General features: G+C 39.1%; 1 protein-coding gene across 1 annotated transcript; it reads left to right on the top strand.

The window, feature by feature from the left end:
- Window positions 1-44,840: 44,840 nt before the first annotated feature.
- On the top strand, window positions 44,841-106,669 carry SLC38A4 (solute carrier family 38 member 4). Its single transcript, XM_044228218.1, has 16 exons — window positions 44,841-44,942; window positions 78,921-79,150; window positions 82,805-82,895; window positions 83,398-83,513; window positions 86,258-86,331; window positions 86,801-86,893; window positions 91,228-91,309; window positions 91,798-91,880; window positions 91,981-92,039; window positions 92,913-93,188; window positions 93,302-93,381; window positions 93,859-93,959; window positions 95,711-95,835; window positions 101,617-101,761; window positions 103,137-103,234; window positions 104,971-106,669. Exons 2-16 carry the CDS (start codon window positions 79,032-79,034, stop codon window positions 105,070-105,072), a joined length of 1,644 nt encoding a protein of 547 aa, XP_044084153.1. The 5' UTR covers window positions 44,841-44,942; window positions 78,921-79,031; the 3' UTR covers window positions 105,073-106,669.
- The last annotated feature ends 37,510 nt before the right edge of the window (window positions 106,670-144,179 follow it).

Here is a 144,179-nt window from a genome sequence, read left to right as displayed (position 1 = left end):
CCACTCAGGCACCCCTCTAAGTGTAACTTTTTATGAAACTGTCCGAAACATTTCCAAAGTCCTGTATACTATTTTACATTCCTACCTGCAGTGTACATATATGGGTTTCAGTTTCCCTACATCCTCATCAATAGTTGTTATCTGTCCTATTGATTATAGGCATCCTTGTGGGTATATAGTGGTAGTAGCTCATGGTTTTGATTTGCATTTCTCTAGTAGCTGATGATATTAAGTAACTGTTCATGTGCTTATTGGCCATGTGTATATTATCTTTGAAGAAACATATCTTCAGATCCTTCGACCATTTTTAATGGTAATTTGTCTTTTTAAATGTTGAGTTGTAAAATTATTTTTTATGTATCCCAGATGCAAGTACCTTCTCAGATATATATATGACTTGCAAGTTTTCTCCCATTCTGTGGTTTATCTTTGCATTTTCTTGAGGCACAAAAGTATTTAATTTTAATGAAGTCCAATGTATCTATTTTTTTTTCTTTTGTGGCTTGTGCTTTTTCTGTCTTATCTCAGAAGGCTTTGTCTAACCCATGGTCACAAAGATTTAGTCCTGTATTTTCTTCTAAGAGTTTGACAGTTTTAGTCCTCTATTTAAGTCTATGATGCATCTTGAGTTATTTTTTGTATATGGTGTTTAGAAGAAGCCCAATTTCATTCTCTTGCATGTGAGCATTCAATTGTCCCAACACCATTTGCTGAAAAGACTTGTTTATCCATATTTAAGAGTGAAACACTCAAAGACTAATTAGAACTGCTGTAAATGGGAGGAGCTAATTGATGGAAGGCTTTCCTCTAGGGTTACTGGGCCATGACCTGGCCTTTTCCTGGGAGTTCCCTAAAAAGATAGCATTCAAAGATGTGTCACTCTGACCCACTACTTTCCCCAGCTGCACGTGCTGCTTTCAGGTCTAGAACACCTCTTGCATAATTTCTACAAAAAAAAAAAAATTAGCCTATGGTCACTTGGGAAAAGGTGATGGATGGTGGGTAGCAGAAGGTTGACACCTGTCCAGTGTAAGTTAGAGGAGAAGATCTGCCTGTGTTTAACCATTTCAAATGCAGATTGCCAGCTTATTCCCTGGATTTTAACCTTTTGCTATATCAACACCTTGGTGCCTTCAAGTTTTGAGACTTTTTATGAGTTTCAGTGGAGCAAATTGACTGATCCCTCATCAGTGGGCCTTTCAGTGGGCATGTGAATTTCAGCTTATTCCACTCTAAGTCACTCACTATGCCTCTTTGTAATGGCATCATCTGAAAAATCTATTGAAAGATTTTGCTGATGACTCATCTCCCTTTCTTGTTTTGGTCATTTATTATTCTAATGGTGTCCAGGAGCAAAGGAAGATAACAATGTGATAACAATGTCATGTTTAAAAAGAAGTTTCTCTTCAGTTTGGACTGTGCACAGCTTTCGAAAGAATTTCATTTAAATCAGAATAGAGCTAATTTCAGTAGGAGTATCTGATTTTGTAAATGTGAATTTACAGTTAGAGAGACAGAGAATAATCTTTCTAAATTAGAGTCTATCGTCCATATTAGATGTCATTTCATTGACAAACTTCACCTCCCTTGATGACAGGCAACTTGTCTGTTTCCCCAGTAAGTCCTCAGAGGCTAGTACAGTGTTCCGTACATAGGGAAGTCTCAGTAAATGTTTTGTAAACAAATGGAAGGGTTAATGAGCAGTCATAGGACACTGATCAAAGTTTCACTTTGATTTTAATCAAAGTGATTTTGATCAAAGTGATTTTGTCAAAGTTTGACACCGATTTTGATCAATTTTTACATCCTGACTTGGGGGAGGTAGATAAAGTACATTAATTTCTCAACTATAGCTCCAAAGCTAAGCTGTATATTACTCATAGGTGAGTCAACATAGACTGATGAGGCATAAGAATTTACTCCTAGTTCAAACAAATCTGACTTCAAAGCAAGTTAAACGTATTCTTAAATCAATCTTCCCACATCCTTTCTCCCCCTAACTCCAGAAGACAAAGTGTCATTGTTCACCAATATGACTCAAACTGGATAAATAAATTCAGTCCATTTTGGTGGTTATAAGAGATAATAAAATTTATAACAGGACATTTTAGCATGTTACCTTGCTGTTTCAAAATTATGACTCTTTTTAAGCCTATTGAAATATATGAGAGGAAATGACTTTTTTTGAGATGAGCTTTGGTTTTGTCATATTGTGAAAATCCCAAGATATTTGGATTCATACCACCAGAACTATTTGTATATATTAATTTTTCTTGTATGAGGTGACAGAGACACCATGATAGTTGTAAATGAAGTAAGCTATTTGAAGTTGAAAAAGCAAAAGAGAAATAGACAAACAGAACATTATAGTACTATGTGGTTATAAATTTATATGGTTTTTACTCATCGTATTTTCCTACACCTTAATTTAATCTCTTAGTAAACTGTGGAAATGGAAAATGCAAAGTAGGAGGTGTTGGTGATTTAACTTCTAAAAGTGGTTAGTTTGCTGAGATAGTTTCAGATAACTTCAGATACAGCACCTCTAAATTGTTAAGTTGATCTTAGCCCATTGCCTATGTCTCAGACTGCTATGTAGAAATTTCTCTAGGATTTCTGAAAGATGTTGTTGCTTGTCCTTTCAAGAATAGTTGAGACATGATTGGGAAAGGATATTTTCCCATTATTCTGAAGGAAGAAAAAACCAGTAGAAGCAAAGTGTTTTCCTCCCCAAAGTGGGGGAGAGTTGTTTGATCTCAGTCAAGTTCTCCTTAACAATTACTATCTGTTTTATTCTTGGGTTTTTTTTGTTTGTTTTGGCTTAAATCTCCTCAGAACTAGTGACACTTACTGGTTTTCTTCATTATTCATTAGGTATTCAAAAATTACATGAACATCACATTTGAAAATCTCAAATAATAATTTGAAATGTCATTTACATTACTTACACTGGGGCTATGTAAACATTTTGCTGGTGGAACGAGATACTGAGCTTGGAGTTACAGAGAAGTGAAATATATTACTGTCATTTATATTTTCATAAAGAGAATCTTTCACAAGCTCTGGGCCAATGAGTTCATTTTTAATTTTGTTCTTGAGTCTTTCATTTCTGCATTCATAGTCAACTGCTGATGTTTCCTTTATATCAAGTCCTTTTGTTTCTTCAAACCACTTTGTTGTAAATTGAATGTTTATGTCCTCCCCAAATTCATATGTTGAAACCTAATCCCCAGTGTGATGATATTTGGAGTTGGGGCTTTTGGGAGGTGACTTGGCCATGAGGGTGTAACCCACTTGCATGGGATTAGTGCCTTTATAAAGGGACCTCAGAGAGCCCTCTTACCTCTTCTGCCACATGAGGATGGTGGAAGAAGCTGCTAAGAACCAGGAAGTCTGCTCTCACCTGACACTGAATCTGCCAGCTCCTTGATCTTGGACTTCTCAGTCTACAGAGGTGTGAGAAGTGAATATTTGTTGTTTATAACCCACCCAGCCTATGGAATTCTGTGACAGCAGCCCAAACCGACTAAGACACACTTTATATTTTGTTGGTTTGTCTGTTTGAATAGCAATGAATGCTAGAATTTCTTCATTCTTGTATGTCCAACAACATCTTTATTTTGCCTGCCCACCTCATTACTATTTGTTTGGGTGCAGAAGTCTAAATCCAAAACTTCATAATTTACAAGCCATCATTCCATTATTATATATAACATATCCGATGTTAACATGATATAAGTAGCTAGTGATTTTTTTTTCTTTGAAGGATTTTAAGTTTTCTCTTTGTCCTGGAGTTCTAAAATTTCACAAGTAAGCACCTCAATACATTAATTTTTAAGTTATTATTCTCGACTCTAACTAGGGTCTTTCAAGTCTTTCTTCAGCTCAGTATATTTTCTATTCTTGTTTCTTAATTATTTCCTTCCTCTTATTCATCCTGTTTGCTCCTTTTGGAATTCTAATTAGGTGGTTATTGGACTTCATAAATATGTTTTCCAGTTGTTAAACATCTCTTCTATGTTTTAAATAAGCAACAGGGAATATTTGTTGAAGAGCAAGGTCTCTGGGTCAGAGTCCCTGGGTTCCACTTTCAGCTCTGTTGCCCCAGTAGCTGTGTGACTTTGGGCATGTTACTTAACTTCTCTGTAAATCATAATAGTTCTCAGCTCAGAGAGTTGTTATGAAAATTAAATATATAACAATTAAAGCTCTTAGAACAGTTGGGCACATATTAGGAACTACCACTATTTCCCACTTCATTGGCTCTCTGTTCATATATGCTAAGAGTTCCTTGAATTTACCTTCTGCAGTCAAATGCTCTACCACTGAGCTATACCCCCAAGCCACGAAGGGGGCACCCGGATATGAACCAGGGACTGAATTTACCTTCTGTATCATCAACTCTTCTAGGCATCCAATGCATTATTCAGACCATTTTTTTTTCATCCAAGCAATTGTATTTTTAATTGCAATAATATCTTTCCCATTTCCTGACTGCTCCATTTTCATAGCAGCCTGTTCTCATTTTAGGTGGCAAAAACTTATTTTTTAAAAGTTTTTGTTTAAATTCCAGGTAGTTAACTTACAGTGTCATATTAGTTTCAGGTGTATGATATAGTGATTCAATACCTGCATACAGCACCCAGTGCTCATCACAACAGGTGCCCTCTTTCAACCCCATCACCCATTCCCCCTCCACCTAAAAGTTTTTAATTCTAGTATAAATTGTTTTTTAAGGTGTAAGTTCTTGTCTGTTTACCAAGCCATCTCCTCTTCTCTAGGGTTAGTTTTTCTTCTGTTCCTCTTGTTTTTTCTCTTTCATGGTATTGATTTTCTTTAAGTGCTTGGTGACTATTGATTACATTTTTATGTTTATGAATACAGGTAAGTCCACATACTGAGCTTGGGGTTTCTTTGTAATTGTGTTCAATCTGGCTCCACATTGGTCAGAGTCCAAACGGGGGGAACAAAAACAACAACAAAAAAAACCACTAGCTGTTTTAAATATTAATGTAGATCACATTTAATACAGAGATTATAAGATTGTTGGAAATTCTGAAGGAACAAAAGACAATAGAGTCAAGTTACTTGAAGATTAATAACTATAGGAAACTGTGACCATCTCTGAGGCAAAACTTTACCCAAAAGCCAGCTCTGATGTGCTGCTGAGGGTCCTGCTGTTGGAATCCAGCTGCCTGAACAAGAACCCAGTTATTTGATCTAAGTGATTGGGACTGGGGTCTGCAAACTTAATGTCTCGGGGACGTGGTAAGCCCTGTAATGTGTGAAACAGCTGGGCTAGTGGGCATGGGACAGCAAGGGGTTAGGGACTGTAGCTAGCTGGAGAATACACACTCAGTCCAAAGGCATTTGCATTAACTGTTACACAATATTATGTTATCTAACAAAACTGATTTTCAGCTAGATTCTATGTCTATTGGTTTCTACACCCCCAAATATTTTAAATATTTACGCTAAAGGAAAACTTATTTTCAGAATTCCCAAAGGCCTGATGCACCCACACAGAATGAGTTTACTATTATCTGTGGAGCTGAATATTAACAATTTGTATCCTACTACATCATTTTGTTAGAATCCTGTATCGTAGTATGATTTGGGTCATCCTGGTAAAAACTTTCAGTTGTTTTTTTTCGTTCAGCTCTTTTGAGGGTATAAGAAAACAATTCTGTTCCTTTTAATATTTTATAGTATGCTTTTTGCAGTCCTGTCTGACAAACATAAGCTGGAGTATCATTATGTTTTGGATGCCTTCCAGATATGAATATCACTTCTCAGACCATAAAAGGAGTGACAGGATACTTGGCAAATGAACTAGAACTTACTGAACCTCAGTACTGACTTGAAGCCGACTGAAACAGTGGAGAAAAGAAACCAAGGAAAAGAAAAGTGGACCTGTCATACAGTCATTGGAATTTTTTCCATAGATTATTAAGTTTATGGGGGAGAGACTCACACCAAGACCAAGGGATTCTCCCCAGCACTAGGAGAAATTAACATTGTGTCAAATGCATGCCATGCTCTGTACATTGTCATTTGTTTTTTCTCAAATCAATCACACAAGACAGGCATTTGAGCCCATGTTATGGATGGAAACTTGAGGCTTAGAGAACTTAAGCCCTCAGCCAAACAGCTATGAAGGGACAGTTCTGCTGTTTAAACATGAATCTGTTTTATTTCAACACTCGGGTTCTTTCCTCTACACCATATTATCTCTTCAGGAAGTCAGATGTTAGTGAGAAATTTAGGAAGACCATGGGGAAGTTCTCAACAAAGGAGCATTTTTGAGAACTGTCAGTTTTCTTCTAACAATGTACTAAAAAAGCGTTACAGGTTTTAGACTACCACTCGTTAATTTGCAAGCAGAGCAATAAGTGAGTAAACTTATTCCAAATTAATATCCACTTAGATAGCTGTTGAGCCAAGTCAGGCATTGATGATGACCCAGCGATCTTTACCCCGTTCCACAAATAGAGCAGCGATGACTCATTTGCACAGAGTCAGTAATAAACCCACTGGCTCACACATGCACCCTGAACTGTGGTCCCCAGGGACTTAACGGGTCTCTGAATGTTGACAGTCAGCCACATCTAAATCACAGCTAGGAATAGAAGAGGACTGAGAAATCAGATACTGCTCTTTACTTCCAGAAACCTCCCGGCACATTATGGAAAAACTGGAGTAGGTTTGCAATAGGTAGCTGAAAGATTAAGTTTGGGGTTGGTGGAATTAACCAACCTGAAATGTAATTGTTCAAGGGGCTATTGATCCTGTGACTTGCAGTAAATAAGAGGCCCTTGAAAGCCTGGCAGCTGATGAACACTGTCTGGTTGTATTCCCTTTTAAGATCAACATGTTGATATGTTTATGAACATATAATGGGCACTGTCTAATACCACTAATTGCCACTTAGCGTCAATCTTAGGCTTATTCTTTCTGTGGGCTTTATGATCCCTAAATTGGTTAATTAGGCCAGTATTGGCTGTGAAGGCAGTAAGTTATTGTTGCCTTTTGTGTCTACTCGTAAGAGACTAGAGAAGCCAATAATCACAACCCTATGGAGACCGCACCTTGATTTTTCCTGTGCCACATCTTGTTATGGAATTAGATACATCCAGAAAGCCCTTCATATCTGTTAATATCAACTCAAAAGGGCCTAAATAGTGTCCCAGCATCCTCTCTTCTTGCCTCTCTCTAATCCTGGGGTCCTCAAACTTTGGCACATGTCAGAACCACCTGCTAGGCTTGTTAAAGCACAGGTGGCTGGATCCCACCCTGGGACTTCCTAGTCACTAAATCCAGGGGGAGGCCCCAAACTTCGCAGTTCTAGGAAGTTCCTAGGTGATGCTCAAGGGGCCATCCTTTAAGCACTACTGCCCTAACCAGGGAGTTCACAGCTGCCCTAGAACACAAAGACCTACCCTTCTATCCAGAAACCCATGATGAGACTCAACTCTTGGTAAAAAGCAACACTGGGGAAAAGCCAAACTCTGTTTCTCCCCTTAAGTGGGGGAAAGCCACAGTGATCCTCTACTTCAGTGGTTCTCAAAGTACAGTTTCGCCACTGGAAGTCTGAGTACCACCTGGGAACTTGGGAGGAATGCAGATTCTGAGGCCCCACCCCAGACTGCCTGTCTCAGAAATTCTGGGGGTGAAGCCCAGTAACCTGTTTGATAAACCGCCCCAGACACTGAAGTGGGACAGCTTCTGCTTCAAATCCATTCTCCACAAGGCTGTCCGAGTGACTTTTTAATTGAATTTTTTTTCCAATTTATTTATTTTCAGAAAAACAGTATTCATTATTTTTTCACCACACCCAGTGCTCCATGCAAGCCGTGCCCTCTATAATACCCACCACCTGGTACCCCAACCTCCCACCCCCCCCGCCACTTCAAACCCCTCAGACTGTTTTTCAGAGTCCATAGTCTCTCATGGTTCACCTCCCCTTCCAATTTACTCAAATTCCCTACTCCTCTCTAACGCCCCTTGTCCTCCATGCTATTTGTTATGCTCCACAAATAAGTGAAACCATATGATAATTGACTCTCTCTGCTTGACTTATTTCACTCAGCATAATCTCTTCCAGTCCCGTCCATGTTGCTACAAAAGTTGGGTATTCATCCTGAATTTTTTAATTGTGATCACTGTAGATTCTCAGGCAGTAGTAAGAAATCATATGGGGAGATGTTTTGTACACTTTGTCCAGCTCCCTTAATAGTAACATTTTGCAAAACTGTAGGATAGTGTCACAACCAGGATTTTAACATGGCTCTGATGTACCTATTTTATTCATATTTCAGCATTTCACTTGTAGTAGTGTGTGGTTAGTGAATGGACACACATGTACCTATTAAGCTCCATATAGTTTTCTAATTAAAAACATTTTTTATTAACATACAATGTATTATTTGCCCCAGGGGTACAGGTCTGTGAATCATCAGTCTTACACAATTCATGACACTCACCATAGCACATACCCTTCCCAGGGTCCATCACCCCGCCACCCTGTCCCTCTCCCCAACTCTCCAGCAACCCTCAGTTTGCTTCCTGAGATTAAGAGTCTCTTACGGTTTGTCTCCCTCCCAATCCCATCTTGTTTCATTTTTCCCTCTCTTCCCCCACAACCCCCTTGCCCTGCCTCTTAAATTCCTCATATCAGAGAGATCATATGATAATTGTCTTTCTCTGATTGACTTATTTCTTAACCCCCATACAGTTTTATTACCTGTGTCTGTTGATGCATACATCAACCATCTCAGACAAGTTCCAACATCACAGAGACCCCTCGGTTTGTCCTTTCTAACTGTACCCGCTTCCCTTTAGCACAGCCTACAACTTGCTTGTCCCTCACCCTCAGCAGCCTCCAATCTGGTCTCCATTCTTAAACTTTTGTCATTTCAAAAATGTTAGAGAACCAAAATCATATAGTATGGGGATTGTTTTTTTTTTCCACTCAACACATTTAGTTGTTGTGTGTCAATAGTTCTTTTTTTATGGCTGAGTAGTTTCTAGAGTAAGTATGCACCAGTCTGTGGAATCATTCCTGTGGAAGGACATTTTAGATTGATTCCAGTTTTTTGGCTATAACCAATAAAGTGGCTATGGACATTCATGTAAAGATTTTTGTATAAGCATAAGTTTTCATTTCTCTTGGGGTAAGTACCTAAGAATATAGTTGCTAGGTGGTATGTAGTTGCATGTTTGGTTTTATGAAGAACTCCCAAACTGTTTTTCAGAGTGGTTCTACCAATTACATTCCCACAGCAAATTGTGAATGATGCAGTTTCTCAGCATCCTCACCAACATTTGGTGTTCTCATTACCTTTTGTTTTAGCTCCTCTGTTAGGCATGTAGTAATAGCTCATCAGAGTTTTCATACACATGTCCCTAATAGCTAATGATATTGAACCTCTTCAGGGTGCTTATTTGCTATCTGTATATCCTCCCCAATAAAATGATGGTGCATGTCTTTTGTCTATTTTCTAATTGCATTGTCTTTTGTTGTTGCTGTTTTTCCTGTTTAATACCTATTAATGGTTACCTCCTGCCCTTAGGAAAAAGTTTAAACTCTAATGTGGAGGAAAGTCCTCACTACCCCACTGTGAGGCCACTCTTCTCTGCATTTCAGCCAGACAGAGCTACTTTTAGTTCCTCTAAGATCTCTGGCTTTCTCTGTCTTCCCTCCTCTGGGACCATATTTTCCTGTCTTCTTCTCCCCTTTGCTAATTCTCTCAGGTTCTAGCTGTTCTCTGAGGGTTCTCCTTCTATTTCACAACACTAGCATCTGTGCCCTCAAAGCACTTGTCACAAGGACATACTGTGTATCTTTCTCTGCTTTCCCATTTGTGAAGCTCCTTGAAGGCAAGAACTACTTATTCACTGCTGCCTTTCCTTGGCTTGTCAAAATGCCTGCCACCCCATGTGGCCAGACCTAAGTCACTGACCCCCGCCTGTGACCTACAGTGTGCTCACAGGACCACCCCTCGGGAAAAGAAAACAAAATCTAACCAAAACATTAGCTCCAAAATGAACATCACCCTCGTCATCTCTGATCAAATTTCAAAACACTCTGAAGTTACAAAGCGGCCTTTATTATTGAGCAGTTGTGTGTGGCATGGTATTTTGGCAAAGTATTTTATAATGAGCTTGTTGATTGTTTCTCAAAACCCTGAAGAAGAAATGTTCGTCTCCTGTCAGAGACCAGGGAATGGAGCCCAGATAGATCAGAAAACCGCATCTGAAATCATATAGCAAACCATTAGCTCTTGCCGCAAGTGGTTTCGTCTACTTGGCTTTGACCTTGATATGTACTGGGGAAATTCAAGAAACCCACGGAACACTCATAGGGGGTTATCCAATACAACTTTATTTTTTGAACCATTAACAAAAGTTGAATGATTATTTTAAATGCCTGTTGAATGTATGAACTGAACAAGCCTACTTTTAAAATATGGAGCTAGGGTTCCTGGCTAAAGAGGTAGGATTTTTATGAGTCATGCTTATCCTTAGCTTACTGAATATTTTCTGGATTATGGACTAGGTTCCATAGATTAGTATAACCCTTCCTTTTAGCTTCCATAATATTGGAAGTAGAGAAAAATCTTTGCAAACAGCAAGAGTTAACTGTCTTGCTACTGGATCTCCATCCTTGCCTTCTTGCCAGAGGGACAAGACACAAAGAATGGGTCTGTCTCAAAGTATCAGCCTACCAGTGAGCTAGGTATACCAGCAGCCCCAACTTGCTGTGGGTTCAAGTCTCAGACCACATCTATCCACTGGAGCAGGACCTGCTCCTCTCTGGTTGATTCACCCTAGGACTATTGTTTCAGGAGCAGAAGTTTACTTCTGATAGACATTTTTTCTCCTAAATCCACTCAGAAGTATTAGAGACCTAAGTGCTTTTATCTTGATTATGAAGGAAACATTAACCGATGCTATTCAAGTATTTCTTCCACATGTGTTCACTAAGTGCTTCCTCTGTGCCAGGCACTGTGTTTAGCACTGAGGATAGAGTAACATAAGCCCAATCTCTGCCCTCTGGAAGCTTACAGTCTAGCAGGGCAAGGGCCTCATATTAAATGGTCATGCAAGAGCACACATATGTCCTTTAAAGCCAGCCTATGTATGCAACATTTGTTTGCTTAAAGATACACACACAGAGAGAGCACCTTTTATATAAAACACTCTCTAGCAGTGCATTGAGTCTGTGTGTATTTCTCCCATGCTCAACCAGGGCCAGTTCAGCCACTGGGGTAACACCCACCATGCTGTAAAGACCCTCAGCCTGTACGTGTTTCTGAGCAGAAACGCTGGGCGGCTTACATTCAGCTCACATGGAGCTGAATACTGCCAACAACTTGAATGAGCTTGAAAGTGGATTCCTCCCCAGAGCTTCCAGGCACCTTTGACTTTGTAGTTCCCAGATGAGAAAACCAGCCAAACCTATTAGATTGCTGCGGAACCACGAGTTCATAATTAGTGTTGTTTTAAGATGCTGAGTTCGTGATAATTTGTTATGGAAACAGAAAACTAACAGAGGGGTGAGGGCATGGACACTAATCAGGAAGTTATTGCAGAATTGTGACTACAGGTTGGTGGGCTGGACCATACAACTGTATGAGAGAGATAAGAAATGGTCCGCTTCTACATATTTTAAAAGTAGAACCTGAATGAGTTGCTGATGTGCTGTATAATTGGGAAGAGCCGAGGGTGACTCTGGGGTTTGGTCTGAGCAAAGGCTGAGGAAGGCTGAGGTTTCCTCTTAGAGTTAACTGGGAATGGAGCAGTTTGCAAAGGTGAGTTTAGAGAGGTGGATAGGAAGTACATTATACAGAGTTTTCTGAGTTACGTTAAGAATTTTGAAAGAGAGTAGATCTCAAAGTTCTCATCACAAGGGAAAATTCTTTTTGTAACTGTATGAGTTGGATATTAGCTAACTTACTGTGATAATAATTTTGTAATATATGTATGTCAAGTCATTATGCTGTGTATTTACACTTATCAGTGTATATACACTTATACATTTATACAATTATATTTCAATAAAACTAAAGAAAGAATTTCTAACATCATCTTAAAAATAAAGTTATTGAATACTTCTAAGTAGACAAAGGCTAAATCAGATCTGCATTTTAAAAAGAGCACTCAGGAGCCCTCACTATTTCTCCGTGGAGAAATAGATGTAGTCAGGTTTATCTACCCAATGTAAGTAGGTGATTTACACATTTAGGAAGACCAGAAAAGCTAGGGTCCTCCAAAGTGAGACCAACAAGTGTCTCCTATCTCATTAGAACAGAATTTCTCCAATGTTAAGTAATGAAATGAGACATCATTTCAACCAGGCAACCAGGACTGATTTAAGCTACTTTAATTACAATGTTGCTAAAATATGTACTAAAACTAAATATAAACACTCTTATACAAATCATTGCTCTTATACCACATAAGACCAAATAAATTTACAAATTAAACATGGAGAAAAATATATCTCAAATTTGGAACATTAATACACTATTGCGAAAGACAATTGTTTTGCAAAAACTAAATTGCCAGGGCTTGACTTAATAGTTGAAAGATGAAGTCTGTGTCTTTTTTTTTGTTTTTTGTTTTTTGTTTTTTTAAGCAACAATACAAATGCTAATACAAAGAATAATTAGCTTATTCTCTAATCTATTGTAAAAAATGATATTACTAACATCAAAGTTTTGCTTGCTAGTTCAAGGTAATCAGATGTCATGGTAGTCAACATTTGCCAATGAAAAATCTTCAAATGGCATTTTTAATGAGGCACAATTTGATAGTTCTGTGAAGTTTACATAATGGCATCAAGATGAGATAGCATTGTAACATCTGTAACATCTTAGGAGTTTTCATTAACATGACATTAAAAAGTTTTGTTGAACATTTATCATTATATGTTTACCTCTCCACTTAATAACAATGAACTATTGCAAATAAATGCTTACAAAAATGGAATTTGTGTAACACATCTGCTTATAACACCACACAATTCTTTCAATTTAGCATGCCTATGTGGAAGAAGACAAAGAGAAGAAAGTAAAACTGCTGCAAAGCTTAGAAAGGAAGAAACAAAATTGAAATTACTTGCAAATGAGGTGGTTTTGTGCAGAAACACGGCAAAAGATGCTTCAGAAAATTAGTAGAAATAACAAGAGAATTTATTTAGCAAATTGCTGGAAATAAAATCAAATAAATGTTGGGTATGTGCCATGTGTACATGCATTTCACAGACTAGCAGTAGTTGAAAAATAAAATTAAACATCTGATTTTAAAATAATAGAAAAAAGTATGTAGTAACAAAAATGATAACAGAGGCAAAAACTTTCTGGATAAATGTATAAAACTTTACTAAATGATGTTTAAGGAGGCGTAAGTAAATGGGAAGATAGGCCATGTTTATTGATTGGAAAACAATGTTTAAAAAAGGTTGACTGTCTCTAAGTTGATTCAGTGAAAAAGTAGTCATATACCCAACAGGTTTTTCTTTTTTGAAAATTAATAAGCTGATTATAAATTTTGCATAATGCAAAAAGTCAAGAATAAGACACTTTTGAAGGAAAAAAATAGGTGAGCTGACAAGTAGACATTGCTTACATAAAGTACTACCAAGCTAAAGTAATTAAGATAAGTTGTTGGTGCAGTCAGAGAAAAATCTAGTCTTCCCAAATAGATGCCTTAACAAATGTGCTATAGTACTGCAGGTCAGTAGGGAAATTATGGTTTTTTTTTTTCAATAAATCATCCTGGGAAGTTGACCCTCCTTTCAGACAAAAACAAAGTCGAATGCCTTTCTCACACCAGAAATGAAAAATAATCAGGTAGACCAAATATCTAAATAAGAAAGCCAAAAATTATCAAACATTATGAAGATAATATCATAGACTATCTTTAGGGCTTTAAGGTCATAAATTATGAATGTTAGTCCTAAGTAAATAAAGGTAAACTATAAATTGTAAATAAAAGTTATGTTGTAAATATTATATAAGGTCATTAACTATAAGTGATTGATGGATTTAATCACATTGAAGTTAAGAGTTTGTGTTCATCAAAAAACGCTGCAAAGAATGAAATGACAAACCACACCCTGGGAGACGATATCGAGGACACATCAATAAGAGGGGAGAGGCTAGAGTTTCCTCTCCAGAAGGATCTGCATAAAAGGAGTTGTGATCTTTAGTAGCTCAAGGTCTTTGGGAAGGTGAGAGGAGCACTCAAGGAGATACATGTTTTGGGTAACCATGGCAACACTTGTCCATAACACTTTCTGTAAATACAGAAAGGACAATGGCAAGCACAAAAACAGCCTTCAGGTGAAGTCTCCAGGGGGTCTAATGTCACCAGGGGGATTATTTCAGTGATGTCAGGGAGGCAGAGCCAATGTCCAGGAAAGAAGTCGAAGGTAAGGAAGATGAATGATTATGGGGCAGGAAATTCCAGAGGTCACAGGGGTTGGGTAGGAGGGTGGGGAGAGGCTCAGGGTTTGGTTTAACAGATAGGACAGAGAAAACAGCAACATGGGAAGGAGCCCTCAGTGGATGGCAGGTGACCAGAGATGCCTGCCTATGTTTCATGGGACCCACAGAAATTCAGATAGGAGGTGTAAAGGAGGAGGGGACCACCATGATTTAGTAGGACTTGACTGTGTTCTGGAAGTAAGCTCACTGACGATTGTGGGAGGCGTGTGTGCCTTCACTGGCGATGGCAGGCACTGTGACCAGAGGATGTTTGGAAAAGATGCACAGCAAGAGTGAAGCTGGGGTCTCCCAGTGGCAGAGGGAGTGGGGTCAGCAGTGACCCAGATTATTCCTTCCAGGAATGGGTATGTGCCATGTGTACTTTAAGGGTCCCCCAGGTACAAGCTGATAACTCCAGTCTTTTCCTTTTCCTCCTTCCCAGGGTGAGATAAACTCAACTTTTAAAATATTTCATGTAGATATTGGCAGTTGAGCCCTTTATATTGCTGAATATGAACATTTAAAGGTCTAAGCTAATGATTTACTCTGGGTTAGTAGACCAGGGCTAACTAAGTAGAAACATTGGCTAGTTCTGTTATTTTAGGGGGATAGAACAGGTCCTGGGGTAACGCCAGATAATATATGTCTTAATAAAAGAATTCTATTTTCAGAGGCACATAGTACTATGAAAGGCCTCTGAAAATAACTGGTGGTAGCCTTATTATATCAGCAGGGATTTGTTGTTGTCAGCCACAAGGCAAATTTGGGTGGCTTTTGACAGAACAGAGACTTAGGAAAAGGAGCACAGATAGCTCCGGGACCCCCTGAAAGGGCCGGAGCAAAAGGGCCCTATACTGGCAGAGACCCACCCCTGCCAGGAGGGGGCAGCTTTTTCTTCTGCACAGAAAGGCCCCTCACAAGCTCCCTGAGGCCTTGGGTGGAGATGTCAGGGTAGGGTGACAGACATAGAAAATGCCCCCATTCCACCAGAGGGCTGGTCTAAAGAAGCCATTACTGCCACCTCCTTGAGCAGTGCAGACTGGGGGTGATCAGGCAAGCACAGGCTCTGTCCACTGCACTGGACCGTGTCCTCCAAGTCTCTCTGGTCCCCGGGTGGGAGACTCCCAAGTTGCTTTCAGCCCTTGCTCCAGAGGAGGTGAAAAAAGTCAGTTGCTGCTTTATTTCTGCTTTAAGGATAAGCAATGTCTAAGCCGCCCAACCAGACTCCAAGGTGAGCCCTTTGGACTCCGGATGCAGGAATTGGGTTAGCACTTACTTGGTACTGTTTCCTTTATTTGGACTTCAACCTGGCATTCTAAAACACAGGGGGCCGTGGTGCCTCAATACAGTAGGGGGCTCTGGATCTCAGTACTATTGATTCAACTGCATACCACAGCAAGGAGCATTTCAACTATAAGCCAACAGGTCCTTGATCCCGGGTCCATTTAAGTCAATTTAGTAAACATTTATTATTTGCTTATTATGTGAAACATAGGCAGATTTTTTTTTTTAAATTCAGCAACAAATCTTGTCTCTCCTTGTCTCTTTTTTCACACCTCATAACAGATTTAGCTGCCCCAGATAGATACCTCCTGTAAAAACAAATAAAATGCATGGAGGGATTTAGGCAAGATATGCATAAAATAAATGAATCTGTTATTTAGAAAATATTAGTGAAAGACTTCTCTTTGTCACAACCCCTTGTTTTGTTATTCTTTAACATCTGAAGACCCTGATTTTAGTAGAGCACACAATAGCAAACTCTAAATATATTTGGAGGGGTGCCTGGGTGGCTCAGTCAGTTAAGCGTCTGCCTTCAGCTCAGATCATGGTCCCAGAGTCCTGGGATGGAGTTCCGCATCTACTCCCTGCTTGGCAGAGAGTCTGCTTCTCCCTCTGTCTGCTGCCTCCCACCCCACACTGCCTGTGCATGGCTCTCTCTTTCTCTGACAAATAAAATCTTAAAAAAAAAAATTTGGAGATCCATAAACCTATAGATCAATGAAATAAAGCACTGCTTTCTGCAAGAGAAAAATGTTAGGAGATGCTTCTCTCTCTTTTTTTTTTTAAATTCTCTTTTCCAATATTTGGAAAATATATGCTTATAAAATAGTGAATGATAGTAAGAAACGTATATGTAAGATTAAGAAAAAAGTTCCAAGGCACATAATTTACAAGACTATGACTAAGGTGTTACTGTTTAAATATGCTAGATAAAACACGAGTCACTTTATTGGTAAAACACTCTTAAAACTGAACCAGGGCTATGGTGCCAATGCCCTGGGAAGGCAATGGTTCTGAGCTTGCCAAAGCCCAGGGGAGGAGGGCTGAGGGACTCTACAGAGAAGCACATTAAACTCTAATTAAGAACCTAAGGACACAGTTGTATTGCTTTTAATCTAAAGATCTATCCTGTCACTTAACAGTCCTCAAGACACGATTGGCTATTACCAGTACAAGTACTGTGGATTGAAGATAGTTTGCCAAAGGAGATCCTTGCTGGCAGAGTTAAAAGGAGAATGGTGATTAACAGAGTCTAAAGAAAAGGGATTTGCTTAAAGCGAATACATGACACGCATGACCAGCTCAAAAATCAAGCTCAGGGCACCTGAGTTTGGAGACCTTCAAGCAAGAAGTATGCGTAGCTCTGTTTTTGTTTACATGTTCCCCCCTTTCCTGCAACCTTCTTCCTAATCTTCACCCTGGCTTTCAAGCCCCGTACGTACCCAGCTCTAGCCCCTTTCTGAGCAAATGACCTTGCCTCCTACCTTTCAGGGAAAGGAGAACTCTCCCAGAGTCCCAACTTCTGCACTGACATAAAGAAGTGTGTAATGATTTGTTTAATGTCTGTGCATCTCTCCTGTGGCGTGGAAAGCTCCCTGAGATCCGGGATGGAACCTGTTCACCGGTGTCCCCTACACATACCAGCACGTGGTCTCCCCGGGGTTCTGGAAGTATCTGTTGCATGAGGGCAGGAACCCACTTCCTTTCCCTCCTTGATCAGTGTTTGTTTTAAAACACAAAAGTTTTGTTTTTAACAGAATATATTGTCATGGGGAAAAATAAAATCCAGAATAGTACAGAATCGGATGGAAGGGAATTGAATTGTCCAAGTCGCCCTCTGTGGGGAAATTCCACTGGCTCCCTTCCTCACCTCCTTGTTGGCCTCCAAGCTCACCTTCCCCCTGCACCCAGATTTCATCCTCTTGCTGCGAGCTCCTTCTGGAAGCACTTCCCCTCCACGTGGACGAGTCAGGGAGGGGGCGCTTGGCAGGGCCTCTGCTCAAGGTGGCCAAGAATTGCAACAGCTGAGGTTGAAAGCAATAGTGTCGCCAAGGGGAACAGTGGCTGCGTGCCCGACAAGCTAAATCCGTCATCAGACCTTAAGGGTAAGAGCAGGCTAAAGGAAATAAGAGGCAAAGAAAAAGGTCAGGGGAATCCAGCAGGAGGTCAAGAATGCACATGCAAGCCCAGACCAAGCGAGAGGGTCCAGCGCCATATTGATGAATCAAGAAGGGATAACAAGAATGCATGTTTTTTTTAATTTTGGGGTGTTCCAGGGGGTTGATGAGGGCTGGACTGGCACTCTGATCCCTCTTTGGAACTTCAACCTATTAATTATCCTCTCTCTCCCCTGTACATTCCTTTCTCAGACTATAAATATGCTAAGCCTCTTCACCTAAAAACAAACAAAAAGCCTCTCTCTCAACCCTGTCTCCTCTTCAGTGTACCCCCACCCAGGCTCTCTTCTGCCAATTTCAGACGCATTTCTTTAAAGAACCAACCCAAGCTCCGTGTCTGTGTTCCTCGCCCCTTACTCGCGGACTGGCTTGGTTGACTCTGCCTTCTGTCCCACTACTTCCTGAAAACCGTCTCTGCCAAAGTCATCCTCAGCCTCCATATTGCTGTCATTAGATCCAGATTACACGGTCTTGTTTCCCTCTGAGCGGACTCTTTGGAGCTGTGACCACCGCCTTCTCATTTGGCCTCTCTGACATACCCACCCCTCTGAGGGCTCTGCTGCTCTGTCCGTGGCTCATCCATTCCGTGGTGAGTCCCTATGTCTCCACTCACTTTTATCTACTGCTGCCTGTGGACCTTGGGTATCAGGAGGCAACCAGCTCTAGGTGTCTGCCCATTCTCAAGCAGTTAACACAGCGAAGCTGCCCAGGCACCATGTGTGGACACAAAACCCTGCTCACGGCTTCCTTTTCCTTACAAGAAAGCATGCTTTCCCATCTTTTTATAATAGTATCATGGTTATAATTCATGGAACATTTGCTATTTGGGTATTTCCCTTTCACTAATTTATACATTTGGTTATTTTTAAAAAATTTTATTTATTTATTTGCCAGAGAAATCAAGAATGGGCAAGTAGGTAGAACAGCAGGCAGAGATAAAGGGAGAAGCAGGCACCCCGCTGAGCAGAGAGCCGGATGTGGGACTCAATTCCAGGCCCCCGGGATCATGACCTGAGCCAAAGGCAGACGTTTAACTGCCTGAGCCACCCAGGTGCCCCTCTTTAGGCTGCAAATATTTACTGACTCTTACCTTGGTATAGGTGCTGTGCAAGTGTAATCCTTAGTTATTACAACTCACTTAGAAGATAGCATATTGTCACTTTATTTTTTTTTAAAGATTTTATTTATTTGACAGAGAGAGATCACAAGTAGGCAAAGAGGCAGGCAGAGAGAGTGGGGGGAAGCAGGCCCCCCACCGAGCAGGAAGCCTGATGTGGGACTCGATCCCAGGATCCTGAGATCTTGATCTGAGCTGAAAGCAGAGGCTTAACCCACTGAGCCACGCAGGCGCCCCATATTGTCACTTTAGAAGCTGAAACTGAGGCTAGCAGTTGTCCCTCCTGGCTGCCATCTAAGAGTTCTTAAGAAGTACACTAAGAATTTGGATCCACAGCTCTTTACATTTCCCTAAGGTACGAAAAAATAAATCTAAAGCCCGTTTTTCATTTTATGCCAGGAGCTTTCCCCTCATGGACCTTATTACACAAGTGGTATCATTAGCTTATGGCCTGATGTTATTTTTGAAACAGAGAGGGAGAGATCATAGCAATGGAAACCCAGGAATCCATAACATTGTTACCGGAACGACCCCCCCCCCCCCAACTTGTTTCCACATGATCCAGGAAAGACTACAAATCATGTAGTTTGAGATTCACTTATTTATTCATGTTTTCCAGTTCTTACAATATATCCATAAGGTATGGGGAGAGGTGGGAAGACCAATTTTAATCAAATAAATAAAAGAGTATATTTTTACACCTAAGAAAAGTTCCAGGACAAAAAGAGTACAGTTGAATACAAACTGATAGTAAAGAAACTTGACCCAGATTGGGAGGTCAAGGAAGCTTCTCTAAGGAAATAACATGTGAGTTAAGATCTAAGTGATGAATGGAAGTGAAGCCCATAAACGGGTGAGTGCTTCCTAAGGAGAGAACAGCACATGCAAAGGCTCTGGGTAGAAGAAGAGGCATATTGCTTTCAAAACCTAGAAGTCAGGGCATACAGTGAGGGTAACAGAAGGGTCCAAGAGGAGTAGCTTGGGCCAGACTATGCTGACCGTGCTCTTTTTTATATTAAGACTCAGAGTCCAGTAGGATGAGGGGTCTTACCAGATTTGTGTTCTGAAAAATCTACTGCTGTGTGGAAAATCTGCCAGAGGGTTTCAGGAAGGATAGGGAAGAGTCAGGAGGCTATTGCCTTGGACTAGTGTGGTGGTCATGGGGGAAGATGGAGAAGTTGAAGAGTTTAATATCTATTTGAGGAGGTAGAATTAGTAGGACATGCAGCTATCTGCACTTTAAAGAAGTGCTGTAGTCTCGGGAGTTGGAGAGGACTAACTACGCGAGTGATGGCATCATTCGCAAAGACCGAAAAAGCAGTTGGAGGAAATCATGGGTTTGGCGGGCTATGTTAAGATGGAAGGGTTTCTGGCACAACAAGGCGGGTTTTGGCTATACTAGTCTAGAATTTCAAAGAGAGACCTGGGTTGAAGATAGAAACTAAGGAGTCATCAGTGGAGTTGTAATTAATCCATAGGCATGAATGAGACAAGTCGGGAAGAACTGGAGAGTGAGAGGAGGCCTTGGATAGAGACATCCAGAAAGCCATCATTGAAAGGACTCACTTTCTGATCATTTAAAAGAAAAACATGTTCTGAATAAATTTAGCAACTTCTTAAGATAAAATTTCTCTTAGACAAGTTTTGAAATAGTAACATTAATAAGAAGATTAAAAAACAAAACAAAGAACCCTGCACCTCTCTGGCCCCAAATGAATCTGTAATGTTTTACTTATATTTTTAAAAAATTCCAAAGCATGCAAGGTAACAACATTTGTTTAAGTCTAGGGGTGAATACATAGGTGCTTTTTATATGTCTTTGTAGATTCTGTTTGAGTAAAATATTTCATAATTAAACAAGTAGTAACAATAAAATGTTCCAGGAAATAGAGACTAAGTCAATGAAAATTCAGGCCAGAAAATTAAATACCAGAAGCAGTTAAGGGGGAAAAAAAAAAAGGATTAGAGATATGGCCAAGGAGTCATTTGGCCCCAATATGAAAGATTTTGGTCCAGCCTAAGAAGATGTGCCCTGAAAGATTCTGTTGATACGTTTTCAGGAATTTCCAACATTATGGAGACCATAACAAATAAAATCTTGGCTCTATTTATATTTCAAGATAATGAGAAGCAAGAAATTGGCCAATATTATTTGTTTTGGCTGCACATAAAAGTCATTCGCCTGGTTTAATGAATAGATGGTACTTTTGTGAGCCTTCTATACATAGAATACTTAAAACTTGGAAGCAAGCTACATCTGAAACAAGACTAGTGATCTACAAGTGATGTCTATTTGGCAATGACTTTGGTAGTATAACGACAATGAAACCACCGTCTGCCTCCCCAGTACCACCAACTACCACAACCACCACTGTCTCTTCCTCTTCACTACCTCCAAGAGGAAGATTGTTGAAGCGTTTCACCTCCAAAAGCTTACTCTGGCCCTTATATTAAGGGATATATGGCTTAATGATGGACCTTTTCTCACAGTACCTAGAAGAATACAAACTCCATAGTTTTGAGAAGCTAGGCTGGAGAGATGTGGAGATAATTAGAAAAAGAAAGGGCCATAGCTGTAGCTCACAAGGATGCTGTATGGAGTGCTATATCCAGCCCTGATTTTCCTACCAAACTGCAGGGCTGCCAACTCCATCTTGGACCATCCTGTTTAACTCATCCCTATGGTGTTCCTCTATTAGTAAGTAACTCAAACTTAAGGAAATGGTTAATGATGACCAGTCCCTTGGACTACATGCTGGGGAAAGGGAAGGGCTCTAGGATGAGGGCAATCCCTGGAATACTGAAGGTACAGCTGTACTGTGAAGGCTTAAAGAAGGGATTCCTCCTGCATGGTTCATGGGCCTGAAGTAGAAGGTCTGTTACTCATGGCATGATGGCTATGAAAGTTTTCATTTCTTGAGGAATCTTTTGTCTTTTATCATGATGAGGTTATAGATGCTTCCCCTTATAGGCTAATAGTTCCTTTTTATTCTTGACAAATTTCATCAAAATCTGATGAACCCACATAACTGTGTATGATGACATTATAGAGGGGATAAAAGGATAGGCTCCAAGTGCAAGGATTGCTTCACTTTTTGTAGTGGGTTGAATAGTGTCCTCCAATAACTCACGCCCCACCTGGGACTTTAGAATGTGATCTCATTTGGACTAAGCCTTTGCAGATGTAATTCAGGCAAAGATCTCTAGATTAGATTATCCTAGATAGGGTGTGCCCTAAATCCAGTGACTAGTAATGTCCTTTATAAAATACAGAAAGGAAGAAAGCCTAGAGATGAAGAGAATAAACCATGTGAAGACAGAGCCAGAGATTAAAGAGACCCATTAGCAGGAGCATTAAGGACTGCCTGTGGTTGTCAGAAGCTAGGAGAGAGGTGGGGAATTCATTCCAGAAGGAACCAACCCTGCCAAAACCTTGATGTCAGACCTCCAGGCTCCTGAACTGGGAAGAATAAATTTCTGTTGTTTTAAACTGTCCAGTTTGAGATAATTTGTTACAACAGCCCCAGCAAACTAACACATCTCTGCAAACGCCTGTGAGGTTGGCAACATTTCTTTGAGAGTGACTAGAATCCTTGAATTCGAGGCTGTGAAGAGCAGTAAAGTAGGCAGTGGCCTGCTACTGAGAGCTGAGGAACAGAGTGGAACATAAGCAGTTTGAGTAGACTGCTCAGAAATCTATATACATCCAGGGTGCCTGGGTGGCTCAGTAAGTTGAGCATCTGGCTCTTGATTTTGGCTCTGATCATTATGTCAGAGTTGTGGGGTTGAGCCCCAGGTCTGGCTCCAGGCTCTTCAGGGAGTCTGCTTGAGATTCTCTTTCTCTTTGCCCCTCCCCTCCCATGCCCAATCTCTATTTCTCTCCCTTTGAGTAGATAAATAAAATCTTAAAAGTAAATAAATAAAAAGAAATGGACATAAATGTAACTGTACCACTTCCTCCCAAATGCTAGAAGGAGGTAATCCAAAGGAAGAGGGGAAAATTGATGCTTGAGTTCCATTAGAATTCCCCTACAGGTAGGGGGTGCCGGGGTGGCTCAGTGGGTTAAAGCCTCTGCCTTCAGCTCAGATCCTGAATCAAGCCTCACATGGAGCTCTCTGCTTCCTCCTCTCTCTCTCTCTGCCTATTTGTGATCTCTGTCTGTCAAATAAATAAATAAAATCTTAAAAAAAAAAAAAAAGAGGAAGAAGAAGAAGAAGAAGAAGAATTCCCTTACAGGTAAAGTGTCCCCAATGTCCATGTCCTCTTCTCTTCCTGTCTTCTTCTAATGACCTTCAGACTTCATGCACAGCAGAGCCACACATCTCACCTGTGTCCACATTCATGTTGTTCTGAAGATTACACATAACTTGGGATAAAGCAAGCGTCAATTCAATCAAGGTCATGCAAAACTTCTTGGTTACAGGCAGAGAATGAGCTATCAGGTAGAGTACTGTTTTTCTCACTTATAACAATAAAACAGATTTATTGAGATATAATTCACATATTATGCAATTCACTTCAATTGTACAATTAAATGGTTTTAAGTATATTCATAAACTTACACCAATTACCACAATCAACTCAAGAACGTTTTCCTTACCCCCCAAAGACATCTCGTACCCATTAGCAGTGACTCACACCTCCCCCCACCGCATCCTTAATCCCCACCCCCATCCACAACCAGTCCCTCACTTTCTCTCTTTTCTGGATGGGGGTGTCATGCACATAGCCCCAAGAGTAGTTGGCAGCCATCCTTAAGAAGAAGGCAGCCTTCCAAGACTGAAACAAGAAGAAATTGACAACCTGACTGGACCAATATCTAGTAATGAGATTGAAGCTGTGAATAAAAACCTCCCCAAAAAACAAGAGCCCGGGACCTGACAGATTCCCTGAAGAATTCTACCAAACAGTCAAAGAAGAAATAATACCTATTCTGAAGCTGTTTCAAAAAATAGAAACAGAAGGAAAACTTTTAGACTCTTTTATGAATCCAGCATTACCCTGATCCCCAAACCAGGCAAAGACCCCATCAAAAAGGAAAACTGCAGACCAATATCCCTGATGAATGTGGATGTCAAGATTCTCAACAAGATCCTAACTAATAGGATCCCACAGTACATTAAAAAGATTATCCACCATGACCAGGTAAGGTTTATCTTTGGGAGGCAAGGGTGGTTAAACATTCGCAAATCAATCAATGTGATAGAACAAATCAATAAGAGAAGAGAGAAGAACCACGTGTTCCTCTCAATTGATGTAGAAAAAGCATTTGACAAAATACAGCATCTGTTCCTGATTAAACCTCTTCAAAGTATAGGGATAGAGGGAACATTCCTCAGCTTCATAAAATCTATCTATGAAAAACCAAAAGCAAATATCATTCTCAATGGGCAAAAGTTGATAGCCTTCCCTCTGTGCTCAGGAACATGTCAAGGAGGCTCACTCTCGCCACTGTTGTTCAACATAGTACTAGAAGTCCTACCAACAGCAATCAGACAACAAAAAGAAATAAAAAGTATTCAAATTGGCAAAGAAGAAGTCAAACTCTCTCTCTTTGCAGATGACATGATACCTTATATGGAAAACCCAAAAGACTCCACCCCCAAATTACTAGAACTCATACAGCAATTCAGTAATGTGGCAGGATACAAAATCCAGGTACAGAAATCAGTCACTTTCTTTTATATTAACAATGAAAATACAGAAAGGGAAATTAGAAAATTGATTCTATTTACTATAGCACCAAGAACCATAAGATACCTTGGAATAAACCTAACCAAAAAAGGTAAAGGATCTATACTAAAGGAACTACAGCACACTCACTCATGAAAGAAATTGAAGAAGACACAAAAAGGTGGAAAAGCATTCCATGCTCATGGATTGGAAGAACAAACATTGTTAAAATGTCTATACTGCCTAGAGCAATCTACATTTTCAATGCCATCCCAATCAAAATTCCACTGGCATTTTTCAAAGTGCTGGAACAAACAATCCTAAAATTTGTTTGGAACCAGAAAAGCCCCCAAATTGCTAAGGAAATGTTGAAAAAGAAAAACAAAACTGGGGGCATCACGGTTGCCTGATTTTAAGCTTTACTACAAAGCTGTGATCACCAAGACAGCATGGTACTGGCACAAAAACACACACATAGACCAGTGGAACAGGGTAGAGAGCCCAGATAATGGACCCACAAATCTATGGTCAAATAATCTTCGACAAAGCAGGAAAATATATACAGTGGAAAAAAGACAGTCCCTTCAATAAATGGTGTTGGGAAAATTGGACAGCTATGTGTAGAAGAATGAAACTCAACCATTCTCTTACTCCAAACACAAAGATAAACTTGAAATGGACAAAAGGCCTCAAATGAGGCAAGAAATCTATCAAAATCCTAGAGGAGAACATAGGCAGCAACCTCTTCGACATCTACCACAGCAACTTCTTTCAAGATATTTCTCCAAAGGCAAAGGAAACAAAAGCAAAAATGGACTTTTGGGACTTCATCAAAATCAAAATCTTCTGCACAGCAAAGGAAACAGTCAACAAAACAAAGAAACAACCCATGGAATGGGAGAAGATATTCACAAATGACACTACAGACAAAGGGCTGGTATATAAGATCTATAAAGAATCCCTCAAACTCAACACCCAAAAAACCAGATAATCATGTCAAAAAATGGGCAGAAAATATGAACTGACACTTCTCCAAAGAAGACATACAAATGGCTAACAGACACATGAAAAAATGTTCATCATTGTTAGCCACCAGGGAAATTCAAATCAAAATCTCATTGAGATACCACCTTACACCAGTTAGAATGTCCAAAATTAACAAGACAAGAAACAACAAGTGTTGGAGAGGATGTGGATAAAGGGGAACCCTCTTACACTGTTGGTGGGAATGCAAGTTGGTGTAGCCACTTTGGAAAACAGTGTGGAGATTCCTTAAGAAATTAAAAATAGATCTACCCTATGACCCTACAATTGCACTACTGGGTATTTATCCCAAAGATACAGATGTAGTGAAAATAAGGACCATTGTACCCCAATGTTCATAGCAGCAATGACTATAATCACCAAACTCTGGAAAGAGCCAAGATGCCCTTCAGTGGACAAATGGATAAAGAAGATATGGTCCATATAGATAATGGAGTATTATGCCTTTATCAGAAAGGATGAATATCCAACTTTTGTATCAACAAGGACGGGACTGGAGGAGATTATGCTGAGTGAAATAAGTCAAGCAGAGAAAGTCAATTTTCATATGGTTTCACTTACTTGTGGAGCATAAGGAATAACATGGAGGACATTAGGAGAAGGAAAGGAAAAGTAAATTGGGGCAAATCGGAGAGGGAGACAACCATGAGAGACTGTGGACTCTGAGAAACAAACTGAGGGTTTGGGAGGGGAGTAAGGTGGGGTGTTGGGTGAACCTAGTGGTGGGTATTAAGGAAGGCACATATGGCATGGAGCACTGGGTGTGGTGCATAAACAATGAATCTTGGAACACTGATAAAATAAAATAAAATTAAAAAAAAAAAGAGGCATCTTTAGTATAAGGCTTATATTGCAAGAGGCAACATGGAGACACAGAAAGAAAACCACAATATCACTAAGTTGCTGAATTACACCAGCCCTAAAATCGACCCTCCCCTCTAGATTTTTGAATCACAGGAGCCAGGGAGGGGGGGGGCCTTTATTATTTAAGCCAAACTGAGTTGCATTTTCTGTTAATTGTAGCTAAAAGCAGCTTCACTGAAACAATTAATCATGATAAAAAAGGGACAAAACAGTTAAAAAAAAAAAAAAGACCTAGGATTTGGATTTTGTTTTCTTGTTTGATAGTTATTTCTGATTGTCTGTCAAGGGCCACACACTTCCACAGGCTTACTCTGGCGACTTAACTGTCAGTGTGATATTAGGAAAGTCTTGCCCCTTTGTACCTCTGCTTCTTCACCTCTAAAGGAAGGGACAATGGGAATAGAGAGAATGGACTTAGTTATTCCTAAGCCTCTTCCTGCTCTAATGTGCAGACTTTATTTTAAAAATGAATAATATCATCCTTTTAGGTTAATTCAGTTGTCCACTCATTAACGGAATATAATTCAAAATCTGCAATGGACTGAGGTCAAAGGATAAATAAGGCATGCTCCCTGATCCTAATAAGATATGTAAGCAACTAGATATGTAAGCAACTCGCTAGATATGTAAGCAACTCGCTGTAATGAGTGCCATGAGCGATACTGAAGACGCATATCGCAAAGCTTAGTGGTGGCTCCCATGGGAGTGTGGGTCAGCAGGGGTTTCAAAGAGGAAAACCCATGCAAGCTGGGGCCTGCAGATGGTGGGCAAGAGAGCAAGTTCTTTTCCTATGATTAAATAATATATATAATATTAATATATTACCTAAACCTATCTCACATAAATACAGGTAAGAGAGAACAGTTTAAAGAGTGTTAGTTGCGGGGCGCCTGGGTGGCTCAGTGGGTTAAGCCTCTGCCTTCAGCTCAGGTCATGAGGGTCATGATCTCAGGGTCCTGGGATCGAGCCTCGCATCAGGCTCTCTGCTCGGCGGGAAGCCTGCTTCCTCTCTCTCTCTGCCTGGCTCTCTGCCTACTTATGATTTCTGTCTGTCAAATAAATAAAATCTAAAAAATAAATAAATAAATAAAATTAAAAGTGTTAGTTGCAAATGCAAATGTGAGAAAGTAATGGAATCAATGACAGCCCTAAGAACAATAATATTAAAATCTGGTGTTTACTGAGTATTTATTACATGTGGCACTATTTTATTCCATTTTCTGTATTGTCTAATCCAGCCTCACACAGTCTTGTGAAGTATAGCGTTACTCCCCCAGTTTTGCTAAGGGCAGCACAGAGAAGTACAATGATTCACTCAGGGAGTGACCAGTGGAACCAGGGTACAAGCCCAGGGGGACTCCCCAAAGCCACTCTGGTAGACAGTTGCTCACAATTCTAAGAATCCCATGTTTCTCAGAATCCGGTAAGATGCTGAACTGGAAGATTCTTCTTAAACTAAGTAAGTTGTATCTGATCTACCAACCGATGAAGGAAGAGTCGGTATAGAAAGTATTTAAGGATAGTTTGGGGGGCGCCTGGGGGGCTCAGTGGGTTAAAGCCTCTGCCTTTGGCTTGGGTCATGATCCTGGAGTCCTGGGATCAAGCCTTGTATCGGGCTCTTTGCTCAGCCAAGAGCCTGCTTCCCTTCCTCTCTCTCTGCTTGCCTGTCTGCCTGCTTGTGATCTCTGTCAAATAAATAAATAAAAATATTTTTAAAAAGATAGTTGGATTCATAATATTAATATTAATGTAATATTAATTTAATATATCATATTAAAATGATAATATTGAACACGTAGTCATGGGATGAGAGAGGCAGTGATGAGTTCTGGTGGCATCGCCATGTGAGCTCTGTAGTATGGGACAGTCAAGCTCTTACCTCATAGGGCAGCATCAGCAAGCTGAACAGCATGGGAAGTGCTTGTCCTGGTGCCCAGCTCCTAGTAAACAGCCAATAAACAACTGTAAATATACAGAAGATCTTGTTTCAGGAAGCTATTCAGTATAATCAGCAGATTTGATGAAAGAATGTATAGGAAAAGCACTTTGGGAAAGGACACAGTGCTGTTCAGAGACAGTCTCATTAATACACCTGATTAAGTTGCATTTACAAACTAGAAAACTTGTTTTCTGCAGGTGTTCATTCACATTATTCATCAGCAGAACCAAGTCTCTTTCTCTCTCCCTTTTTTTTTTAATATTTTATTCTATTTTATTTTGAGAGAGAGAGAGAGAGACCATGAATGGAGATGGGCAGAGGGAGAGAGAATCCCAAGCAGGCTCCATGCTAAGCATAGAGCCTGATGTGGGGCTCTATCTCAAGACACTAAGACCATGACCTGAGTCAAAACTAAGAGTCAGACACTAACCAACTGAACCATCCAGGCATCCCCCAAGTATCTTTTCTGTCGTCATATTATCTTTCACATTCGAACTTGGCAATCACTAATTGTAGCGACCAGGTTTTCTCAGAAACAGTTCCACTGCCAAATCACTAAGAAACCAACTAATTACACCTGAACCATTTTAAATAAATCTGTCCAATGAAGACATATTTGGTAAGTGCCCCTCAAGAAGTAGGGTAAAAGTATTCCTCCAAATTGAAACCCAAACTCTATGTTTTTGCAAAGAAATATTTGTTTTGTAAAACTCTGGTCTAATGGGAGTATTTCCTCTGGATTCCATGTCCCACCTTTATCTGTCAGCAAGACCATGCTGCCCCGAGTCCCCATCCGTCATGATTCTTTGAGATTCAGGTGTTATAGACTGCATGTGTCTCCCCAAAATTAATCTGTTGAAGTCCTAACCCACAATGTGAAGATAATTATACCTGGGAGGTGATGAGGTCATAATAGTGGAGACCTCATAAATGGGATGAATGCTATTATAAAAGGGACCCCCAGAGGGTTTACCAACCCTCTTTCTGCCATAAGAGATGACACAAGAAATTAGCAGTCTGCAGCCAGAAAGGAGATCTCCCCAGAACCCCACCACGCTGGCACCTTGATCTCAGACTCTCAGTCACAGAAATAGATCTCTGTTGTTAACAAGTCACCAGGTCTGTGGCACTGAGAAACCAACGTTAAGGCATCAGGTTAGAACACCTCTTCTCATTCCCTCTGCCCCCAGATGCCAAGTTCCTTGTCTGGCTCTGGGTGGGCACCTTATGCTTAGCATGCCTCTGTCCCTCCACTACCATCTTGAAAACCCACTTCTGTCACCCCCATGAAATTGTGAACTCTTTCCTCATGTTTATACTGTGTAATAGTAGAGAGAAGAGAAGTGTTGAAGAAATGGTCATCAAATGAATAAAAAACTTCAACTTTTCCCTTTTCAAAAAGAAAAGAAAAGAAAAGAAAAGAAACCAAGGGAATTACCTCATTGAGTTGAGTTGCCCAGATTCTTCCTTTTCCACACATGTATTAGCATCATCATTACTACTTCCATGAACACAGTTATGCAGTAATTTGAAGTGATGGCTTGGAAATTCTATCTCAGGGTTTTTGAGGCATCATTCACCCCAAAGGGGTCCAGGCTCTTGGGTAGAGATGTTACTAAAAGAGCTGATCTCTAAATTTCTTGTCAGAGGCTGCATAAGAGGAGAGAGAAATGGGAGAAATCCAGCAAACCATGGGATTCCGGTGTGTTTGTCAGGAGAGCCTAAAGAGTGCTCTGTTTTCAATGTCAGACAGGGTTATATTTGTACCACTCTTTTCCAGGGATCTCAGGTACTAGGAAGCCAAGGAGACTTCAAAGACACCCAGCATGAGGCCAGGAAAGTGGAAACCGCTCTTTCTATCCTCCCTCCTCAGTCTTACCCCCAAGGCACCCCTGACCCAGCCTCTAACACTGGGGTCCCAGAGAGGAAGGGAGGGCAGCTCACTCTCCCAGACAGGACCTGGGGGGTCTCAGCTTCCTAAAGGGAAGGCCTTTCTCTCTCAACTTGAAACAGATCATAGCTGCACATGGGTCCCAATTCCTTTGTCAGTGTGAGTACTAGTTACTATACTTATATGTGAGGTGGTAGTATGCAGGAATGGAAAGCCACATTGCCTAGGACTTTAAATGAAATTTTAATATTGGATCTTTGTATGTTTCCCATAGCAGTAAAAACAGATTTTCCAGAAGGACGAATTAAGTTAACAAAATATTAGCATTATAAGAACTTCCAATATTCTTACCCCTTCTCCTATCTCATGTAGAGGAAAAACAACACTAGCCTACAAACAATTTTTGCCTAAAGACCATAGGAACGAAAGGCAATACTCCTTGGTAGTTGTCTGAAAGCTTATTAAAAACAGGATATAATTATTTTCTCCCAAGCGTGGGTTCCGTTATTACTCTAGAAGTTGCCGGGTCTCAGCTCCTTCTCACCAAACCTGCCCCCCCCACCCCGCCCCCTTTAGTCATTTCCTGCCAGTACCATGTGTGGGGAAGACTTTTATCACTGGAAGTCTGGAGACTGAGCTAGAGGAGGAGGCAGATGCTGGAACTGATGGGTTCTTCTTCCTGTCCATGGCCCAAGGAACAGAGAAGTACATTCTTTCCACCACTGTCCCAGCCCCTCCAGGCACTAATGGATGCACAGGAATTCTGGAGACCACACTGTGATTGTGGGCTAGGAAATACTCTGAGCTTTTCCATGTGGCTCCTTGGACAGCTGTGGTGGAATGGGTGCCAGAGGAGGAAAGGAAGAACAGCGTATTGACTATGGAAGACCATAGTGATTGGTCTGTGGAAATGTGTGAGGTGTCACCTTTGGACACTACTTGGAAATAACTGGGGCACTTTGAAAGGAGAGGAACTAGCTCCTTCCGTTATTTTGATAGGAGATTATATATCTATGTGTATATTATATATGTGTACATATACACATAACATGTAATATATATGTATAAGTGTGTACATGCACATACATGTACATGTAATATATTAGGTAAATAATATAACACAGTATGTAACAAATGTTAATATATATTATATGTGATAATATAATACCATATATTATATTATATATTATACAATGTATATAGTATAGTACTATTTAACCTCTATTAAATTTAGGCTTATATGTTGGTACAGACAGCATTGCATCTTAGGATAAATAGGCAATAAATATCTATGAGTGAAAAAACATAACTTTAAGATGCTAAAGTTCTGTCTAATGCCTTTATACATAGATGTGTAGAAAGAGAAAATGGATGACTTTATCCTTTTGCTTAATTACACATCTATTTATTTATTTTATTTTAAGATTTTATTTATTTATTTGACAGAGAGATCGATCACAGGTAGGCAGAGAGGCGAGCAGAGAGAGAGGGGGAAACGGGCCCCCAGCTGAGCAGAGAGCCCGATACGGGGCTTGATCCAGGACCCTGAACGCAGAGGCTTAACCCACTGAGCCACCCAAGCACCCCTTTAATTACACATTTTAAAAATTTGTTATTTATTCCAATTCCCATAACACTAATTACTGATAAAATAATTTAAAAAAAAAAAAAAAACCTCCAGAATGGCATTGTTTTAACTAACGTCTACTTGTGTACTTAGTTATGAACAGTTCTTTGCATTCTTTTTTAAATTCCTTTTGTTATTAAAATGGGCAAAAGTTTTCCCCATTTACTGGCTGTATAAACTGGCCCAATCTTATTGGTTATATAAAGCAGCTACTTTTCATAAGTGAAACTAGAAATGATGGTTTTCTTTTTTTTTTTTTTTAAGGTTTTGTTTATTTATTGGAGAGAAAGAAAGAGCACAAGCAGGGGGACTGACAGAGGGAGAAGCAGGCTGCCCGCTGAGCAGGGAGAGCCCGATTCGGGCCTCAACCCTGGAACTCCAGGATCATGACCTAAGCTGGAGACAGATGCTCAACAGACTGAGCCACGCAGGTGCCCCCAAATGGGGTTTTTTACAACTACTCAGGGTTCAGTTTTCTTATAATCATTTTCTTGTACCATGAAAAGATTGTTCTCTAGGGTTCAGGGACATGGCTTTCTTCCAGCTATTAGGGTGCTGTGGTCATCCTCCTCTGCATCTCAGCCTTCCCAGCAATGCCAGGCTGTCAAGTGCTGCCTTCTTCAGTCTTATACTTCTCTTTACTCATGGTGGCCCTTTGACTTCTACCTGCAGAAGCCCATTCAACTCAGTCTCTCATATTCAGAGACTCCACCTCGAGTCACTGCTGTACCCAGAGTTCACAGCAAATTGCTACATTTTGCCTCCCATCTTAATTCTTCGTTGGGAATCTGCCTCGGACCCCGGTCTCCTTGGAGGACTGTGTCCTGTCCCCAATTCCCAGTGCTGTAACTAGGGTCCTTCTGCTGAGAGAATCCATGACAAAAGTATTTCCTGAATCTCCTACATCAGGGCCTCCCTCCACCCTCCCCATAGCACCCCCTAGAATTTCCTCCTCAGCCACTCCCCTTGCGCAGATACCACGCTCCTCTCCATTACAGTGAGTTGTCACCAGACCCTGTAGGTACTATATTTGGCCACCTGGACCTGTCACCTTCCGACACTGCCCTCATCTGTCTCCTCAGTCAGTGAACCTGGTCAAGATGTTCTCAATAGGAGCAAGAACCACTTGAGGAATACTTTTAATATGGACTAAACTTGTTAAAATTAGATTCCTGCTCATTCCTGAGATTCTGATTCAACAGGCCTGGGGTAGGATTCGGGAATTTTCCACAAGCACCCTGGAGAACTCTTATTCAAGTAGCCATCCAGGGACACTGCTTGCAAACTATTGATTTGGCCCAAGGCCCATCCTGCTGAAGTTCATGGACCAGGATTCTGGAGCAAGCAGCATCCATGTAACACATATGGACACTGAAACACAATGAATCCCATCTGTTTGGGACCTAAGTCACTGTTTGACACTGAGCTATGGTGCCAGGAAAGGGCGAGAGCTGGACTTCCAAATAGACATGCCCCAACCTGGTATAATTTCAGGCGTTTCAGGACATCATGAAATTTTCAAACTTGGCCATACATGAAAATGACCTGGGGTAGGTGGTTAAACTCTATAGAGGCAAAGGCCAACATTACTCAATCAGCTTCTCCAGAATGCAGTCTGAGAGTTTCTATTTTACCCTCTGCTCTGCATCAATCTGGTGTAAACCTCCACACAGGCCTGTCAGTGATCTGGGACTATAGGGACAGAGCACCTTCCTTCTGGGTATCTGAAATTTCAATGTAGAGGGTCTAGGCCCTTTGGCCTAAAGATTGTTTTATTATTCTGTTAATAGTAAACATCATTAAGGAAGAAGCCTGCTTCAAGTGCCAGAGAAAATAATTAACATTAAACACTACCTAGCTGCTTTGGGGAAGATACAGAGATATGGTCCTACCATGTCCCAACCAGAACCACGAGGCTGCTTACTTCATATTCCTCTGGATGACCTCCTCCGCTCCGGTCACCACCCAGTGCCGAAAAGGACTCTGTTTTCAATAATTACTCTTGCATGTATGACCCCCTCCACTAGATTGCACATTTTTAAAAAACTGAGAATGTCTAATTTGTCTCTCTTGTATCTTAGACATTATCTAGCATAAAAATATTCAGTAAATTGTTGCTTAATACATAGAAGATAGTACTTTAAACCCTCACACCTCAAAGCCAGGGATTTTATCAGGCCTTGCTTCTGAGCAGGCTTTGATATGGAGAAGGATGAGAAGGGGAGGGCACTGCCCCTTCTAATTCCGCACCCCCATCCCCTGCCACGGACACACACCACCTTTCATGGGGCCAGAGAAAGTGGAAGATATATTAGACAGATGCCAAACATTCATTTTCAGAGCCAAGGCCAGTTCCAGAAAGGGTGATGCCTCTCCCATTTCAGGATACCTCTTAGGCTGCCCTAATAGCTCTCTCCAGGGCCTGCTTTGCAAGCAAGCTGAGGAAGCAACTCTGTAGGTTTGGGTTTAGGGAGTTCCTAAAGGCCTACTTGCCTTACACATTCAGGTGCTGATATTTAAATAGGAGCAGGCCTATAAGCAGATTTGGTTTGAAGAGGCTATTTGGAAATTATAGTTGGAAACCAAATGTCATAATCATGATGACAGACTTACCTACTTAGTCACCTTTGGTAGGATTCTCCCTTTATGTTATAAGTTAAATTGCTAGCATAAAAATTGGTTACACTGATCAGCTCGGGTCATGATCTCAGAGTCCTGGGATCGAGTCCCGCATCGGGCTCTCTGCTCAGCGGGGAGCCTGCTTCCCTCTCTCTCTCTGCCTGCCTCTCTGTCTACTTGTGATTTCTCTCTGTCAAATAAATAAATAAAATCTTTAAAAAAAAATTGGTTACACTGAAAAACACAAAACTCTTCTGCATCTAGAAGTCAATCACAAGAGAAAATCTGGAAAGACCATAAATACACGGAGGTTAAATAACAACCTATGAAACAATGAATGGGTCAACCAGGAACTAAAAGAAGAAATAAAAAATATACATGGAAACAAGTGAAAATGAAAACACAATGGCCTCAAACCTCTGGGATGCAGTAAAAGTGGTTCTAAGAGGGAGGCTCACAGCCATACAGGCCTCCCTCAAAAAGCAAGAAAAATCTCAAATGAACAACCTAACCTTGCACCTATAGGAGCTAGAAAAAGAACAGCAAACAAAAATGCAAAACCAACAGAAGGAAAGAAATGATGAAGATTAGAAATGATGACAATTAGAGCAGAAATAAATGATACAGAAAATAAAAAAACAATAGAACAGGTCAATGAAACCAGGAGGTGGTTCTTTGAAAAAAAAAATCAATAAAATTGATAAACTTCTAGCCAGGTTAATCAAGAAAAAAAGAGAAAGGATTCATGTAAATAAAGTTACTAGTGATGGCATGGATGCAGAGAAAGGGAGACCCTCTTACACTGTTGGTGGGAATGTAAACTGATGCAGCTACTTCGGAAAACAGTATGGAGGTTCCTCAAAAACTTGAAAATAGAGTTACCCTATGACCCAACACCACTGGGCATTCACCCAATGAATATAAGAACATTTGTTCGAAGAGATACATGTACTCGTCTGTTTATCACAGCATTGTTTACAATAGCCAAGATAGGGAAGCAGTTCAGGTGGCCATCGGTTGATGAATGGCTGAAAAAGTGGGGTGTGTGTATTTGTGCACATGTGTGTGTCATGGAATATTAGTCATCCATAAAAAAAGAATGAAATCTTGCCATTTGCAATAATATGGATAGAGAGAGAGAGGACGATCCTAAGCAAAATAAGTCAGAGAAAGAAAATACCCTATGATTTCACTAATATGTGGAATTAAAGAAACAAAACAAATAAACAAGGGGAAAAAAAATCAGAGAAGGAAAGACAAAACAAGAAACAGACTCTTAATTATAGAGAATAAACTGACGGTTACCAGAGTGGAGGTGGGCGGGAGGATGGGTTAAACAGGTGGTGGGGATTATGGAGTAAAAAACAAAACAAAATAAAACAAACAAACAAACAAAAAACCCCCACAAAACTCAGAACATGGGATTGAGGTGTGACTTTGTCCTTTACACATTAAATATTGCAGAATATTGCAACATGTCTTTCCTAACGTACTACATGCTGCAATATGTCAACATAAGTTTAAGAAAAAATGCAGGGACTGACTGTAAATTTCACTTCCAAACTGACTTTACCATTTTTGTTTGTTCAAAGTTTAAAGGAACCTCTGGTTCGTGGATCATAGCTTTCTCTAAAGGGAGGTACCCCATGCCCCATGTTTGGGGTTAATTCCTTACTGACTCACTCAGATAGCCCTTCAGTTTACAGTCAGGCTTTTTAAAAGAACTAGAAATTTTTTATTTATTTTTATTTTTATTTTTATTTATTTATTTATTTTTGCTCTTGAGCTCTTGACGGCAAGTTGAACTAACAGATGCCTCCCTCTCCCACCTCAATCATCACCAGACGATCCAGAATGAAAAAGATTCCATCAGGCTGGGTCATTCCTTCCAGACAGCAAAGGGAGCAACCTTGACAACTAATACACAATGATTCCCGTTGCAATGTGGTTGGTCTAAAGCAGTACAGAAAATGAATTGAAAGCACAGTATTCAGGTGGGATGAGAAGCTCTATGATTCTTAAAGAATCAAGCAAAAGATTAAGTAACTCTGGTTATCTCTAGGTGGGTAAAGCATGTTCTGCAAGATGTGCTGATTCACAGGGGACCTAGAAACAGACCAGTCAGCTCATGGCTCTTACTGGCAGGGAGACAGAACTAGAATCAGAATCCCACATTTACCTCATTTTCGACATAGGAGCTTGTCCGCCTCTGGAGAGGAGTCCTTCTTGCGACCTGAAATGGATCTGCGCCTCTCCTATCTCAGGAGCAACAGCTCAAATGCTGGCATGGGCTGCCCATGGGCACATGAATATGCCAAAGTCATGACTGTCTTAAGAAACAAAACTCTCCTCATGCTGATTCTTGAGTCATGGTCTCAAGGAAGTCTTTCCCTGGACCCAGTGGATCGTTCCTTCACTACAGTCTTTGTCATTTTCTATTTGTGTCACACTTTGATGAAAATATTTTCTCTTGCCACATTATAAACTCCACAAGGACAAGGATCATGTCTGTTTTGCTCACAGTTCTGTCCCTAGCACCTAACACTGAGGGGCACCCACTAAGTGTCAATGAAGTCAGAAGGTGAGTAGCTATGGACAGGACTGGGTTTTCTGAGGGAGGAGATGGGGTCACCAGATTTGAATGGAGAGGCTAGCTGTGGGTAAGCAGAGTCCAGAGGGGAGGAATGTCTCAAGTGAAGGCAGTGTTCAAGAGGCTTTCTGTCAGAGCCATCCTTTGTACACTCAAATTAGTCCCATTTTCAACCTTCAAACTCTCACTTTGGAATACCCTTCTGAGATGTGCCTCACTCTTCAGAATTTTTTTTTTAATTTTTTTATTTTTTATAAACATATATTTTTATCCCCAGGGGTACAGGTCTGTGAATCGCCAGGTTTACACACTTCACAGCACTCACCAAAGCACCTACTCTCCCCAATGTCCATAACCCCACCCCCCTTTCCCAACCCCCCTCCCCCCAGCAACCCACAGTTTGTTTTGTGAGATTAAGAGTCACTTATGGTTTGTCTCCTTCCCAATCCCATCTTGTTTCATTGATTCTTCTCCTACCCACTTAAGCCCCCATGTTGCATCACCACTTCCTCATATCAGGGAGATCATATGATAGTTGTCTTTCTCCGCTTGACTTATTTCGCTCACTCTTCAGAATTTAACACATCTACATAGTCCTGTGTTTGTGGGCAGTTGAGGGCTGACTGGGTGGGAATGCTACAGAAGAGAAGGGCCCAGACCACCTACTTTGCTGAGACCCTCATCAAAGAAGGGGCTGGAAGAATGCTTCCACTCTGGGAAGAACAGAAGGCAGACTCCACCCTGGTCAGTGGATGGAATGACACAGAAGATGATCTCAGTTAGACTTACCTTTTCCAAGGTCCCATATAGGTTAGGAATATCTCCCCTTCCAGAATGAAGTAAGATAGGCCCCCCAGTAACACCAGTTATAATTTTAAGACCAATAAGTGCCAAAGTCATCTTCACAGGAGTATTTTAATCTGAAATGTTTTTGTTTGGTAAAAAGTCCATTTTTTATTACTAAACTTTTTAACTTCTTGAAAAACAGAGAAACATCACTGAAGTGCCCATCCATTCTTTTATTTATTCAGCAAATATGTCTTGGCAAAACAGCAACAGAAGTCTCAAGAGAAACCATGCAAACAAGGAGAAAGAATGAAGTAATGCTCTACCCTTGGGACCACTGGAGGCTAGAGCCCAACGTAGAAGTGAGCACATATTTCTGTCCTCTTTCACACCACCTCTCCTACATTTGAAGACTAGAAGTTAAATGCTTTCATGGAACTTAGCAAGTTTTGTTTTGTTCTATTTTAGGTTGAGTCTTCTGAAAATTAAGAAGTAGATTAATAATTGTTTCCTGTCCTCCATCTCTTCAGAAGGCAAATAGGAAACTGGAGTTTTGTGGTGATGGCAAGGGAATAAAAGAACACCCAGAAGCTATTCATTTGTAGAGTGTAGATCACACAGGATGCAAGGGTCAAACAGTCTGTCTCTTGTACTAAGGATGAGGAAACAGGCCCAGGGGACCTGAATAAAGTTCTGGGGTGGTTATAAGAATTTTTCACCAACAAATTATGTGACTATTACCAGCATTTTCCATTGTGTGTGTGTGTTTTAAAGATTTATTTATTGGTCAGAAAGAGCACAAGCAGGGGGAGCAGCAGGCAGAGGGAGAAGCAGACTCCCCAATGGGCAAGGAGTCCAATGTGGGACTCGATCCCAAGACATTGGGATCATGATCTGAGCCAAAGGCAGCCACCTACACAACTGAGCCACCCAGGCATCCCAACATTTTCTATTTGAAAAGGGTATGTGGTGCAAGTGACTTAATTAAAGTTTTTAATTAAGGGGCACCTAGGTAGCTCAGTCATTAAGTGTCTGCTTTCAGGTCAGGTCATGATCCCAGAGTCCTGGGATCGAGCCCTGCATCAGGCTCCCTGCTCAGAGGGGAGCCTGCTTCATCCTTTCCCACTCCCTCTGTTTATGTTCCTACTCTTACTGTGTCTCTCTCTGATAAATCAATCAATCAATCAATCAATAAAATCAAAAAACCCAACTCTGTGAATAGGTACAACAATTATCCCCAAATAACGGATGAGGAAACTGAAGTATAGAGAGGCCAATCATTTGCCTAATTATTGTGTAACTACTAAGTAGTTATTAGCTGGTAAGTGAATTCAGAGCTGGAGTTCAAATGTAAGGCATCTGGTTCTAGAAATTCAACCAAGTGTTTCATTTCTCATTTTCTGTCTCCTATACATTTGGAGTTCATACATAAATTTTTGTACATATATTTGTACCTATAGATGTATTCAATGTGGTAATTCTCCTTAAACATGTCTGGTTTTGGCTGGTAAGTCTTTTCCTTTGATTTTTCCTGATAAAGAAAATATGAAGTTAAGACTGACATGAATTAGTTTTTAACTCTCGGAGGAATGTCACATGGGGTAAAATTTGCTTTTAGACTACCTTGATATCATTTTCCGAAAGCTGCCATGCTATTGTGTTACCTGGCGATGTCAAATCAATGTCAGTCCCTGTTCAAACACCAGTTGTGCAAAGCACGTCAGAGTAGCTGGTGGCCTGGCAGATTTCATCACTGTCTCTCTGGGCACCAAAACTAGAGCTGGACACCTAATCGTGGTGCCTCATGACTTACGAAAAAGTAAATAGAGAAAAGATACAGATTATCCTTAGGGATAAATCACAGATCATTTCATTTAATAACTCAGGAATAGAAAGTGTTTGTTACAGTACTCAAATCATAGAGCTTTCTTCATTCACTCACTCACTCATTGGCTATGGGTACTGAGTTCCTAGTGTCAGATGCTACGGCAAATGCTGGGAACACAGATCAGAATAACAGAGACTGGCTGTTGAGGGACCCAGAGTCTAATGGGCCAAACAATGTATTATGATCTATTTCTTGAGCCCAGTTTAATCATGGGACGGAATGAGAAGAGTCTGGAATCCCATCTACTGACTCCTAATTCAATTCCCACCTCTTGCAAGCCATGGAACTCGGTCCCTATTATCTCATCTGAAAAGCAAGGGTAAAAACATCCATCTCCCAGGGTGCTTGTTAAGTACTAAATTCCGTGTCCAAAACATGCTGTTTCTCTTTTTCCAGCCTTCATTGAACTCTCCACCTCCACCCCACGTCCCCAGCCTACCAAGAAAAAAGATCACTGGAGTCGGGAAGGGTTTCATTCACTTAAGTGGTGATATGTGAGCTGAGACTAGAAAGATGAGCAAAAGATGAAGCTGACAGGCAGAGTCAGTGGCAAGGGCTTCCAGAAAGTGGACAGAATACACTCAAAGGCATGAAGGCATGGAAGACCATGGTGTTGGGGAGTCAGGGGGAAGTGAGCAGTTTAGAAGATGGGTTATATAGATGGCTAGAGTTGATTCGTGCCACGAGTGTCCAGTTGGAAAAGGAAGGTGTTGTGTTTGGTGACTATGACTGTTCAGGTGACTGCATGTAATGCCATTTCCAGACCAGAGAGACGGGAGCTAACGTCCTTGGGGCTGGTGTTGAATGCTGACCACACAGGGCACATTTTCCTCTCTGAGCTATCCATGTGCGACATGTGGGCTCTGCTCTCCCTTTTCACCCCCTGGAGGGGACTCCAGAGCTTAGCCCCTGGCATCCCAATATTGGAAATGAGGCTCTCCTGAGAGCCTAGATCTATTCTGATATTTCGTTTTGAGAACTGGTTGCTAGTTGTTTTGTCATGTGTGAAACTGAGATGGTGAGTGATCTATTCAGCTATCTTTTTCCTAGTACCAGTAAGAAATTGCAGCCCATTTAGAGAACATAACACTAGAATTCAACCATAAATACAATTCCTGGTATTACTCAGTTTCTCACATAAATCAAGCTCAAATTCATAGAAAATAAAGTCATTATACTGACATTAGAATTCATGCAATTACGATAGATAATTGCTTTGATAGTAATTACTTTAAAAATCATAATTTTATGGTTAAGCAGGCTATTCAGTGCTGGCTACATTATAGGCAGGAAAACACTTACCAGTCTTAAAAGAGAAAATGCTCACAAGAAAAGGAAGGTGAGCTGTGGGAGATACTGAACTTGAAGCCAATGGTTCATGCTCCAGTCTGCCAATTATTAGTTCTGTGTCTTTGGACAAACGACCTAACCTCCCTGAACCTTTGTTTCCTTTCTCATTAAATAGGGAGAAGAATCATATTACGGCTAGCTTATTTTAGTATCCGGTGCAATAATACATGTTCAGGTATTTTATAGCCTAAAGCCATTTTAACCAATTTTAATAATTATTAGTTGGAAAAATAATCCTTGTTAAAAGTCTACTATCAAAGAAAAATATTTATACGAAGTCTACTAAAATCACTGCCATCAAACTTCTCAACAATAGTCCGTAAACCAAGGAATTTGATAGCACTGTCTTGCGGCCTTAAATAATAATTCTGTTCTATTTCCTTCATCAGACATTCATTTATGCTAAAATCTGGTAATGGGTATACTCTGGATCATCAGCCCTGGGAGATGTTCCTCCAAAATGGGCTCACAGTCGTGGAGAAATACTTCATGCTTCTTAGGGAGATTGATTAAAACTTCTGAGGAATCCCATAAGAACTTTCAACACAATGTTTTCCAAACTTCCTGGAATACTGAGCTCTGTTTTCAAGTATTAGCTTTGGTTCAAAAGACTATTTGGGGGGAATATTTTTCCATATAGATGTGCTTTTAGAAAAGACAGCTTTGATGTGCTCATATAATTTTGTGTTAATATATGTGCTAATGTGTTAATACAATTTTAGAGCAGACAGCTTCGATCAAGCCAGCTTTGTCAAGATGGTAGTAAATGCTATCTGCTCTGTAAACTTTTTTCTCAATTGCAAACATTTCATTTTCCTCTATCACTAGATGAGTTTTTAGGCCATCTGAAAATAACTTCAGTCAGGAAAACAATATATTAAGAAATGCGCTCCATTTTTCAGAAGGAGAAAAGGAGTCACAAAGAACTTAGTGATTGGGCCAAGGTCACATAGCTCAAGAGTGGTAGCTCTGAGATTCAGACTTAAGCTAACACCTCCGGAGCCAGTGAATGATCTGATGGTAAATCAAATGTGTTTTACACTGTGGTCCTGCAGATATATTCATGTTGCTGGTTAGGGCTTCTTCTCATCATCTCAAAGACTGGTTTAAGCAGATCTTTGAAGATTGGGTAGATTCATCAGAGCTGTCAGCAGCTCAGGTTTGGGCTGTAGCAGGGAAGATAAAGGGCTGTCAGTTGCCTCATACCATGGAGACGTGGCTTTGAGCTCTTCTTTAACTCTAATGGACAGTAGCTGCAAAAGATGATACACTTGAACTTTGTCCGCCACTTCACTGATTCACAGATGAATGCGTCTCATTTTACCTCAACACACACCAGATAGCAACAGTTTATATAGATGACAAACCCACTGGGCTCCAGCAAATTAGGCAATGAAATACTGTTTTTTAATCTTTTCTGTATTAGGATATAGATGCCAGTTCATTAATAGTTGAGCAGTTGCACAGTTAACTAGTATCTGTCTTGAATTGCATGATGTCATCTTCATTTGGTTTTTTCTGAAATAGCTTTTCATTTTAGAAACCTGAGTTTTGTCTTTAATAAATGTTAGGTTAGGCAGAGAGGAATACACATCTGTCTTGATCTCTCACTAATCGTCTCTCAATCCTACTAATTCTGACACTTCAGTAGCTTTGTAAAATATACTTATGTTCATTAAATAAGAATCAATGGGAAGTGTGAGCACAAAAATAATCTAGTTTCAGCAAGTTTAAAGGGACTTGAAAATCATTCCGATGTTTTCTAATTTCTCGGAATGGAAACTTCTTGTTATGACAAACTATGCAGGTATACAGTAATTGGTCAGGAGGGAGTAATCTGCTTTCATAAAACAGGTATTTTTTATTTTTTATGTTTTTAAGGATTTATGTATTTTATAGAGAGAGAGTGTGAGAGCACAGGTGTACAAGCAGAGGGAGGGGCAGAGAGAGGGGGAGAGAGAGATTTCAAGGAGATGCCCCGTTGAGCCTGGAGCCCTAGGTGGGGCTCATCCCAAGACCTGAGCTGAAAGCAAGGGCCAGCCACTCAACTGACTGAGCCACACAGATGCCCCCAAACAAGTACTATTTAAATACTGATTTTTATTTATATTTAGGCTCCAAAATGGAAACCCCAGTGAAGGTATTTATTGCATCATCCTTCTGTTGAATTTGCATTGTTGGAGGTTTTAGTACAGTTTGATGTGTATATGTGTACATATGCGTATGTGTATATTAATGTTGTTTCTTGAGTGTTCTTGATCATCATACATTATCTGGGTAATTCTTATCGTTCTATTTTTTGATGTGCTAAGGTGAGGCTGGTGTTTTAGTCAATGGGAACTCCAAGTAAGAGAAGATGGTTCTAGGCTTTCATGAAATGATCAAACAGTGAGACTTACCCTTCTGAATACAGTGATACTGGACAAGCCAGAGTTCAGAAAGCAATTTCTGTTGCCTAGTGATTTTCCTGAACTATGGCATCAGTTCTCCATTGGAGAATATTTTTTCCCCAAAGAATGACAAATGAGTATTAAAATAAACAGAGGGTTGTGAGCATATTTGTTACACAGGCCTTTTTGAAACAAGAATTTTGCTTAAATCAGAAAATAGTTTTAATATAAACAGTTTTCCTTAAAGTGGTAGGTTAAAGCTTTTAATAAACAGAATAAAAAATTACAGTGCTTGGGGCGCCTGGGTGGCTCAGTGGGTTGGGCCTCTGCCTTCGGCTCAGGTCATGATCCCGGGGTGCTGGGATCGAGCCCCACATTGGGCTCTCTGGTCAGCGGGGAGCCTGCTTCTCCCTCTCTCTCTGCCTGCCTCTCTGCCTACTTGTGATCTCTTTCTCTGTCCAATAAATAATAATAAAAAAAAATTACAGTGCTATTTATTGTATCCTAATTCTTTCTCCATATGTACTAGGAATAATGTTTAAATTGAAGTCTCAGAAAAAAACATTGCCAAAGATCCCCACTCATGGTTAAATGCTACGAACTTATCCCCAACTTCACTGATCATAAAGTGACTTTAACTGTGTTTTTCATTTGTACCCCTTCCTCAATTTCTTTTCCTCCTTGATATCAAGTTCGTGTTTGATAACCCTAAACCTGGAGGCAGTTTAGAATCATCTACCAGAAAGGCTTTTTTACTGACTTAGAAGTGAAGATCAACACCTATTCCCGCATATAGGGCAGATTCAACAAAGACCACATTGACATGAAGAGACTTAATTATAGAGCCAATAACCAACCAAACAACAACGAAAACCCCAACTCACACCAAGATCCTCTCTGTTGTCGGGGACCCAGAAAAGAGGGATCAGGGGCTGGCAGCTCCCAGGCTTGGCTCTGGCGGGACAGCTGGACAACTCAGCCCACCTGGGAGGATGCTTTTGTTTACATCTCAGGTTGCCGCCCAACGATTGGTGGCTGGGCTGGAAGGGAGGGTCCGCAGGAAATGCGACACTGAGGATGCTGCCCCCTATCACATGATGGAAATTTCCACTCTTCGGAAAGGCGAAAAGAAAAGAAAGGAGGGTCTCTCAATCCACCCTTTTCCGATACTTTCCCTGGATCTCAGTCGCAGAGGTAGAAGGCGACACAGGTGAGTGAAACTTTTCTATTTTCTGCTAGGCTTAGAGACTTGTCAGTGTGCAAACTTGTGGCTGGATCCCAGCTCGGACTGGTGTTTGTGCGCTCCTGTGTGCGTGTGCGCACAGGGACACGCACACGTGTGCAGTCTGGTCTCTCAACCGTCTGGGGCTTAGGTTAGGTATTGCAGCTTTTTGTAATTTATTTGTTGATTGACCCTAATTCTTCCTGTGATTTCACAACGGATCGCGCTTTGGGTGGGTTATTGCAGACTAATGACCGGGTTGACTAGAAATTAAGGAAACCAGGGCATACGTGGTTAAGGGGACTGACTGGCGTGCCAGTCACCTCTCTTTGCAAGAGAGGTGGCTGTGCCAAGGTAGCCCATTCCCGGGAGCGCTACTCAGCTACCACTGTCCCCGGTCCCAGATTCCCTAGGCACTTGGATTTCCAGTTAGGTGTCCCGGGACCGCCTTCCACAGCCCTGGCGGGGCCACCAGCCTAGCTCGAGTCAGCTTGGGATCTGGATAGGAAAGTCCTACCCAAGTTGCGGGCCCATGTCCTCAGGGCGGGGGGCATTGGGTGCTGGACCTAAAATAGACCCGGTGTCCCTGACAGCTGGGCTGCCTGGGTCCGGCCAGTACGGTTCCCTGCGGGGGGGGGGGGGGGGGGGTTGCTGCGGGCCTGGGAGTCCCCAGAGAGTCTCCTTCAACAGAGGAGGAAGGCGAAAGCTGCGCTGGGTCTGGGGGCCGTGGCGGGGGGGTGGTGGGAACCCTGAGTCCGAAGTTCCAAGGGAGGCGTCCAGCGCCGGTGGGACTGGAAAGCCTGGGGCGCGCTGGAAAGAAGGCAGGGGAAGTGCAAAAACGCAGAGAGGGAAAGGCCAGTGCAGACGAGGGGACAGAGAGGGGACATCAGAGAGAGGAGAGAAGCCCAAGGAGGAGGGGAGAAGGCAAGGAGGGGTAAGAGGCTAGAGCGGGAGTGCGTGAGAGTCTGAAGGAAATGGAGATAAGAGAATGAATGAAAGAAGTGAAGAAAGAAGGGAGCCTGGACGCAGGGAGCCCCTTGAGGGGTTGGAAGGGAGGTGGGAGCCCGTGGGAGTCCGGAGAGGGGAGAGAGGTGAGTGCGGGCACCAGCGGGCCCGGCCCTGGGAGCCGCTCAGGGAGTGGCTCCTCGCTGGCGGTGGCACGGGTGGACGCTGCACCCTGGCCATGGGCAGGGGTGGAGGCGCCAGGGTTGGGGCGGTGGCGCCGGGGTGTGGAGTACGCCCCGCGGGCTCTCAGCTCCTGTTAGTGATCCAGCAGGGAGAGTGGGGGAGTGCCCTGCCTGGGCCGACAGCCCAGGAGATGCGCACCCACCTTTCGACTTGGTTAGAGGAAAAGGATGAATTAAACTGGGAAGCCCAACCTGGGAGGCTTGGTCAGTGGTGTGCCAGTGTGTGTACCGGGCAGTGAGGGGGCAGTAGGTGGGACCTTGAGAGGCTTGGTGAAGACCGGGAGATCCCGAGCCACAGTTCTAAGCACAAGTGTTTAGATACCTGGGCCTGGCCGAACAGGAGGATCTTGATGTCAATTTCTCAGTACAAAACTGCATCTCTACCGGTCTTGGGAGCATCTTAGATCCTGAGAAAAGAGACGGAGCGGTAGCTGCGGCCCAGGAGGTGTAAGCAGACCCCCTCCGAGCGAGCGCAGGTCCTACCTACACCTTTTGCGTTGGCCCCTCCACCCCTTTGGCCCCTCGGCCCCCAACTTCTAGCCCAGCTTTCTTTGTTATGCACTTCTGAGTGGCCCAGCTGTCTCACCCTTCGGGGAGGGAGGGAGCCTAGAGGGCCCATCTCCCAATTTCCCGGGTTGTTATGTTCATATTTACTTGCTTCCAGGCAGCACAGACCGATTTGCAGGCAGCATAGACCGACATTCGTTTTGACAGAATTGTCTTAGGTTGTGAAAAGAACTTGCGATACCTAGATCATGATTTCCAGGGCCTGGTGACCAGGGCTCTGGTTTGGGTTTGTTTGGTTATAGCATTTTATAGACCTTAACTTTGGGGAGAGGTGAGGTTTGGGACTTGGGCCCCACTGCAAACTGCCCCTCAAGAGTAGGGGAGCCTGGGTAGCTCAGTGGGTTAAAGCCTCTGCCTTCAGCTCAGGTCATGATCTCAGGGTCCTGGGATGGATCCCTGCATGGGGCTCTTTGCTCAGCGAGGAGCCTGCTTCCTCCTCTCTCTCTCTCTCTGCCTGCCTCTCTGCCTACTTGTGATCTCTGTCAAATAAATAAATAAAATCTTAAAAAAAAAAGAGTATGGAGATTGGGGGACTCTCACCTGGAATGCTTGCTCGCACGTGTGTAACACAGCTTCTCGGATGCTAATAAATGAATCTACAGAAAGTCCATGGTGTGGGTGAAGCTGGTGAGGACAGAGAAACTGAGGGAGAGCAGGTGGACTCTCCAATGCCATGTGTTCAGAGACTGAAAGCTCTCACTGGGCTGATTCTATCACAAAACTTTAAGAAGCAGGGAGATTGGTGTAAGGGGATAGATCATTCTCAAGGCCACTGGGCTGGATGAGCTCTTCTGGCTGAGTATGCATTACTAGGCGCTCAAGGAGGCTAGTCTGTTCTAGGTGAATGAGCACAGTGGCTCACACATATATATCAATTACCGTATTTCTTTTATGTTAAATCTTCATTAACAGCCTTATGCTATAGACTCTATTATTATACTCATTTTACAGAGCAGGACGAAGACATACACAGTCTGGAGAACACAGAACCTCTTCGGAAGTCCTATGGGGTCATTCATTATTCTTAAATCCAAATGAACAATTCTCTTTCACTGTGTACTTTATAGGAGCAGAACTGAAAGGTGACTTTTAGGGACCCAAAGCTGACCATTTGGCCTGTTACAGATTAATCCAATACTAAGAAAGCCAAGACAGGATCATACAGCTGTAGACTGAATCCTTGCGCTCCAGAACTAGTTTTTTTCAATAAGTGACATTTGAGAAATGCATAGTATGGTAAATGGTTACCTCTCGGTTTATCAAATGCTGAGGCCAAGCATAATAACTACAGCAGCTTTGGACTTCTGTGTTAAATGTTTTTCTGCTTTCGTGTCATTGTCATTGTTTATTTCCTCATTGTTTTTCAGGAGTTGATTCCTCTATCTTTCCTCCTCACCTTTGTACTGACTTACTAATATTTTCTAACTATTTTTTAAAAACTTAAGCCTTACTTTGTTTTTGTTTTTGTTTTTTAATTTTTACATATCCAAAGCAATGATTTCTATTAAAAAAAATAACAAAAGCTAATGGGATCTATGGCCACTTAGATATTTTTGATATTCATCAAAATAATTTAGTTTTTTAAATAATATGCTTCACCAAGCCATCTTACAAGCTACCACTGCCTTGATGACATCCTGTAGGAAGGGTAAGGGTTGGAAGTAGGGGAAAGAGAAGAGAAAGGAAAGAACTTTCTAAAAGCCAGATTTTTAGCTAAGCCCTTTACAAATGTGACTCCCATTTAATCTTCACACAAACCTCCATGTTATAGATGTTTGCTATCTCTATTCTATTTTACACTGGAGGAAATTGAAGCCCATGGAAATTAAGGAAAGAGCCAAGGGTCACCCAGTAGTAAACGACAGTGCTTGCATCAGAACTAAGTCCCTTCTATGCCAGAGTTCCTGCTTCCAATAAAGCTGGCAGAAAGAAAGTCAACAAGGAAAACAAAAACTTAAGGAGGAAAGAGGCTTACGAAGATGTTACCCAACAGGGAAGGATGTGCACGAGGGGAGAAATGGAACTGCCAAATGTCTTTCGTGTGACTGCTAATCTTCCCCTGGTCTTCCTTCTACTATTTTTGTAATGACCTAATTCCATTCATTCATTCCACAAACAATCACTGACTATCATTATCTTCCAGGAACCCTGGTAGGGAGTCTCTTTTTATCCCTACCGGGGATAAAACTGCGGACCTACCGCAGTCCTGGGCAAATACTAGGTGCCCAAGAAATGGTTGTTGAATAAATGAATTAGTCTAGGGGAAGGAAAGAATAAGCAAGCAAACAGGCATACTAACAGCATGTTGAGAGCCAGGAAGAATTCAGACTTGAGCAGCCACCACTGAAGCTGGCTCAGGAAAGGGGTCAGAGAACATTTCAAGACTAGGTAATGAAGCAGAAATAAAAGGAAGTAGGAGAGAATTCCCAACAGAGATGGCCTTCTGAAGGGAGAAAGGAGAAAGTGGAAGCCACTCTGGGAACTTAGGAGGGAGGTGGCTGGGAGGAAAGTGTGGTCTGTGATGTCCTAGCTCATCCTCTCAGCAAGGGTCCCAAAGTTCTGCCTGCCCTTGAAATTTCAGAAGCTAACTGTGTTAACAAGGGACAAAACGACTGAATACGGGAATCAGCAACACATTTTATTATTTTATCATTAAATTATGCTCCTATAATACCGAACTATAGTGTTTTAGACTCCTTGTAATGTTTTAAACACTGCGCTCAAATGGAAAGACTTGACTTTGTTGTCCTCCTTATGAGAAAATCAAATTACTTTTCTGGCTCTCAAAGGGATAGTCTATTTTAACTAAGGTACAACCTACACAATCACAAAAAAATATTTCCAAACAAATGCTTTTGTGTGTTTTTCTCATTGGGGAGGGCTAACTGGGGAGGATTTCTCTCCTTATTTTAGTTTTTAGTGGCTTGATTTATTTTAGTGTGGTACATAAGAGTCTGGAAGGAAAAATGTGGTTAAAAAAATAACATGAGATATGGCATGGAGTGACAGTAATGATGGCAACCTCCTAGCTCCAAAGTAGATGTTTATGCCAGTTAAGATTCTGGCTTTTGATAGCGGACTTGGAAAACACAACTCCCAGGGTCTCTTGTTTCTTTAGGGATCTTTCATAACAACCTCTCATCCCTGGCTCAGAGGTCTGCATGTCTCTGCACCATTTCCACGCTTAAAAAATACTCGCAGTCAAACTGTTATTTGGAAGGGAATTCAAAGGGTAAATGAAATCCACAAATAATCCAAAACCTAATTTCAGTTAATACATTAAATCCTCCACTTTTTAGCATTATATCCTTAGGCAAGTATATTAATCTTTTTGAGCCTCAATCTCTTTGGCTACAAAATGAGATCATAATAGCACCTACCTCATGGGATTGTTATGAGGATTAAATGAGTTAACACATGTAAAATGCTTAAACGAATGCCTGATTCATAGTGAGCATTCAGTGTAGGACAGACATTACTGTTTAATGATATTACTGTGCTACCCAGAGAAGTATTTGAAATGTTAGCAAATGTCTATACTAGATGTTCCTTGACAGTGTGTTTTCCTCTGTCATAACTAAAATGAAGGAAACAGAAGAGAGGAAATGGAAAGAGGGATAAAGAATACGCAGGACAGTCCAGCCCAGAAAAACGTCATTCCCTGTATAATAATAAGGTTGAAATGTTCCCTTATTTCCTGTTGGCTATTTGCCCCTATTTCTCCTGATAAATCTAGTGTGCATCCATTATTAAAATGAACATCATCTCCAATTCCCTTGTTTTCTCTCCTCCTTGCCTCTTCTGGTCGTTCTTGTCTCTGTGGGGCCTCCCATGGTGCCCGGCACAAACAGCTACCCATCCATGTTGGCTGAATGAAGGAAGGAAGGAAAACGTCCTTCTTGTGTTTTTTACAATAGTACTTATTCTTCAGGGAAACATGTTTTCCCTGAAATATGAAAGGCCTCTGCAAAGTGAATGTATGCACTGCTGACAGTCTATATAAATATTGTTTAATTAAATTGTTTATTCAGTGTGTGTTCCTGCACACAATTAAGCACGCAGGCTGGGGAAGTGGGGTGTGTGGAAAGGAATGCCTGTGCCATCACACAGTGGGGTTTCCTGGATTCGGCTCTTGGCTGCTTCCAACTCTGGCTCTCCCACTTCCTACCTGAGTGATGCAGAGAGAGCTAGGGTCTTAGCCTGACTGTTTCCTTCTCTTCACCTATAAAATAAGGGAAACACTTCCTACTTCATGAGGCTTTTAGGAAGGTAAAATAAAATTATGTATGGCACATGGTGAGCATTGGGGTGTTTTTTAAACAGTTAAAAGAAATCCTGGTTTTCCAGTTAGATGGACTGCTAATACCTACCTTATAGATGAGCATGATGGCTCTGTGTAATAAGCCCTCCAAAATATCCCTCTTCCTAGGGCTACTACTGCAACCCTTTACTTCTGTTGTTCCCAGTCCTGACTTGGCTTTACCATTTTTTGGGCCCACTAAAAGTCTTATTGATTCTACCTTACATTTCAGGGTAACTTCCTCCCCACCTACCCCGTGTTTGTCCTGTCATTTTGCCTTGCGTCATTTGCGCCTTTTTACACTGCATACTCCTAGGACAAGGACTTTGCTCTTTGTTTTGTCGTAATTTTATAACCCTGGGTACACTCGGGGTACTATAAAAATGTTAAAGAAGGAAAAGAAAGGAAAAAAAAAAAAAGATATAATCCCCCAAGAGGCAACTTTGGCCGACAGCTGGTGGGGCGTCGGGATGTTTGCAGTGTCAGTACGCGCACCTTCCAGCAGCATCTCCAGCGGTGGCTGGGGGCTCACCGGGGACACGCATCCTGCCCAGCCGTCCTTTTGTGCGTGCGGGCGGCGGCGGGAGCAGGAACTGCGTTGCCGCGCCAGGGAGGACCGCGGGCAGCCGCCGTCTGGGGGACAGGCACCGTTCCCAAGCTTGCCTGCTTTCGCTGGGACTGCGCTAGAGAAACCAGGCGAGTGAGTGAGATGAACTCGGAAAGAGAAGTAGAGAGCTACTGAGAAAGGAGGGAAGGGGGAGGGCAGCCCGTTCCGTGTTAAGGAAGATTTCCTGCCTGCAATGAGAGGCTATACTCATGCTGGGGTCTTATTTTCAGCACTTTCTCCAGATGGAAGGAATGTGGTCCATAGACGCAAAATGTTTTTATAACTGTATGATCGGACTGATCTTGACTGTGAAAGTGAACTAACTAAAAGCATTCTTGTTTCCACCCGGGCTTTGTGAGTGCTTGAAAAGCAATCAGATGGTTCAGAGCACTGCATACACGGGGTGGTTTTATTACAGACCCGAGAATACATATCATCCCTATATTATTTCTTTTGGGTTTCTGAAGCAATTTTCTAGAAGGAGCACACTTAAAAAAAATTTCAGACACTTTTTTGGCATGTGTCACTATGCTATATTTAATTATACTTGCTGTACAGAGGGATCCATGTTTTGCTGGACTTACACATATTTAAACGTTTTATTTTGAAGTAATTATACAGTCGCAGGAAGTTGTAAAGGTCACACAGAGAGGCCCCATATACGTTTGACCCAGTTTCCTCCAATGGTTATTACATCCAACGTAATTTTCATACAAGATCAAAACCAGGAAATTGATGTTGGTGCAACATATGTGCTCAAAATGTATGCCTAGCTTCCACGTCATTTTTTCACATGCACAGATTTGTGCAGCCGCCACCATGACCGAGATACAGAACTTCCATTACCCGGAAGTTCTCCCTTGTGCGAATCCTCTACAAGCAAACTCGCCTCCTTCTCCCTTCCCCGGTCAATGAGATATTTTCTGTCCCCTATATTTTAATTGTTTTGTGAATTTTAGGTAACAAAATCATATTATCTGTGATCTTTTTGAGGTTGATTTCTCCCCCCCCATTGGGCATAACATTCTTGAGATCTGTTCAAGTTGTTGTATCAATAGTTGGGTCCTTTTTATTCCTGCATATTATTCCAGTTGCGTCACCATATTTAGTGGTGAGGTTTTTTGTCTCAATTGATATCTTGTCTAGATCTTCAGTTAGGTACTAAGGGAACTCGGTAAAAGTGTGAGGACAAAATTTGGATGTTTTCGACTTCAAAATGATATTTGTGTGTGATAGGGCAAAGGGAGGAATAAACTACATCTTAATTCAAAACAGACACCACTGGAGTAGTGGAAAGGGAAAAAGGAAGGTGGCAGAGCAAAGTATGTAGTTAGACCGTTAAGATAGAAAACCTGGCACTTTTTAAGATTTCCACACCAATAGGATAATCTATTCTGTGGTTTTTATCTTTAGTTAGGACCACTCAGATTTCCTGAAGCTAATTTTAAAAATGCTTCTGCAGTAGGAATCCCTGCCAGTCTGTGCTCAGTCACATAGCTGATAACTCAGGGCCCCGGTTGGAAATGACCATGAGTGGCTCTCCAGTTTGACAAGGGGTCACCAGAGTAAAAATAACATCTTTAGTACACCCCCCACCCCCACCCCCACCCCCACCCCCCCCCCCCCCCCCCCCCCCCGCCCGGGAAACCATCAAGGGTCCTGAGACTGTCAATATTCTATTCTGGCCACTGGCGCCACCCACCGGTGGGAGGAGCATCTCCCAGAATTCACTTAAGTCAGGTTTTAAAAGGACATGACTTTTCACCTGAACACCTACAAGCAAGGGGAACCTGGACTCTCCAAAGGCTGTAGCTCACTAAGGGAAATGCCACACTTCTGAACAGTACCTAGAAGAGTTTGGCTCAATGCCTGCCTTCAGCCAGTACCTGTGGGAGAGCTCTTGTCTGACTCTGTCCTCCCCACACAAAGGAGAGAACAAATGGCCGATGCCATTCGAAAGTATAAATAACCCTTTATGTTTTTAGATTTTTCATTCCTTGGGCTTTTGGATACATAGTATCAATTCACAAAATAACAGAATTTTCAGTCTAGAGCCCTGACTAGATCCAAGTTGAGCTGAAGGCATTGCGCTGAGTCGCCGTTTTAATGATTTCTATTACCAGAAAAATAGTCCTTATTCCAGACTTCACCGGTAGATGGAGGGTAGGGAGGGGATGCTGGTTCCAAAGATGAAACACATATGGAGCTGTCATAACTCAAATCATTTATAACTCTTTTTATAGGCAAATCTGCTTTCCCGAGTCTTTCCAAATGGAAGAGAATCTTTGTACTGTTTGTGTAATTTATTTTATTTTTGTGTAAATGTTAGACACCTCACATAGCTTTGCAGGCTGTTCTTGTGGATTGTATCTCTGGTATGTGGCCCCTAAGGTCCCACAGCTTGGGACAGGGCAGAGAACGTGGCTCTGCAATCTGTAGGAAGTGAACACTTCCACCCAAGTCAGGAGACTGACCAAAAGGTATGCTGAATTTTGTTTACCTCTCTTATATTATGCTATTTACTTATTTAACTAATAACGACAGTCATTCCAAGGTGTGATATGAAATGCAGACACAGGCTGTGGTTCCCAATATTACAGGCTTTGTTTTTTGATTGAAGGGGTAACTGGTGGTGGTGGGGTGTGTGTGTGTGGGGGGGTGCTATTTGTTTCTTAAACTTTTTCTTTAAAAACAAAAAAAATAGAATTTCTCTGAAAGAAAAAATAGAAATGCTTCATGTACTAGATCAATGTAGACAAAACCCAACCAGCTGTACAATTCCTTTCAAACAACTTTGTAATACTATAGCAGTATCCACCCTTTGAAGAATGACACCATATATAATGTTTTACATTATTCTTTACACCAGAATTCCAGAAAGTTCAAACTCCTCAACCTGGCAGTCAAGGTGAATCTTAGCCAGACTCTATACAGACATCCCATGTGAGCTGAAGTAGACTCTAGTTGTTTGGGTAAAACTGGGGCCAAACTTCTGATCCCATTTCTCTTGCCTGGAATCACCTTCCTCTCTCTCTGGAGTCATACTATTCTTCTTCCATGATACCTGTTCTGTTTGCCCCAGCTCCCACACTGAGCTCTCCTGCTCAGTTCCATGTCTTGAAGACAGTATCCTGTTATGAATAGTGTCCAACAAAAAGTAGGTACCCAGTGGTGATGGAAAGCTGTTAGGGAGCTGGGCTCTGCAGTTAGATGTGTGGCTGTACATCCTGGCTTACTCACTTATTTATCAGGTTTCCTCTTTGAGCAAATTACTCAATCCTCTTGAACATCAGAGGAGTTACAAGCCTCACTTGTAAAATGGGGATAATATACTACTTACCCCAAGGTGAGAGTGTTACTAATTTAGTATATGTGATGGGCTTAGCATAGGGCTGGCTGTCACATATATGATTATTACTAATGAGAACATAAAAAATAATGAGACTTCAGACTTAAAGATTAACAGACTTATGGTCAGAGTGGAGGTTTTAGACTAGAAATCTTGATTGTTTGGGCTTCTCTGTGTCTCTTAACCATAACTGTGGTCATCAGAAGGGACAGGGTCCCTCTATGCCTATCTACACAGGAGACAATCTCTAATCCCACCCACGAAGATGGGACGCAGACAGATTGAAGCAGAAAGATTCTTTCCTCCTTAGATCTAACAAAACTATGTGTGGCTTGGCACATATTTTATTTTTGATAAACAGTAATCAAATGATGAATTAATTTCTGTGAAGAAGGGAACACATCCTAGATATTGGCTTCAAAGAGTCATTAAAATAGTTTCATGACGAGTCATCTGTCCGTGAAGCTATTACAGATCCAATCTGTAGCCTTAGGAAAGTGAAAAGTTCAATAAATTAACTGGTGGTTTGATCTGCATAATACCAAATTAGTAGGTTTTCTGATACTTCCCTACAAATTGGTTGGTATTTCACTGAAGCATAGCTTCATTCCAATCAAAGGCAGAAGCATTAGTGCTCTCTTGCTTACACTGATGTCTAAATAAACCCTTTTTGTGTTTTAAAGTACAGATCTAAAAATGATGTCTTTAGACCACAGCATGTGATTACAAACAGAACAACAGTTCTTTAAATAAATTGAAAGGAGATCGGATTTGGGTTGGGTGGGGCAGATAGTCATATATAGATTCTGATTTTATACTATTCCTGGGGCCCTACATTCAGTAATTACTCTTTGTTAAGTGAGTGGACCTCTCTGTGTACAAGTATTCCATAATAATAACCCCATCCTCTAAGATGTCCTCCAAAATTCATGGAGGGATACATGCACACATGGATATTCATAAATTTCACACAGAAGAGAAAAGAAAAATTCTGCTTACAAGTCTCATTTGTCTAGCTAAGGATTGAGAAAAACTCTTACATAATTAGAGAGTGTGGTGTTCTGGTTAAGAGGAGATTATACCTGCCATGGATGGACAATTTTCAAAGAATAAGAATACAGCAAGATCCATTTTAAAATTCAAATTTTATTGAAAATGATTTAATGTTTTAGTGTGCCTTAGGCTTACTCTATTGTTAACTTCATCTATCAAAACACAAAGATGCTAGGTAATAGAAATTTCTGGTTGGTTGAAGGAATTTATAGTATCTTCCTTCCGCTTTCAGACTTTTGGGAGAGATATCAAGAATACTACATGTAGCAACTCTAAACTAGGAAACTTAAACCTTCTTAATATGGAACATTTCTAATGTATTCCAAAGTTGTGTGTAGAACAAGAACACTCTGTCTTCACAAAACTTCAACAACTACTGATACTTGTCTGTTCTATTTCATCCTTATGCATACCTTTCCTCCTTGCTACCCCTACCACAACCATTACTACATTATTTCCAAGCAAATTCAAGTCATCATATAATTTGACCCATGTAGGATTCAGTATCTATCTCACAAAGATAAGTCTTAAAGAAACCAAATTATCACACCTTAAATGAACCATTTTCTTAATATCGAATATCTAGGCCATGTTCACATAGGCCTGATTGTCTCAAATGGGGTTCACACACTCATTGATTGATACAGAATCAAAGAGACTTAAGAGACATAAGTTCAACCAAGCCTCATCTCTCTTTTTCTCTCTTGCAAATTATTGGATGGGGAAACCAAGTCACTTGTCCTATAAAATTTCCCATATTCTCAATTTTGTTGATTTAAAATGTCATCCTCAACTTCAATAGTCTGCCTTTTTAAAATCTAACCCTTATAAAATCGCTTCTCTTTTAAAGAACAATTATACTTTGTCATTTCTTTGCCTGTTTCCTTGAGGATTTTTCCAGCCTACCTTTTGCTCAGTTTTGCCCAAATATCCTTCTTTTTAATACCCATGACTTACCTAACACTCCCTCCTAATAGAACCTGGCCAACCTGAAATGCCCTTCGGTCAGGTTTCAAAATGTGTACCGGCCTCCTCCCCCAAGTGCTTACTCAGCTTTCTCTAAATTGTCTCAAGACATCCCCAATAGGGTACCGGTGTGGCTCAGAAGGTTAAGCGGTTAAGCGTCTGCTTTTGGCAGGTCATGATCTTGGGGTCCTGGGGTGGAGTCCCACATTGGGCTCCCAGTGCAGTGGGGGTGTCTGCTTCTCCCTCTGCCCCCACCCCCAGCTTGTGCTCACATGCACACATTCTCTCTCTCTTACACTCACACACAAATAAATAAAATCTTAAAAAAAAAAAAAAAAGACATCACCAGTAATCAGTAGGTTGTCTTGATTTTAAAAATTGTGCCACATGACTACTAGTACTTTTTGACTGCTGACATATACAGATATATTTAGTAGGAAATTATATACTTGGGATTTGCATTAAAAATAATGGGGGAGGGAGAGGGCTGGTGTGGATTTAAGATTGGCCATGGTTGGTAATTGCTCAAGCTAAATAATGCATCTGTGGGGTAACACTGTTTTATTCTACCTTTATTTGTATACATATGAAATTTTCCATAATAAGAAATAGAAATGAATTATGGTATTTCACCTAAGCTAAATAATGAAACATTTCATTTTAGGGCTGATGTTGGAACACCTTTGCTAAAGATCTTCAGAAAATCGTGCCTAAGGAACAAGGCACTCGTTTTTCCTATTCCCTAAGTCTGGTTTGCCTAAAACCAAGTCAGCTTCAAAGTAAAATAAAATCACCATATAGATATATTTAAATAAAAGAGGGACTTGGTTTGGAATGATTGAAAATAGGACTCGGAGAGGTGCGCCCTAGGTTTGTGATTTGTCTGAGCTGCCCTTCTTAAGATGCTGGCATGGCAGAAATCATGGACATGACCCTGTACTCTCCTAACTGCTGACCAAAGACTCCCAGAAGAGGAGGGACACAAATTACTTGATTATCCCGTAAGAAAGAGATTCTAGAATTATGAAGATCACACTTCTAGCTCTCCCTGCTACTATGCCAGAAGAACGTACAGGTTCTGTCTCCCAAGATGAAAAACTTTAGTCCAGTCGCTCTTTATTTTGTTCAACTGTTGAAAAATAAGGGAATTTAACACTTATGCTTACATTAGCCGTATAAACCAGGGAATGCTTTTTAACGGACATACAGCCTTCATTAATAATTTTGTTGTTTCATTAGCATCGTATTAAATGGTTCATAATGGTGGTTTTTAACTGTGATCAGCTATGCACCTGCAAAACTCACGTATGGAGCTGCTTCATGACATCTTTTCCAAACTCATGTGAACTGAATACCAAGCAGTACGTACAAAGTCCCAGTCAGCCCACTTGAGGATAATAGAGGGGGAAAGAGTAAGAACTGAGGCTGAAAATGGAAAGGAAAGAAAAATGGATGCACAGTCAGAAGAACTGCTTTTGTGTGAAGGCTTGGAACACTTCAGGGGATCTTAGGGCTCGGGGTCAATCCTGTTGGGTTCTTGCTTCAAGGGGGAGGGAGATCCAAGCAGTTTGTGCCTTAGGATGTAGTTTTTATGTCCCAGGTTAGAAACACCTGCTTTGAGAGACAGAGGAATAGGCTTGAGAAACATCTACTCATCTAGGCCTAGGAGGTTAATGAAGGCTTCCAGAAGTTTCTCCATCTCGAGCATCTACATTCCTCTTGTTCCTGGGCCCACACTGGGAGATAGCAAGCAGGAGACAATGCTTCTAATCCATAAGCTCAAAAAAGCATTAAACATTTTATGGAAATAAGGTCATACACTAAGAATGTGTCCCAGTAGATGTGTATTTATGTACAACAAAGGAGTACGAGTTTGCAATTGTTGGAACTCTGGGAGAGATTCTAAAGACATTTTAGTCAGCAAAAAGTGAAAAATCTAAATTTAATTGTCTTTATTATTACCAATTTAAAATATGTAATAACATCATTGGTAATATTTTCACTTTTATGAGGGTAAAAATATTTTACAGATTCACACAGACTTGGCCCCAACCCCATAAACTATGTTTTCTCCATAAGCTCCATAAGCTATTAAGTTACCCAACCTGGAATTCTCCTGTCATAGACTTTAAGAATTTGATCCTCTCAGCTGGTGAAAAGTTATTCTATACCCAGATCCCCCAGTTCCTCTGAGCTGTTACTTCCTACATAGTGACTTTAAAAAAAAATTAATCAGAATTAAAATAAAAAACTCTTTGGTGCTCCTTTGTAATTCCTTTAGTAAAAATATTATATATGTATGTATTTCTGAGCTTGCAGATTTGTAAGCATTTTAAGTTCTGCCAACAATTTAGAAAAACAATTCTATAGCCTATATGAGTACATTTTTATTGCTCTTTTATTCTCTACCAAAATTAATTGAGAAAAATAAATTAGGACAGTATACTTTTGAATAGAGAAAGTAAGGAAATAGGTATGACAGACCGCAAATCCCATGGGATTTCGGTCACCAAATACACTAATTGAGGCCACAGAAGCCTGAGTCATTTATCCTTCTGACATATAAAATATAAATAATCTTCTCACAATAACCAAGGAAGAAATGTTTTAAATTTGCTCTTTAGAAATTGGTATAGAGTGTTTGGGGTTCTTTTTCAATTCTTTGGGGTTCACTTTTCACAAATCAACTCCAAACATACATAGAAAATATCAGACAAAATAAAAATAAGGCGTATTTCCATATTATGTTTTTAATAAAACGATAGTCATTAACCCCAATTTTCACATTGCTATGGTTGTGTCTTCTCTGCCAGAGTCACTATTATGTACATCTAACATATTTTTGAATGTTCCTTTAATAAAAAATAACTTCTCCTTATCTTAGAAACACATCTATGATTTGTGTTGCAGTGGTTGTCCAGGCAAGTCTGCATATTTTATTAAAGACCAGACCAGAATAAACAGACATTGCAGCAGACCCCGTTACTACTGGAGGCATCAAGACTTTGTAGCCATTTCTCTTACAGATATCTGTTTTTTCAGAGTGTCCTACATGTGAAAAGTGAACTGTGTGACAAGTTCACACAAGAGAACAAATGCTAATGCCCAAGTGGCTGAATGTTTCAAGGGGCCCTAAAACAGGAAATAAAAGGAAAGACATTTCTTCTGGAGATCCGTGGATATTATAAATAATAGAAGTTTGGAGGCCGCAATAGGCCTCGAAATTAAACTTGCCATTTGGTTTTCAGGCAAGAATACCAACTAAAATTTTTGAATTATGGTTTTGTTGGTATATGATAGTTATTCTTCAAAAATAATGTCCTGCTTAAGAGTAGGTTCTCATAGAAGCACCTGGGTGGCTCTGTCATTTAGGCATCTGCCTTTAGCCCAGGGCATGATCTCAGGGTCCTGGGATCAAGCCCTGCATCGGGGGTGGGGGGTGGGGGGGGTCTCTGCTCAGTGGGGAGTCTGCTTCACTTTCTCATTCTCCCTCCGTGCTCTCTCTTTCTCTTTCAAATAAATAAATAAAATCTTTAAAAAAAAAAAAAAGAGTAGGTTCTCATAAAAATTTTAAGAACCTAGGCTATTTTATGTGGTTCACGGATTTAAAAATATACAACCAGCAACAACAATAAGTAATATTTACTTAGCTCTTACTATATCCCAGGCCCTGTTGTAAGCTCTCTACAAGTCATTATCTTAAAGAAAAGTAAACAAAGAATACACACATGCCTTCTTTAATAAGCTACTGGTCTGTGCAAAAATAAGGAAGGAAGGAACTAAAAAATAAAAAGAGGTCTTAATTTACCCATCTACTTAAGACATAAAGTGAGGACCATTTCCATAGGATTCATAGAGCTATTGAGAATGAGATAGACCCTCTAACTACGAAGGGCCCTTGAAAAATAATTTTCTGCCCAAATCTGGTCAATACAGATGTACTCTTATGTATCAATTATGTCAATTCTCAATTGATTTCAGTGACCACAACATAGGATAACGAATTGTGATTAGGTGAGCTAATGGGATGCTTTAAAAAAAAATCATTTCTTAAACATTTTAGGTGAAAACTCACATGCCACAAAGCCAGGTGATCTCATCTATTTCTGCATACTAAAAACGAATCATTTGGGTATATCCAAACATTTATGATGATGTCTATAATAAAAACTGAGTGCTTTTATTTGCTGAAATCCCAGGAAAAAGAATAAACAGAGCCCCCGTTTTTCACTCCAGCTGGAATGATTTAGCTAACTGAGGTCATCATAAGGAGATTTCTCTAAGACATTCGAAAATGCGTTTCATCTTTTTGCCACATAGTTCTCAATCCTTGTATTAGTATAATAAAAATAAGCTGTATTGGATATTTAAGAAATATTTAAATAATGTTTCTTATGATCCAAAACATGACCAGAACACACCAAGGAAAATCTTAGGGAGGCGTCCAGCAGCTCCCTGTGGCCTCATTCTCTCTCCTATTTCATAGTGTAGCTCTTGCTGCTATTGTTTCTTTTCTTTATCCAGCTTTGGTACAGGAATACCTGGGTTTTGCCCCAGGAAAACCAGCCTATACATTGGACAAAGACAAATTCAGCAGACTAGCTGTGGTTATTCTACCACCAAATAGCAGAACTGATTTTTTTTTTTTAACTACATTTGCCTTATAAAATTCAAAGTGGGTTGTTGAGACCATGAATTTTAGTAGTCTGGGTAGGTATCAAGCCAAAAGACGTCTATACTTGTTTGATAAATACGCTTCAGTATTACTCTGTTTTGGAGGACAACAGGGACTTGTGTATGCGAACATATTCAGTGAGATCAGCTTAGTATATCAGCGACCGGAAGATCAACTCTTTAAAAGGGGAAGAGGTGGAAAGAAAATAAAATACGAGAGCGTACATCACCCTATCTTCCATCAGCGGTACACTTACTCACATTTATACCCATTCCACCTGATGGCTTAAAAAAAAACACTGGCATGTTTTTCAGCTAGTTTAAAAATATTTTATAAGAATGTTAAAGATTTTAATCAGTTCTTTTTAATTTCTAAAAAGTGTTCTGTTGGAAAACATCTGCATGGGTTTCTTCATGTCTATATCACAAAGAATGAATTGAACTGAAATTAACCAAGGATTTGACTGCACAGTCTTTTAAACTTCAATTCAGATTCTAAACAATCATATCCAGGTTAACCTCAAATTAATGAGAAGTAGCATCTAGGCATGCTTGTAAGACTTCTTTGTATGTAAGAGACATAAAGATGGAAGTTACGGGGTTCTGTTTGCTCAAGAAGCTGCCTTGGAGAGCCAGTCCGTTCCTGTTGCCCTCTTATTCATCCACGGATTGATAATGATGAAAAGCGTCTTGGAACTGAATTAAGTGATGACAATTAGACCAGAACTGAGACTGGCCAGGCTGAGAAGGAGTACTAAAATGCCCAACAATCTCAAATCCTAGAGTGTAAACAACATGCAAGTCACTTACTTTTTGGCATTTGGAAAATGTGTTCTTGATATATCTTTGAGTCTTGACGTTTTGTCAGTCTCACCAAAAAGAAAAAATAAACCAAAGCAAAGCCAAACCAGCCCCCCAGCCCCCCTGAAATCTACAAGTATATTTACGCATTTGAACACTGGGTCTCAGGACAGGTCCAGGGATGTGTACCATGGTGCTGATCAACTTCGCAGTTGGTTAATGTTAAACAAACGCATTGCAAATCATGTCTTCTTACAAGCTTGTTTTCTGAGATTCCATGGGTCAGGGTCAAAACCTGCTGTTTTCTAGTTTTTCTACAGTGCTAATCAATAGTTTAACAAATGGAATAACGGTCTGATTAAACAGGGACAGGACGCTTCCAAAGCAATTGTGCTGAAACTATTTCACGATCAGTTTTGCTAATATCAAATCGCTCTTATAAATGAACAGCAAAAAAACCCAAAACAAAACAAAACAAAAATCAAAACAAAACAAAGAAAAACCCCACATGTACCTTTTACATTTATAATGATCAAACATCCATTATCTCAGTGACAGCTCGTAGTTAGCTGGTATAATGACTTTTGTTAGACCAGTTTTAAAGAGAAAATTGAGTTCCAGAATATTTACATGACTTACTCAATGAAGATCTATTAAGTAGGTGCCATGCTAGGTTTTGAAGTTAGAGACAAACTTTCCAATATGCAGATGCTTACATAACACTTACTATGTGCCACTCTTCTAAATTGTCTACAAATATTAATTTCATAACTCCTCCGAACAGCAGTGTAAGGTAAGTACAGTTATTACCTCCTCTTTATTGATGAGAAGCCTGACACACAGAAATGGCAAACAGCTCGCTCCTGAGTTGGACAGCTGACGAAGGATGGGAATCGGATTTAAGTCTAAGCATTCAAGCCCCACAACCTATATTCTCTGACCTTGTGCTGTGCTGAATAAGGCACAGTGTCTGCTCCCAAGGACTTCAAAGTCCAAAAGGGCAGATGTGTAGACAAATGTGTCGGTACAGCTTGTCGGAAGCAGTACGAAGAAGGAAAGATCAACTAAAACTTGTCTAAAGGTTCTCAGCTGGCAAGCAGCAGAATGAGAATCAGATTAGAATCCATGAGTTTGGAATCCAGAGTGAATGTGGTCTCCATTTCATAGGGCAAGCCTGTATTTGATAAGAGTTTGGAACGGCAGTGAGCAAACAATGCTCTTACAGAACACAGCCCATGAACCACAGGATAAAGGCTGGACTTCTCTGAATAGGAAAAAAGAAAGTGCTGTGGTTCCTAACAGATACAAGTGTAGACTAGATACAGGCATACAGACCTCCCTTTCATCTGTGTAACATAGAATGCATGCGTGCGTAATCCTTATAACACATCATAGATACGTAGATACCAGCAGAATTCTGAAGGGTATCAAGTCAACTGTAAAGTACCAGTTATTCTAAGGCTCAATCAGAAAAACAAAAAAAAAACAAAAAACAGAGTTCATTGTTCTGCTCAAAAGTGAAAGGAAAGCCTAAAGACATGGAGACAGAGATGAGCATCCTTCTGGGCATATAACAGATGTTCAGTGTTGACTGCTGATTGACTTACTGATAACGGGGAAAAAGATCAGACGAGATCGGGGGCATTCAGAGGGGTATGGCCGTAGACATAACAGGAAAAAGAAAAAAAAGAAAAAAAAAAAGACTAGAGACAATGCATTCTCTGTTGTTCACCTTTTAACTTTGGTGAAAATTGTGATGAGAATTAATTAAACTGAAACATGTAGAATTGGGATTTGATGTCAGCATATCAATTTTTATGTCTAACAGGTCTCTCCCAGATAGCCATTTTGGTATTTCTCTGACTACTGTAGAAGTGCAGCTACCTACTGCTTATCTTTCTAATTTTGTGGTCCAAGCAGTGGCCAAAGGAGCTCCCCAGGAAGAAATAACTATTTAGCCAGTTTGAACTCTAGTTGTGTTTACAAGCGTGTTCGTGGCACATGAACCTGGTACATATCCCTGGACCTGTCTCAGAGCCAATGTTTAAACATGCAGACTATAACAGAAATTGACTATCTCACAGCATTATGAAAAAAATATCTATGTCCATTTTTCTTGACAACATTTTGAGATCTATTTGTGTACCTTCTGCTGGTGGGGGGAAAAAAACCAATCCTTCCTTTCAGAACAAACTGGACATGTATAATTTTGTTGGGGCTCTAAATAACTCATAAGTGCCTATTCAGAATCAAAGATTTTTTAAGAGAGTTGATTGTTGCTGGTCAAGCACCCAAACTATTCTCATTAAAAATAGACATTTGGCTAGTGGCTAATATCCAGGGTTGATTAACAGTTGTTGCAAAACCTAGGAGAGGAACTCTTTGTTTTTGTTGCTTTTGTTTTTAATAAATGTTTACTGTTTCTATCATAGGGAAAGTAATCTATAATTTTTAAAGGTTAGTTGCAAACACAGGTGAGAAAAAAAAATTACCCACATTTTCACAATCAAGAAATAACTGCTTATTCATATTTTGATAGATATACTTTCAGGCATTTTCCCTCTGCATATGTTAGTATATATTATATGTCCATAATTTTAAAAAGATAGGGATCGTATTACTAGTAGATTTTGTATCTTGCTTTTAGAACTTTTATAATTTCCCTGTGCCTTTATTATTCCTTGAATATTCTTTGAGCACATGATTGGTAATTCTGCTTTATATTCTGAGCAGGCAGCTCGTTATAAGGAGCTAATGTGTATAGTATGACCAATCATTCTACCATCTCGCCATTGGCTCTGAGCAGAAGAAGGAAGTACCTACTGCCGGATTGGTCAGTTGAAATAATTATTACAATGTTGCTTGTTAAAACTTCATATATAAGTTCCAAAGAAAGGTTTTGGATGCACAGATCCAACCAGTGTCCTTAAGAGAGATTTTCATTAATTCAACATTTATACAGTACCCATTTTAACCCAAGCAAAGGCTAAAATTAATCAAGGGAAACAAGCAAAAAAGACTGTTTACAACAAATCTAAATTGGCTGTCTAGAATTCTCGAATCCATCTAGAATACTCGAATCCATCCCCAAACCTCCTAAACCACCAGACCCAATGTTTCTTATCTGCTGCTGTCCTTCTAAGTAAGTTCAAGACATTTACTTTAATGGAGTCAATATTTAAGGAAAGATTGATGCTCCTAACTTGACACCCAGCCCTCCAGGATCCTCACTCAAGCAACCTATAAAGTACAAAAAGCTCAGGTCGTCTTACTGCACTGGGCATTGCTAACCCCTGTAGCAAAGGATGGTACATCTGTCTGCAGGTGGCCCATGAAGAGCTCTGACTAGTGCAGCCCTGCCCTAGAGTTGCTTACAGTCCAGCCGGAGAAATGAACATTCCTGGCAGAAACCTATGCCTTTCATTTACTGCACAGCCCTGACTCAGGAAATCCTCTGTGTTCCCTAAGAGCAGGTACATTAAGAATTGTCTGAGTCACAGCTCGAGATACTGTTGGGAGTCCCAATGCAAGCAAGAGGGCACCAGTGTTACAATCTCCAATCACTGATGAAATTACAAAATCAAAATGTATAGAATTTGCTCTGCTAGAGAATTCATTTTTATAGGAAAGGGATTGATGGGTCTGTGAAAGAGAGCAATGGAAATTAACTTGCCATGGCCCCCAAAGAATGTAAGCTTTAAACCATCCCTTGCTATTCATTAGAAAGGCAATCCCCCCAACTACCATTGTGTTAATACTGCATTCCGTACAAAGAGATTAAGAAGGTGATTTATCTGGGTGTGTTGTTATCATTATAGTTACACATCTCCTTCCTTCCCAGTGCTGTTTACTCAAGCGGGCATTGCAAAGGGTAGGAATCATTCTTTAGAACCAACTTCTAGAAGCTCTAATTTAACATTTAGAATTTCGTTGTATTATTTAAGTTGTAATCAGCCATAAGCCTCATAGACCTTGTTATTCTTCTTTATCCTAATAGATATGCTTAAGCAGAGGCCTGGAATGAACTTCTGATACATTTTTTTCTCTGCATCATATCAATGAGGAATCAAGACCTAAAACTGGACAAGAATTTGAGTTGCTTCAAAGGCAAATGGCAGAGAATAGGATATCGATGACATGAGCTGTCTTCTAACTTTTTTTTTTTTTCTTTCTGTCAGTTGAGGCTAAAAGGAATTTTCTATTTAGCTCTGTGGCAAAGTCAGCTAGTTTGTCAATCTGCACCACACTTGTTTGCTAATTTTGCAACATAGTAGTTGACAATTCAAACATTTCCAGAATGCACCATTGTAAACTGTGAAGGTGTTTTCGGCTGGGTTGAAGAGAGGGGCATGCCATCAATTAAGCAATTCCTCAGAATTCAGGGGTCATTACATTTTTTCTTGACCAGGGAGGTTTTTCGAGCAGAAAAGCCAGGCCTCTCCCAGGGGCCTGGGCTGGGAAGCCCTTTGGAGCCTTGTTTTTGAGAGCATCCTGAATGTAGACTTTTTTGAAGGTATCTTCAAATGAGGCCATTGAAAGTCATTTGGATTGTGTGTGCATTTAAGTGTTAATTTGCTAAATAGTCACGTTGACAACGTACTACACTTTAGTAACCCTGTAGTGGATTTAAGTTGATTTTTAAATACATTCGGAGCCTCAAAAAAAAAAATGGAGGTGACCTAAGATTCCATGGATATCTGAGAGGCTGTTCTGATAGAGAATTAGAAAGTACTAATCTTTACTTCTGTCTACAATTACTTTGACATTTGGCTCTTCAGAGTAATATTCAGTTTTGTCTTCTTTTATTCTGTATTTTTTATTCTGTAAATTAAGGTTAACAATTACTTAACCATGAAAAGAGGTACCAATAGCAATACCTAAGCTTTCATTCTTCTACAAATGAAACAAAGACTACAATAGCACAGGGATAGAAGTACTCAACTCACCTTCAGGAGAACACAAAATTCTGCTATTGGAATAGTTTAGGAAGATTTCTGTACCATTTCAGAATGGATTTTTTTTTCCTTTCTTGCATCTATCCATATTAAAAGAGATAAACTAAAGATTTTGGAGTGTGAAAGCATGACATCAAAAAAGATCACAAATTCTCTTCAGCACTATAAGCCTGAAAATCAAAATCCAGAGGGTAAATCCTATGTCAAAAAGAAGTAATCAAGATCTTGTTTCTAACTGCAGTTGTGCTAGTGCCTTTCATTTTGGGGAATGGCATAGTAGACCAGATCGACATTTTCCTACAATATGATAAGAAATTATTGGATTGATGTGTCTGTATTTGGAAGCACTAATATTGACTGTAGGATGACAGACATAGGGTCTTGGGACTTGATCTACTTGATTAGATTTTGAGTTTATGAAGCTAAAGGCTGAAAATGCTGAAACGTAACTTTTCTTGGGGCACCTGTGTGGTTCAGTCAGTTAAGGATCCAACTCCTGATTTCAGCTCAGGTCATGATCTCAGGGTCCTGAGATCAAGCCCCGCAATGGGCTCCATGCCAGACAGGGAGTCTGCTTGAGATTCTCTCTATCCCTCTCCTCCCCTGCCCCCAATTTAGCGTGCATGAGCATGCGCTCTCTCTCTCTCTCTCTCAAATAAATAATTTGTTTAAAAGTAACTCTTCCTGAAAAACAAGGCATCAGAAAAAGAATATAGTATTAAAAAGTTAAAGAGAAAGAGAAGAAAAAGGTAGGGGACTTAAAGAGAAATTGAAGTAAAAGCAAAGAAAAGGAAGTAAATGCAGATACAGTCGCAATACAAAATTATTAAAAATTAGGTAATTTGGTTTCTTAGTCATTATGGTTTCAACCCGTCATTTTCCAGTTTGGTATAACCAGATCCTATTACCAAGTACTATTTTGTCTCATGACTAGTATTAGAAATTTGGGTGCAGTCCTGATGAGGACAAGAGGTTATCTTTCCCAGTGTCATTGCAAAATGCCATGATGGTCTGGCTAAGGCATTTTTTTTTAATTTTTGACTCATTTTGCCTTGATCCAGCTGGAACTTTCTCTTTGAAGACATCATAAAAGGTAGAAATTTTAAACAAGATGATCAAGGATTTTAAAGATGAGCAAGAAAAATGTTAATTCAGTGCACAGGTATGATCTGGATTTTTTCAAGCCAACAGTTTGGTACTTCCCATAGATAACATATTGGGATATACACTCTTTTAAGACCTTCTCTGCACTGTTTGGAAATGACAACCACAGATGGATGGAAAGGATGCTGAAGTGGAGTATCACTATATAGTCTTTTTCAGTACCTGAAGGAAAATGAAGGTCTTATTGCAAGTTTCTTGTTTTTCATAGAATAGTCACATAAAATTCATGGCCTGTATTGTGAACCAGTGAAAGTGATAAATGGAAACAGTACCAAAAGAGTCAAACTACCACTGACCTCAATTTAAATCCTTTCCATCTGCCTTTTCATTTGCCTGAGAATAACAGAAATCACCCAAACCGAACTATCATTCAGCTTCCTCATTGCCCTCCGTGTCTCTAACTCTATCTCCATCCCATCTTCCTCCCTGCTTGCCTTCCTTCCCTGCTGACTTTATGATTTTTTTTTCAGAAGATTTCAAGAGATCCTTATCACTAAAATTCTGTGCTTTGTAGACTTAATGGCTTTTACAGTCTGGACTATTCCATTCTATTCTACTTTTCCCCCTTAAAATCTCCGCTATAACCACACTGGTTCTCACTCTTGCCAGAATGTGCTTTAGCCTATCTACAATGTTCACCCAGGTGGACTTTCCCTTTTCTCTCTACCTATTGGGATCTCATGTGAACTTTTAAGTGCCCCCCCAAAGGTCCGTGGGTACCCTCATGCCTTCTTGGATGGCCTCTGCCCCAGGGTACTCTTCATCTTCTGGAGTCCTGGAGAATATTGTACAAATCTGCTGACGTTAACTGTGTTATAGTCTGGGAAGTCAGGTATCCCTTTATGTGGACATATCTTACCCTCTGGGCCTCCTTTCCCCGCCCTCCAACCCATGAATCTGTTCCTGGTGGTACTTATTTGAATTCCTCATATGGAGGATCAGTTACAGTGTTTGTCATCTCCCTGTTCAGACTGGCTTCAATATTCACTACCTACATATTTTTCATTTTATTCCTCTTTGTAAGTTGGGACATATTCTGGCTCATCACTTCTTTCTACAGTGGTCCTGGAACCAAATCAGAGACTAAATGAATATGTTGCATTTGCCATGCTTTAAAAATCAAAAGAGCATAGACATATTATCAAGTGTATATGAAATTACATCATGTATGAATTTAAGAAACATGCAGAACATTGAATGATAGTGTTAAATATGTATTTTCCTTATGAATGGAAACTTAAAATGAGCTCTGTCAAGACCAGACTACACATTTTTTCATTAATTAACATTGCTAAACATAACAAAAATCGAGGGATGAAAATAGACAACAAAGTTCCTAAGCTATTTTAATTCAGCTACTTTTGTCAAATTAATTTTCAAGGTATATATTTGATTTTTAAGGGAATATTAGGAAAGTTTGTGATAAGAATTTTGCAATTAGAATAGGTTCAAAGGAAATACAAGATACTTCATAGAAGTCTTTTAAGTGTGCTCTTTATTTTAATCTAATACTATAATTTAGTATACTTGAAGAGGATCTGAATTATAAACGAAATCTAAACTTGAAATTTTAAGAGAGGTAAAACTTGAGGTACTTAGACATTTATCTCTATCCTTTTTTATATGAAGATATCATAGTATGAAATTCACATATTTGAATCCTTTTTTTTTTTTTCAGTTGATCCACTGTGAAATGGAATTTTACTAGAAGAGAGGTATTTAATCTTCTAAGAATCAGTGCAGGTTTTTGCTCATTTCATCTGTTAATTTTGCAAAAAAAAGGAAATCTTAAGTTGGACAGATCACAGTTAAATGATGGAAGTAATTTGAAAAGGAATACTCTTTAAATTTTTCTGAAATTAAAATTAATATATTTGTTAAAATTTTTCTTAGGCCATAACAGTTTTCATCCAATAAAAGACAAATCTACAGAGTAATTTTGAAAAATAAAGAACAAGTTATATAAGCAAATATACCACATATAAGTTAATAGCCCAAATGGGCACATTTGAAAAGAAAATAAGAAATGGGTAACTGGACATTTTACTTAATATTTAATGCCTTGCCTCAGCTTAAGAATTTCTTACTCAAAGAACAATGTTTACTTGCGTTTTTATGGAAATTAGGAGTTGACTCACCTGTTGTAATCCAGCATTTCTTCTGATTGGTCATCAGACTGTTCCCTCATGTCATAAATATTTAAAAGGCAGAGGACCCTTAATTCTGGATTGATTTTTAATCTTTTTCTCACCTCACTTTGGTAAGTGCAACGGATGCATTTTGGTAACAGAATAAATTATATGCCAATACATTTTAACTCCTTCTCTGATGTTGGAAAGCCACGTAGATTTCTTTGAAAGGTGTGAAATGTTCGTTAAGAAATTCTTTAAAAACTCCAAACAGCGTTTTGCTTACTCAGCACCGCGCCTTGGGAATGGTAAGAGTGGCGGACAGAACCGACGATGTTCAGTCTTGCAGTGCCTTGAGGGGTTGGTGCCATTTGTGTCTGTCATCCTGTAAAATTTCCTCTGAATAAGCCAGCAATTCAAAGAAAAATAACTCTTCTCCTCTATAATTAATATTTTCTATGTATTCTTATTATAATTTCATTAAACAATTTGACTCCCTAACTATCATTGTTACTGTATTATTATACTTTGCCTTCGGTTCATAAATCTAGAAATGTTAATTTTCTAAAAGTTTTATCAACCAACCTGTAACATCTTAATACAGAAGGATACCAATCAAGATTTAAACTTTCAGTAAGTGAGTATTTTGCTGTATAAAAGCCAAAATTCTAAAAACAAATAGAAATTGGTGTAACCGATGTTTAATCCACATGTACAACAGTAAACTGAGTTAGCTTCTCTTTTTTTGTTTTTTGAAGAGCTGACGCAAGTTGGACAGAGGGAGGTGTTGGGGCGAGGTGGTGGTGGTGTGATTGGCTTGTCTCATTCACGCCCACTGGTCTTTAAATCATTGTCTAGATTCCCAAAGGTTCATATAAGTCTACACTGTTACAGTGGTCTGCCATTCCAAACAATTCCAGAAAGATTGCACAGGACTGGATAAATAATTAAGGTAAAGCTCTTTTTACATGAATAGTTACAGAGTTAAAATGATGCTTCTTTCTTCTTTTTATGGTGTAGAGTATTTATTTTTTACAGGTTAAATATTTGCATTTTTTCTCATTTTAAAGAAAGGTAACTTCAGCATAATGTCAGACATTGAAATTATTTACCTAGGTCTTAATTGCAGCTTTCTTTTGCAGATAATTTTAGGTTTGGGCATAAAATTAGGACAGTGGATAATAGAAAAGGAAAATATAGCAAAAAAAAAAAAAGGTAGATAACAAGTATTTAGTTATTTACATCTCCTGGTTAATCATTGAATAAAGAGTGGACATAATTTGTCTTAAAAAATATGGAAGGTGGGGTGCCTGGGTGGCTCAGTGGGTTAAAGCCTCTGCCTTCGGCTCAGGTCGTGATCCCAGGGTCCTGGGATCGAGCCCCATGTCGGGCTCTCTGCTCTGCTGGGAGCCTGCTTCCTCCTCTCTCTCTGCCTGCCTCTCTGCCTACTTGTGATTTCTCTCTGTCAAATAAATAAAATCTTTTTAAAAAAATATGGAAGGTTTTGGAAGTACATTCTCAATACTACAACATTAAAGAATTTTTTAATCTTGAAAACAAAAACACCCACAAAAACTAACCAAAGGAGGAATATCCCATGACTACAGCAGATATGAATGGCTAAGAGATTGGGCTGCACTATTATCAAATGAAAAAGAAAAAAGAGTTGTGACTTGCCTTTTTATCTTATATGTCCCTTTTAATGAAGGAGTATTTTTAGAGTAAACTTACTAGAAGAAACTAGGAAATTGAAGAGAATAAAAACATAGCTTTAGATTTGGAAGGGTTAAAATCAGTTATCTAAAAATAGAGCTGTACTCCTCAAATTTATCAATTAGATGGAGGAGAATTCTTGGTGGATTTGAGTATACCCATGTTTTGGGTATCTTACAGAGCGTATAGTTACGGTTTAACTAAATGCCCAGCTGATAGCAAAGAGTCCTTCCTGACTCAGTGAAAAAAATATTTAGACAGAGGATATATCTCACAGTCATGGACAGTTGGCTGAAAGTTTGATTTTTGACACACTAAAGAAATGTAGGTGTGTTTTCTAGAAAAGACTACTGTATAGTCTACAGGCCAAGATCCTCCAGTTCTTCAGATTTATATTTAGGTAATGTTTTAGGGTTTTCTTGAACATCTTCATTTTCCTACTCTTAAGAAGTATGTCAGCAAGATTCAAGCACTGAGAAGTATAGTTTTATGGACTAAACTTTCGAGTTTTCTATAACTGTTATACTGGATGCTTTGTAGGTTACTAAAGTTCTTATTTTTAATACATGAGTTACTTTAGAGAAAATAAAATGATTTATTTAAAAAAAAAAGTACCTCTTGAGGTGGCCCCATATCTATTATACAGAATGTAGACATTTTAGAATTTACCTCATCCACAATTCAGGTTCTTAAATGCCATGCTTTAATACATGAAGCATGAAGAGTTCACTGTGATAATATCATACATGGTATATATATTTCTGCATTTCTAGAAACTACTGATTGGGAAGATAGGAACTGAAATTTATGCACAAATTTAAGATATTTCTTATTGTTTAAGATGACTAGAGAATCTAGGTTGCTTTCTAAAAACAGAGCTAGAAATATTATTTTGCTTATATTTTATTTTAGCCTTTATATTATATTATCTTTTAGCCTTTATACCTTTATACCTCATCCAATGGCTGCTGGAACTCATATTAGCAAGCATTTAATATTCTTAGCAAAAGGAAAAGTTCTCAACATAGGGTTATTTCTTTTAACTCTTCTGGTTCTCCCTACGTATTATTTCTAAGCTATGTCTAAGTAGAGGAAAGGAATGGAAATGCTAGAAGAGGAGCCCCAGCAATAGGAAGTAGTCAAGTAAATACAGTTTTGCTATCATTAGCAGTTTCTTTTCTAAGCTGTATCTCAGACTGAATGATACTGAATGTTTTTTATGGACATTTCTGGAAGCTAACTTCTGTGAAAAATCATGCCACAAACTAACAAGACATCTGACTCTCGATATTCAACTAGAATGGCATTGTTGGGGAAAATGTTCAAAAGAATTTAATATAAAAGTGATAATAGATTGACTTCATCGTTAAAGCTGTATTCATTTACCTAAGGTACATTTAGAATGTGGATTTAAGTCAGTTCCTTGGATGCCAAAGATCATTTAGCTTTTAGAGTTGTATGACCAGCTACTTCCCACTTGCTCAACCAGAAGGTAAGTGACATGGGAGGCAATCTGCTAACTAAGGCTAGATTTCAGAGTAGATTCATCAGAAATAGGTAGGCATGAAAGACGAGACAGACTGGGATGGTGGGAAATGCCCTGCCAATGTCAGCTTTCTCTTCACATTCGCTTATCAGGTAAAATAAATGTTTGCAGTCACTAGGGAAGGTCATAACTTTTGCCTCTTGACTCAAGGACAGCTTTGTTTTCCAGATTTGAGGTCTTTCTTTGAAGTTGAACTACCTAAGTAAAATAGAAGTCTGTTTTGCTGAGAATCTCCCATGCTATGTTTCTTCGGTACCTATTCAAAGAACAAGACACAATTTTTAATAACGAATTTGGCTACAATTTAGGACATTTAGATAGCTCTCAATAAATATGAAGAAACAAAGCCTTCTGACAGTAAGAGTATTCTAAATACCTCTGTTTCAAATTCTGATTTTTTATTTTCATGAATAAGTGAGTTGAAGCAACAGTGCAGATAACCAGAGCACTGAAGAAGTCTTTGTATCACACAGAAACTTCACTTCATTGAAAAGCTAGACTACAGAAAATTCTGTCCGACCAAATTTGCTTTTTCTTTTAGATAATTTTGAACATTCTTTGTGGAGCATGAATGTGGAACATTCTTTGTTCTTTCTTCTGGTAGCCAGAGGGAAACACTTCCATTTCACTTTGAAATATTAACTTTTTAAGGTATAACAAGAATGCATTCTTGTATCTATAAAGGAGACCATATAGAGATGCGATGGTCTTAGTAGAATATGACACCAGGCATTGTGCCACTGTGCCGGGAACATATAGGATCTACAAACCCAGCACTCTTCCCACCTTCATGAAGCTCTCTGCCTAGTAGAAGAGACAGGTATTTATCAAATAATCACATAATTTAAAACAGAAATGCAAAGTGTGAAAAAGATGTGAAGGAAAGGAGAATATGGTACCAGAGCATATAATGAGGGATCTAGTTTGGTAGGGGGCCTTTCTGACCATTTGGCATTTAAAGATTTTTAGGGTTTTTTTTGTTTTGATTTGTTTGTTTTGTTTTTACTTTGGGAGACACTTGGGCTTAAGAATGTGGAGAAGAACCTTCCAGGCAGAGAGAACAGCCTGTTACAATGTCCCGAGGTGGCAAGGAGAAATGAAAACAGCTCAGGGTATCCAGTGAATGAGGGGAGGTGTGGTTCAATATGGGCCCAAAGAGTTGTGTGTGGGGGTTAAAGTATGTAGAGACAGATAGAACCTTAGAATATACTAGGAACTTGGACTTTTTTCTAAAAAGTGATGAAAAAAATCATTTCAGGGCCTTTAGCAGATAGTCCTTTGGAATAACATTGGTCATGGAGAGAGCAGTGAATGAATTATTTTTAAACATTGAAAGAAAGATTGATAGGACTTGATGACAGATTGGATGTGGGTAGGGAGATTCAGGATCGAGAATGAGAGGTGTCAATATCTATAGCCAGACTTTTCCCATGAGCAATTGGGTTAATGAAGTGTTGTCTACTGAGATGGAGAGCAGTAGAAGAATCTCTGCCTATGAAAATTTTATTCTCTCATAATGTTACATATCCTGTATCACATATTACACATAATATATTTTTTCAATCGAGATGTATGCCAACATCATTCTTCCTAACCTACCCATGCAAAGATTCATTGATTATTCATTAAGTAGTTATTTAGAGAGAAAAAGTAAGTAAAACTGTAAATTATGTTATAATAGAATAGTTTGTTCAAAATCTGTTTTGTTTTGGTTTTTTTTAACCTAATAGTTCATCTGGTGCAGGTATCTTGCCTCTTTTTCTGTTTTAAAAATTTTTATTTTATTTATTTATTATTTATTTATCAGAGAGTGTACGAGCAGGAGGTGGGGCCAGAGGGAGAGGGAGGGAGAGACTCTCAAGCAAACTCTATGCTGAGAACAGAGCCCGACCTGGGGCTTAGTCCCACGATCCTGAGATCATGACCTGAGCTGAAACCGAGAGTGAGATGTTGAACCGACTGAGCCACCTGGTGACCCATGGGATTCTGTCTTACTCATGCTTTCTCTTTCATAGTTTCTGGCTCATACACCATTTTCAATATTTGTTGAATGAATAAATGCCATCTGTAAAATACTTCCACCCTGAAGTATAACCATGTTAATAAATTTTAAAATTATGATATGGTCTGAATGTTTCAAGGTATGTACTTTATGCTGCAGGCAAAAGGTGCAGAATGTCTAGTTGCTCATAATGTTTTAATTCTTTTTCAATTTTGTTTTAACTGTTGTTTCCTTAAAATAGGTCAATAATAGAATCTTCAGAGCTAAAGATATAAGCTATGAAAATGTGTTCCAGCTTTTATGAGAAGATGCCCTTGCCCAGGGCTAAAATTAGGATTGGGGGCCAAGACCTTAAATCACTGTTTCATATTTCATGGGCTATGTCATGTCATAGTCAAAAGAGAATGTAATGTTTTATACCATTATATAAATGCCATGAGAATAAGTCTCACTTTCCTTATTTGGGAAGGGTACCTACGTTGCTTACTTTTTTTTGTGAGTTTTGAGAATTGTAAAGTCCTCTTTTAAAAAAATTATAGATATGTATATAAAATACTATGTATGTTTATATGCAGATAAAGACAGCAATTAAATTCTGATTATTAAAAGAAAGAAGATTTTTTTGGGGGTGTGCTGTGTGGCTCAGTCAGTTAATCATCTGACTTCAGCTCAGGTCTTGATTTTGGTGTTCTGAGACCAGCCCCACATTGGGATCCCCGTTCAGCGTGGAGTCTGCTTCTCCCTCTTCCTCTGCTCCCCCGCCTCCAACTTGTGCTGTCTTTCTTTCTCTCTCTCAAATAAATAAAACTAAATCTTTAAAATACACATATTTTAAAAAGAATGCCCAACTTTACAAAAGGCACTTGGGCCTCCACAGCAGACAAAGAGGGGTTACAAGCAGGAATGGAAGCTCCACTCAAGAAGAAAATACGTGACAGCATTTTTGCTCCCATAGAAACCTGTCCAAGGGGCACCTGGGTGGCTCATTTCTTAAGCATCTGCTTACGGCTCAGGGTTCTGGGATCGAGCCCAACATCGGGCTCCCTGCTCAACAGGAAGCCTGCTTCTCCCTTTCCCACTCGCCCTGCTTGTATTTTGCCTCCCGCTGTCTCTCTCTCTCTCTGCCAAATACATAAATAAAATCTTAAAAAAAAAAAAAAAAAGAAAAGAAAGAAAGAAACCTGTCCAAGAGCACCTGCTGCATCTGGGAGTGGCATTCTCCAGGATGCTCCACACACAGACACTTACAGAGAAGCCACTTCTGGGACCTACAGGAGAGCAACCCATTAATGAAATGGGGCTGTAAGATTGAAGAGAAACCCCGAATACTACCTGTCTCAGTGAACCCCAATACTCTTCATTCATAAAGATGAATAGACAATTTAGGATCACTAAAAATTTATGGAAAACCTGAAAGCAAGAGAAGGACCAAGATGAACAAACAGAATTAATCCCAGAAAAAAGACATAATTTAGGGAACAAAATGGGCTTCTGAAAACTTCCAGTCAATGTCCTTAGAAAGATTTGAGAAAACACTGCCACCATGAAACAAACAAAAAAGGTAGGATGCAAAAAGAAGAAGATGAAGACCAAACTATTACAAATTAAAAACATGATTGTGTAAAATTAGTGGACAGGGTGAAAAATAAAATAGATACAGCTTAAAAGTAAACAGTGTTATACAATGGAATAGTATTTGGCCATAAAAAAGAAGGAAATCTTGTCATTTGCAGCGACATGGATGGAGCTACAAGAGTATTCTGCTAAATGAGATAAGTCAGTCCAAGAAAGACACATATCATATGATTTCATTCATTGTCGGATTTAAAAAAGAAAACAAGAAAAGTGGGATAAAAAGAGCGAGAGGCAAACCAAGAAACAGACTCTCAACTGTAGAGAACAAACTGGTGGTTATGGATGGAAGGCTGGGGAAAATAGGGGATGGGGCTGAAGGAGAACAATTGTCCTGAAGACAATTCTTCTTTCTCACTCTCTCTGATGCTCACCCTGAGTTCTCATGTATGTTCTGTGGCTTTTGTACTTAGGGGTTGTAAACTCAGCAGGCAAGTGTGAGCTGCCTGCTACAGATGTGCTGCCCAGGTGCCAGATTGCAGAGGTGGGCTCCTCGCTAAGCGGGGTATCTGCCCCTCCCTCTGTCCCTCCCCCTACTTGCACTCTTTCTCCTTCACTCTCGGTGCATGCTCTCTCTCTCTCTTGCAAAAATAAATAAATAAAATCTTAATAAAAAAAAAGTTAACTTGTGCTGAGATCCAATGAATTAAAGGCAGAACAGAACTTAAAAGCTGAGTCTCTTTGCTGTTAAAATGCATTTTAATTTTATATGGATGGTGACAGATACTTATTCAGAGATAAACCTATACTTCCTTTTGGTATATTCTTAGCGTTGGCTTCCTGATCCAAGTGCCTGGAAAGCAGCTCCCTTAGTGTTCTTACCCTGTGTTGCATGTTATCAGGCATTCTGGGGATGGGAATTCTCTCATATCCAATTAGCAAATTCAAGCAGTAATTTTCTTATCTTACTGCTTGTAGAGACACTTTTAGAGTCTGCCTTGTCAGGTCTTTGTCAACAATTTACTTTTGTCTTCTTTTCTTTTAGGCAGTTTGCTTGCAAACAGGAAAGCTTCTTAAAGCTGGATACCAGCTCTTACTGTTTTTTCTTCCCATAGTGACTAGCAAAGCACCTGCCATGTTCACCTACACAGGCTCTCTGTAAACATCTGCTGATGTAGCAATTTATTCAATGACTTTCCTTCTTCTTTGATTTTCTGTTTTTATATTCGGTAAAGGAAACTTGCCAGACATAAATTCATAGGACATTTTCAGGAGTGTACTTTCTTTCTATGTTTCTATAGAGATCCTACACAAAGTAGGTGATTCATAGTCATTTATTAATTTAAAGAAAATCATGATTTATATCATGTTCTGCTTGCAGATAAGAGTGTTCTGAACACCAACCTAAAGTGGAGGAGCCTGAGGCTGAAGGTGCAGTGTCCTGTTTACACTGAAGGAGCTGGTGTGTGGACAAGAGACGCTGGCAGCTCAAATGGACCCCATGGAGCTGAGAAATGTCAACACTGAGCCGGAGGACGAGAGCATCAGTGGAGAAAGTGCTCAAGATAGCTACACCGGGATGGGAAATTTAGACAAGGCAGCAATGAGCAGGTATGGGATTAAAAAGGACCAGGTCCCATGGAAAAATGTCAGGCTTACAGATGTGCAAAACAAGATTTTTGTCAGGAGGAACTGGATGCATTACCTAATTGCAAGATAACCATGACATGATGTTCACACATCAACTCTCTGATCCTGAAGTTAATTATTATATCATTACTATATGTCACTCTGATTTAGACTGTATGTGACTAATTTAGAATTGAGGTTACAGTATTCTTGTCCCCACTAATATAGAACATTTGAAGTTATCTTAACCTATCACTCCTTTCACCTTTTGGACTATGGTCCTCTCCTTTGACTGCCTCCTCAGTGTTGCGGCATCTCCAGAATTCTGTAGGGAGTCTTTGGTCACTAAAATGGATCTGTGGCCAAGTTCATTGACAACTCTCCATGGTTCCACTCACTGAGTGTGCGCCATGTCTTCAGCCTGATAGACTTCTCAACTTCATTTCAGGTCACTCTACCCAACTGTCTACCACATATCTCTGCAGGGTGTCTTGTGTGTCTGAATTGCCTCATTTATAAAGTCAGACTTGTGATGTCTAATATTGAACTTCTATATTTCTTTTCAAAATCCTCCTCCTCCAGTAATTGTCATTATGATAAAAGTCGCCACTGTCCTATACAACTCAGTCAGTAGACCCTGACTATCAATCTCAAATCACCCCTTCCCCCAACCACACATCCAGTGTGTTTGATTATATCTGGTTGGTTCTATCTCAAATCCACCCTTTTCTCTGTACCCATTCTGCTGCCATCTAACTCTAGGATCGCATCATCTGTCACCTATAAAACTTCTCTTTTGTCTCCCTCTTTTACATTTTGTTCACCTTCAACTGCTCTTCACATCCCTGCAAAAGTAATCTTTTACAATTGCAAAGTGACTTGGGTTCCATCCCTTAGTAAGGACTCCCCATTAGCTATAAGACAAAGATTGGGCCCTACATTGCTTGGCATGTAAGGCTCTTCATGACCTATCCCTGACCTGGCTCTCCTGTCCATCTCTTGCTCTGCTCCCTTTTTGTAGGAAAGCCTTGTTGGGCCACTCCCAGCTTCCTGCACCTTCACTCATCCTGCTCCATCTGTCTGGAATGCCATCTTTTTGTGTCACCCACACACCTTCCCCTTTGTCTGTTGATACCATTCATCCTCCAAGATATAGTCCAAAAGTGGAACTCCTATAGAGCCTTCCCTCAGGTGGAAGTGACCACATCCTCCCTTGTGTGCCCTCTCTCCATCATTCCACGACAACAGGCTACTGGCTTCTGTGGACCCAGCACATAACATACTGCCTGGAACATAGTAGGTGCACAACAGCCATTTGATAAAGGAAATTCATTTCTCACAAAATGGCATATAACACAAAAGATGCATGACTTCAGATATTTAAAAGGAAATGTTTGACCAGCTCAAGGCCTGAAGTAGAGAATATGATCCTCAAACAAGGACATCTCATTTCATTTCACAACATTCAGGAAAGACCATCAGGAGGAAGCCCTGTTCTTCCTCCGTGGAGCCATACAGTTGGTTTGTAAGCCGATGGACTAGAGAGATGATGGAGAAGTAACTCGTGGCATTTTCTCGGTGAGCCACTCTTGAAAAGTTACAGGGTGGCAGAACTCAGGGCTTTGGGATCTGCAGAGTCGTTGCCTGAGTTGCAAGAAGATATTTATCTTCTCATGAGCTTCAGTGAAAAATGCAGAACCTACTTGCCAATGGACCAACTCTGGGGGCTCTTGTTCCGAAGGAGGCCCAGAGATATGAACCCTGCAAAGGTGACCGAGCAGAGGGGGCATCATCCTGAGAACAGTCCTATAAGAGCCACTCAATTTTGGTCCTCTAAAAGCCACAGTGGAAAGATGGGAATGCTTTTGTTAAGCTTCGTACAATGTGTTCTGGACTACTTACAGTGACTTAGCTTTTACTCCTGACTCAGACCAAGGTCATCATTTTGCAATTTTATAATCACTTTAAGAAGATGGGTTTTGCTTATGTTTGGTTGGGATTGATCCCTTCAATGTAAATTGTTGGGAAATTGAACATAATTCATTTATTTGGAATCATTAGACTTATGTTCTCAATACATACTGGATTCGGTATCAAAACATTTAAGACATTCAAAACATTTCTCATATATTTTATCCAATCTTGTCATGTTTTATGATTGTAATTCATCTCATGCCAAAATAAAAACATGTGAATGCCTCGAGAAAGAGAAATCTATTTACTTCCACACTTTAAATTTTAAAAACTACTCACAGACTAAAGGATTCTAATTTATTGACTGAGGTAAAAAAAAAAAAAAAAATAGAATGTTGGCATTCCAGAGTTTAAATCCAGGTGACACTTTTGCTTTCTAATCCTTAGGCCTGTTCTAGGCTCCATTTCATCTTACATTATCTGTTTCCAAATACGAACATTATGTACCAATCTCCACATAGCAAGTCTATTAACTACAGATTATTAGAATAAAGCACAAAAAGGGAACAGGGAGTAAGGGGGTTCATGCTGGGATGGAAAAAAAACACCAACAGACATTATGCTTCCTAAGAGAAAGAGGAGAATGCTGGGAGATGTTCCTAATTTACACCCAGTGAATATCTAGAAAAGCACATCAAACTTAGGAACTTTGTCTGCTGGTTCTACCTGTACTTGACATTTCTTCTCCTTTACTCTCCCAAAGTAACCCTGTTATCTCTCTTTCTCACAAGATATTTTCAGGATTAGCTTCTGTTATAAAGGGTAATTTGTACAAATCTCCTATAATTACTAGTCAATCCTTTTGGACACGTGGTTGGACTAGATTTGTCTCCTCAAATCCCCGGCAAATAATCCCAGGATCTGTACAGGACAGCTGTATGTGGAGACCAGCCTCTGCCCAGGTAGACCACAATCACAGTTTTCGTAAATGGTGACGGTGGAAAGCCCTGCTTCCTTCCAAGTATATCTTCAGAGTCATGAAAAACTGTGCACTCACACACAAAAACAACCAAACACAACACAGAGCTAACAGTGAACTACATTCTGCAAGGAATATGTGACTACACAGGTGGAGCCAAGAAAAGAGGAAAACACTAGTTATGGAGTCTTGCCTGGGACTGCAAGGTGCCATGGAAGACCCTAGACTTGGAGCTTGGTGGTTGTGGGCACGTTATTTCCATTTTCTGAGGCAGGGTCACCTCTTCTGTAGAGCAGGGACATGAAAGTTCCTCTCATAGAGATATTTGAACATTCAATGAGATGAGGATTCTATGCCTTAATATTTATTGAATTAATATAATCATCTGATTTTGGTGTAGTAGTAGTGGAGAAAATGCAGTCACTGCTCTGTACTTTCTCTTTGGGAGGGCTCAAAATGAAAACAAAATTAGCTGTAACTATTCTTTTTTTTTTTTTTTTTTTCACAGTTCATGTGGGAAGAAAAAATTTATTTTAAAAAATTATTTTCTTCCTTCATAACTTCTCTCCTTCCCAAATCTATTCAGGAAAGGAGCCCAGCTCCTTTCTGCAAAGAAAAGAAAAATTTTAAGTGCTTTGTTTTTCCTCCCAGATTCAGTGACTTAGATCACCGGTAACATAACTATAATTCAGAGCATTTACTTAGATGTTTTTCCTTCATTTTCTTTTTTTATGTGCATCCAGTCAATTTACTAATGAAGATGCTGAAAGTCAGAAATTCCTGACGAATGGATTTTTAGGGGAAAAGAAGCTGGCCAATTATGATGATGAACATGTAAGTGAATCTCTGCTTTGGGGCAGTAAACAGGACTCCAGGGTGCCTGATCTACCTAGGTCTCTGTGGGAAAACAATGTGACTGAAATTTTCCAAGCCTTGATCAGCACATTCTCTGTTTATTCAGGCCCTTACTGGAATAAGGACTTGTTTTTCCTGTTCACCATATGGCTACATAAATCATTTATGAAATTCATTTGTTTTTTGGAGAAATCATTCTAACCCAAATGTAATCTGCAATCAGACATGCTTTCCCTTCTTTACGTTACTCAACCGGTATTTTCTATTATTTTCCCCCAAGACCCCTGCTGAAACCAAGCATTCCTTTGAAAATTATGTGCTTTTATGGAAGCAAAAGCTTTTATTCACTGTGATTTTTATCTTAGTCTTCATTTTTAAACCATAAGCTCCTCCAGTAAAAATAATGTGAGAATAAGAATAATTTGAAAAGGGTTCATCCTTTGGCAAATATTTGCTTAAAATACATGCTTTCTTCTTGAAGCATCCTGGAACCACCTCCTTTGGAATGTCTTCATTCAACCTGAGTAATGCCATCATGGGCAGTGGAATCTTGGGCCTGTCCTATGCCATGGCCAACACGGGGATCATACTTTTTATGTAAGTATATCTGGTTCAAAGCCCATGTATGCCTAGTGTTTTTTTAATTAATGATCTCAAGTTTGATCTTTGTAAACAGGACTGATCTGAGAAAGTATTAACATATTCTCTGGCTTCTAGATAAAACAACCTGAGGACTAATCAGAGCAGACTAATCATGGTGCTTGTTCAACCAGCTGCCCCTAAACACCTCGTAGAAAATATATGTGCTCAACCACCCGAAGTACTGGAGCAGCCCTACCAGTTCAAAGGAAACATTTTACGAAGTGATTCTCTGTAAAAAGACCTTTCCCAGAAGCAGATACAACTATATCACACTGTGAGGGAAAAGATCCCATCCCAAACCAGGCTTACAGAGTCCTGCATGCCCTAGTCCCATCTTGTGCCCCATATCCTACACCCCCTAGATGCCTGATACAATGAGCACACTGGCTTTCTCTCCATCCCAGAAGGTTCCATATTCCCCTCTCACCACAGGCCCTTTGCACATGGTCTTAGAATTCTTTTTCCTTTCTTCTTCATCTAGTTGACTTCTCATAGCACAGCTCACCCTCACCCAAGTTATGCTACTATTGACCTCCATGACTGGGACAAATACTCATTATACACACCCCACAACTTTAATTCTTTAGTCCAGTTGTTTGATTTATTGGTTAGTATCTCTCTCCCTTGCTAGACTATAATCTCCAGGGCATTGAGCCCCCGTCTGTTTTCACTCACCACATGTCTGTATCCCCGAGACTAGTACAGTGCTTGGGACAGAAATATTTACAGACAGGCCCGAGTTTATTCCTAAACCTAGGTACTTGGTCAAATGCTGCCTAAGGGCAGCAGCATCACAACCTGGGCGATGGATACCACATTGTCTGTGACAAATAGCCACAGATGTTCATGTGCATTACATACAGCCTGGTATTTTCTAAGACACAGTTGGCAGCCATGGAATTCTTCACAGGAATATAGTCTAATATTAGGCAACTGTGTGAATGCAGATCACCATCCCTAATGCAATGTTAGAGCGTTAAATAGCTGTCTAAGAATGCAATGCTTATGTTATAAATATATGCCATTTATGTTTTGAGCATCACTTATGATTAGATAATCACACAGCTATTTGAGGACTAAGGATCAGGCAGAACTATAAATATTTATACTGTGTTACTGCTCTGATCTGTTTTGGGTATAATATTTTTTAGCTGGATGGATTTTCATATCAATGTCACTTTTGAAACAAAGTCATTTTTTTTAATCCTCTGATTCTTAATGGCTTAGAGATGTATTCATACACACAATTGTATACTTTTGTCATAGGCCCTATCTTTAAGACAGACTGCCTTCTCTTTATTCATTATACATACCATTACAATTAGGCAGTTATCATCGATGACTGAGGAATAGAAAGAAGAGACTCTTCTGCTGACCCTAGGCCTAGGGCCACAAGATGATTTTCATGGGAGGACAATATTCCACTTTTAAAACCGAGGCCCGCATTTCAGGCCTAAACATTTAACAGATTATACTGTCCAGAGCAATTACGTTGTTGGATATTGGAAGGTGTATATCCAAGGAGCACAGATTGAATTTTGTTATCCCCCTTAATTCACAGCAAGTGACACAGGATTTCATTGGTTTTACTTTTAGTATTCCCTGCCAAAGGAAGTATGGTTTTAGAACACAGGGAATGCTCATTATTTTTCCAGGAAACAAAATTCTGTAATCCAAATCTCATCTTAGGTGAGTTCACAGGTGTATGGAAACTTACATAAGTAAGTCATGATTAGACAGTTCTGATAAATGTATTTTGTGGAAAATAAGAGCACAAGATAGCTAGTGTAGTTTTAAAAATGTATAACTCATGGCCAAATGTACATTTGCAACATTGACTTCATCAGGAATTACCAAAGAATTAGATCAATTGTGGGGAAAATGTTTAATGTGTTCTGGTCATGTAAAACAAAGAATAAGGGGTTTATTGGTTTGGGGTTTTTTTTTTTTATGATGTCAGGTAATTTTAGTATTATTCTTTTATTTATTACATAGATGCTTTTATCTATGCTCTTGTTTTTGCTTTCCAATTCTTGTTTTTGGAGAAACAATGATCACTATATGCATAAGGAATTCATACATGCCTGTGAACATGCAGAGGGTCCTGACCCAGAAATGATTCTTTCTGACCACAACACAAAAAGACATTTTTCTTAGCCCTATCCTTCCTTTTCTCTGTTTGCTCTGTTATATAGGCAACTGCCTGACCTCTGGCTCACACAGAATCTTATTGTCTCATGTGCAGGATCAGTAGTGATGCAGGTTAGACTCTGTGTGCTCTGGCTTTTGTATTTCTAGATTTTACATTAAAGGTTAGCCAGCTTGTCAAGTAGCCCTTCAATTATAAATGTTGCTGAGAATAGCACACAAATACGATGGACATATATTCATAAGCTGAACATGTAGATAGAGTATTTGCTAATTCTCCTATACATTTAGCTTCTGAGTATGAACCAGATTCTACTAGTGGGTAACACTAAAAAAAAAAAAAAAAAAAAAAAAAAAAAGCGAAGAACTTCCGGTGGTATGTTTTTAGTACATAAAATAGAGTGACTTCCAAAGAATTTCTCAGCTTCCCCCAAATCCACATACTTTGGAAAGTTAATGGCTGAAAGGACCAGTGTGATAATTTATGATAATATCTAACATGAGTGTGTCTTATTTATTATAGAAATTTACTGTCTACTCTCCCTTTCCAGAATCATGCTGCTTGCTGTAGCAATATTATCACTCTACTCAGTTCACCTTTTATTAAAGACTGCCAAGGAAGGAGGTAAGCTACCCCTCAAGTCCAAGATGTTCTACTTTGAACCTTGTTGAAGGCTAATTCAGTCTATTGCTCTCTAACTACAGGAGGATTTTAGTCAATTTCACATTTCATTTTCTTCTGACCCCAATGACATGGCTTCTCAATGTTTTTAGTAATTTGGGGCAGCTAAGAGAAGTGAAAGGCAACTGGCTCAGGTTCAAGCCAAATAGGAAAAAGGAGTCTTGATGGATGACAGAAATAACAGTTCTGACTCACTGCACAGAGCTAAGATGAATGAAGCCATTGCTTCTCGTCTGCAGAACATTTAACTTGTTTTGTATTGGCTTCTAAGATTGCATATTTGGGGCTTATAATTTCTATGTGGTGTTTATGTACACCTTTGAGACTCTAGTGTACAATTATAGAAATAGTTTAGTCATTAAAACAATACTTTCAAAAGGTTGTTTTTTGTTTCTTTTACTTTTTATTATAGGGTCTTTAATTTACGAAAAACTAGGGGAAAAGGCATTTGGATGGCCTGGAAAAATCGGAGCTTTTGTTTCCATTACAATGCAGAACATTGGAGGTAAGGGCATATAATGTTCGCTACTACTTAACTTTCTGAAGAATGTTCAATAAACCAGAAAACTCTTATAGCAATGAACAAGCACTTTAAATACAGAAAAACAACTGCTTTATATTTCTTAAGTAGATTTGCTGTCCTTTAATTAAAAATAATATCTAAGAAAATATTATATAGGATCCCACTAAATGAATTCTAGAAGTAAAATAGAAAGTAAAAACTTTCTTGATTTCAAAGGCTATTATGGCTTTTATTTAAATTTACAAGATTAAAATATTAGTGCTTATTTCTGTCATTGCCAGAACAGTTGATATTTCATACATATGAGTGAGTCTATTTCATAAACCTGAAAATTAAGTATCTGAGAGGCATAGCCAAATATGAGGGGTCCTTGAGGAAGCCTGCACAGAGCCAGACTATTGGAGTGTGTCCTGAGAAGTTGTGCAAAAGGAAAAATCTGGCTAGGTAGACATCAGGAGCATTCTATTAAAACCACAAATTCCTTGGTTCTACAAATTCTTATAATACCAGAGTAGAACCTAGGAATATGTATTTTTAATAGTGTTCCAGGGCATATGTTTTCCCATCAGCTTCACCAGCCCTATGAAGTCTTTGACCCTCAGAAGGCAGCCAGACCCTTGATTTCTATGTCCCACTACCTACGTCCTCTTAGATGACCTGGAATCTATCATCACACAGTGCTGCTAACTTCCTCACTTCCTCTCCAGTCCCCAAACCTGCCATTTTATTCTTTTCTTCTTTCTTTCCTCAATGAACAATACCAGCAGCATCCAATTTCTTGAGCCAAACATCATAGGTGTCATCCTATAACCTCTCCCTCCCTCCTTAACCCTGAACGTCCAATCAGATACCAGCTCCTGTCCATTCTGGTTTTTTACCTGCCTTGAGATGTTCTCTCCTTCCAGCTCTCCATCACAGTTCAGGTGGGCACTGTTTCTGCTCAGACTCTTGCAGTAGCCTTCTAACTGGGTTTCCTACCTTGAGTTTCTCCTGTTCCTATCTCCGATTTATCTTCCAAGTTCACTTTCTCAGATGCAAATCTAGTCTTGCTTCTCACATGCATAAAATTCTTCAGCATGACCTTGTTATTTTCAGGATAAAACTTAAACTCCTTGGCCCACCATAAGGGTCTTCATCTTTCTTCTGCCTACCTTTTGGATACCTTTCCTACCACCCCCATACCTACCTAGCTAGCTAGCTATCTTCTTCTTTTTTTTTTTTCTAGCTATCTTCTATATGTCCTGTCATACCATAACAAACATATTCAGTTCCCCTACTCTTGGAGTCCGCCAGCCCAAATCCCCCCCACCCAACACACACACAAATTTTCTTTCTGTTTGCTCCCATGACCCATTGCTTCTCTAGACTAGTACATATTAGTCCCTCTGGATTCCCTTGGCCCTGTTTGTATGTATCAGACATGACGCTGATTTTTAAAAATATTTTAAAGCACTTGAGTAGAGAATAGACTTTGGGAGTCTGGTGCACCTAAATTTGAGTCTGTTTTTGTCACTGTCTGTGACTTTACTTGTCTAATTTTTTCATCTATGAAAATGAGAGTAATATTTCATCTCACAGGGTCATTGTGAGGGTGAAATCAGATAACATATGGCCCATAATAAGGGTTCAGTACACCCTTTCCTCCCTCGTTCTCGGATTTGATATCTCTGGAGCCTTCCTGAATATTTTTTAAATGGGCATTTTTATGATTATAAGACAAATATATGCTAATTGTGAAAAACTAAAACATTACATAAATATATTAATTATAAAGAAATGTTTATATAACTCACTCTTAGAAATAACTACTCCAAGGTTTTCCTCTATGCAAAATTTAATAAATATATTGTTACTGATAAAATTAAATCATCTTATAATACTGATTTGAAGCTTCATTTTTTTACTTGACAATATGCCTTGAATGTATTTGCATATTATTCTTTTAAATGGCTTTTGAATTTTCCATTGTGCAAATGTACCATAATGGGCTTACTGAATCCCTTATTGATGTTGGATTGTTTCCAATTTTTTACTCTGACAAATAATTGCTGCAATAAATAAATTTGCACAGAGATCTTGCAAGGAAGTGACCCTTCTTAAATAAAATCATTGGAGTTATCTAGGATTTCTGGAATAAGGCAATTCTCTTAACAAGTTTTATCCAACTAAACCTGCTCCTACTAATGTATGGTTGGTAAGCAGCTAAATAAAGTCCAGGCATTTCTTAATGATTTGTATTTATTTCTCTTCATATCTGTGTATATTGAGACTCTTTTGACAGCAATTCCCTGGATTGTTTTGGGGCCACAAGCCATCCCCCACCAAATAGATTGCTTTACATTTGGTTCAGATTTTCAGCCTTTTCAAGACTTAAAATGTCAGGCATTTCATAAGATCACCTCATAGTTGATCTGGTTTACTTGTTTGGATAACTGAAATAACTGGGCAAGCACATATTTAGCCCTAAACCCAATGAGCTAAGGGGCAACAACACTGTCTTTTGCTCACAGTGTAGCTACCATTATGCTTCTAAACAATGGCATAAACAATAAAATGGTCTCTCAGTCAAGATGCACACCCATGGAGGAAGTGTGGCTTTAAGGGAATAAAACAAAATTTCATCTACCATTCCTGAAAATGCTCTCACTTTGGTTATTCTATGTGATTAGTAGTTATATTAGCCTAAGGGAAATCACTTGTATTTCTGTATTTAGCAACTCCACATTTAGAATGTTTAATTTTCTCAATCCCCTGAAAAATTAACATTTACCACAGATGTTTCAACATTAGCAGAATAATGTTGACATTACCCAGACAGGTCTGGATCATTCTAAATTTTCAAAGACCAAACACATTAACAGTGGTGACATCACTGAAAGTCAGCAATTAACAGCTCTAAAATTGAAGGGTACCTCACTGAGCCAGTTAATCAGAAATATCTCCTCTGTTTGCGCTCTGTAAGATTTAGCTTTAGCCAAGGTCTTTGTAAAGATTAACCAAATAGTATTTACAGAAGACACATCAGGTATTATAAAAATCATTTCATTTCACAATAGAGAAGAAACACTGGCCTGAAGTCAGGATCTTATATTTTGCTTGTGGTCTGTTGTTCTCAATCTGTGAGATCTTGGACATGTCAAGGAAGCTTTCAAACCTTTATATCCTCACCTGTGGGATGAAAATAGCCTACACCTTGTTGTCTTACATGGCTTTTCAGCTGCTCAAATGGAGTAATCTGCAGGACTGACCAATGTAGGAAATCAATATCACCATTATTACTTTTGTTGGAGGTTAAAGAAATCCTTTGAAACTATTAATAGTACAATTTGCAACTTAGAAATCTGCTTTCACATGTCTGTGAGCAAAAATTCACCAGAAAGGTGTAGGATACACTTAAACATTGCAATGCAAAACTCATCAATCTTATTTTTAATTTAAATTAATAAAATGAATTTTATTTTTACTTCATGGGCCTGTGTCAAATTAGCATTATATTTCATGGCATGGATGGACTTGGGAAAGAGATGTTGCCTCAAGCCCTACAACTTTAGGCAACATTATATGTTATGAGTATGTATACATATGCATTTTTCCAGGGAGAGGGTTTATAGATTATACCAACAGATTTTCAGAAGAGTACCTGGTAACACATCATTCATCACATTTATCACATATCCTATCACTTATGTAGATGCTCAAGAACTTTTGACATACTCTTTAATTTCTTATCAGGGAAAGGGAGACTGGGATATAGAGAAAGCAAATCCGTTGACCAAGGTGGGAGAACCTATCATCTCTTACATTCTTTTGTCAATCCAGTCAGCCTCCAGTTGAGATGATCTGTGCTCTGAAGAGTTGAAGAGTTGGGTGCCCCTCAGGAAGGTTACAGAGGACTAGACTAGCACCCCCTTGGGAACTTCCCTCTTTCCTCTGGCCCAGGCCTTTTGTGGCCAGACCCCTGCCCAAGTGATGGACACTAAAACAAGCACTCCGTATAGGCCATGATGACTTACAGCTAATTAGGGGGAAACTTTGAAAGAGCAATGTCACTGAAAACCTCAGAGCTGGATTAAAAACAGAATCACCATTGATACTGGTAGCAAAGTTCCATGGGCAAGAGCCAGAGGACCAAATATCTATTTTGGAAAAGAACTTGGAAGCTGTACAAAACACACTGGGTGGCTTTTCTTTCTGTCTGGGGGATTAGGTGCTCATCTTACCAGAAGACTGAATGTCCCAAATGCCGGGACTTCTCACAACTTGCCTGTGACTTTAGTGCTATGTACACCACTAAGCTGTCACGTTTTCCATTTTAGCGATGTCAAGCTACCTCTTTATCATTAAATATGAACTACCTGAAGTAATCAGAGCATTCATGGGACTTGAAGAAAATACTGGGTATGTCTTATGTCTTATGTTCTCTCTGTAACATCTGTTGACTCATTCTACTTGGTCTATTCTGATCCTGATTCTTCCTTCCTTCCTTTTTTTTTTTTCTTTTTTTTTCTTTTAGAGAGATGAGGGAGAGAGGATCTTTTTTTTTTTTTTTAAAGATTTTATTTATTTATTTGACAGAGAGAGATCACAAGTAGGCAGAGAGGCAGGCAGAGAGAGAGGAGGAAGCAGGCTCCCTGCTGAGCAGAGAGCCTGATGCGGGACTCGATCCCAGGACCCTGAGATCATGACCTGAGCCGAAGGCAGCGGCTTAACCCACTGAGCCACCCAGGCGCCCAGGGAGAGAGAATCTTAAGCAGGCTCACGGTCAGCACGGAGCCTGAAGCAGGGTTCGATCTCACAATGTGGAGATCATGAGTCAAGTGTTGCACGTTTAACAAACTGAGCCACCCAGGCGCATCCTAATATCCTTGCCGCTCTTTCTCTTTCAGAGAATGGTACCTCAATGGCAACTACCTCGTCATATTTGTGTCTCTTGGAATCATTCTTCCACTTTCTCTTCTTAAAAATTTAGGTAAAGTCATTTTCAGTTTTTATTTTCATTTCATATTCTAATAGGTAAGCCAATTGTAGATACCATATTCACCTTCCAGAATTTCTCTGCTAACTTTTAGGTTACCTTGGTTATACCAGTGGATTTTCTCTTACCTGCATGGTGTTTTTTGTCAGTGTGGTAAGTGATTTATTGACATGATCCCTGTAGGTCAGTAAGCATGAGACACTTAGTACCTAAATTAGTGTCCTCATTTTTCTCAAGCACTTCACTAGCATGAAATGCTTCTTGCATCACAAGCCATTTTCTTGTATTCTAATTTGGAATGAGGAAAGGGACAGTCATGAGTTTAAAAATAGTTGAGTTAGAATGCCAAGGCCATGGCTGGTAGTATGTTCAAAGCACACAGGATATATATTTGGACAAAAGGAATCCTTCGAGCAGTAATGTGACAACAACTGACCATTTAGAAAGGTGAAGGAAGAAGTGAAGAGTCCCTTAAGAGAAATGAGTAGGCTATAGAATTATCCACATCTATATCAACCTGCCATTTTCTGCTGCACATTCCACCCATGAAAAGAGGGCAAACCCAGTGGAATTAAAGAAGAAATCCTTCTCCCCAGTGCCCCCACTCTGCACCAAAAGGGAGATTTTTTTTCTTTTTACAATATCATGGATGCCAAGTTGTATACAGCATTTCCCTAAGAAGACAAAGGAGGAAAGAAGAATTTTTGATAACCCATTTTTATATTAGTTTGAAGAACTAAGAGAGAAGAAATGTAGTAAGGCAATGATCACCTTTCTCACAGAAGAATATTAATGACGCTTAGGATGGATTCATGCAAAATACTGTTCTGTTGACTCTCAAGAGCAACCATCGTTCCAACTCTTTCCTTAGAGCAGAGGCTGGAGGGAGTCTCCATTGTTCATTAGTCTAAAAGGAGTCCTCAGCAGAGACCCCTCCCCTCTACCCCATAAGCCACATATATGGATTTTGTTTCATTATTTTCCTCAAAAGTCTGATTTTTTTTTTCTTTTAATGCCTGGGCCTAGGTGATTTACAAGAAATTTCAAATACCCTGCCCTCTGCCTGTTCTGGATCACAATGTTGGAAACCTGACATTCAACAATACACTTCCAGTGCACGTGGTAATGCTGCCTAACAACTCCGAGAGTAGTGGGGTGAACTTCATGATGGATTACACCCACCAGAATCCTGCAGGGCTAGATGAGAACCAGGCCAAGGGTTCTCTTCATGGCAGCGGAGTAGAGTATGAAGCACACAGTGATGACAAGTGCCAACCCAAATACTTTGTATTCAACTCCCGGGTGAGTGATGAGCCTAATATTACAGCCGAATCTCTGTTTCATGAGGGGAGATGGTTTGGGATCATCCTCTGTGTTGGAAGGCTACACCGGCATTGTTAATCTTTATTTTTCAGACAGCCTACGCGATTCCTATTCTAGCATTTGCTTTTGTGTGCCACCCCGAGGTCCTGCCCATCTACAGCGAACTTAAAGAGTAAGGCAGCCCTCATGTTAGCATGCTAATTTGTTTTGAAAATGTGCTCATATGTTCAAAGGTTTTTTATAAGGTCCTCAAGGTCATGATCTCAGGGTCGTGAGATGGAGCCCTGCATTGGGCTCTACCCTCGGCGGGGGGTCGGCTGAAGATTCTTTCCCTCCCTCCCTCTCTCCCCCTCCCTCTGCTCGTGTTTTCTCTTTCTCTCTCTCTCTCCCAAATAAATACCTGAAAGATAGATAGAAAGAAAGAAAGGAAGAATGAAAGAAAGAAAGAGTAAAATGGAGACAAATCCTCCTCAGCTCTCAAAGACAAATTGAAACAAGCTAGGTTTCCTGCACTAGAAATGTGGTTTTATAAAAGCAACACAAGCATACAGTCTTCCACTATTTTTTAAAAGTTTTAATTATGAAAAGAGATACTTTCACAAGTTAAAAAACAAAACAAAACCCACAAAGCTTGGTGTTTCCTTTTCAGTCGGTCCCGGAGGAAGATGCAAACAGTGTCAAATATTTCCATCACGGGGATGCTTGTCATGTACCTGCTTGCTGCCCTCTTTGGTTACCTAACCTTCTATGGTAGGTCACCCTGTCAAACTCATTCTCTTTGTGCAAATCCTAGTTGGGCTGATCATTAACCTGGGTAGGTATAATTCTTTTAACCGCCTTCTCTAAGCAGCATGATCTCTAGTACACATAATCTTTTAACCGGCTATGTGAACCTTATCATTTGACCTAAGAAAATGGGACCTGAACCAGCCTGGTTAACAGGATACAACTGCTTGTGAATTCATGCATATTTTATGAAAACCAGTCTTCATATTTAAATTATTTTCCCTAAGGGATAGATTGTATTTCTTTGGCTTGACTCCCTAGGCCATCTCAAGCTAGAAACAATGACGGTGAGTCCAGTTGTATATTAGAAAACTCTTTTGGTAGAATAACTAACTCCCCAACAAGTGGTAGGAAAAGTACAAAGTCCTGGAGTTAGAATCTGCTTTTTGTTTACCAGGCAAGTGGGCCGTGATCGTATAGTGGTTAGTACTCTGCACTGTGTTTACCAGGCAAGTGGAATCTGGAGGCTTGGAGCGTTTGGCAAGTTTTCTGGCTCATCTCATTCTCTTCTGTTATAGTGAATGGTTTCCCAAGAAAAGAAGACATGACAATTCCCAACAATCTGAAAATGTACTACCAAAAGCAAAGAAAAGCAACTATGGACACTTTAGATTATGTCTAAAAACAATTTCTCTATGGCATCTTAATGGACACAAAAGCCCTATAGACATATTTCAGGGATTCTAACATTGGCCTATTGTCATGAATCAGTGTTAGCAACATAAACCTATCTTTTACATAAACCTCTTTAACTTTTTAGTTTAGTTTTCTTTTTTCTGATTCAGTAAATCAAATTGATTGCAAGACAAATTGTGGAGGAAAAGACTGGGGAGGGGGTACCATTTAGTTGTTTTTTTTTTTTAATTCCATTTGACTAATATTTCACTATTAACCAAGCACTCACTTTGGATTGGACATGAGCTCTTTGTTGGATTGTGAATTTAAAAAATCAGATTAATACCAGGGAATCTATTTTTACCCCCCTCTGTCTGCTTTGGATGGGAGTAAGGAGAAAAAAAAAATCAAACTCCATCTGATTCTATAAGCATCTCCACGTCATTTGTATCTGGAATTCTGAAAGAATACATTTTCTCGGTGGGTGACATCTTAATCTTAGATCAATATTAATTAGGAGACCCAGTAAAAATCATGCTAATTCATCCTTGCATGTTCCTTATACTGACTCTAATGAGTTTTATAAGACAAGCAAAAGCTTGAAACATCCCCAGAAATCAGTGTATCCGTGAAAAAAAAAGTTAGAGTTCATTTGTCATAAGGTTTCCATACTAGGTTCAGAGAAGCTGCATCAAAGCTCATGGGCAGGTGGGAGTGGAGGCGGTGGCAGGATGTGAGGGACAGGCTGGTGGGGCTTGGCTCTTTCATCCCCTTCAACGGAGCACCTCAGCTTGTCACCTCTTTTGCGAGGTTTCTATCCAGTAGAGATAGACTTATTATGAAGCAAATGAGCTAGAGAGGCACCCTTCATAATTGGATTCTAGCTTCTGCTTTATAAACTTCAGAGTTCCCTTGTTCATTGAAGAAAGGTCACACAACTAATAAGCTCAGAGATATGATTAAAACAGAGGGGTCTAGATTTCCGTACCTGGGTTTGGTTTTTGTTTTTATACATTATACTGTGTTCCCTTTGCAAAATGTTACTGTTGGTATTGACTTGACAGCACCAAGCGAACCCATTCTCTTCTTCTTCTTTGTAGGAGAAGTTGAAGACGAATTACTACACGCTTATAGCAAAGTATACACATTCGACACCCCTCTCCTCATGGTACGCCTGGCAGTCCTTGTGGCGGTGACACTAACGGTGCCTATTGTCCTGTTCCCAGTAAGTACATGAAACTTTGGTGGAAGAATCCTGCTGAACCTCCTAGATTAATAGATATGTTCTGATTTGATGTGGATTTCATCAATTGCAATGCCTGAAGACGTCATTTTTATATACAGCATTTTGGAACCGTTTAAAATGGACAATTTAATATGTAAATACAACAAGTATTTAGACGTTAAATACTTATAAAATATTGGGAGGGGATCACCAAGTGTATTTCTTTATTTATTTTCCAGCTTTGTTGAGGTCAAAACTTATTGTTAGTTTCAAATTCAAAAAACAGATCTGAGTTTCGATCTTATGGGTTAGTAGAAATGAGTAGGAGTTTGTAGAACTTCTGAAACTTGAAAACCAAAACCACATTACTTTTCAATTCATTGCATTTTCACCAGTTCTGATGGTATTTAATTCCTCCCCTCCCCCAGTGGGTTCTGCTGCAGTAACATTCAAATGTCTCCTTTATTTGATTCCTTGAAGACCAATAAGAAGGGGAATCCTCTTAAGTAAATTACATGCTAGAAATAAATTTCTTGAAAAATAATTATATTACCGATCATACATCTTTTCTACAACCCCCCAAACTGATCCACGTCCTCTGTGAGACTCCTGCTGGAATTACCTCTTCTTGGCATTTGCCTTTGGCGTCACTTGTTGTGAGATCACAGGGCAGGGCTGGTTGAAGAGATTTGGGCTGCATGAGTTAAAACCACCACCTATGGATAAACACCGGTCTGCATTCTCCTGCCAACTCTTCTCCTTTCATAAACACTGAATTTACTCATTCATTTTAGGGGGAAAATAAGCGACCTAGTAACCAGCGCCATCCTGTACAGAATGTTCCATGTAGGGCCCAGCATATGAGAACTACTCCTCTAATGACACTGTGGTCACTTTAAATGCAGCCTGTGTGCTGAAATATTTTTTGACACATTCCTTTTTCATGAGTGCATGAAATCGGATCCTTATTGCCAGGAGGGCTAATATTTTACTCTTAAATAATATCTCGCCTCTCATGTGTCTGAAAGTATTTCCAATGACATGCATACAGCTTTAGCCTAAAATCAGCTCCATCAGGAGAACAAAGCAGAAGACAGCTGTAGACAGAAAGTATACCATAGGGTAAAATTTCTAAGCAAAGAGTGACTGAGGAAATAATGTTGAAAGACCTTCCTTTTGTGTGTAAAGATATCACCAACTAAGTTTTGGCACTCAGTAGGCACTCCCATCATTATTGAATCAAAGTAATGTATAAAAGAAATCTGTTATGTGCTTCTGTAAGCGCCCTAAATATAGCACTTTCATGTTGTGGTCTCAGGAGATTAATGGACTTGGCCATGGTCATGAAGCTAGTCAGTCACAGTTGACCAATGCAGTGCTCCCAGCAGGACACTGATGGCTAGGGTCAAGATAATGGGAAGTGGAAGTCAGCCTTTCATATACTGATGGTCATTTCACCTCAACATTTGAAATCGAGATCTCTCCATAAAAGTTCTTTCTCTCATGACAGATAAGGCACTGGTATAAGTCTGACTATCAGGTACAGTAGTAGTGGGAAACATCTCCCATGAGATGGCCCTTAGGATCAAAACAGACTATGAGAACCAAATTTTCAAAAAATAACTGTTATCCTTAAGTAAGAATTTTAACCCAACATTAACATTTATGAAACGCTTTGCACATAATTCTGTCTTTTTTTTTTTTTTAAGATTTTATTTATTTGACAGAGAATGATCACAAGTAGGCAGAGAGGCAGACAGAGAGAGAGAGAGAGAGAGAGAGAGAGAGAGGAGGAAGCAGGCCCCGCCTAGCAGAGAGCCCGATGCCGGACTCGATCCCAGGACCCTGAGATCATGACCTGAGCTGAAGGCAGAGGCTTAACCCACTGAGCCACCCAGGCGCCCCCATAATTCTGTCTTTGACCTTCCAATGTTACACTGAGATCATCTGTGTAAGTGCCCACCTTCTCCCCTGGGTTACAAGGCCTGGAGGTTAGGGATGTGCACAGTGACTGGCTCAGGAGCTCAGCAGTGGTTGCCAAGAAAAATGGTCTCCAAAGGAATCTTGCCTTTTCATATAAACTTCCTTTTCCGGCAAAAGCAGAGGCTGTTCCACTTGTTGACATTTGCCATAAACTTCATTTGGGTGAGGATCTGAGCTAAATGATCTAAGCCTCCATGGATATGATGGAGGGCATAAAAGTGAACATGGAGGGCAAAAAAAAAAAAAGAAAGAAAGAAAAAAAGAAAGCCTCCTTGTCCCAGTTAAACCCACAAGGCTACTTTCAGACACTTTCCCCCTAAAGTGCAAGAAGTTGGTGGTGTATTTGTTCCTTGTGATTTACAGCCATGACTTTCAACATGTCAAATGTAGTTATGTGTGGCAGTGTTCTCCTGAGGGTTTCTTCAAATTATGAAACTCTTGACCAATAAGAAATTTATTTACTTTGCTTTGATATACCCACATACAAATCATAAAAACAAACAAAACCTAGTCTACTAGGATTAAAATCTCTCAATTTTAGGAACAATTTTATATTTTACTTCTTTCAACAAATGACAAGTGGGCTCTTTTTCTTCAGAGCCCAAGAAGAGACAACAGGATGTTTCTGTACATCTGGATGGATTTTCCTTAGATTATTCCATTTATTATCTTAGTTTTCTCCAGTTAGGTCAGTTTTTTCCTTCTTAATCGAAGAAACATATTGAGTGCAAAAATGATTATCAAACAAATGAATAAATGAAGTGAATTGCTTTTTCACTAGTGTCCCAACCTTTCTGCTTCTCATGTTGGGGTGGTGGTGGTATGGGCAGGGCTGTCCATTATGGGACTGCACCTTCTTCACAAAGACTATGAACATCATTTTCAGCTTATACTTCCCTTTATGTTCTCAAGTTCACACATCACCATGAAAAACAGAAAACCCGATAATCCTAATGAGTTTATCAGGAACACAGACTCACATTCCATTTGCCACACCTTAAAAAAAAAAAAGATCATATCTCAGATTCTCTAGCTACTTCTATTCTATTTTATGATAATAAAATCTTTCTTTTCACAGTTGCTGCCTTCAGAACCCCTGTTAGAGATAGGCATAGAAATATGGTGACTATTGCTGTGAACTGGAATAGAGTCGTAATCCACAGATATTTCCAACACCCTTGTCCCAAGTAGTCTTAAAAGTGAAACTGTGATTCACTTTTAAACAATAGTCTTGATTTTTTTTTTTGAGAGTTCAGACCTAATACAGGTTTCCACTTTCTACTCTGCCTCTCAGTGGGTCCCCAGATTGGAATATGGCACCCCCTCACACACTTCCTATTCCAAATATGCGCTCTGGAAATAACAGGTGTTTTTTTTTTTTTTTTTTTTCCTAGAGCTTCCAAGGACCTTTCTAGAATCATTCTGGGTCAGAGGCCATGGCTGTTGCTAGGGACTTCCCTCCTCCCTCCATCCTGGCACCTGACCCACATTTCCAGGTTCTTATCAGTTTGTGTCAGTAGAGAAAAGGCGCTTAGATAAGTGGAACAGCAGGCATTACACTGTGGGTAACAGGCCAGCCCCCTTTGCTCCTGAGGCTCCTGACCGTAGGTAAACAGACTATGGAGGACGCATTGATCCAGGCTCACCTCTCAAGGCTGCATTTTAACATAGAAAGACCAGCAAGTTTCCTTCTATTCTTTTCCACCCCCCCCACCCCCCCCACCAGATGCAACCTGCGACCACCCAGTGTGCCCTCTTATCCTTCTAGGAATGCACTGGCAGCTCCAAATACCTTCAGTTCTGTTGGGGATTTTCTTCTTTCTTTGCCATGAGAAGCCAGCTTTCCCCTTGTTCCAACCATGAATCCTGTAAAACTTCTGTACTCGTACATCATCAGGCCCCACCCTAGTCTTCCTGGGAGCCAGGAGACAGTAGGAAACAGAATTTACAGTCAGGGACCCTGTACCTATAGGTTTACCTGTAACCTGTAGGTTTACCTTTAACTCAGCCTCTTAAGTAAATAGTATTATTTTAACAAAAGACAAAAAAAGCACATATGTATGACCTCTGCCTGAAAATAACCTGCATGCTACTTGTTCATTCTGTATGTTTAGCATTCTGAGACAAATAAGTCCTGAAGCCATGTGGCTATACCATAGAAAGCTCATTTTTAAGCCTAATGAGACCAGTTTGGACAAGACCGAATAAGCACGAACTGTGGATCATAATGTAGAATTTATGGGCAGCTGGGAAAATGTTCTCAAACCATTTGCTTTCTTCAGCCTACTTTTCAGAGCAAGTTTCATAATTTTCACTAATCCAATTTTTAAAATCCTTTACAAAGTCACTCTTAAACCATTTCCAGAGACTATCTGGTCTGCCATTCTGGAAATGAAATTGCTTTTGAAACCTAAACAGATGGCTTTAATTTTTGGTGCAGTGGTATGAAAGGAATGTCCCATTAGACACTACAAGCAATTCGGCTGGAAGTTTTTGTCGTGCATGCATGTGTTTCTAAATGCATTTTACATTTTCTCTCTCAAATGAGATCCCATCTCTCCACCAGCAAGAGACTTCAGAAGTAACATTTTAAGTGAAAAATCAACCCCAGCATTTCTAAAAATGTGAAGTCCTAGCTTCACTGACGTGCTCACTTATTGAAAAGCCAATAGAGTAATTCCCCTAAGTCAAAAAGTGTCCTCTAAAAGATTCCAGCAATAAGAGTATTTTCTGCTTTGTTGAGCTGTTCAAACATGCAGGGCATTCCCTCTAGCCAAAAGGATCTTTTTATCGGGGGTTACAGCACAGTAACTTGAAAGGCTGCTGCAAATGGAGTCTCTCTTGACCCCTCACCTATTATTGTAGCCAACGAAATAGGGCTGAAGTCAGTCAAGGCTCCTGAAGGGAGGGAAGGGATTTGTTCCATTCAGTTTAATTCAACGTGTATTGAGTGCCTGCTGTGTGCAAGACACCAAACTATAAACTTTGAAGAATGTTAAAATTATTAGGCCCTATTCTTTGCCTTGCATTTATAATCTATAATTGGGAAGAGGGGAGGCAGAAGGGAAAAATGAGAGATGAGCAAATACAAAGAGTATCATATTTTTAAAAACATTGTGTGGCAAAAATGCTAAATACAATGCCAAATTTAAAAGATTTGTAAAAATTCTATTGACGAGCAGTATATAAATCAATTCAGTGCCTGTGCTTAATACTTAATCCTGTCTAACAGATGCGTTTAGAAATCGAAAAGGTTTTTACCATGTCCCTAAATTCTATGCCTTACCTGTTATTTTATCTCTTTCTGAAATTTTTTAAAAAGATTTTATTTATTTATTTGAGAGAGAGAGAGCATGAGAGGGGAGAGGTCAGAGGGAGAAGCAGACTCCCTGTTGAGCAGGGCATCTGATGTAGGACTTGATCCCAGGACTCCGAGATCATGACCTGAGATGAAAGCAGCTGCTTAAACAACTGAGCCACCCAGGTGCCCCATCTTTATGAGATTTTTAAGAAAAAAGTCTGAAAGCTGAGGAAGTGAGCACAAGGAAAACACTCTCTCAAACAAATGTCAGCATCAAAGTTGCACAATAGTATCAATGGACTTAATAACTGACCTGTACACTTAAAAATGGGTAAGATGGTAAATATGTATATTTTACAACAATAATGAAATTTTGGAAGATAAATCAGCATCGGGATCATTTTAAGGAGAAAAAGAAAAAACACAGAAGATGCTTTAGAGGGACAAACATATTTGAAATTGTCGATGAAAATCAACTTTGGATTTTCTTTTTGCAGATTCGTACATCAGTGACCACACTCTTATTTCCCAAAAGACCCTTCAGTTGGATAAGACATTTCTTGATTGCAGCCATGCTTCTTGCACTGAATAATGTTTTGGTCATCCTTGTACCAACAATAAAATACATCTTTGGATTCATAGGTAAGTTTGAGAAAAGCTTTTATTTCATCAACTCAAGTTGATAACTCCTTAAAGGGCAGACAGGGAGCTGGTGGATGGGAGTCAAGGATCCCTGGTCCCATTTTAGGCTTATGGGATGCCTATTAGCCCAGCCAGTCTCCAGCTGGTCACCTTTCCTCCCCCTCAGGTGACTCGAAGTTATTCATAGGATGAGAAAAAAACCTTAGAGGCCATCTAATCCAGCTGCCTTTGCTGAGAGATGAGGAAATGGAGCCCCATAAAAGTCAAGTCATATAAAGCTTCTCTACCCTCCCCCCCATCCAAAAGTTGAGTGTTCCTAGGAAACCTTTTGTAAGCCTAAAAGGTGTAAAGCAAAGAAGCAATTACCATTCATTTATATGGAAATTTTTTTGAGCATCCCAGACCCCTCCCCCCCAAAAAATCACCTTCTTGGGCTTTTCTGATACCATAGGAGACATATTGGTAACAAATGCAGAAATTAAATTGAGAGAAAACACAGATATTCAGACATAGTTCAAAAGCTAAGGCAGCTTAATGTGGAGATGGAGGGTAGCTCCCAGGGAAGGAACCTGGCGATGCCACTCTCACTGCTCAGGGTACACTGCCTCCCTTCATGCTCACTGCACAACAAAGTCTGAATGCTATTTTCATTTTTTGCCTTTTTTTCAGAAAGCCAAAAATCCTCTTCAGGTTTCTTTCCATTAGCAAAAATGGGTACTAATGTAGGTCGTCCTTAAAACCAAAGGGCCATAACGTGAACTTTCAAAATTGGGGAATACCTGTGACTTGCAATAGATCCAGGCTTTGGATTTAGGTCTTAAAGCTGCATCAGACAGTAAGGAAGATAGATTTTACCTACAGGATGCTTTTTCAGCTCTGCGAGCATCAGCTGAGCATTGCCAGCGGTCTCCGGAAGTAGAGGAAGCTGGCCTTCCAAGCATATTCTCTTAACTGGGTAGCCTATTAATTTAGTTTTCATCTCCTGATTTGAGGGATGATTCAAATTTTAAAGACAATATAAAATTTTTTAAAAATTAGGTGTAAACAACTTGAAGAGTTAGAAGTGGATAGGAAGGGTATGTGATGAGCTCAGCTTTCTTAGTATGTGTTTGCATTATCAATTTCCTTTGAATTTTTAACAGGCAGCCTTTTATTGTTAATTGTATATTATGTGCACTTAGGATGCAACTGTGAGGTGAGGTATATTTAAAATTTTCTTGATAAACAGATCTTTGAATAAGCAACCAAGACAAGTTGATGGTACCTTTAATGCTAAGATTAGGGTGGGGTTAGAGATGGTTTCTTTAAAGTGCATGACCTTGGGTCTCTGCCTTGGTGAGTAAGACATTGACCTGTCCTGTGCCTCTATCCCCAGGGGCTTCTTCTGCCACTATGCTGATCTTCATCCTTCCAGCAGTGTTTTATCTTAAACTTGTCAAGAAAGAACCCCTTAGGTCACCGCAAAAGGTTGGGGTAAGTAAGGCTTTCAATTTCCCCCATTTTTAAGTTGATCTTCCACTACTTAAAGCAGAAAATAAACGATTCCAAAAAACGGATGAAGGAGAATGAAAAATCAGATGGGCTGGAACTCTAGTGGAGAGAACGGGGCGGGGGTGGGGGGTGAATTTCTGCTACTGAGATGCTTCCGGATCTTTTCCCTTCATATTAAGTATCTTGTGCTGAGTCCTTCCTACCTGTCGAACACTCATGAGGTTTTCCCACAGACATGCATGTGTACCAATTCCACCACCAAGACTGCAGCATTATCTATGTGAAATTATGTGGGAAGAAAATGGGCTCCCTGGTGGTGTTAGGAAATAATTTAAACATTTCAGTCATATCTGTTAGGTTTGTGAGGTCAAAAGAAAAGATGTTGCTTTGTTTCCCCCTCCATAGACCTTGGTGTAGACAGAGATCCAGAACAGAATCATTCCTTTCCAGTTAACCTCTTAAGATATAAGATATCATTTTTTTAAACTAGAGCATATTTCTTTCCTAAAATGATGGTATAGAAACATATGCCAGAAAGAATTGTTTTTCCAGTAATTAAATATTATCAATGACTATTTAATGAAGTCTTCCATTAAATGCCAAACAATTTAATGGCATTTAATTCCAAACAATCCAAATTTAATGCCAAACAATTCCAAAACAATGCCCCTTAGTGAGTTACGCTGAATTTTGCCTGAGAGTCATTCAACCCTCAGGACGGTTCAGGTACTTCACAACAGTTTGGCATCAAAAACTACTCTCATCAGCTCACCCCTGAATTCCTACCCTCTTTAGTCCATCTTCCTTGGACTTTTAGGGTAGTGTGAACTTGGCAGATACTTGTCCTGTTTGTGACCCATTCTTAGTTTAACCAGATGTAAGAACGAGTGAAAGAGTTTCCTACATCCTTTCTAGTGAAAAAAAAATTTTAACTGTTGCTTCCTTATATATAAAATGAAGACATTGATTTAAATGGTAATATAGAAGACCTCTTCAAGCGTGTGTGTGTGTATGTGTGTGTACACACACACTTTGCCTTTTTTTTTTAAAGGAATATGAAATTTGTTTTCAAATTTTTTTAGGGTTTTAGGGTTTTGTTCTTATTTGTTTGTTTTATAAAATTTAATCCTATCCTATATACTATGATACACCCATCTAAGACCTGCCCTTTTTCACCTAAAGTATTGTGAGCACCACCAATGTCATTAAATCTTTTTCTGTCACTTGATTTTTAATGATTACAGGCTATTCTATCATTCTGATGTACCAAGTCAACCATTTCTCTGTTTTGAGGATTTGGGTTAAAGCTCATCCTCTTGGGGCGCCTGGGTGGCTGAGTGGGTTAAAGCCTCTGCCTTCAGCTCAGGTCGTGGTCCCAAGGTCCTGGGATGGAGCCCTGCCTCGGGCTCTCTGCTCAGCAGGAAGCCTGCTTCCTTCCCCCCACCCCCCCACCCCCCCCCTTGCCTCTCCACCTACTTGTGATCTCTGCCTGTTAAATAAATAAATAAAATCTTAAAAAAAAAAAAAAAAAAGCTCACCCTCTTTCCCCAACTCAGGTTCTAAACTCGCTGAGCCACTAGGCACAGACAACTGAGCTATAAGGATGAGACAAGTCAATATGCAATCAGATTGCTGCCTTAGTTATAAACAACTTATGAAGAGCAAGCTGTGCTAAAGATGGTTTCTGTGTGTCCTAACCAGTTCTCTCTGATTGACAGGCTTTAATTTTCCTTGTGCTTGGAATCATCTTCATGATTGGAAGCATGGCACTCATTATAATTGACTGGATTTACAATCCCCCAAATTCCAAGCATCACTAACCCAAGGAAAAAAATACTTTTTCTATTGGAAATGGCTGCAAATTATGCTGCAAAAGACATTGAGTTCTGTTGATTGGAATGTTATTCACAGGAAATAACAGGAAGATTCCAAAGATGTCTAGAGTAACATCTCCAGGCACCTAAGAGAAAAAACGTCATTTTTGTCAAGAATGGCTGTTTATGTGTTTAAAACCTGTGGTGCATGTTGCTACCCATGTTCTCCTAGAGCAGTGTGAGAGGATGTATTTTTGCTGTTATGCAAGCAGAGTAAGGGTAGCTGCAGGTAATTGTTCTCAGATAATGCCCTTCCCCCCCACACACAATTACCAAATACTTGTATTTTTGGAACATCAAACAGAAATGCCCAGGAGGCAAAGCTATCTAACTGTTTAATGCCTTTCTGCAATTCAACACCCAATATTCTGGGTTTACTGAATAACAGAGGCAGAAGGCTGGTCTTATAACTGTCCCTGTAAAGTACATGAATGATCAGACAGCAGGCTACAACACGTTACTCTCAACAGTAAGAAATATCTTGCCCATTTTGTTCGTGACATTGAATTCGTAACTTCTTCATCCAATAGATTTTTGGTAAATGTTAAAACATCTTACTAAACACAGACATACCTTGTTTTATTCTGCTTGACTTTATTGTGTTCAGATACTGAGGGTTTTGGGGGGGGTTGTTTGTTTTTTGGGAGGAGATTGTTGTTCTTTTTTTTTTTTTACAAATTGGTTTGCAGCAACCTTGCATGGAGCATCATTTTCCCAACGGCATCTGCTCCCTGTGTGTCTCTGTGTCACATTTTGGTAATTCTCACAGTATTTCAAACTTTTTCATTATTATGTTTGTGATGGTGATCTGTGATCAGTGATTAAGACTTGCTGAAAGCTGAGATATGGTTAGCATTTTTTAGCAATAAAATATTTTAATTAAGGTATGTGCTTTTTTTTAGACAGAATAGGTTTGCACACTTCATGGACTATAATGTAAACATAACTTTTTTAGGTACTGGGAAACCAAAAAAAAAAAAAAATCCATTTGACTTGTTTTCTTGTAATATTTGCAGTGGTCTGGAACCAAACCTGCAATGTCCGAGATATGCCTGCATGTCTTAGGACCTGTCCCAGTAAGGTACATACGTAAATGATGAGACACCAGGCTAGAACACCTTATTATCAACAGTAAAAGAATGTTTTGCCCATTCTGTTTGTGACATTGAATGAGTGCCTTCTTCATTTGATTTTTTTTTTATAAACGTTAAAACATCTAATTAAACAGAGAGAGGGGCTTTATTTAAATGATAGAGGAACAACAAAAATAATTCTTGTTGCTAAACTGCCTGATCTGGAAGCATTTGCTTTTCAATACTATTTCTAGTCCTCTTGTCATGCTTGTCATTGAACAATGCTCTCCCTCTCGTCTTCCACTGTCATCCAGAAGTTTTAGATAGACCACGATTCATGTGGACCTACATTACCCAGTATTGTTTGATACATTTTTATTTGATAAACATTCAGTGCAGGAAACTGTGATTGCTATATGTTTATGTATATAATCTTATTCTGTAGTCATCAGAATTTTAATGTATGGTACATTTGATTTTTATTTTTTACATGTGTAGTTTTCTCTCTTCACAGTCAAAATGTTTATACTATTGAGGGTGAGGGCAGGGAATTAAGTTGATGGGCTCAAAAAATCCATTTGTACATATCTGTCTATTGGGGATTTTAAATTTGAAACCTAAGTTATACATAGTTCAGGAATACTCACCAATGTTTACAATAATAACACAATCATTCACAAGAAAATAAGTTCCTTGTTTGCAAGTAATTATCAGTGCTAAGGTTGTTCTTTTAACTGAGCATGTCTAAAATAGAATTTAGTTCATTTTGGCTTGCACAGGAGTCTGTTGACATTCATTTGTCATTTAACACAATGTTAAATGGCTCTCCATAAAAATAGGAGTGCTAACACTACAGAGAAATGCAAACTATTATTCTTGCTCACTTCTGCAACACACTTATATGAAATGGATTTAAGAACTAGCACTCACTGCCTAGAATTTCTGGAGTTTGCCACACTTTTTCCCCCCAAGTCAGTAGCAAGAACATTTATTGTATATTTTTGTATTTTAGTAAAGCCAAGTATGAAATACAAGTATCATAGCAGTATAATATTAAATCATATTTCAATAGTTGCTTTGGAATGTGCCTTAAGAAAATACACATTTGTTTTATGTATCATTTCTAGAGGCATAATACTGTCAAATGGTGCACTTTGTTATGGAAATTGAACATTACTAAAAACTATCATAATTTTTATGTCATTATTATTGGAGAATACTTGCCAAATAGAATCTTTAAGATTGGTTTCCATTTATGTTCACCTAAAGAGTGTATCAAAATGGAAAGTGGGAAAAGGTACTTTCTGAGTGTTAAAAAAAAGAAGTTTTAATCTGATTGTATTTAAATGTAAATATCAAAGATTAATTCAAAAAAATTGGGAAAGTATAAAATCTATATATATTTTGAATGCTTTACACCTTTTATATGACTAACTTGAAAATATCAACCTCTGCAATTACACAGATATTCAAGAGCAATACTAGAGTGCCAAATAATGAAGTACCATTTTTCTTCTCATGGCCATTTTCAGGATTAGAACTTACACAGACTGCAGGGCAGACTTACATATGCTATATTGTACTGGATAATTTAACCCCATTTATGAACAGATGAAAATTTTATTTTCTTATTTCATTTATAAGATGGTTCAATGTACTGGGAGGCTTTTTTTTTATTATTATTACAGAAAGTGTATATTGGTATAATAAATGAACTTTTCAAATGACCATGATTTGATTTTCTGTTGTTGAAGGCTTTAAATTATTTGTATATGAAAATCATTTTAAGTCTTTAAAAAGACTTAAGACATATGGTCTTTTGTCTACTGGCATATGTTCCATTTTCATTGTACTCTTGACATGTAACTAACCTTTATAGCTGTCGAAGAAAAATAGTCCCCATCTTCTTCTGGCAAAATACACAGCTAATCCTCCATCACTTTCATTTAGGTCATCACATACCTACCTGTAGCATGGATGTGGGAAAATGTGGCTCTTAATGGTTAATTAGAGAGAATTCACTTGGGATGGAAAAAGAATAGAAGAAATATGAAAGTAGTCAAATAAAGACACGGAAGACATGGAAGAAGGAAAGCAACATGAGAGGATTGGGTCGAAACCAACAGGTGGTGGGACTCACAGGACCTGTGTGCTAAGTTGTGTGCTTGACTTTCTAAGAAAGTTCCAAGTAGTTCTCCAAAGCCTTTCTACTGTTTTCATTTTCACCAAGAAGATATACGGGCTCCAGGTGTTTCACAGCTTTGCCAACACCAGGCATTGTACTTCATAGCCTTTAGAGTGGGTGGGAAATGGTTCCTTTTCTGTGATTTTCATTTCCGTTTCCCTGGTGACTAGTGTTGGAAATTTTCCATGTGTTTCATGGCCATTCAGGTTTCCTTTTGTGAAGAGTCTGTTCCAATCTTTCACCCATTTTAAGAATGAGGTTGTTTGTCTTTTTATTGTGGATGTGTCAGTTCTTTATATATTCTGGACACACATCCTTTGTGAGATGACAAATATATTTTCTCAGTCTATGACATACCAATTCATTTGCCAAAAGTTGTATTAATTCTGTCTTTCTGGGGCTGTGTCTTTGTAGCCTGCAGCTCTGTAATTTCTGTCTTACTGAGATAAAATTAATTAGGATCGTGTTATTATTAATGTTTAGATTTTCAAATGCAGAAAATAAGTCTTCTTTTTCTCTTTTTGGGGGTGGGGAGTAGGTAGTAGGTTTCCTTGCCTGGTAGTGAGCTTTATAGAATATATGCAAATAGAGTTCTTATTTTATATGTTACAGGTAATTGTCTAAAAATAACTTTTGCTAAGTCACTCTGTCTCTTGGTTAGGAGACCCACTACCACTTAGATAGGCCCAGGACCTCAAAAATCCTTTGTGGCCACTTGTAATCAACATCATTAGTTTCCTCAGCTCTTGTTACAGGCACACACAGATGAAACGGAAGAAATCTCTTCATGTGGCTCTTATTCACCAGCTTGGAAGTTGTATCATTTGCTTTTGACTCTGTTTTCATCCATGTGTGGAGCAGATTTGCATGTACTCTTGTGACCATCTTTTCCCAAGAAAATATTGGGTACTAATTATTTAATAGACTGTATTGAAGAAACTGATTGGGGGAAAAAAAAAAAAAAAGTCAGTTTAGAGCTTTTCTTCATACCACACAGCAAAGTGGAGAAATGCAATAAGAAAGGCAATACATAAGCAACAGCATTTTAGGAAGAATGACATGACAGCTGCCTGAGGAAGTAAGACACAGTAAAGGAAATAAGAAGGCCAACGATGGTATTATATAGCAGTGCATTAAAGAGCAATTAACAAAACATCACCTCCTATAAAATACAGACCAAGATATCCATAATGTATGAAGAGGTAAAAACCAATAAGGGAACTACTAAGAATCTAATAGAAGATGGTCAATGGATAGGAAATCACTGAAGAAAAATAAATAAATTGTTTGATCTCACTAGGTGTCAAAGACATGCAAGTAGAAACACAAGTACAATTGTTTTGTCTGATGTATTACTAAAAGAAGAAAAGTTAATCTGTTGTGCTGGTGAGTGTGTGGAGCTGAACACTTATTCAGCACTGGTGGCAGAAGTCTTGGCTCAGCTTCCCCGGAAAGCATGCTGGCTACACTTAAAGATCCCAAAGGATGTTTGTATTAGGTGGAACTGCCCCCACAAAGATCTAATCACATGAGCCCTTAAAATCAGAGAACTTTCTTCACCTGAAGTCAGAAGGAGTCAAAGCATGAGAGGGACTCAAACTGCCAATGCTGGCTTAGAGACAGAAGAGACCATGTGGATACAGAAGGAAAGGAGTTTTGCCAACAACTTTAATGAGCCAAGAAAATGGTTCTCTTCCTGGGCCTCCAGCTAGGAGCACAGGGAACCAACACTTCAATCTAAAGCTTGAGACACCGTAAGGAGAGTACTTAGACTTCTGACCTCCAGATCTGTGGAGTCATAAGGGAGTGCTGTTTTAAGCTGCTAAATTGATAACAATTTGTTGTAGCAAAAGGAAACTAGGAAATACAATGTTCATGGCTTTTGATCCACTAACTTTTCTAAGAATCTGTTCTTAGGAAGAAATCAGATAAGTGAATTCACTTATGTCTACTAAAGTATTCTATCACCATATAATGAGGTACATTTTTGAAGCATTCCAAAAGTCCAAAACTGTGGTATGATTGAATAAATTCTAGGACCTTCATAGGCTGAAATAGGCCTAGTCATTAAAAATGTTTTTGAATGGGGAATGTCTGTGTGGCTCAGTGTGTTGTGTTGTGCGTCTGCCTTCAGCTCAGGTCATGGTCCTGGGGTCTTGGGATCGAGGCCCCTGTCAGGCTCCCAGCTCAGCGGGGAGACTGCTTCTCCCTCTGCCTGCTGCTTCCCCTGCTTTTGTGCTCTCTCTGACAAATAAATAAAAATCTTTTAAAACAAAGTTTTTGAATAATCACCAATAAAATGAAAAATTATGCCCACCCAAGACTAGGACCTTACTGTAAAGGGGAGTTTCAGATGGACTAATTTTGTTTATTAAAGGATTTAAAAAAAAAAAAAAAGAAAAAAAGAAAAATTATGGCATAATATTAAAGTGGGGAAAAAAAAGAATAAATGCTTTATTATACCAGTTTTACATATTAAAAATGCATGGAATAGAAAAATAGAAACAGGAAAAAAGGAAATAGACATAAGGATAAAAATAAATGTCATAGGTAGTAAGATTATAAGTGATGTCAATCTTCATCCTCCAATATTTCTGTTATTTTCTAAATTTTCTACAGAGATTATATATTCCTTTTTTAACTATAAAAAAAGTAGACCTTTTTCTCTCAATTTATATTTTCTGGAAAAAACTAAGACATGCTGCCAATTTCTACCCATTTTTAGATTTTTCAGCTGAGTCTAAAGGCAGAATTGGATGAGAGTACAATTCACAATTAGGAAACAGTCATTAATGACTAGAGCAGACGTTGAAAGGATGGGGCAGCACATCTCCAGAGATGGGGCATGCAAAGGACTTAAAAGAGAATGGTGTAGCATAGCCAATAGACCAGGATGTCAGATACAGGGTTTGAGCAAGCCACTTAATTTTACTGAGCTTCAGGTTTTTTTCTTCATTTCTCTTGGTATAATTTCTGTGTGATACAATCCCTAAGATGATTTAGCTTGAAATCATTGGAATTCAGAAAGCCCTTATAGCATAGTTGTAACTCTACTACAAATGCTTGATAGTCATAAGTCAGGGATCATCAGAGATCTCATTATTCTACATGCCTTTATCTTATTTTCGTCATGTATAAACCAGGTATTGCTTTTATGGTTGAAACACTACGGGTGCAGTTTCTTTGCACGAGTTGAGTATTGGTATCTCTTACAGAGAGCATTTAGGGGGTCTCAGGCTAATTCAGGTAAGAGAGAAAAATACGTTTTGTGTTTTTCGAGATATGTGTCATCTAGATTTTAACAACTAGTTTTTATGATCAAAATCCTGTTGAGAAGAAATTTTCTTATCATCTGTCTCTTCTTTTCGGATATCTGTGTTCTTAGCATTAAATAAATATAAACAACTTTTGAAAAAAAAGAAGCATACCTTGCAGCAATGATTTCTGCAGCTTGGTCTTGGAAGTGAGTTAGATTAGGTCAATTGCTTCTGGGGAATACTCCTCCTGGCCACTCAGGCTGAATAATTTAAAGGACAAGCATGCAGTGAAAACCATGCATCAAATACCATCCTAGGCATGAGAATACAGAGTAGTCCTTGTCTTTAAGGAGCTTACAGTATAGAGAGGGGGCACATGTATACAAATATTTATAATATAAAATGGTAAATGGCCTGGCATATACCCGGGATTCCATGGAACCTCTAAGGAGAATGAATGCCCAAATCAAGTTTGGAGAAAGAGAGTAGTCAGATTTCTGGCAGCAGATGCCCATTAAGTTGAATCCCAAAGGACACACTGAAGTTGTAAGACAAAAAGACGGAGAAAGAGAGCAGCACACACAAAACACAATTTCTCCTATGACTCCCCACTCCAGACATACAGACACATACATGCATACACCTCCCACTTACTCTATATTAGATTCCTTTTGCTGCTATAACAAATTACCACACACTTAGTAACTTTAAAGAATAAATTATTATAAAGAAAAATAAATAAATAAAGAATAAAACTTAAAAGAATGAGTAAATCTTACAGGCAGCTTCAGCAGGGATCAGTGCAAGCCCCAGAAAAATCATAAAAACCAAGCAGACCAAGTAAAACAACAAAGATCCTTAAAATTAAGCTGATGAGTACTACAACCCCAAAGTAGTCCAAGACCTGTGTGCCAAATCTAAACAGAGTGACTGCTTGCTACAATGAGATATTTTAATGAAATGTCTGATATGCACTTGAAACACATCCACCATACCAAAAACAAAGAAAATGACAATTTGAATAAGATAATCACCTGATATGAACACTGGGATGAATCAGATGTTCAGATTACCTAGCAAGAATTTTAAAGGAGCCATCCTAAAAATGCTTCAATAATCAATTATTGATTATAGATTATAAATTCTGTTGAACCAAATGAAAAAATAGAACATCCCAGCAAAGAAACAGAAGTTTATAAGAAGAGAACCAACTGGAAATTATAAATTGAAAAATATAATAACAGAAATTTAAAGAAAAACTCATTGGATGTGCTCAGTAGAATGGAGATGGAGAATTAGAATCAGCATACCTGAGTAAGTATCAATAGAATTCATCTAATTTGAACCAAAAAAAAAAAGGGAAAGAAACTAGGGGGAATAAAAAAAGAATAGAACAGAACTGGGCTATACACCTGTGTGACAAAAACAAAGTCAACATTTTGTATTATCAGAGTCTCAGAAGGAAAAGAGATGGATTAAAGCTAAAAGACAATATAAAGAAATAATGGCAGAGAACTTCAAAAATTTGGTGAGAGATACCAAGCTACACACTTAAAAAACTCAGTGAGTTCTCAAAAGCAAAACCCAAAGAAATCCACACAAATAATCATCAAAATTTCTGAAAACAAGATAAAAAATCTTGAAAGCATCCTGTGAGAAACACATTACCTATACGGAACACTCATTTGGATGTCTAAGCTTTTCTTACCAAAACACACGGAGATCACAAAGACAACACAACATTTTTCAAGTGCTGGAAGAAAATTTCCAACAGTAAACTCTATATCCGGCAAAACTATCTTTCAGGAATAAAGGGGAAATAACATCCTCAGAGAAAAGAAAACTATGTGAATGGTTGCAGGCCTACCTGTAAAGATGCTCTAAAGAACATTCTTCAAACAGAAAATGATAAAGAAACAAAAAAAAAACAAAAAGATTCAACTGTTAGAAAATCAGGAGAGAACAAAGGAAAGTCCAGAAATATGGGTACACACAATAGACAACCTTTTTCTTCCTGAACTTCATAAATAACATTTTCTGATTGAAACAGAAATTATCATCACCTAATATTCAAGGCAATGATTTTTTTTAAGTGAAGAAGGTAAAAGGGACTTCTAGAACTGAGGTTTTCCCAGTTTGCTCTGGGTGGTAAAATGTTGATACCAGTAGACTATGTAAGTCATATTTGTATCTTACAGTACCCAGAGCAACTGCTACAAAAACTATACAAAGAGATAAACTGAGAAACACCATAACTAAAGGTGAATTTCTCGAAAAGATTTAACCCACTGGAAGTCGAGAGAAACAGAGGAATGAGAACAAGAAAAAACAAAGAAGCAATCATAAAATGGCAAACTTAAGCAATAACATCAATAATTACATCAAATGTAAATGGTATAAGTATACCGATAAAAAAATTAAAGGAATAAATAAAAATCATGACCTAACTGTATACTGAATAAGAAACTCACTTCAAATTCATTGACACAGGTAGGTTAGAAGTAAAAGGGTATAAAAATATACATGCAAAAAAAAAAAAAATTGAAAAGTGGGCATAGCTATATTCCCATTGGATAAAGTAGACTTCAGAGAAAAGAAAATATTGGAGACATAAAGGTGTTCTTTGATCCTTTTTTTAAGTACCTGACAGGGGTGATCCAGCAGGAAAACATACTAATTCTAAATTTGCACACACACCGAATAGCAGAGCCTCAAAAGACATTACCTTCTCCATGCCTTTTATCTTTTAAAGCAAAAACCAAGCAGAGAAAGATGAATCAATAATTACAGCTGCAGACTTCTACACCCATCTCTCAGAAGCTGATAGAACTATTAGAAAATCAGCAAAGATACAGAACATCTGAGCAATACACTCAACCAAAAGGTTCTAGCTGAAATATATAGAATGTTCCACCTGGAAGAACATAGTAGAGTTTTTGTTTTGTTTTGTTTTGTTTTGTTTTTGTTTTGTTTTGTTTTGTTTCTCAAGCATGCAGGGAACACTTACCAAGATAGATCATTTCTTGGGTGGCATGATCCTCAGTTAGAGATAACTGAAATCATAGGGAGGATGTTTGTTGACCATAATGGAATCAACTAGAAACCAATAGCAGAAAGGGATGGAAATTGAAGAATACACTTCTACACAATCTGTGGGTCAAAGCAAAAGTATTAAAGGAAAATTGAGTGTGTAGAACTGAATAAAAATGAAAAAATAACACATCAGAATATAATATGTGTCTAAAGTGGTGCTGAGAGAAATTTGTAGTCCTCGAAAATTACATTAGTTTTGGGGGCGGGGGTGGGAGGTTGGGGGAACCAGGTGGTGGGTATTGGAGAGGGCACGGATTGCATAGAGCACTGGGTGTGGTGCAAAAACAATGAATATTGTTACGCTGAAAATAAATTTAAAAAAAAAAGAAAAAAAGAAATGAAGAAAGGTCTCAAATCAATAATTTAAGTTCCTACAGTAAAAAAGTAGAAAAAGAGCAAAATAAAGCAAAAGGGAGCAGAAAGAAGTTACTAAAGGTAAGAGCATGTATCAGTGAAGCCGGAAACAGGAAAACAATAGAGAAAAATCAAGGAAACAAAAAGCTAGTTCCTTGGAAAACTCCAAATTGTGAAACTTTTGGCAAGACTGATGAAAATAAAAAAACATTGGGTCTCAATTGGCAGTTTTCCTCTTCTAGTCATACATGATACAATGGTGCATCTTAAAAATGTAGGCACTCTTAAATTTAATAAAATATATTTTTTGTAAAAAACAAATAAACAAAACAACCTTATTCACATACTTTGGTGTATAGCATATGGGTTCCTTTTTTTTTTTTTTTAAGAGTTTCTGTTCATAACAGTACAAAATGTTATGGTTTCCATCACTGTGTGCCACTTGAATTCTAGAATAGTTTTGTGTGTGCATATGCATGCATGCATGTGGTTTAGATGGGCCAGGCCAGACCAAAGGCAGGGTTACAAAAGATGACCAAAGAAAACATGAACTCACTACAAAATGAATTATTCCAAATCAGTGTTAATTTTGGTCAAATTGCTTAGATTCAAGACTCATAAGAAAATGTATCTATCTGTTTTGCCAAAGGGAATTTGAGGCTCCAGGAATGACAGGGTGATAGTAAAATGGCCTCCACATTGCACTTGGCCTTCCTGGTCTCTAAGTCCCCAGCCTGACTCAGGCAATGTGTAGCGCCAGCAATAAGGCTGCTGCAAAGCAATCTTTACACTTAGTTTGACATTCAGTTTAAGAGTTTCTAAGCTGAAGTTTTTCCACCAGCTCTGGGAGGTTCCAGGAACAGGACAGAAACCCAATTCTTCCCTGTTCATGGCTCAGGCTCCGTTGACACTGGGTCATAGAGCATTTTATCAGGGTCATTTGTGAACAAGCTACTCAAGAATGATTTCTTTATGGTCCAGTCCTTGGTATTCTCTTCTGAAAGGAAAACTTGTCTGTTCTCCAGAAAGTGATGGACATATTTGTTTTATCACTGCCAGCTTTGGAACTTAAAATTTTGGAAAACCACCAAGTTTTACTAGGTAAGACATTGTCTAAACCTGGCCTAGTCTGCAGCCCAAACTTCTGTTCCCAGATGGGTAATCAGCATTTCTTTCAACTTACGCAAACACGGCAATTTAAGGAGGACTAAAACCAGTTGCCATTTTTACATTTAGCTCTTTCCCTAAAGGTGTACATCTTGTACATCTAGCCACTGAGGGCCAGCTATTACTAAAAGGGTCTTGCTACTGCTAAGAGGGCAATAATCTTGCTGTTCAGGAAACTGAAAAAAAAAAAAATGGACTGTTTCATCAAGTAATTTACCTATGAAGTATGTTCATCACGTGGTTCATTTTCTATTTAAATCCTGTTATGAAATGAAGTACTGTTTAGTAGAGCTTTATGACAGTATTTTGGCGACTTGCTTGGAACCAGTGGTGATGCCATGGTTGGCCTGTGCTGGCTTGCACAGGATGCATCTCTTTATAACTCCATTTGGTGAGATCATTTCGGTAGCATGAAATTAATGGGGAATCTACACCAGGAAAATTGTCAAATACTGCAAATCAGGGGGTTTCCTTACAGTTTAGTTTTGTTTCATTGGTAAACCTAGTTGTTGAAAACGTAGCAGCACCTCACTTTTTAGATCCTTCTGCAGTCTTCCTGTATCACCTTCCCTCTATCATACTTAACACATACTATACTTGCTGGTTCTTTGTCTGTACAACCCACCAGACTAGAGGCTCTGTAAGCACATTCTCAGCCCATTCTCTTGCTCACTACTGGTACATTCATGCCCTGCATCATATCCAGCTACAATGTCCTCACCAGGTATTTTTGAGTGGATAGCTTCTTCTTGTCCCCCTCCTTCCATTTGATATCTGACATGGCCAATAACTAACTGTGGCCCAGAAAAAATATGCTTAAAGACACCTCTGTTCCAGGCAATGAACACCTCTTCAGAGGCTCCAAGCCAAGCTCTGGGCAGCATCTGTGAATGGAGAGCTAAGTCCCTCCAGGGTGACATTACCCTTTTATCCCCAGCCAGCTTTTAGAAGGGTGGAAGAGGTGAAGCACTTAGAAAACTATGAAGTGTGACTCAAAAGCAAGACTCTGAAAAACACTTCTCCCACTTATTAATGCCCGAACTTGCCCTAAGAGATAAATTATTTCTTGCCACGATCAGAGAGAGATATAAAATATAAATGTCCTGTTAGAATGGTGTATCTGTTTTAAATTCTCAATTAAAGTAAAGAATTCTATAAAATCTTCCCTTAAAAGCAAGCTTTGATATAGGAGCGGGTGAAGGAACCAAAAGCTAGAGGATGTTAATTGCCTGAAATAAGGGAAAGAAAATGGTATTCAGTTTACAAAGATGGTGGCCATCAATCCCACAACCATCAGCTCTGCCCATACGCTTGCCACTTGTTCCATTAAGAGATGAAGTGCCCTTGAACCTGGGCTGGTCTTCAGACTTGCTCTAACCAAGAGCATGTAGTTGAAAGGATCCTATGTCAGTTCTTCAAGGGGCCTGGAAGCTTCTACTTTCACACTCTTAGGGGGGATTGGTATTAAGAATTTGCCAGTAGACTTTGTCATAGATAAAAATATGAAATTGTTTTGTACCATTTTTAAACATAAGTTTATATGCTATCTTTATTTCTATAACTTTTATCAGCATATTTTTTGAAATTTTTGTTGATTCATGTAGATTGAGTTTATCGCCTTCACTATGACAACTCCATTGTTTAATAGAGCACATTTTAACTATTTCTCAAGTCACTGTCATTTGTTGTTTGTAATTTTTTCATTATTACAAAAATCCCGCAGAACATAATTCACATCTACTTATATACATAAGCAGATGTTTTTCTAGGTGGGCCAAATAGCACATACAACTTTTATAAAAATGGTCAAGTTATTCTCCAAAACAACTGTATCAATTTATTCTCCCACTAGTAGAATAGACATTACTCATCTCCTTATAATTTGATAACTTCTTAATATTGTCATTTTGATAAATGTCTTCATGATGGAGAAAATATAGTATTTCATTTTAATTAACATAAATTTTATATATATTTAGGAATGTGTTTATAACCACTGTTCCATCATTGCAAATTTGCTTGTTTATATCCTTTACCCATTTTTTCCTATTATAATTGTTTTTCTATTAATCTGTATTAACAGTTTCTTATACACATTGTGCTAATGTGAGTTTAAAATGATTTGAACATAACCTACCAAAACTGAGACAGGAATAGAAAATTTGAACAGATTAATTATCAGCAATGAAATTAAATCAGTGATGAAAATAATAATAAAAAAATAAACCTACCAGAAACCAAAAGTTCAGGACCAGATGGTTTCACAGGAGATTCTGCCAAACACTTAAAGAGTTAATACTTATTCTTCTCAAACTATTCCAAAAAATACAAGAGGAAGGAAAACTTCCAAATTCAGTCTATGAAGCCAGTATCACCTTAATACCAAAACCAGATAAAGACATTACAATAAAGGAGAACTACAGGCCAATCCCTCTGAAAAACATAGATGCAAAACTCTTCAACAAAATATTAACAAACCAAATCTAACAATTCATTATAAATTGGGCATATGATCAAGTAGGATTTATTCCCAGGATGCAAGGATGGTTCAATATTTGCAAAAACATCAATATAATAAACCACATCACCATGAGAAAGGAAAAAAATCATATGATCATTTCAATAGATGCAGAAAAAGCATTTGACAAAGTACAACATCCATTCATGATTAAAATCCTCTGCAAAGTAGGTCTAGAGTGAACATACCTCAGCATGTAAGGCCTTTACATGAAAAACCAACAGCCAACATCCTACTCAATGGAGAAAAACTTAAGAGCCTTTCCCCTAAGGTCAGGAACAAGAAAAGATTGTCCACTCTCACCATTTTAATTCAACATCATACTGGAAGTCCTAGGTAGAGCAAATCAACAAAAATGAAGAAATAAAAGGCAACCAAATTGACAAGGAAGTAGTAAAACTCTCTGTATTTTCAGATGACATGATACTATGTAGAGAAGACCCAAAAAGACCACCAAAAAACTACTAGAACTGATCAATGAATTCAGTAAGGTCACAGGATACAAAATGAAGCTACAGAAATCTGTTGCATTTCTATACACTAATAATGAAGCAGAAAAAAAGTGAAGTTAAGAAGATTATCCCATTTATAAATGCATCCAAAACAATAAAATATCTAGGAATACATTTAACCAAAAAAGTGAAAGACCTGATTTTGAAAACTATGACATTTATGAAAGAAATTGAAGACAACAGAAAGAAATGGAAAGACATTCCATGCTCATGGAAGAAAAAATATTGTTAAAATATCCATATTACCCAAAGCAATCTATAGATTTAGTGCAATCCCTATCAAGATACCAATACAGAACTAGAACAGACAATACTAAAATTTGTAGGTAACCACAAAAGACCTTAAATAGCCAAAGCAAACTTGAAAGAGAAAAACAAAACTGGATGTGTCACAATCCCAGATTTCAAGTTTATTACAAAGTGGTAGTAATTAAAACAGTGTGGGACTGGCATAAAAATAAAACCACATAGGTCAATGGACTAGAACAGAAAATGCAGAAATAAACCCACAATTATGTGGTCAACTAATCTTTGACAAAGGAGGAATGAATATACAATGGAACAAAGACAGTCTCTTCAATAAATGGTGTTGGGAAAACCGGACAGCCACATGTGAAAGAATGAAACTGGACACTTTCCTACACTATACACAAAAATAAGCTCAAAATGGATTAAAGACCTAAATGTGAGACCCGAAACCAGAAGAAGAGAAGAGAGAGCACAGGCAATAATCTGTCCGACATCTGCTATAGCGACATTTTTCTAGATATGTCTGAGGCAAAACAAAAGCAAAAATAAACTATTGGGACTACATCAAAATAGAAAGCTTCTGCACAGCAAAGGAAACAACAAAACTAAAAGGTAACCTATTGAGTGGGAGAAGGTATTTGCAAATGATATATCTGATAAAGAGTTGGTATCCACAATATAAAAAGAACTGAATCATTTCAATACCCAAAAAAATGATGATCCAAGTAAAAAATTGGCAGAAGACATGAATAGCCATGTCCCCAGAGAAGGGGACAACATATGGGTACCAGACATATCAAAAGATGTTCAACACCATCCATCTGAGAAATGCAAATTAAAACCACAATAAGATATCATTTCATACCTGTCAGAATGGCTAAGATAAAAAACAAAAGAAACAAGTGTTGATGAGGATGCAGAGAAAAGGAACCCTCTTGTACTATTGGTGGGGAAGAAAACTGGGGCAGCCACTCTGGACAACAGTATGGAGATTCTTCAGAAACACAAAAATAGAACTACCCTACAGTTCAGGATTCACACTACTGGGTATTTACCCAAAGAATACAAAAACACTAGTTCAAAAAGGCCACATGCACTCCTATGTTTATGGCAGCATTATCTACAATTGTCAAACTATGGAAACATCCCAAATGCCCATCAACTGATGAATGGATAAAAAAGAGGTGGTGTTTATATACAATGGAATGTTATTCAGCCATAAAAAAGAATGAAATCTTGCCATTTGCAGTAACATGGGTATTGCTAGAGAGTATTATGCTAAGTGAAATAAGTGGGAGAAAGACAAATACCATCTGGTTTTACTCATATATGCAATTTGAGAAACAAACAAGCAAAGGGTAAGAGACAAACCAAGAAACAGACTCTTAACTATGGTGAACAAACCGATGGCTACAGAGGGGACATGAGTCAGAGGATGGGTGAAATGGAGGATGGGGGGAAAAAAGACCTGCATACAAACGTTTCTTGAAGTTCAGAGCAATGAATCTGTATTATGATGTACATTCTAGGATTTGTTGATTTAAAAATGCTTCATCAATTCTATTTGTATTTTCTTTGTTGTAACTAAAATAAGTGTACTGACGATTAAAAAAAATGACCTTTGAACCAAGTCTTCTTATCTCGGATATCTTAGTACACGTAGTATTTAGTCATCTGATTTGATTACAGGGGATAATATATTTATAAAGAAAATATTAATAGTGAGAAGATAAGAGGACAGAAAACCATGTAAGCAACACCATTCTGAAATAAAAGGTTATTTTCTAAATAGTTTGTCTAGAGGTTTTAATAACCATCATGTAAGGAAGATCTCCCACTCCAAATAAAGTTACAATTTAGAAATGTGTGTATGAACTTGGCACCAGACTTCTCCCTAGCAAGTGGAGAAGCTAGGACATCATAAAGGAATAGCCAAAATATTCCGAGGAAAAAAGATCTGGAAACTTTTTCCAACCAAATTAGCATTCAAGTATGAGGACAAAATGAAGATAATTTTGAACATGCAAACAATCTGGAAATTTTGTTGCCCACATAATTTCTCAAAAATAAATATGAAAATATTACTCAATAATAAAAATGTAATCCAAGAAAGGGAAAGAGATAGGACACAAGAAATAAAACAATAATAGAGGAAACGAACAAGTAACCAGGAGAGCATATCATTAAGACAAATAATTTCCTATAGGACAACTGTAATATGTATTGAAATTGTTGAGTGAAGAGTCCCAAACGTAATTTAAAAGCAATCTGGAACAATGTTGTAGCAGCTAGGAGATGGAGAGGAAGTGGGAAGCCTGAAGAGGAGCTAATGGATGCCAAGACACTTGTATGGTTTTAAGGGAAGGCCAGAGGAAGGGCACAGCAGTCAGAAGGGTTTGGATCAGTGGGAAGAAGGGGCCCCCACTTTCACTGAAGTTTCCATTAATGTCCCAATTCAACTAGCACGAATCCCAACAATTCATCAGGACTCCAGAAACTCTAGAGGGCAAGAGGAGATGCTGCATTATTCTGTCTCTTTTTCCTGACCTCTTTTTTGAAAGTAAGTTGTCCATAAAATTTATTACCCTGATAATTGATATACCTGAAAGTAGATCAATCTAGATATGATTGAGATTAAATGGGATGATTCACTGGATGAATGCAGGACAATCAATATGAGTGAACAAGGACTGTCTGGAAAATGGAGCTATACAGTCCTCCTACCTATAAGGTAGTCATTAGTCACAATGCCTACACCCACTACTATACACTGGAGTTGGAGAAAACAGCTGGATCCTTGCTTGGCTGCAAATCACCTAGGGGTTTCATCAGCATTGTTGAAGAACTTGCATTCCAACGTATGTACTTCCATGGAAGGGATGATTGGCAAACACCAGGCTCTGTTCTTGAATCAAGCTGTGCTAATGGCTATTCTGGTTGAGAGCCTCCCATTCTGTCATCATTTACTCCTGAAGTAAATCTAACAATGAAGGTGCCCAATTTGAGGTCTATTGCAACCCTTGTTTAAAATTGGGTGCCTGGCCTGGGTGGCTCAGTGGGTTAAGCCGCTGCCTTCGGCTCAGGTCATGATCTCAGGGTCCTGGGATCGAGTCCCGCATCAGGCTCTCTGCTCAGCAGGGAGCCTGTTTCCCTCTCTCTCTCTCTGCCTGCCTCTCCGTCTACTTGTGATTTATCTCTGTCAAATAAATAAAATCTTTAATAAATAAATAAAATAAAATTGGGTGCCTGGGTGGCTCATGGGTGCCTGGGTGACTCAGTGGGTTAAGCCGCTGCCTTCGGCTCAGGTCATGATCTCGGGGTCCTGGGATCGAGTCCCACATCGGGCTCTCTGCTCAGTGGGGAGCCTGCTCCCTCCTCTCTCTCTCTGCCTACTTGTGATCTCTCTCTCTGTCAAATAAATAAATAAAATCTTTAAAAAGAAAACCATAAAACGATCTTTTCCTCACATTCAAAACCTGAGATGCCAAGACCATAAAACTTTCGTCTGAAGGGATTTAAGAGATAATACTACTATCTCAGAGGTGGAGAGCTCTGCAAGCTGTCTCCATATCCGTTGGTCACAGCTAAGGAAAACATAAGGAAGCATGTGGAGACAAAAAAGACCATCAACCAGGCTTATTAAACCCAACTGGGCTTGAAGCACAGGAAAACAAAGCCGCTAAGAGCTCTAAGGGCCCAGGTGAACCAGAGTCAGGTTTTCCCACTGACAACCTCTGTCTGCCTCCTGTGAATCTTAGATGACATCCTCACCAGCAAGGTTTTCCTGGATATGGGCTTTCCAGGATGCAGGCTCTGAATGTAGGTTCTAGTACATTCTCTCAGACTTGAAAGTTTTCATTCTGTGTCAGTGTATCCCTGTTTTCTTACGGACTTCAAGGCCTTTAAGAAAGTTCAGGATAGGGGCGCCTGGGTGGCTCAGTGGGTTAAAGACTCTCTTTCAGCTCAGGTCATGATTGATCCCAGGGTCTTGGGATCGAGCCCCGCATCAGGCTCTCTGCTCAGCAGGGAGCCTGCTTCCCCCTTGCTCTCTGCCTGCCTCTCTGCCTGCTTATGATCTCCCTCTCTGTCAAATAAATAAATAACAGCTTTAAAAAAAGTTCAGGATATAATTAAAATTGTCTCAAACATAAACATGTATGTGATGAACAGGTGTGCAATTCCCTTTCAATTATTCCTGGGTTCTTCTGGAAAACCTGTATCTGGTCTTGTTGGGCAGGAGTACAAGTACCCATGAACAGGTGTTGAAGATCTGCGAAACTGAGCATCTTCTACAACTGGGCTGTTTTTATTTATCATATTTAAGGTTAGCCTCATGCACTTAGACCTGACATTCAGCACCAGCTTATTTTCAACAGTATTTATGGGGGGTGGGATCTTTGCTGTACTAACACTGAATCATCTCCCAGTGTTCTACTCTCAGGAGCAAAATTTGGTTTCAATTGGTCCATCTTGGATCACAGCCAAAGCAGTTTAGTTCCTGAAGTTTTGAAAGAACACCACTACAAGGTATGGTGGGCCCTGGAGTATGCCTAAGGCAGGTCATTTCTTAATTAGTAAATTAAGTTAGTCAATAAATTAAAGTGAATATTTCAAACAACACTTACTATGTGCCTGGAATTATTTTTAAATGCTTTACAAATATTAACTCAACAACAGTAAAGTCAAAAACTCTAAAAAAAAACAAAAAAAAACAAAGTGTTTCTAATAATGTAAAAACCTTGTTTTTAAGGCAGGAATGGAAACAGAGTGAGGGCAGCAAGAGAGGAAACCAGAGGGAATCGAGAAACAAAGACGAGGACTGAAAGTGAAGTTGTGTCCAGTGGGAAACTGAGGTAATTGCTGAAGGGAGTTAATGATGAGAGAGACAGTGTGAAAAGCTGCTCATTGAAAACGAATCCCCTTTCAGTGTTGGTATTTGGGGAAAGCCTTTCATAAGAGCACAACACTGGTGGCAAAAAGAAAATATAAAAAGGCATGTTTCTACTCTGGCCTGATTCTTCAGATTGTCCCTGCCCTAGAGTCCGCCTTTTCCCTCTTGTTGAGCAATGCCAGGCCAACAACAACAAAGGGGGCGCCTGGGTGGCTCAGTCAGTTAAGCATCTGCCTTTGGCTCAGGTGGTGATCTCAGGGTCCTGGGATCCAGCCCTGTCTTGGGCTGCCTGCTCAGGGGGGAGTGTGCTTCTCCCTCTCCTTCTCCCCTCCCTCGCTCATGCTCTCTGATAAATAAAATCTTAAAAACAAAACAAAAAACAGCATGAATTGAACATTACCCATGTTACTGGCACTCATCCAAAGTATACCATGTGTATTTAAGTCCTTGTGTCACAGGCCACAGATAAGCCCACTCATCGCTATCCCCTTCCAGAGGATGAGGAGGTCATCAGGCAGCAGATACACTCTGAATAATCAAGAGACAGAGGATGAAAAGTGTAAAAACAGTTACTTCTCTGATACCTTTATAGTTCAGCCACTCACAGAGCTTAGGCTAAGCAGTTACACCTGCATGGAATTTGGAAGATTCACATTCTGGGGGATCTAGAAAAATAGAGCACAACTCTGTTCCTCTGGGGAACAACATCATAAGGGTATTTCTGTGTCAGACATAAAAGAAGCTGGCTCCCTAGACCATCCTTAGCTTTTTTGAGAGGTAAGGAGCAGAAGATCCATTTACTGTCCATATCACGGTGGAGGTCGGGGGTGAGAGGGTCTCTAGAACAAGGAGTTGTGAAGGCAGCTTCCTATTTCCCCAGGTTCTTAGTCACGACAGAGGCACAAGCTCCCTCACTTGGTAGACAAGTTTTGCAGTAACATTTTGGGAGTCATTCCTAGAAGCTCAGCCTAGAGACTGCTTCTTCACCTTTCAAAGTTTTATAAGCACCTAATTCCCTAACTAAATCTCTCCTAATTCCCCTAACTCCCCTAACTAGCTTGAATGGATTCTGTTATCTACCACTGAACTTTCACTGAGGTACAGGGACTGAAGGGGACTGGTTATCTGGCTTGGTTGGGTGGTAAAGGAGTGAGGATCCATTCGCCATTTAAGAACGGAATACGGGGCAGGGGGGCACCTGGGTGGCTCAGTGGGTTGGGGCCTCTGCCTTTGGCTCAGGTCATGATCTCAGGGTCCTGGGATTGAGCCCTGCATCGGGCTCTCTGCTCAGCGGGGAGCCTGCTTCCCCCTCTCTCTCTGCCTGCCTCTCTGCCTACTTGTGATCTCTCTCTCTCTCTCTTTGTCAAAGGAATAGACAGAATCTTTAAAAAAAGATTCTCTCTCTCCCTTAAAAAAAAAAAAAAAAGAATGGAATACTTAGAATTCACAACTAGCAGTGACAAAAGAGCTACAAAAACTATCATTTACAGCCATACTCGGAAAGTGCCTGTTGAAGAAATGATTTAGGCATGTGGGGGCTTCTTCCATAGCACAGTATAAAATGCGAGTGCTGAGTGTTAAAGGCTTTTAACTACACTTCAGAACTTAAAGAAAATTGCAGGCTTAGTGTTGTAAATGTTTAGACAAAGACAGAGAACCAGGGAGTTTCTCAGGTTACTTTAAAAAGAAAAAACAAAAAACCACTTAAGAATGACACAGTTAGCTAGGGAGATAAAACAGATGGATAAAAACAGATATAAATAAAATGGATATATAGATAAAATAGATAAAAATCAGATGCAGAGTTTCGTCGTGTGGGTTGGGGCATTGAGCCTTACAATGTATTTTATGTGAAACAGCACTGACGAAGAAGAGTGGAACCATGAGAATTAGGTAACATCTGGGAAGAATAGGAGGATTCTGAATTCCCCATACTCAACTAATCATCCTTTGAGAGTCACATCAGCCTGCCCGACACTATTCTTGCTTGAAGTGTCCTCAGGTTCCACACGTACCTTCTTTCATTGCCTTCAGACTTTTGATTATATTCCAGCATTCCCCAGGAGACCAATGAGAAAGTCAAATCCAGGAGGAGAATGTTCACATGCCAAAAAATTACAAAACTTTGCTCATTAATTTTCCATATTGCTACATAATATTCCAACCCAAAACTTAGCAGCTTAAAGCAACAATAGTTTTATCTAGCTCGTGAGTTTGGTTGTCAGTTTGGGCTGAGAAGGCCTGGGTGGTCCTTCTGGTCTGGGTCGGGATCAATTATTCACATCTGAATTCACTCCCACGTCTGGGACCTTAAGTGGATAGCCGAGAAATGTTCACAGGATCTTGAATTCGCCAACGGGCTAGCTTGGGTTTGTTCACAAGGTAGTAGAATGGTTTCCACTGTGAGAGAAGCTACAAAACCTCTTGAAGCCTAAATTCAGAACCTGAGCAACATCACTTTCTCTACATTCAGTTGGTTAAAGCTAATCAGAAGCCTGCTCATTTTTAAGAAGTGGAGAAGTAGATTCCACTTTTTGGTGGAAGTGGGGCAAATAATTTGTAATCCTTTTTTCAACCTACCATGTATTTGTAATGACAACAATAAAACTAAGTTGGCCAAATAAATAAATAAATAAATAAGGAAATGGATTCTAATGGTACTTGAGTAGACCAAGTTGGGTGGGGGTGGGGTTATCACTGATAACACATATCAGTTATGTCAGCTGAAAGTAAGGATATGGGGGCACTTAGAGATCTGAGGTTTGTTATACTAGTTAGAGCAGCTAGAAGTGATTTTAATTTTTTGCTTGGTTGATTATCTTAAATGTGAATTACTGGCTATACTTTGAGATGTGAAAATGAATCAGTATAGCACAGAAGGATAAAATAATCAAAAAGGGATGAAAACCATCTCAGGCTCACAACCCAGGATCCAGGAATAGCAGTTGCAATTAAAGTGACCATTTGATTAAGCTTCTGATACCCTACTGTCATTCTCCAACATCTAGGTCTTCACAGTCACACAGGTGAGTTAAATGGCTTGCAGTATGACCTCATTTTTACTATTTGTTATGGACAAAGCACTGCAGGAGATTTTATTTGATCCTCCCTACCACAAAGCTAGGTCTAGAAATTATAGGAGAGGCTATGACTTTTTATTGAAGTGATTCAAATTAGGCCTCGGCATTCGAGGTTTAAAATTATTTGTTATACAGCAGTGTTATTTCCAGCTGAGAACAGTTTGGGGAAGGAAAATGGGCACTAGAAATAAATGCATATATAAACATTATCAATAAGGTGGCCTGTATAAGGTATACATGTATAAGACTTCTATTCAAAAACTCTTTAAAAAGAAAATTCTCCCTTAAAAATATACCTTTGTACATTAAGACAAAATTTGAAAGAAACTTATCTTGATTACCTAAACATTAAAAATTCATGCAAGAATTTTGTTGGAAACCAATCATCTCTCCAAGAAAAGCAAGGAAAGGGCGCCTGGGTGGCTCAGTGGGTTAAGCCGCTGCCTTCGGCTCGGGTCATGATCTCAGGTCTCAGGGTCCTGGGATCGGGTCCCACATCCGGCTCTCTGCTCAGCAGGGAGCCTGCTTCCTCCTCTCTCTCTCTCTGCCTGCCTCTCTGCCTACTTGTGATCTCTCTCTGTCAAATAAATAAAATAAAATCTTTAAAAAAAAAAAAAAAGAAAAAGAAAAGCAAGGAAAGTAGAATTGAAAGCTTTTGGGGGGCACCTGGGTGACTCAGTGGGTTAGGGCCTCTGCTTTCAGCTCAGGTCATGATCCCAGGATCCTGGGATCGAGTCCCGCATTGGGCTCTCTGCTCAGCGGGGAGCCTGCTTCCCTTCCTCTCTCTCTGCCTGCCTCTCTGCCTACTTGTGATCTCTGTCTGTCAAATAGATAGATTGAATCTTTAAAAAAAAAAAAAAAGAATTGAAAGCTTGTTTTTAGATTTCTTTTGAAACACTGCAGAACTATCTAGGAGTCTGAGGCTTGAAGACCAAGATGTCAGAGAGAAGACAACATCATTAATGTGATGTGATATGAACCCAGTAGGTCTATACTTTTTCATTTGGAGCACTTTTTTCAAATTAGCAGCCTGGACTGAGCAGAAAGCATCGTATAACAGCCTGAGAAAATAAACAGAAGTCTTACTTGCTGGAAAACAAACAAACAAACAAAATAGAAGTCAGGACCCAGAAAAGTAAGAGGAACCTATTACAAACCTTATGTTTCAAGGTAGGACTCCTACAGACCTAAACACAGGAGCAAGGGGAGCCAGAAATAAACAGGTTTCTGCAAATGCTTGTATTCACCTTCAAGTCAGATCTATGCTTAACTGCATTGAGGTAATCTACCTTATTCTGTCTGCCAGAAAAAAATTAAATTTTCCTGGGAGGGAAAAAAGACCTCACCCCAAATCTTCATGGTTTTTCATATTGTTTAACATTCAGTTAAAAAAAATCAGCAAGCATGTTAACAGAAAGGAACAACAACAAAAGGAAAACCCCACAGATGATTTAGATATTATGGTTATCATGTTAGATAGATGACTTAGATATTATGGTTATCATGTTAGATTTTAGCAAGATGAAGAGTTTCTTCAAATAAGTGAAATCTATTTTTAAAAAAACCTTAAGGGAACTAGAAGTATAAATTAGATAACTAAACTTTAAAACTCAAGAACTGGTTAGCCTCAGCCAGTCACAGCCATAGACAAGATTAGTGAACTACAAGACAGATTAATAGAAAAACTACAAAGTGAGGGATAGTGTTGCAGGACAGATTCCTTAGGAAGCAGACTCTTAAGATAGAGATGAGAATTCAGGATCTTTGGGCAGGAGAGCTTTTGGGTTAAATATCTGGAGGGAAGTAAAGAAAATGAAGGAAGTAGAATTGGATAGAGGGATAAATCAGGTCCCACTCAGTCAGCCAATCCCATGGGAAGTGCTCAAACTGGGAGAGCCCTTCAGAATTTCACTACGGGTGGTTCAACAGGGCCCAGTTTTATGCCTCTGCATTGATCAGTGATTTGATGCAGGCTATTCCCAGGAAGAGGGCATGAACTTCGGGAAGGTGGCTAGCTTCAGCTGAATTAAATTTTTGGAAAGGACCAACACTTGAGACTTGTCAGCACCAACACACCAAGCAGTTGGAAAAATAAGCCTCTCTGTCCTATTTGGGGAATGGGAGTGATGTGGTACAGCATCTAAAACATAAAGAGAGAAAAAAAATTTTAAATTTAAACAAACATATATATGTGTGTGTGTGTGTGTGTGTGTGTAATGTGTAATATATATGTATTATATAATGGAATATGATGGAAGGACCTACCATACATATAATTGGTACTCAGGAAAAGAATGAGGCAGAAGCAATATTTGAGAATTTTCTAAAATTGACCAATATATCAAATCACCTAATTTAAAATCCTATGAACCCAGGATAAATACAAAGAAAACCACACCTAGGCACAGCATAATCAAATCACTGAAAACAAAACAAAATAAATTTAAAGCAACCAGGTTAAGAGGCATTACCTTCAAGGGAACAACAATAATTATGAGAGTTGACTTACCAATAAAAATAACAGAATCCAGAAGACAAAGATATAACATTTTTAAAGTATTGATAGTAAGTAACTACCACACAACCTGAAGATAATATTTTTTAAAAACTTATAGTAAAATAAAGTTATTTTTAAGAGAAAAACTGAACCCTTTACTAAAAGAACACTAAGAGACTTTTTAAGCAGTAGAAAAATGATCCAAGATGGAAGCATAGAAATGAAGAATGAAGAGTGGGAGGAGTTAATCTAAGTAAACGTTATTTCTACAAAACACTGACAATAATGTCTTAAGGAGTTTAGCATATGTGTAGAATCAGAATACAAGAGTAACGTAAGGATAGGAAGAGTGAATAAAGTGTTCTCTGGTTCTTGCATTATCCAAAAAGTAGTAACAGTGACAATTCATATTAGTCTGCAATCCATCAAGAATGCATGGTGTAATATCTAGGGCAAGCTGTGAAGAATGGTATTAGAGTATGTAATTAACAAACTAATCAAGCAGAAGAGTAGAATAATAAAAGATTTCATTAATCCAAAGAAGTTGAAGGTGGAGAAAAACAGAACAGGTGGGTCAAAGAGAGTACAATAGTAAGATGGTGAGTATAAATTTAAATATATTAGTAGTTATAGTAAAAAGAAATAGAATAAATACTTTAAATAAAAGACAAAAACTGTCAGACCCAATTTTAAAAACCCACAAATACTTGTTGGTTATAACAGATATAAAAAAACAAAGAATAAGAGTAAAAAGGATGTCCCATATAATCACTATATCCCATAAAAACACTAACCAAAATATAACGAGTAAGTCTTTTTTTTTTTTAAGATTTTTTTTTTTTTATTTGAAAGAGAGTAAAAGAGAGAGAGGGAGAGGGAGAAGGAGAAGCAGACTCTCCACTTAGCAGGGAGTCTAAAGCGGGGCTTAATCCCAGGACCCTGGGATTTCTGGGATCATGATCTGAGCTGAAGGCAGATGCTTAACTGATTGACCCAGCCAGGGGCCCCCCAAATTGGTAAGTTTTAACTAGTATCAGGATAGTACTTAAGGCAGGAAGCATTACAAAAGATAAAAAAGGTCATGTATTAATGGGAAAGGGGTTAGTTGACTATAACACATTAAATATTAATTAAAGTCATCTAATAATTTAGTTTCAAAACATATACAGCAAAAACTTATAGGACTAAAAGGAAATTTATATACTCCACAAATATAATAGACGATTATATATGCAATATTTTAACATATATCTCTAAGTGACTTCTATAATAATCAGATTAAGAATCTGTAAGGATATACACAATTTGAACAACATGATTAACAAACTTCTTCTAGTTTACATATATAGAACTCTGCACCAACAGTCTCAGGATACACTTCCTTTGCAATTATCTATGGAATAGTTACCCTATTGGCCTCAAACAATTTCAAATATTGAAGCCATAGAAAGTATGCTGTCAAGACAGTGGAATTAAGCTCAAAATCAGCCACAAAAAAACAGAAGTTAAAAATCTCCAACTACTTAGGAATTAACTATAGATCAAAGAAGGTATAACAGCAGAAAATGAAAAATATTTTTAACCAAAGGTTAATAAAAATATGGCATATCAAAATGTGTGGGATGCTGTCAAAGCTGTGCTTATAAGAAAATGTATTGTGTGAAATGCAGATACTAGCAAATTATATCTAAAGGAGGCAGAAAAGAGGAATAATAATAAAGAACAAAGATTATTAAAATAGAAAGCTGGTGCTTTATAAAAATACTCAACAAATCCAAAGGTGGTTGTTTGCAAAGACTAATGAAAAGAATAAACTCCTAAGAAAACTGATCAAGGAAAAGGGGAAAAACTATAAATACAATATCAGAATTGGGGGTAAAAAAACCATCCTTATGGATCCTACTGATATTAAAATGATAATGAAAAGTTGTAATTTTATGTCTATATATTTGAAATTTTAAATGAACTAGATCAGTTCCTTGAAAAATAGAGCTTCCAAAAACTGGTATTGAAAACTTGAATAATTTTATATTTATTAAAGATGTTCAATCTGTAATTTAAAACTATCCCACAAAGAAAATTCTAGACTCTAATAGATTTACCCATGAATTCTTCCAAACATTTTAGGAATCAACAATTGATTTTATATAATATATTTCAGAGAATAGAAAAAAACGGAGTATTTACTAGCTTGTATTATGGGGTCATCAAAACCTGGAAATACCCTGTACATAGACATAAAAAGATAGGGAGATTATGGATCATTATTTCTGAACAATATAGATACAAAAACCTCAAATGAAATACTAAAAAATGAAATTCTGAAACATAAAGAAAAGGAAAATGTACAATGACCAAATTGAGTTTGTTCCAAGAATTTGAAGTTGGTTTATCATTCCAGATGCAATCAATGTATCTCACATGCATTAACAGAAAAAAGGAGAAAAGGGTCATGATCAACTTGAGAGGTGCAGAAAAGCACTTAATAAAATGCAACACTCTTCTATGATAAACTTTATCAAATTAGAACTCAAAAGGAAATTCATTTTCTGATAAGGAGTATTATAAAAATTGTATATTACATGTCATACTTAGTGGTAATAATTTTTAAGTGAGAAGATATATTTGAAATACGTATATCTGACAAAGGACTCATATCCAGAATATATAATGACCTCTACAACTATAAGCAAAAGGCAGGTAACCCAAGTTTTTAAAAATGGGAAAAAGATTTGAACAGGTATTTCACAATAGAGAATATTCAAATGGCTAGAACATGTGAAAAGATGGTCTGGTTCATTAGACATCAAGGAAATGCAAATTATCCACAGTACATTACCAGTAGATATCCACCAGAAAAAAGAGCTAAAGAAGGAGGAAGAGAAGAAAGAGGAGGAAAAGGAGACAGGAAGGAGGAGAAATTAGGAGAAGGATAAGCAGGGGGAAAGGAGGAGGAAAAGAAGGAGGGGGAAGAGGAGAAAAAGAAGGAGAAAGAAGTGGGAGAAGAAGAACTGCAGATGTTACTGAGGATAAAGATGCCATCAGCGTCTGGAACAGGTACCACAGATAAGCATGTACATCACTATTGCTGTTTTGTCAAACTGTCTAGCAGCACCTTTTAAAGCCGAATCTATGTACACCATACAATCCAAGAATTCCACCCATAAGACCCAACAGAAAAGCATACAGATATTTGTCAAAAGACTTACACAAGAATACACTTATGCCATTTACAACACTATTCACAAAAGCCCCAAACTGAAAATATCACAAATATCCACCCACAGAAGAACAGATGAAAAAATTGTGGTACATAAAAATGAGAATAAACAACCTACCACTACATACAAAATCATGGATGAATCACACAAATTTAATATTGAGCATAAGAAGCCAGATGCAAAAGAAGTCATAAATAGAATTCAAGCAGAAAGAAAACTAATCTATGGTGATAGATGCCAGGATAGTGGTTGTCTTGAGAGGGGTAGGCAGACAGAGGTGGAGGGCTTCTGGGGTCCTGGGAGTGTCCTGTTTCTTTTCATCTGATTGCTGATTCCAGTTTATGAAAATTCAGTGAACTCAACACTTATTATTATTGCTCTTTTATATATCCATGTTATTCATAAATAAAATTTAAAATTGTATTTCCTTGTAAAAATATATATAATTACTAATTTATACATATTCACAAACTTCAGTCTTACATTACCTGTCTTCAACATCATGTCTAACTATCTTTTTTAGAATTTATCTTTTTAAATATGGCGTTTCAAGAAATGTTATAGCTACAATTTTCTCAAATTTACATTTTATGGTTACTAGGTTTTAAATTATTGATGTCTATTAATAAACCTGTTTTGTAGATTTTGTCTACCAGAGAAGATCTCTCTCTATAAGGTACCTGGAAAGCTCAGCAAATGTGCCTAAACTGGGCATACTCTTAATTCAACAGTTTGGAGCCCAAGAATCTTCTCAGAAAATAGCTTTTTGCCTGCCCTCAGGATATAATTCTTTGGTAAATATGTTTACAGGACAGTACTTATCAATTAAGTTTATGATTTTGAAAGTTTTGCCAGATACTGAAAAATAATTTGTAAAATATGATTAGTCAATCTCAGATCATTGTAGTTGTCCTGGGTTCAGTCATTGGGGATTGTCCCCTGCCCCTCCTTCGCCTGAGGTGGCGTCTAAGTTGGGGTTCATGTACCATGATGGCATCCGGGGAGACATCTAGTCCTTAGTCATCTGTCCACAGTCACCTGCCCAGTCACAGCCATGGTCATGGTCCCGCCGCTCCTTGCTGGCAGCTTCTAAACAACCACATTCTTAGTGACTTTCTAGACATACCATCCTTTGTTTTCTTTTAATGATATCCCCTAGCAACTGATCTAACAACTTCAGATCTGCCAGTTTCCTCATTGCTATTTTTTGTGCTTTCTTGAGGGTATAGAAAAATTCTGCTCTCCTTCCAATTCCTTGATTTCTAAAATGGGTTGCAGGAAACTTCCAGGGGCTGCCTGAGACCCCTCGAGCCCTGCTATCCATGTTTCTGTCTCTAAGCATGAGATGCTACTGCTGAATGAACACTTCCCAGAGTTCTAGAGAGGAAGCAGAGCACCTTCACTCAAGGCTTCTCATATTTTGAAAAATTGTTCTAGTATCTACCCACTCCCGCATCTTGGAGGTAAATATAAGGCAGAGAAGCAGGGTGCAGCTCACCTGTTTAGAGATCCTCGCCATCATCCTGCTTTCTACTTCTACTCAAGAATTTCCCCTAACTCCTTCTAATACCCCATCCCTGCAGGGAGCAGAAGGGCTAATAAACAGACTTGGCAGTTTTGATAGAATAGGACATTTGACACTTAAAAACTAAGGACTTAAGGCATTTATCTTCTGGGTCTGCTGGCCTGATTTCTTCTCTGGATGACAGGAGCCTCTAGTCTAGTCCCAAGAGGGGCAGGTCACAGGATAAACAAATAACTAAATAACAAAAACCACATGGGTGAGGATGATCCCCCGCCATAGTAGGCAGCCATTCCCGTTAGAGTATCTGTTCAGGACAGCAAAGTCTTCTTAGCTCAACACTTGGTATAAACTCCACATGTGCACATGCAAAGCCTGAAATCTTTCTGCCCAACAGTAAGAGCCCTGTTAAAAGGAAAATTTGGCTTTGGGACAAGAATAGCAGATTGCATATAGGAGAGAAAAAAAGAACTGGTTGATGAATAGGCCATCAGACAGTAGCAGAATTTTAAAAAAATGATTCCTTAATATAGAATAGTGTTTCAAGCAGTGTCCCTAGACTCATGGGGGTTTGTAAGTATATTTTTAATGGCCCACACACATTCCCTACAGAAATTCTTTAAGTCTACATATTCTTTTTGATGATAATCTTTAAAAATATTATCAACACATTAGTAATCATCTAGACAACCACTTTACCCTCAAGGAATACTATCATGCAATTTTAGTCCCTGCACCTGCATTTGTAGTAGCTGAGAGGAATCACTTCTAGTGACCACATATAAGTTTTAAGGCACTGGAAGCATGTTTACCTGATGTTGTATCAGCAGTCAGACCTTGGGTATCCTAATATCAAAACAGAAATGACTATCCCTTACTCTCAATTACACTCAAGTTGAATTATTTTACCAGTTATGAACATGTAGGTTCTCTTTTGAAAGATAGTTTTCTATTAAAAGATTTTCCCATAACATGCAATCTCGATCTCACATATTAGTTAATAAATGAGATTGATCTGACAACATGAAAAGACCTCTTGTAACCAAGTAATAAATGGACTATTTTAATGATTAAGTCAGGGGTAAAAACTAGTGGTTGAGGACTTATGCATAGATGAGGCATTTCTGCTAAATGAAGGCCCAATGATGTCACTGTGTACCTTATGAGAAAAGTTTCTCATACCTCAGATGAAGGAAAGGAAAGGGAGGGTTGAGTCATCCCTTGGCATGAGAGAGTGTAGGTACAGCAAACTCAGAAGACCCCAACGACACTACATCTACATTTCAAATTGCAACTTAGCCAAAGAAAAAAATTATCCATCCCACTGAAATAATATTGTTAATTTTTATTATTATGGTTTTTATAGATTTGTTGGTTTTTAGCATATAAATTTGGTCCTTACATTTATATAGGAATTATGGACCATGTGGAGTTTATAACTAGTTCTCTTTTTTTCCACATATAAGAAACATAAGAACAAAAACAGTTTGAGTTCCCATCAATAAACCTTCACACACACACACACACACACACACACACAAGTCCAGGTCCAATGTTCCTACTTATAAACTCTTCCAAGCATTAAAGAAGACGTAACAGTACTTTTATACAAATTCTTCCAGAGAAGAGAAAAAGAGTATGCATCCCAACTCATTTTCTGAGGCCAGAATCATCTTGACACCAAAGACTGTCCAGAATATTTCAATAAAAAACTGCACATCAACCTCTCTCATGAACGAAGATGGAAAACTTCTTCATAAAAGGAGACTTTTCACTGGAGTTTGAGAATCATCGAGAATCATTGATATATAGAAGAATGAGACATTAATAATAGAAGAGCACTATGTAGCATTTATCATTAACATAAGCTTTTTAGTGAGAAAAATTTATTTCAAAAGTCAACAGCAGCATTTTCTAGTGAACATATTATTTTTTTTTACTTGACAAAACACCCTGATAGGACATGGTTCTGGAAGGTGGAGGTGTGACACAAAGAGAAAGCTAGTTGCTGTGAAAAATAAAGAAAAATAGCTGGAGCTCCTTTGGCAGCTCAGGAAAGAGAACATGAAGCATCTAGACTCAAAAGGAAGGAAGGTGAAGAAGGTGAAGCTGAAAGAGGAAGAGCTCAGGAGCAAAACATTTGAGACACAGCAGGGACACATTCCTGGCAAATGGGCATGTCCAATGGACTGCTGAAAGCAGAGGTGTGTGATAGTCCCAGGTAAGTTTCAGCTCTGTGTTACAAGCTGCCTCAAAGCTATCCTCAAAGCCTCAGAGAAAATTCTTCTGACTTGCCTTGTGATGGAGATACATTGGGGAAATCTAGGACAAGACGCTGTGTTCTATCTTTGGACCAATAGGTAGATAAAAGGGAAGTGGCAGAGGAAGTGAGAAAAAAAGTGAAAGTTCAATAAGCAAGAGCTGCTAGAATCTACAGGAATGTACATGAATGGGGGGAGGGCACTGAAGATAGGCTCTTTGACCATTTTAATTTTAAAATCAAGAAGAAGATGTCTTGAGAGGGAGGGAAGATGGAGGAAGAGTAGGGATTCAAGAGATCATCTGATCTCTTGAATTCAGTTGGTTATCTATCAAATCATTCTGAACACTTGTGAATTCAACCTGAGATTTAAGAAAGAATTGCTGCAACTCTGAAAATAGAAAAGTAATCACTTTTTGCAAGATAGGAAATGTGGAGAAGTGAATCTGAGGGAATATATAGGAAGATAAACCACAGAGGGGGCAGGGAGGGAGCTTCCATAAACTGGCTGCTGGAAAGTGATAGAGCAATGGAGTGCAAAATCAGAACTTTTAGAATTCTGCTCCTGTGAGGGACTCTCTGGATGAAAGGTGTTCAGGTGGTGAAGCAGTGCAGAATCCTAGGTGGAACAGTGTGGTCTCAGGGTCCCCAAGGTCACAGAAAGAATGGGGTTAGCTGACTGCAGCATAATTCCCAAGCATTGGAGCAGGAAGCTGGCTTCAATTAGTGAACTTTCAATTAGCTGAACCTCTCAGCTAGGTGAGAGGAGAGAGTTGCCATAAACTGCCAACCAAGATAAGATTGAAGACTGCTCTGTAAGCAGGGGCCTAATTAGCAACATGACCTCTCTCCTTTTCCTTGGTGAGAAGCTCCACAGGTGTGTGCAGGATCAGGCAAGCACTGCTGGAGCAGGGGCCCAGCAAACAGTAGAGCCTAGTGAGGCATCCCCTCCTTCCCCAGGGAGGATTGGAGTGGGTGTGTGGAGTTTGGCACAAACAAAAGAGATTGATTGCTTTGCCCTGAGGGTGCACTGAAGAGTGGTGGCCACAATTGTTCAGCTCCAGGGCTGGAGATGGGGCTGCACCATTTTTATTCCTTTTTCCTCCTCTGAAGTGATAAGAAAAGCCTTCAGGGAACAAAAACCACATAGAGCAACCCAAAGGAGCTTACACTGAGCCTGGTCCCCTGCCAAGGAAAGGTGCAACTCCATCCAGGCAAAGACACCTGAGAATCAGGGCAACAGGTCCCTCCCCCAGAAGAATAGCTGATACCAAGTTTACAGAGCACACAGACTAGAAAACTCCTGAACTAGGGGAAAATTGTATATAGAATTCAAGATTTTTTCTCATGAGTCTTTAGTCTTTCAGTTTAAAATTTTCTTTTTCTTTTTTCCCCCCTTTTCGAATAGTTTATTTTATCAAGTCTTTTTTTAAGTCTTTTTAAATTTTTAGTCATTTTTACATTTTTACATTTTACATTTTTAAATTTTTTTTTAAGATTTTATTTATTTATTTAACAGACAGAGATCACAAGTAGGCAGAGAGGCAGGCAGAGAGAGGAGGAAGCAGGCTCCCTGCTTAGCAGAGAGCCCCATGCAGGGCTCGATCCCAGGAGCCTGGGATCATGACCTGAGCTGAAGGCAGAGGCTTTAACCCACTGAGCCACCCAGGCGCCCCACATTTTACATTTTTATATTTATATTTTATAGATATGTTCTTCATTTGGGCTTCCTTTTATTGTACTCAGTTTTATTTTTGTGAATATATATATATATATATATACATACTTTTCTTTCTTTCTTTACAATTTTGGGATTTAGTGTCTGTTAGGTTTTTTTATTTAATTTAATTTTTTTTAAGATTTCATTTATTCATTTGACAGAGAGTGCAAGATCACAAGTAGGCAGAGAGGCAGGCAGAGACAGAGGGGGAAGCAGGCTCCCCGCTAAGCAGAGAGTCCAACAGAGGGCTCAGTCCCAGGACCTTGGGATCATTACCTGAGCTGAAGGCAGAGGCCTAACACACGAGCCACCCAGGCACCCTATGTGTCTGTTAGATTATATTCTCTCTCTGCCTCCACCCTGTTTTTGTTTGTTTGTTTGTTTGTTTGTTTTTGTTTTTTATTTTCCTTTTTGGTTTCTGATCTCTTTGGATGTGTCTAGTGTATGCCTCAATGGGGTTGTGGTTGATATCCTTGATTTTGTTCTCTCATTCATCCATTTTTCTCTGGACCAAATGATTAGAGGGAGAAATTCACAACAGAAGAAAGAACCAGGGGTAATACTCTCTGACATAGATTTAATCAATATGGATATAAACAAAATGTCATAACTAGAATTCAGAATAATGATTATAAAGCTACTAGCTGGACTTGAAAAAAACATAGAACTAGAGAATTCCTTAGTGCAGAAATAAAATCTAATCAGGCCAAAGTTAAAAATGCTTTAACTGAGGGTGCCTGGGTGGCTCAGTCTGTTAGTGTCTGTCTTCAGCTCGGGTCATGATCCTTGGGTCCTGGGATTGAATCTTGCATCTGGCTCCATGCTCAGCAGGGAATCTGCTTCTCCCTCTCCCTCTAACTTTCCCTCCTCCTTGTGCTCTCTCTCCCTCATGCACTCTCTCTCTCAAATAAATTTTTAAAAATCTTTTAAAAAATGCTTTAATGGAGATGCAGTCTAAAATGGATGCTCTAGGAGTGCCTGGGTGGCTCAGTGGGTTAAGCCTCTGCCTTTGGCTCAGGTCATGATCCCAGGGTCCTGGGATAGAGCCCCATGTCAGGCTCTCTGCTCAGTGGAGAGTCTGCTTCCCCACCCCCCCACCCCCCGCCTGCCTCTCTGCCTACTTGTGACCTCTGTCTGTCAAATAAACAAATAAAATCTTTTAAAAAATAAAATAAAATAAAATGGATGCTCTAATGGCTAGGGTAAATGAAGCAAAAAACGAAAACAAAATGATGGAAAGGAAGGAAGCTGAGGAAAAGAAAGAAAAACAACTAATGGAGCATGAGGGCAGGCTTTGAGAAATCAACAAGACCATAAAGCAAAACAATATTAGAATTATTGGGGTCCCAGAGGAAGAAGGGAAAGAGAGAGAGTGTGTGTGTGTGTGTGTGAGAGAGAGAGAAAGAAGGTATAGTTGAGGAAATCATAGCTGAAGGCTTCCCTAAAGTGGGGAAAGAAACAGGCATTCAAGTCCACAGGAAACCCCCCTCAAGATCAATAAAAATAGGTCAACACTGCCAATATATACTAGTGAAGCTTTCAAATTTCAGATCTAAAGAGACAATTCTGAATGTAACTTGAGACAAGTGCTTGACAGACCTTTCCACAGAGATAGGCTGGCCAGAAAGAGATGGCATGATATATTCAGGGTACTATGAGAATAACATACTGCCAAGAAAACTTTATCCTGCAATGCTGTCATTCAGAATGAAAAGGGAGATAAAGAGATTCCAGGACAAACAGAAACTAAAAGAATTTGGGATCACTAAACCAGGCCTTCAAGAACTATTAAAGGGGATCCTGTAAGCAAAGAGAGAGCCCAAGAGTCACACAGACCAGATAGAAATAGAGATAATATACAGAAATGGGGACTTTACAGGTAATACCATGACACTAAATTCATATCCTTTATTAGTGACCCTGAAAGTAAATAGGCTAAATGCTCCAATCAAAAGACACAGGGTATCAGATTGGATAAAAAAGCAAGACCCATCCATATGCTATCTACAAGAGACTCATTTTAGACCCAAAGATACCTCCAGATTGAAAGTGAGGGGGTGGAGAACCATTTATCATGCTAATGAACATTTAAAGAAAGCTGGGGTATCAATGCTTTTATCAGACAAATTAGATTTTAAACCAAAGACTGTAGTAAGGGATGAAGAGGGACACTATAGCATAATAAATTATAGAATAAAGGGTCTATCCAACAAGAAGATCTAATAATTATAAATACTTATGCTCCTAACTTGGGATCAGCCAATTATATAAACCAATGAATAACAAAATAAAATAAACATATTGATAATAATATAATAAGAGCAGGGGACTTCAATAACCCACTCACTGCAAAGGACAGATCATCTAAGCAGATTAAAAAGGAAACAAGGACTTTGAATGATCCGCTGGACCAGATGGCCTTCACAGATATACACGGAGCATTCTATCCTAAAACAACAGAATACACATTCTTCTTGAGTGGAACATTCTCCAGATTAGATTACATACTGGGTCACAAATCAGGTGTCGACCAGTACCAAAAGACTGAGATTATTCCCTGCATTTTTTCAGATCACAATGCTTTGAAATTCAAACTCAATCACAGGAGGAAATTTGCAAGGAATGAAATACTTGGAGGTTAAAGAATATCCTACTATGGAATGAATGGGTCAACCAGGAAATTTTAAAAGAATTTTAAAAACTCATGGAAACAAATGAAAATGAAAACACAACTATTAAAAATCTTTGGGATGCAGCAAAAATGGTCCTAAGAGAGCTGTACATATCAATACAAGCCTTTCTCAAGAAACTAGGAAAGTTTCAAACACACAAGATAACCTTACAGCTAAGGAGCTAGAGAAGAATAGCAAATAGAGCTTACCCCAGCTGAGATGAGAAATAATAAAGACTGGAGTAGAAAACAATGAAATAGAAACCAAAAGAACATTAGAACAGATCAATGAAACTAGAAGCTGGCTCTTTGAAATAATTAATAAGATCAATAAATCCCTAGCTAAACTTATCAAAAAGAAAAGAGAAAGGACCCAAATTGATAGAATCATAAATGAAAGAGGAGGAATCATGACCAACACCAAGGAAATACAAACAATTTTAAGATCATATGCCAACAAATTAGGCAATCTGAAAGAAATAGATGCATTCTTAGAAACTTATAAACTACCAAAACCAAAACAGGAAGAAATAGAAAACCTGAACACACCCATAACCAGAAAGGAAATTGAAGCAGTAATCAAAACTCTCCCAACAAGTGTCCAGAACCAGATGACTTTCCAGGGGAATTCTACCAAACATTTAAAGAAAAACTAATACCTATTCTTCTGAGACCATTTCAAAATAGAAATGGAAGGAAAACTTCCAAACTCTTCCTATGAGGCCAGCATTATCTTGATCCCAAAACCAGACAAAGACCCCACTTTACAAGGAAAATTACAGACCAACATCCTTAATGAACATGGATATCAAAATTCTCACCAAGATACTAACCAATAGGTTCCAATAGTATGTTAAAAAGATTATTCACCGCAACCAAGTAGAATTTATTCCTGGTCTGCAAGAGTGGTTCAACATCTGCAAATCAATCAGTGTGATACCTCACATCAATAAAAGAAAGGACAAGAACTGTATGATCCTCTCAATGATGCAGAAAAGCATTTGACAAAATACAGCATCCTTTCTTGATTAAAACTCTGCACAGTGTAGGGGTAGAGTATATACCTCATATCAAAAAGTTCACAGCAAATATCATTCTCAATGGGGAAAAACTGAGAGCTTTTTCCCTAAGGTCAGGAATACGACAAGGATGCCCATTCTCACCACTGTTGTTCAACATAGCACTGGAAGTCCTAGACTCAGCAATCAGACAACAAAAATAAATAAAAGGCATTCAAAATTGGCAAAGGAGAAGTCAAACTCTCACTTTTCTCATATGACATGATACTTTATGTGGAAAACCCAAAAGACTCTACCCCAAAATTGTAGAACTCATACAGGAATTCAGCAATTCCTGCAGGATATAAAATCAATGCATAAAAATCACAGAAATAGGAGGGTATGTGCTATAGTGAGTGCTGTGAAGTGTGTAAACCTGGCAATTCACAGATCTGTACCCTTGGGGCTAATAATACATTATATGTTTATTAAAAATTTTAAAAATCACAGAAATAGTGCATTTCTATACACTAATAATGATATAGAAGAAAGAGAAATTAAGGAATTGAACTATTACAATTGCACCAAGAACCATAAGATACCTAGGAATAAACCTAACCAGAGAGGTAAAGGATCTAAAAAATACTCTAAAAACTACTGAACACTTATGAAAGAAATTGAGGAAGACACAAAGAGATAGAAAAATATTCCACGCTCCTGGATTGTAAAAATAAATATTGTTAAAATATTTATACTACCGAGAGCCATCTACACATTCAAAGCAACCCCTATCCAAATACCATTGACATTTTTCACAGAGCTGGGACAATTAATCCTAAAATTGTACAGAACCAGAAAAGACCCCAAATAGCCAAAGGAAGGTTGAAAAAGAAAACTAAAGTTGGTGGCATCACATTGTCAGACTTCAAGCTCTATTACAAAGCTGTAATCATCAAGATGGTATGGTATTGGCTGAAAAACAGACATATAGATCAATGGAACAAAATACAGAACCTAAAAATGGACCCTGAATTCTATGGTCAATTAATCTTCAACAAAACAGGAAAGAGTATCTAATGGAAAAAGGACAGTCTTCAATGAAGGGTGTTGGGAAAATTAGACAGCCACATGCAGAAGAATGAAATTGGACCATTTTCTTACACCATTCACAAAGATAAACTCAAAATGAATGAAAGACCTCAATGTGAAACAGGAATCCATCAAAATCCTAGAGAAGAACACAGGCAGCAACGTTTCAACCTTGGCCACAACAACTTCTTATAAGATATGTGTCCAAGGCAAGGGAAACAAAAGCAAATATGAACTAATGGGACTTGATCAAAATAAAAAGCTTCTGTACAGCAAAGGAAACAGCCAACAAAACTAAAAGTCAACCTACAGAATGGGAGAAGATATTTGCAAAGGACATATCAGGTAAAGGGCTAGTATCTAAGATCTATAAAGAATTTAGCAAACTCAACACCCAAAAAACCTCAAAGAATCCAGTCAAGAAATGGGCAGAAGACATGAACAGACATTTCTCCAAAGAAGATGTCCAAATGGCCAACAGACACATGATAAAATGTTCCACATCACTCAACATCAGGGAAATACAAATCAAAACCACAATGAGATACCACCTCACATCTGTCAGAATGCTAAAATTGACAAGTTGGGAAACAATCTATGTTGACGAGGATACAGAGAAAGGGAAACCCTTCTACACTGTTGGTGGGAATGCAAGCTGGTGCAGTCACGCTGGAAAACGGTATGGAGTTTCCTCAA

Source organism: Neovison vison, chromosome 12 (assembly GCF_020171115.1).
Source record: "Neovison vison isolate M4711 chromosome 12, ASM_NN_V1, whole genome shotgun sequence".
Taxonomy (NCBI): Eukaryota; Metazoa; Chordata; class Mammalia; order Carnivora; family Mustelidae; genus Neogale; species Neogale vison.
This window is presented reverse-complemented; position numbering and strand designations above follow the sequence as displayed.

Excerpts from the sequence above, each read along its gene's own strand:
- SLC38A4 (XM_044228218.1), top strand. The coding sequence starts at position 79,032 with ATGGACCCCATGGAGCTGAGAAATGTCAACACTGAGCCGGAGGACGAG. Across the intron at positions 93,960-95,710 it reads TGGTTACCTAACCTTCTATG|GAGAAGTTGAAGACGAATTA; the intron begins GTAGGTCACCCT and ends TCTTCTTTGTAG. Across the intron at positions 101,762-103,136 it reads ATACATCTTTGGATTCATAG|GGGCTTCTTCTGCCACTATG; the intron begins GTAAGTTTGAGA and ends CTCTATCCCCAG.